The sequence below is a fragment of the Nipponia nippon genome, unplaced genomic scaffold (assembly GCF_047370975.1).
Source record: "Nipponia nippon isolate SJK-2023a ecotype South Korea unplaced genomic scaffold, ASM4737097v1 scaffold_4, whole genome shotgun sequence".
Classification (NCBI taxonomy): domain Eukaryota; kingdom Metazoa; phylum Chordata; class Aves; order Pelecaniformes; family Threskiornithidae; genus Nipponia; species Nipponia nippon.
In genome coordinates this window covers 111,020,599-111,164,777 of record NW_028262358.1, presented here as the reverse complement: position 1 = coordinate 111,164,777, position 144,179 = coordinate 111,020,599, and the positions used below count along the sequence as shown (strand labels likewise).

Below are 144,179 nucleotides of genomic sequence, written 5' to 3'. Positions count from 1 at the left end.
GAGGGAGTACAGTCAGGAGGCATGCTCTGCCCTTGTGGGTGAACAGTCCCTGGCAGTGTCATTTCCAAAACGCACTCGGGAATGGTGGAGTTCTGAACTATTACCGTTTTCTTCCTGTAACATTTCCCCCTTGACAGGTTTCTTTCTGGAGGCATTGTGTTGGGCAACAAAAGTTTGTGTCCCAAGGTTTGAATTAAACATGTCCACAAACTTTTGAAGGACCTGCTCATGAAAGTTTTTCTTTCCACTCCTTTGCTGGTCTGTTTTTATCTGTCTGTTATTACCTAACTCTTGATTCCTGTCCCAAAGAGCTTATAGTTTACATATTCACTCTGTGTTTGTACAGGTCTGGCACAGTGGAGTTCTAGCCTATGATCTGGGCTCATAGTTACTGTGAAAATACAAGTAAGGAGAAAGTTGAGCTGTATAGTCTTCTGTAAATTAATAAAACTGGGTTAAAAAAAAAGTCTACAAGCATAGAAGAGTTTAATACAACTCAAGAACAGATTCCTAGAAAGCATTACATAAGTTCATGCAGGGGGAAATAAAAAGGCCTTCAGTTCTAGCTTGGGACACTAGATTGTCCTGGCAGGTATGTTGCCAGACCAAAATGTTAATTATTTAATGCATTATCAGTAATGTCTGGCATTTCCCCAACTAAAACTGGAGTTCATGTCCAGGCACATAGTATCTGGGTTATGAATGACTGTGATTGATTGTTAATGCGTGCACACTGTGCATGTAAAAATGATTCAGTAAATAGAAAACTTGAGCTTTTAGCTTTTAATGTATAATGAACTCATAAGCAAAGATGGCTCTGGAGTCTGGTGCTGGCATTCTCTGTATTAGTATTAAACTCGGAGTAGCTCAGGCAATATAAATCAAGAGTTGATCTAGTTTTTTTTCCAGTGTAAACATGAGAAGGTAGTTGGACTCTGATTCTGTAATTACCTAATTAAATGTTCCACCATCTTAACAAAGAAATAGTTCTCCTAACATAAGTAGATATTTTCATACAGTACCTACAGTTACCTGTGATAATCTACTGAATTCTCTGTCTGGTTCACGTTATCTTTTCCCTTTCTTTTTCTTTTCCCTTCAAGTCCCATTATCCAGTACTTCATTTTGTCCTTCATTTGAAGGCACAGTAGTGCTGGTTATTGTAGTGTGTAAATCCTGGCATTTAATGTGCCTCTTAGTGCTTGATTTATTTGAGAACTTTTTTTTTTTTTTAAGTGTAAGTAGATGTTATTTAGTTGCAGAGATTTCTAAAACATTTGGCCCCCTTGACTTTAACTTGTTGCCAGTTTTGTCTGGCCTGCTGGTTTTGCTTGTCCCTATTCCTGGGATCAACTGTTCCCGCTGTTTCAGTATCCGGTGCTTGAAGATCTGAGTAGTAAACAACTTACTTTGAAAAGAGAAAGACTGCCATCCTTGTCCAACATGAAGCCATACAGGACAGACTTTATTCCATATGAAACCATCTTGCTTTTGGCAGTGTGTTCTATCTGTCACATTTCAGCAGACGTTTCTGGCCTGCACCAGCCATCAGGTTTGCCCTGCCTGAGCTCCTTGCGCTGTGCCAGCTTTGGCTTTTGGATTTTGTTTTCCATATGGTCACAGTTCCCGAGTATTGTAATTGTCTGCTGTCAGACGCACGTGCTAGCCAATACATTCTGACATCATTTCTTATCTTCCTTCTTTGGCCTCATTGTTAAGAGGTGAAATGATGACATCATCCTCAGGAGGACTGTGATGTCATCAGAAGTACTATAAAGTTTAAGTCATCAATGATGCAGGGGAGTGACAGGCAAAAAGGGAAACTGAGAGGATTATTTTGTCAAATGATCAAATGTGGGACTGTAATTTTCCTGGAACTGTTGCAGCTGGAATTAGAGGCAGGGCAGGAGGCACTGATCATGTCCCAAAATGCTCGTCTGTAACAATAACACGCTTATCAGCTCTCGTGCCGTCAGGGCTTGCATTGCATAACCAAACTTGATTGTGAACCAAGTGCTTTCAGACTTAGTTTTGTGACAGCTACACTGTTCCCCCCACCCCCGCACTGAAAATATAGTCCCCAAAAGGGGATCTGTAGCCAATGAACTACCAGACAAGCTTTTTTCTCCTTCTCAGAATATAACAAGTCTTGATGGTGAAAGTTCTCAAAAGAGCCTTTCTTTTTCCTCTAGATCCACATCCAGCCTTGCAAAACCATGAAAACCTCAATGCTTCCTTTATATCCTAGGAGCTCTTTCCACAGTCAAAACTTAGTTCTCTGCTACAAAATACTTGGCTACTGAGAAACAGAGGCATCTATTGACTCCTATAATCCAAACATGGCCAAAGCAAAAGAGTGTAGGAATATTTAAATTAAGAACAAGAGAAGCTAAATATATCAACCCTTCTGGAGGTCCACTTGTACCAGTCCAATCTCATCAGAAAGCAATTTAGCTCCAAATCTGCAAATAACCAAGCTTGAGCTCTCTAAATACTACCTTAGAAAGCTTAGAAAATCTTGAGCCCTGATAAAGTAAAGCAGTCACAGCGTATGAGATTAAGGATATAACAGTGACGTCATCAACGTGTTCTTTCTTCAGCCAAGGCCCGGAATTCCTGCATAGGCATGTTCAAACACAGACTTGTACTCTGCTCAGGCAAAATACATGCTGATGTTTAAGTGCACACACATACAAGAAATGAGAGATCATACACAACTCCGTGGAAAACCCCTCCGTCCTCTTTTGGACTGAAACATTTTCCAGCCCAGAAGCTAGCTTTTCATCAGTCCACTAAATCTATGCATACTAGCAAAGCTTTTGACCAGAATACTGTTTTCAAAGCACAACAAATCAAAAGCAAGATCATCAGTATTATTTGTTTAGAACAAAATAGTACAAAACAAGCTTTGAGAACTTCAAAGCTGCTCTACTTCCCAGGGTATAATCTTTTCTTTAGTATTCCTGAAACTTTTGCGAAATAAAATAGCAATCTTAATCCTGAAGAGGAAAAGATATTTGGAAACCAGCTCCTTCTGTTGAGAAAATTGTTGCTTTCTTCTCAGCCTCGTGTCTGCAACTTCCACATCAGACTGCCTACCAGTATTGAATTATCCTCGCAAACAGGTTCTGAAAGTTATTGCCTAGGGGTTGTAAAGTACCACATCTTGATTAGTTCTCTGTCTTGTTACCTCCTTACTATGCAAACTAGTCCTTCTTTCCTGCAGCTAGCAAAGATGTAACAGCTATAGCCAACTTAAGATAATAGGAAGATAAAGAGGTATTTTGTATAAAGCTTTTTCTTATGATAGGCTAAGCATTAAGTGCTAATAGAGCTCAGCTTGAAGTTCATTCTGTAACTGCACTGAGAGAGTGAAGTGTCTAAAATCAGTTTTATAATAAAAGTAACAATATTTGGTGCTTCTCACTGCGACAGAAAAATTTTTCACTTCTGTGCAGGCCAGGGTGTAAAAGTGCTTGTTCTGTGTGCGGCTGCTGGTGAATGAAGGGGCACTCTGTCCCTTGCTTGTATTTACCAGAAGCAGGTTTACTTGGCTTTGAAGGCAGAAAATTCTGCACTATCTCAGGCACTGTCATTAGTTCAGGCTGTCGTATAAACTGGATGAAAAGGGGTTTAATCTGCCCTCACGAAAGAGGCAGATGGAGGATTGCGAGCAGGCTGTCAGGAGGAGAGGCAGACCCTGCTGCTTTCTCCCGTGCCAGCAAACTGATGGGGAAGGCCTCTGCAAGCTTTGCCTGAAAGTTCCCCTCTTCATCCCTTTCTTAGGAATTTTGCTGAAAAGAAGTAAGATAAACCAACTCCTTGCCACTATTCTTTTTTCTCTCACTAAGACTCAACTTTCTTGATTATTTGAAGTGGTAGAATGTAACCAGATTAGGGCAATTTTCTTAAACGACTGTGTGTATCATTTAACTTTTCCCAGTTTTCCACTTTTCCCAATTCAGCCTGTGCAGCAGGTGTGGGTCCTGCGCCTCTGCCTGAAGGGCACCCGCTTTCCCTCCGCGAGGCTTTCTGTAGCAGCGAGGCAGGCGCAAGGGTGCGAGTCTGCTCATGGCTTTGGCCCCCAGGTCTTTCCACACCGTCTTCTCATTCCTCCTCGGCTGCTCAGCCATGAGGACACCTCAACCTGGCAGCACGGATTTCAGATCTCCCTGATCTTTAACCTCTAGACTCAGTATCAGGTGATCCGAGGGGAGAGATGAGATACTGTTTTGGGATGACCTGTCTTAGAGGCATTTTCTTTGCAATTCCACTCTTGGGGATTTTAGTGATTGCGGTTTATGCCAAGGACTGTGATTGTTCTGTATTTAAAGCACAGTCATCCTTTGAATGCTTGTGATAATAATTTCTTCGGGCAAAATTTGAGCTGTGTGGAACAATGATAATGTTTAAAAATATATTTAACTTAAACAAATGATCTTTTCAGTCTTGCTTGCTGTCAGAGCTGACTTAATCTTACTGCTTCCAGGGTGATTTGTTCTCATAAATATGTTGTTACTGATAAAGATATAATGATCATGATTGTACTGAAATCCTAGAAACAGGTTGAGGCACAGAATTAAATCCTGTGCATGCAGTCACAGGACTATAAATTCTCTTTAATTACTTGCATCAAGCCTGAGCAATTTCTCAGTAAATGACATTGTTTACTGAAGTCTTTCTGTTATCTGAGCAGTTCACTCTCCTGGTTTAGGCTGAGGACACATAAAACTCTCCCTGGTGCCTCTAAATCAGGTATTTTAAAGCAGGAACATGGTCATTTATTTCAGTTTTTTACCTGCTGTCTTTCTTTACATCTTCTGTGAGAACATGCATACCTAAGTGACCTTATCTGAGGAACTGGCTTCATTTTTATGATTTCTGCATCTGGAGTACTTATGTAGTTAATAGATGTGGTCAGCTTTGCAAAATCAGGAAAATAGTACTTTTTTTTTTATTTCAGTTTCATGTTCAAATTTCTATGAATGAGAGAAGTGTCCCTGGTAATGCAGTAGTAAACCCTTCCCACAAAATATTCTTGATGTTGAAATGAGTGTAGTCTCTCCAGAAGTGTTATAGCACTACAATCCCTGAACATGGTAATGAATGGGGGTTTTTAGAACTGCAACATTTCATCTCCATCAGTTTAAAAATAATTATTTGGAAAGCTAAACTTAGGTTTGCTGTGACAAAGAATGTATCTGCCAATTCGGATTTGGAAAATAAACTATTTAATGGGGGAAATACATTCTGTAGATTGAAAGGAAGTAGTTACTTTTTCTGATTTTTGCTGTTATGTTGAAAGCGGAGCAAAAATTGGAATTTTACCCAAATGGGAAATTTCAGTATTTGAATATTAATATTTGAACAAAGACTCTGAAATATCAAGGAGTCTTGAAGTATAAAATGCACAAAAGTTTTTGCAAGAGAAACACCTGTCTTAAAGAGGGGTTATTATGGATATGTAATCTGGCCGGAAAGTACGATGTATTTGAATGGCTTTCAGGAGGCAATAATCCATTATAAGGAAATCGAATTCTATGTTGAACTGAGAAAGTTGAAACAATTTTAGTTAGTCCAGTATTAAAATACTGTAAATGAATGTGTAATCAACTCTGCCTGCTCTACGTATCATTCTCTAGATCCTGCCCTTACATAAAAGCCAATGAGGGTCAACTCCGTGTCCATGTATTTCTGTTCACAATTTGAAAAAAAGCGTACAAGCACTTGCACATACATACAAGAACTTTTTCTAAAAATTACGTTTCAGACTTATTTCAATAAAATGGCTGCATTCAAGCATTAGCATACTGTGAAAATCATTTATCCCTGTTCCATAAATTTGGCAGAGGTATTTCTTAAAACAAGCATTTTGCATAAGCCTATGGAAATCATTTACTTCAGTGAAATTAGTGGAATCCATTTTGCTAGGTCTAGCATGTTCTGGGATAGAAAGCCTTTGTTCTGGCAGGCTGTATGCTTTACATATTCCATTATGCAAATCTGAGAATTCACCGGGGACTTTGCCCCATTCCTGCTACCCTCGTCACAGTTTACCATACAGTTTATCTACTGCAGACAAATCTACGTACCATGAACAGTCTCTCAAACCTAGCAGCTTCTGCCCACAAAAGCAATGCAAGCTTGTTTTACTATGATTTGCATGTCAGCGACATTGTGTTCAGCATATCACGCGCAAAGAGAATTCCCATCCCAGTGAGTTTAGAGTCTGAAAAGTATCAGGCCTGATGCTCAGTTCACACAAAGCAACATAATCCCATTCAAGCCAGTGAACTCTGTATTACACAAGCAAAGGGTCTTGCTCATTGTTTCAAACAGGTGGAATTGTTTTTTAAAAGCAAGGCTAGGAACAGGCAAGCAGGTAGTACTTTGTATCAAGCTTTGCCATAGTACAAGAAGAGACAAAGGCCTGGTCAGAAAATACAGAAAATAATTCTATTTAATAGAATAAAAAACAAAGTCATACCCACAGGTAGCTCAGAGGCATGTCAAGGTACATGTCTACTTCTGATCTGAGCTCTGTTCAGACACCCTGTTTTTCCCCATGCCCGCCCCCACACTGCAATTTGGGCGCAAACAAAAAAGCCTCCCTGTGCTGTCATCCCGGTGCTATCAATCAGCTGTCCCTCCCCTGCAGCCTTCGGTGACAGCCCAGCTCATTCACCCTGCATGTTTTGCATATTGCTTGCGTGGGGCTGGGATCATGCCTATTGCTCATCTACCTTGTCCAGGTCAGATGCAATTTCTTGTCCAGGTCAGATGTCATTTATTCTGTGTCATTCTGCTTCCAGTGGCAGATTCAGTTAGACATGGTTTTCTCACTTTCTGTTTCATACTGCTAACGTATCTGTACAGACATAGGCACAGCTTAGTAAGAATAAGTCTTTTGTCTGCAACATCTTTGGGATTTTTTTATCATTAGTGGTTCGCTAATGTCCCATGATCTTTATTCTGTGCAGCACATTTTAAATACAGCACATCCACATTACAAAATTCTTCCTCCTCCTCTTCTTCATGTATTTCTGTACTATGCTATGAGTAATCTAGGACAAAGACCTTAATAATGATATATATATAAAAATTAATTCAAAATTTTGCTCAAATAAAATGTAAACTGATTCTTAAAGCATAACCTGAATGCAAGAATGCATTATCCTCAGTTCTTTCAAAGTTACGGTACAAGTGCACAAGACACGTTTTGGTTACCCAGAAGATGTTCCTGTAAAGTTCAGAATCTCACCTGAATGCAGATCCAAATGTTCCCCACGTTTGGAAAGGAAAGATCACATCTGTAGTATTGCTTTATAGACATTTAATTTTCAGATTTTATGCTGTCCTTTGCTAATTGGAGCTGCTTCCCTGTTTATTTTACTGGCATTTTGAATTCCCAGGTACCCTTCTGTCTGCATAGCTCAGCTACTGAATTGGATGTCCAAACCCAACCCCTGCCAACAGCAACCAGCCTCACCCTCATTTCAGACTGCCTGTTTGACTTATCTACCTGTCCAGTTTACATGACGTTGCTAATATCAAACTCCTCATAAAGGTTAGATCCTCAATTTGTAAAAGTTGACATACCTTCATGGAAATCTTGACCTACATCTGCCAGACCCAAACTGAAAAGCTGCCAGGCTCTACCAACCAGCTCGCACACCAAGGAACTACATGCAAGTCTCCATAGACTCCTGGATCAGGAAGGTTCCTCTGGAAACCATAAAGTATATCCTACACGGTACTGTGTAGGTTGTATGGAAACACCTGAGTGTGATCTACGTGAGATAGCAGTATAGTTATGCTAGCATTATACTCCACCCAGGCTAATACGTCTCCTGTGAAACCCACGCAGAGCTGTATGGTGACTCCAATAGTTCAGCTAAGTGGATATGTCTATATGGCTCTGCTTGGTGCTGCGTAGAAATGCTGTGCTCCTACTGCTGATTTCAAACATGTCAGCCTCTAAATATTCTGCCCCACCATCACCATAAGAGTAGGTCACTCTGAGGAATACAGTCCAGAGCCACTTAGGAAATCATCAGGTTATTTCCTGGATCTGCCTTTTTTCCCTCCTTCACCAATCGTTCAGCAGTGGCAGTTCTATAACCGGGTTGGGCTGGGAAGTGCTGTTCTCTCTCTCTCATTACTTCTGCTGAGTGGTTCTTCTGTCCAATTCATGGCTGTGTCCCAAGACCACTGCCTCACAGATGTGCTCTCTGCCTTCCAGGAGAGCAGCAGCAAGCAGGGGTGTCTGGGCACGTTTTCCCTGGCTTGGGACATGTCTCACATCTCACATTTACCAGAGGTTTGCTGATTCTGTGCTTATTGCCCAGGTCAAGTGCCAAATTTCCAAATTTTTGTGCTGTTTCCATCCTTATCCTGCTAGTACTGGCCACATGTGAGGGCCACCGGTTTCACAGAACCACCCAACCTTTCACAGCAATAGTAATACCACAGGGGACATATAGTAACACAGTGTCCAAAGGGTGACATTTGGACGTGATGCACTGGGTACCAGGAGGTGGACAAGAGTTAACCACTGCCTTATCCTGGTTTCCCAAAGACCCATCAGGCTTCAAGCTAGGCCTGCCCTAAGGCACTGGAGTTAAAAAGCAAATGAACAATTAAATTCCTACGTTTAGGTTGCGAGTCCAGACGTTTCGAATCCAACCGGGATCTTTCATCAACGGAATCTGAAAGAAACAAAGAATCATGAGGAATAATACAGTTAATAAACTACGCACAGAAGTTAATGTATCCAGGCCTCAATTATGGTCCTTGAAACCCAGCTGCTCTAATGGATACCTCTCCTGTGATTCCTTTGTAAGCCACGTTGCCTTTGTGTCATCCTCACTTTTTATCTGTACTGAGAGATGCTCTCGATTCCCTCTCAGTTTTCAGGATTTTTATAGAAGGATTTAATCCTCTGCTAGTAGAATCTGTATCATCAGCCAGAGAGAGCTTGGAAGCAGGGGATTCCTGTGAGCTCTGAAGAAGCATAGACCACAACAAGCTCTGTTTATGCTTTTGCAGGATGGGGATGCCCAATGCAAAGGACAGAGGCAGAGCTGTAATCCCATCCTGCTGCCTAGGGAAAAGATCTTTTCATATGGCAGCATCCCTAGATCTGGTCGTGGTGCAGGAAGACCTCTAATACCCAGCAGGACAGGAAAAGGAATTCTGTAGGACAAGAAGAGCACATCTCAGCCCCTTTGAAGCAAGCTGGAGTTCAGGGGCTGCATAGCAGAGCCAGGAGTTTATTCCCTGAGTAGTCCCCTCCTGACAGGCAGCACAGGAGCCTCAACAGAGTGGCGGTACTTTTGGAGTCGGAGCCCCAAAGCTGAGGTGGCACGCAATTACTGTGACAACCTCTTGCTGAATACATAGGGGTAGGAGCGAATGGTGACTTCATTTTTAAAGAAGCCACAGTTGCGAGACATGTTGAAATAAATTAATACTTAGTAAAAAGGGTAAGCTTCCAGTGTTGCTGGAGACGATGGGATTCATGTTTGCAATAAAAGGAAAAGTTATTGAAGAGAAATTCTGTACTGCATTTTATACTATTTTTTATTCCATAGTGAAATTTTACACTGGAAGGCCTAATTCTACAGGATTGATAAATATGATGATATGAATGAATCATTTGAAAGATTTCCCTTTGGTGGGTAGAAAAATTAACATTCAAATATGGCCAGGTTTGCTGGTGATGTGTGTTCTGAAAACATATTCCCTCATATTTAAATCTCAAAATTTTTCAAGCACAAATGCTCATCAGAAAAAAACAAACTCATTCTACTCTTTATCATTCTCAAGTTATATGACACCCAGTATACTCTGTGGAATCTTACTGAGCAAATAGAAAAGGCACAAAGTGATCCCTTTTCTGAACTCTCGCTCATTTGAATACAGCCAATGCAACAATAACAAATAAGGAGGAATCAGAAATAGAAAAACAAGCATTACAGAAATAAATTTACCCCATTCTGGTAGGTGCAGTTCTTAAGGGTTCCATTAATGTTCATTACACTCACTCACACACTCTGTTACATGTATAATTAGAATAACATTTTGTGTGGGTGACGTGAAAAGAAAGTTTGGGGTGGCACCATCAGGAGAAGACAGTAGCGGTCTGACACGTAGCCCTTCTCTGTTCGCAGTAATACCTTGCACTTGAGCATTCCATTAAGGATTGCACCACACTATTCAAACACAATTTACCAAGTCTCTCAACAACCTTATGGGCCAGGAGGTATTATTCATTCCATTTTCCAAATGAAGAAACTGAGAGACACCCTGATTAAATGACTTACACTGTGTTATAAAGGACGTCTAGCATCAGAATTAGAAACAGGTCTCTTTCCATATGGCCCATTGTTTTAACAAGTCTATCCTTTCTTTCTATTCTCAGAAGCAGAACAAAAATACTGGCATTATTGCACCAATAATTAAATGAACAGAAATACTCTTGCAGGCTAAATTATTAATTGAAATACAGATGTGTGTTACATGCAAATGCTGGGTTTAATATCATTACATTTTCCTGTTGTATGTGCCTGTTTGGGTTTAAGATGCATCTTGCTGCTCTGTTGACCAAGATAGTGGTTTGAAGATATCATAGCAGTTGACTGCTCAGGGATAACATTAAATATTTCAAACATGAAATATCAGATCAAATTCACAGTAAGTGTTTACATACTTGATGTTTGTATTTCTGGTGCATATAAAATACATATGGTACATGTGTTCTATATTTTGCTAGGGCAAGTTTCACCCCATTTTACACAGTCTGAGGTGTGGGTCTCTGTATATCTTTAGTCTTTGTCACATTTTGAATTCTAGGAGCCCTTCCACCTCCCAGGGAGAGGTGCCAGCCCCACCCATGTCTTGACCATGTAAGAAGGAATCCCAGATGTGCCAGCTGGATGCAGTGTTTGGGTTCATTCCCTGGAAAATTCCCACCCCACAGTTTGGCTTTATCCTCTGGATTTCCCAAAGGAAATCACCTGTGCAAAACAAGAACCAGTTAGGGTACCAATCTGTCACCTGTGCACACAGCTGGGGGATGGCTGGAAGGAGTGGCTGTGAAGGCAGGCAATACACTATGAGGTGCCACCTTCTTATTCCAAACATCAGGGACATGTTGGCAGAGTGGATCAAGGGTTTTCTGTATTAATTCATCCCTTCTTCCTCTTTCCCTGACCTTTGCAGTCTGTTCTGGAGCCCATCCAGCTACAAAACAGCTCATATGAGTAGATTTCTTTTCAAATATTTATATTCATTAAAGGATTAGACTGACCCTCTCTTTCTTTTTCTTTCTCTTTCTTTCGCCTTCTTTCTCTCTCTTTCTTTCTTTCCCTCACTTTTGTTCCCTCTTTCTCTCCCTCTCTCTTTCCTTTTCGTTCTATCTTAACAACAATCAAAGTGCCTGATAAATCACATCCATGATTAAATAAATAAATCTCAGAAACACAATAATAGGAGCTGCCCCAGGAAAACAGTATGTTTCATTAGCAGAAAAGTCAACAGTGTGTTGCAACAGAGTTGGTAATGGTACAATAGTGCTGCTGCCTGTGCATTCAGTTCCTCTGAAAAACAGTGATCGGAGACAGTCCTGTAAAACATTCTTTGTGTACTGGTGTAACAACCACGCGACTCTCCAGGATCCCTGCCAGCAGTTTAAAAGTGCAGTTAATGTTGCAGTTAAGTATTTGATCTTTAGAGTTGTTTAATCTCTGCTCCGGTTCGCATTTGAAAAACAACCCTAAGGGGCTTTCATTCGGTCCTGCAGTTAATGGAAAAATTTAGTATTTATTGAATGATATTTTATCCATTGTTTAGAGTGACTGTTGTAAATCAACTGTCTGCCTTCCCTATTTAGTAGGCTTGGAAATGTAAACTGACATGAGGAAAAATTATTTTAAAGCAGACAGAATATGTCAAATCTTTTCTTCAGCTGTGCCAGTCTGTAGTCACCCTGCTGACCTTAAAGAACAAAGCTAACACAGGGAAAAGATGACCTTGCACTTAAGCTAGTGAAATAGGACGCAAGGGCTATTCCTGTACAAGAAAACTAAACAGAGTCAAGGCACAGGCGGAGGCACTGGGACACTCTGGTCTGTGCCCTGATGCTGGAAGAACAGCGCTTGGCACGGCTGCAGGACAGGCCAGCTATCAGCTCCCGGCTTGGGGATGAGCACAGAGCATTTCCAACATCCCCATCTGAATGGGGCCAACTGGTTTTGAGGGTTGAAGGAGCATAATAGCATGGAGGTGACTAGATCCCACCTGGTGGCATCAAAGCTAGAGGATGGGCACTGTCACTGTTCAGTTCACTAGCACCAGTGTAGCCAAGAGATCCAGATGTCCTCTGGAGCGACCTGAGCTTTCTTCCTTCCAGGGGCGTGGACATATCACAAGCCGTGGTGCTCAGTTCTCCTGATGCCTAACAAGAATAATATCCTCCTAAGTTGTCAGAGTAAATTCATTAATATTCATAAGAGAACTGTAACTTGTGGTGCAAAGCAAAATTTGCCTTTTAACCCCTAAAGAGAGGCTTTATGACCCTATCTTGGTGAGTCTGGCAGCATTAAGCCAAGCTGTACTTTTCCCAGCTAAATATGAAACATTTAAGAAGTAAGAGATTTCTTATAGCTGATAGAAGATGGAGTAAAACAAGAGAAGATTCAGAGATAACGTATTATGGCATGATATCTGCAGGAGAACAGATTAGTCTACACTTCATACTCTCACTAGAGTGAAAAATATATCTTACATAAAAATACTGCAAGGAAAAAATGGAAGGGTGGTAACTGTAATGCACGTCTCCTTGGGAGAGATATGGAGATGCAGTGAGCATGAAATGCAACAGGAAACATTCAGGCATTAGGAAAGCTTTATAATACCAGGAGTAGGCAAGCTCTGGTATGGCTTGCCGGAAGAGGCTGAGATCTTTCAGAGCAGGCTGAACACGCATTTGTCAGAAATGTTTTAATTATAGTTGAATTTGCCTGTAGGCATAGAAATGGACCTGATGATCTCTGAGTCTCTTCCAGCCTGTATTCTATTATTCTGTGACAAAGTGACACAGCAGGATGAGGCTGCATTTTCAGGACCTCTTTCCTAGCAATGAAATCTCACAGTTGAAAAAACTCAGAAACTGGTGGTGCAAACCCTGTTACATGAAATGTTTTGAATCTGACTAAGAAAATAGTGCAGACACAAGCTGTAGGGAAGCATGGCAGAGTAGCCAAGGGATGGGCTGGGTGACCTAAGAGGCTCTTCTGTCTCAAACTTCCAACTCAGTCTCACGACATCACCTGACTGGTGTTTAACTCATCACACTGATGCAACAGATGTTGTAAACAAAGTTACTCATTTGTGAATTACTCAAGTAATTTAAATCTGGTTCCTACAGTAATCATGCCTCTTAATGTAGTTAAGTACACACTGTATGGATGCTTCATTGCTGCTAATGCCAGATAGAAACATCCTATTTCTTCACTTGAGAAGCATCTGATATTAAAAAAACCAAAAAAACCTCTGATGCCCAGAGGTGGCTTACATTTTCTCTGTAGTGTGGGTGCCTAGTGCAGAGCAGCTGATCTGTTCTTTCACAGAGATCCAGAGCCAGTACCTTTGATGAGGGGATGCTGTCTCCACTACAGACCATCTTTTAAGCAACAAAAGGAAGGAGGGCCACCTTCTTTTAAGATAAGATGACAATCCTAAATTCAGCACATGACCAAATTACCTTTCTAAATGACCTAAAGAAAGAAAACAATTTCCTAGTGTCTAGAATAGTCAGCTTTGACTGGCAACGTTTTTTCCTGGAGAGGTGTCACTAGAGTCAGATGAAGCTTGGGACATCAGTAAATGATGGCAAAGAAACGTAACTACAGAGAGCTCTGTCAGAAACTGCAGTAGTGAGTTCCTAGTCAAATGGCCTAGTCATACGGTCTTAACCCACCAAGCAAAACAAATGCTGTCTACATTTACTTTCTACAAGAAGGCTACCAAAATATAGCCACTGGTCTGTAGGAGGCCACAAGGGGGGCTACAGCACATGGAGATCAGCACAGTGTCGTTTAAGTACTTTGCAATGTGAAAACCATAGTCAAGCTTTATCAGATGAAGTGGAGGAGGCCCAACAAGAAACCAGTTCTATTTTATCATCTCACTCAAACTTGGCCTGCATCATTGCTTGCAGGTCAAGTGAGCCATTATCCTCAAGCATTTTGGTAGCTCCGGAGTCCCAAGGCATCACAAGGAGAGAGAGGCACAGGTACAGGGTGAGAAGATCCCAGGCAGCTTGGAGCCTCCTTACTTGCCCAGCCTTCACAGCCTGCATTGCACCAGGGATAGCATGGGAGCCAGGGCAGCTCCTGCAGCACGCGCGCGATGTTCTCCCTGCCCCGTCACTGCTGAAAGTACCAATAGCTGCATTCTGCACTAACTCAAGTTCCTAAATTATTTTAAAATCTAGACCTATGCTGAATGCTTTTTAATAATCCAGCATCCATGGCATTTCTGTCCTGGAGCTCCAGTCTTCTTGCTAAGTGTCAGTGGGAGAAGAGGAACTGCTGGACTGCTGCAAGCTGCAGCAGAGCCCAGGCATGGTGGTTTCCTAGCCACATTTGAAAGTGAGTTTGAGCAAAAAGGTAGGAGGAATGCTATATGGCAGTTAAATTATTTAGCCTGGCACCTCGTTGAGTACGTCTCAGCACTGGGTTAATGCATGACACCCCAGTGCAGGTCTTTGAAATACACCTGTCCAGGTGCCTTAGGCCAGGTCTGAATTCTTTCTGCTGAGCTCCTGCAGTTTCTTAACCCCATGTTAGTCACAGTGAAAATTATCAGCTGTTTATCTAAAATCTCATGACACATCTATTGACGGCTGATAAAGGCCGTTCCCTATCTTCACCAAACAATTCAGCTGGAGGAGCATGTTTGACTGCCGCCTCCATTGGCTGGCGTGGTGGCCCCACCGCCACGCCTGCTGCTTGCTTTTGGCAGATATGTTAATGACTGCAGTTAACACCGCACCTGGGAGTGTTCCTCTTAGGAACTACCCCAGGCTACCAAAAGGTGTTTCATGAGGTGATGTTTCCACATCACCCGATCATCACACCCTCCCTTGTGGCTTCGGCCTTTCCAGACCCGGGGGCCTCCCAGCCCTCTCCTTTACAGGGCAGCCTCACCCTCCTGCCTGGAAATGGGGGTTGCTGGCTGCAGCTCTCCACCGGACCACCACGGAAGGCCACACATGCCTTTCACCAGAGGAGGGTTAAAATGCCCGCCTCCTCCTCACAGTTAGGGGCAGAAAGCTGGCGGGTAGTGGAGCTGTGGTATCGGCACCATACATGCTTTTGCAAGTTGGGCTTAGCCTTGTGACAAGCTTTGGGTCATCTGGACACTCGCTGTTAAGTACAAGGCAGAGGAGTTCAGAGCTAGATCTGGCAGAATATGGGATTTGCACCTCTGAAGAATCTGGAAACTTTGGGTTTTGCATGATAAATGGAGAACAGACCAAGCTGATGCTTTCCCCATTGGTTTTCATACTGAGACCACAGATACATGCTTAGTCATGTACACAGAGGATCCTCAGGAAGGAAAAAAGGCAGGAGCTATTAAGAAGCTCTTGGCTTCAGACATACTCTGGTCAAACCAGTATGGCAGTGGAGCTAAACCTGGAGCGGTCCTGTTTACAAGCTTGAGAAACTGGGTTTGTGACAGACGCTGGATCCCCAGGCTCTGCAGCACCCAGAAGTACACAGGAATAAAAACTGCTATAACTGCTGTGCTGCTGCCTGCTCTTTAAATAACACCGGGCACGGTTTGTGTATGTTTTCACTTGCTAGTAGATGTTGCCATAGGTCACATACAAATACCTTATAGAATCTTGTGGGGAGCTTTTGGAAAGGAGCATTTCTCTGATCCCATTTGTTTTCTGTGTAAATCTGAGCATGAGTTTCAGGAGCGGGGATGGGCTCAGGAAGATGAGAAAGGCACAAAACTGGGTGCTGCACGCTGAAAAGCTGTACGAGCCTTTCGTGTTGTGAATTGAACCCTTTGTCCATTGTCTAAGGCAGCTGCCTCCATAGCGTGGCATAAATGTCGCGGCAGCAAGTGGGAGGTGATGGTCACATCTGGGGCTGACCTTTAAAAATCAGCTGGGCTTTTTATTCTCTCTGTTTACTCACTTTGTTTGCTTGTAGACTTTTACTCAGAGGTCTTCCCTGTGGATATCGTAGCTGTTTTAGACTGCAGGTGATGCTTCCCGTCCCCCTGCTCATTGATTTGTGGTAAGCCTCCCATCAGAATGCAATTTATTCAGAGCAGATTAAATATTGCCATAGACTGAAGTTGCTTCAAGTCAGTACTGATATCTAAGTACTTAGGTATAAGTTACCATCCAGAGTCAGCAAGTGTACCAACAGAGTAATGTGCACATCAGATTTCAAGATACAGCTTCATGATAGGTTTGAAAGAGTGATAACAAGCCTGCATTAAAGTGCAAGTGAATTAAAATACACATGGGTTTTTTTTCCACTTTTCTCTGTCCATCTGGGGAAAAAAATACAGATAGGTTTGCTGTGATTCTTTCAAACCTTTCGTGCGGTCAAATCTTAAAGCCTCACATGCACATTATTAACCACAGAAAAAATGTGTCATCGTCTTATACGTGGTCTTCATAGGTTTTTAAAGGGATTTTCTAGCCACAGCCTTTTAGGGAGTAAGTTTAAGTCATTTTGTGGAACATGGGTATGTTGGCAATATGGAGAGGTCACAACTTCCGTCCCAAGATCAGATTTCTGCAGCGGAAACAACAGGAGAGGAAAAACAATCCCGCATCTGAGGGGTGGGTGAGGAAACTTCCATTGCGGCTGGCACTATCGCAAGCTTTCTGTGCTCTGCTGCACAACCCAGCTTCTGTTTTTTTTAAATATAAAATGGAGAAAACAGTATCAACCTCAGACTACTGTTACGAAACTGAATTTCTCAGTGTTCACAAAGGTTCTGAGTTCCTTGGGTCAGTACACAGGGTTCACATGTAGTAAAGACTACGTATATGTAAAAGTAAACATAAGTTCATAAATACACTTTGGAAGCAGTTCCCTGCTGGATTTTATCCAGGAGATCAGAAAGTAAGGAGGAGGGGAAGGCTAAGTGTGCGTTTTGTTGCACGTGATTTGTTTCTCTCACTAAAGCTACACGCTGTTCAGGACTATTTCTAGGAAGAAGGAGGCGGTCATAAAAACCAATCAAAATAGGCTACAGCTTTGCTGACGAGTAGATAAACAGCATGTGCAGAACAAGAGGATGTTTTTCACTCAAATTCTTGGGGAGAAGGATCACAGAATCCAATGGGGCAGGAGTGTATTATTCCTGTGGAGCAAGCTTAGTATTTGTTCACATAAAAAGCTTTAAAAGTCTTTAGAAATATTTTAGAATGTGTTAATAATCCATTGGGCTTAACTGGGCTTTAATTAATACTAAAATAATTGAATTGGCTTTGAAATTGTTCCACCGGGTAACAACGTCACACTTTTAGAGGTTCCCTGCCTCTCCTCCTACTTCTTTCAGTATTCTGCCTAAACCAGGCTCAGTGGCTTGGCATCTATTGCTCTCTTTTGTTAAATGTCATATAGTTTTTCTCTGGGCAGTGCAATGCTATGGGTGAAGCTTTACAGATCCCAGGCTGTAGAGAATGCAGTTTATGTCACCAATGGATGCTCTACTCGGGTCTGGCTGACCCCAGAATAGAGCAACACGTCCTAACATTAACTACAAGTGTCTATTTTACGCTCCTGAAGATGCCGTTGCTGCTAGGCTGGTGGTGAAGCAGCACTGGATTGATACAGCAACAACCAGCTGGCCTCAGGAATGCCTTGGGGCTCTCTGTTTTCTGGATTTGTAGCTTAAGAACAATATGGAGGGACAGGTCGCAAGACCTGCACCACAGACGTCTCCCAGAGTCCAGTGACATGGCTGAGGGCATCAGAGATCCACAGGTGTCCGTGGAGGATCCTGACTAGTGTTTCTCTCACCTACACAGGGCTGGTTTTCCCCAGAAGTGAAGTCAAGGAATTCAAAGTTCCATTTTGTGTATCATTTTTATTGAGTGTGTTGGATTTTAAAGGTACTCCTGCATTCAGATGGATGAAGGATTATTAGCTGCTCTGTGAAAAATGAACACCTCCTGATACTCCAGGCTAGCAGACTCCATTTTTAAATTAACTTCAGAGGTTAGGAAGTCAGCAAAAAGTGAGATAGTGACAACAAGAGAGAATCTGGTCGCTGTAGCAGGCTCCAGCTTATTTACTTGTTTTCTCTTCATTATGCAATGCCCACAATGTAATTATTCCTATGTGAAGGGATTCCTGCAGAGAGCAAGCACACAGGTCCAGCTGTTCTTGTTTTGCTTGAGGTGACAACATAGGACTCTACCTTTTCAGAGCCTTTCTCACCCAGGTCACAGTTTTCATTATGTGGCATCAGTTAAGTAGAAAGATTTCCTGCCTCTTGGTTGGTTTGTTAGTGTTAGTTTTAGTGAGACAGCATTAGATTTGGAGTCCTCATGGTATACAACGCAAAGATGTTTAACGTAAGAAGCCTCCTATATTCAGCCCAGATGCACCTCTCTGACTTTAAGGACAGAGTATCGTCCCCCTGACTTCAAGGCCACATTTCTTAGGTGGGATCACATCCTGGGGCTGCCCCTCTTACCTTAGAGATCCATTACGAAGATGGTTATGTCTGAATGCCCTTCCTAATCAACAGGAAGGGTAGCATTGCTAGAGCATGATCCATCTGACCTACCTTAATATGGCATGACACAGAGCGAGTGCTCAGGATGAGCTGAAAAGTTTGCTTGATGCGTATGGCAGGGTGAGGAATGTGCTGCCCAGCTGCCGCGAGGCCAGCGAGCGGTCAGGAGGTATGTCTGCTCCAGCACTCCCGATGTCCTGGTGTCAGGGATGTTTGTCTGGGGCTCTATAAAGGCCTTTTACAAAGCAGAAAATAAACCACCGGCATTACCAAGCAAATAAAGCCACCGTTTTTCAATAGCTGTGAACCGGCAGAAGCCAGTTAAAGCGAGGAACTGCCTCTCCCATGTGGAAATGTCATGCAGATCCCCAGTGTGTAGCATCTTCCCTATCTTTAGCCGAAGCCTAAGTGAGCTTACAGTTCCCTCTGTAGGCAGTGGAGAGGTAGGGACAGTTTCAAGGATCGATTTACTCCACCACAATTGTTGTCTTTAGTTGGGCAAACAAGCCCTTCTGTAGGGAAGTCCCTCTCCTCCACTGCACACAAACGCGGTAAAAACCCTGCAGCATCCTATTTCGCTCCCTCTGAAGTGAGTGGAGATGAAATGAGTCCATGGGAAAGCAGGAGGGGGGAGCCCCAGGGAACCTGTGGGAATTCCAGGAGTGGCTGGGATTGAGGCTCCTTCCCCATGTGCCATGTGAGGAAGGGTTAAAGGCTGATGCCTCTGGCCTCAGTGGAGGCTGAAGGCTCCCTCCAGCTCATGCCAGAAGCTAAGGGAGAGCATTGCTGGGCTGGATACAGTCCAGCTCTTGCATACATCTAATATGGGTGCTCTATGGAAGCAAAACCTTTTCCCCACCAGCCAGTGCCCCCAGCCCTTTGGATCTGTCATCCCTCACCCCCTGACTCTGATTCACTCTCGCCTTTAACCCCCATCTCTGCCCAGCCTTACTTCCAAACCCAGCTCCGTCCCCACAGGCTGTCCCACTAATAGTCCTTTCCTTCTTACAGGCTACAGGAAAAGTTCCCAGCCCATGCACAAGATAAATATCTGGGTCCTGCAGTAAGCGCTGGGTTAATTCTTAGTCCAGAACGTTTCCATAGTGCCCCAACCATCACAGAAACCTCCTTCTCCTACCCAGCTGCCCAGAACCACTGAGAAAACAGTTAGGAAACTTGACCATCGCCTCTCCTGCTGCACTAACCTGTCACCCACTGGGCACATACTGCCGGCAGGGAACTAGACACCTGCTTCGGTCTTCTTCTGGCAGTCATTAAGTGTTGGGATAGTATGTCTGCCAAACCCCTATTAATAAACCACCTTTTTGTCTGTCACAGAGTTACACCAAGATAAAATGCCATTCCCCTTCTACCATCCATCTTCTTTGTGTTTCACAGGTCCTAACACAGCTTTCTTCTCTGTACCGTTTCCTAATCTACTGAGATTTGTGCAGCACTTACAAGAGGAGGAAGAATATAAAAAACAGTGAACTAGTCCCATAAATAAGAGCTACGGGAAACTACTTGTTCTCAGCTATACCATTAGGGCCTGATTATGCACAACCTACCATCCTAGAGGGGGGGGAGAGAGAAAGAACATTGATTTTGAGCAAGATGTAAGCTGCATGGCATAGTTTATATCCAAATATGTTGCTGCAGAAATGTTCTGTGGCCATCTTCATGGGCTCCTACTTTACAAGTCTAACGCGGCTGCTGGAGGGAAGCAGAAGGGACAGATGAAATAAAAAATAAAGGAAACTTCCTTTTTCCATCATTTAAACTTCTTTCACTTAATGTTACTTTTTACATAGGAGGGGGGAAAAAAGTACTATTGTGTTTATAATCTGTTTATTAAATGCGTTATCCCTCTCATATACAGCACAGCCTCCATGAATCTCAAAGTATATTTGACAAAAAATGTTACTAGCATAATCCCCTTTTAACAGATGGAGCATCTGAGAAAGTTGCAGTGGGTTACTGAAACTTGTCCAGCAGCACGAGGGAAAATAGCTTTGTCATCCTGTCTTGGGCCAGCGCTGCACTGATTAGGCCAAGAGCTACAGTTCATTTCTCAATCTTAGCTGAGAGCCAAGTCTTAATTGACTTACTTACATTCAAGTTTTGGCCTCTCTTGCACACATAACATAAAATTTCCAGGGGAAGGGTTTTATGAATACCCAAATATTTTTACCAAGGGTCATGTCTGTATTGCTTTAAATTAGCTCAACTGTTGCACTTCCACTGACCTTCCAAAAAATGCCAGGACTCGGCCAGTGAATCCAATTTAACTAAGGATATCAAGATGAAGGACATTTAAATACCTATGGGAAAACTCTCCTTCAAGTTTAATCTGTTTTATTTTAAATTAGGCTAATACAAATGAAAGAAACTGTTGTTTTTCAAGAGAGTTTTCAGAAAAATATTTCTTGCAATTTATATATTTCTTAAAGAGTATATTTCCATTGAATTTCTTAAGTGTCCCACTGCAGGACAGCCCCCCTGCAGATGCCTTTCAGTCATAAAAACCTCCAAGCAAAAGGTGGTAGATTAGAGGTGCTCCATTTATGATGAAAGCAGATCCCTGAACTCTAGAGCTTTCTCAGAGATGTTTACCAGGATGGAGATCCTGCCTGACCAACCTGGTCTCCTTCTATGACAAGGTGACCCACTTAGTGGATGAGGGGAAGGCTGTGGATGTTGTCTACGTAGACTTTAGGAAAGCCTTGGACAGTCTCCCACAGCATTCTCCTGGAGAAGCTGGCTGCTCATGGCTTGGATAAGTGCACCCTGCGCTGGGTTAAAAACTGGCTGGACGGCCGAGCCCAGAGAGTGGTGGTGAATGGAGTCAAATCCAGTTGGCGGCCGGTCACACGTGGTGTTCCCCAGGGCTCAGTGTTTTGGCCCATCCTGTTCAATATCTTCATTGATGATGTGGATGAGGGGATTGAGTGCACCCTCAGTAAGTTTGCAGATGACACCAAGTTGGGTGGAAGTGTCGATCTGCTGGAGGGTAGGAAGGCCCTACAGAGGGACCTGGACAGGCTGGATCATTGGGCTGGGGCCAACTGTATGAGATTCAACAAGGCTCAGTGCCGGGTCCTGCACTTCGGTCACAACAACCCCATGCAACGCAACAGGCTGGGGGAGGAGTGGCTGGAGAGCTGCCTGGCGGAAAAGGACCTGGGGGTGTTGGTTGACAGCCACCTGAATATGAGCCAGCAGTGTGCTCAGGTGGCCAAGAAGGCTAGTGGCATCCTGGCTTGTATCAAGAATAGTGTGGCCAGGTGGACCAGGGAGGTGATAGTGCCCCTGTACTCGGCACTGGTGAGGCCGCACCTCGAGTACTGTGTTTAGTTTTGGGCCCCTCACTACAAGAAGGACATCGAGGTGCTGGAGCGTGTTCAGAGAAGGGCAACGAAGCTGGTGAAGGGGTCTAGAGCACAAGTCTTAGGAGGAGTGGCTGAGGGAGCTGGGGTTGTTTAGTTTGGAGAAGAGGAGGCTGAGGGGAGACCTTATTGCTCTCTACAACTCCCTGAAAGGAGGTTGTAGCTAGGTGGGGGTCGGTCTCTTCTCCCAAGTAACAAGCGATAGGACAAGAGGAAATGTGGTCAAGCTGAGCCAGGGGAGGTTTAGGTTGGATATTAGGAAAAACTTCTTCACTGAAAGGGTAGTCAGGCACTGGACCAGGCTGCTGAGGGAAGTGTTTGAGTCCCCATCCCTGGAGGTATTTAAAAGACAGTTAGACGTGGTGCTTGAGGACATGGTTTAGTGGTGGACTTGGCAGTGCTAGGTTAACGGTTGGACTTGATGATCTTAGAGGTCTTTTCCAACCTTAACAATTCTATGATTCAATCCCACAAAGCCCCAACTTATACCTCTGCCTCAGGTTTGTTTGTCTTCAAGCATCCGAAAAATGATGAGTCCATGGGATCCTAAAATACTTAGGAAAAGATAGGGCAATCCATCATGATTTCCAGATTTTAAAGGAAAATTAATGATTTTATTAGCAAAGCTATGCAGAACTCCTAATTGCTTGTGTAAATAAAAATTAACCTTGAGATGCTTGATGATATGTTATTTGCTTTTTAAAAGGTCACCTCCATCCTGTAGCAGATTGCTATATGGAGGATGCTAGCATCAAAGCTGTACTATGTGCACAGCGTGAGCAAAGAGAACGGTGCATTATACCTCAGCATAATGCAGAAAAAACACCCCTGAGATGTAAAACACTGATGTAAAGGTAAAGAACTGAAAAACTTTCATACTGGTTAGCAGGTATACAAAATATCTGGATGTGAGGATACATCCAGATTAACTGACCTTTTTTTTTTTTTAAAGGATACATCCAATTTAATTGACCATGCTTGCTGCAGGCTGTTAATTATCACGTTGCCTCATTTCTAACAAGAGGAAGAGAAATACCAGGCATCAGCCATAAATAACATGTGTGACCACTGGAGGTCACTTTTGGTTTAGACATCCTCCACTTAGAGGCCTTTTGGCAGCAATACAACTTCGGCAAAAGCAGAAGGGAGCACAACTGGAGTTTGCAACTTGTTCATGAAAATTTATTGGAAAATATTTATTTCATTTTAGGATATTTTGTGGCCCAGAAGGGCTTCAGGGAAATTACAGCAAATTACCTTCATGAAACAGCTAGTCTCACTAAATTTTTTCCATATTACACGGCTTTGCAGTGTGGCTATTTTGGCCTGAAAGACAATAACATTAATAAATTGATGAATTGAAACAACTATAGGATTGTGTTAGAATGAAAAAGAACATATTTTCTGTCTTTGTGGCTATGCAGACATGTTACTGGCTCTGTATTTAAAAGAAGAAAATGTTAAAACTATTCACCTGATTCGTCGATCGGATATCTACCACTTAGCTCAAGGGCTCCAGGTTTCAGGCTTTTGCCACTGAAGAAGTAAAGGAGCAAAGAAAAGTAGTGATATTCTGTGTACTGCATTAATTTCTGGATTAATCCTGCAAATCTTACTCCTCTGAGGGGGTCATCTTTAGATGATTGATACAATTGACTTTGGCGGCAGAGCGTGTCTGAATAAAAAAGGTTTTTAAGACCAGCCTCCATGTTCAGCCTCCTTCTTTTTGCAGTTTTTCTTGTTTGCTCAGGCTCTCCTGAAAGGGGGCTGCTTCCTGGCCTCTCTGGCTTGGGATCAGCCATGCAATCCCTTCATCTCCTGCATTCCCTGTCTCTGCTGGGCAAAGAACAATTTGCTCATCCATTCCAGCAGCGATGCCACAAAACCAGCATTACTCCAAGATCAGACCAAAGCTTTTGCAAAATTCAGAAGACAGGAAAAAAGGAAGAGGGGAAAGAGAATATAGAAACCACATAAATCCCTCTGTCAAGTGTTTTCTTCTTGGCCTTTCAGAAGGAAGGATGGAGAATTTATTGTGAATGGCCATGTCTCTATTGCCTGGTAACAGTGCCTGTAATATAGTGCCTGCTGTGTTCGAGTAAATGATTGCTCTTTTGTGTTGTGGTCTATGGTTTTGATGATGAACTTTCTGGGAGACTGTAAAGATAAAAATCACAGCTTGCCACTTGTTGAAGATTTAAAGAGCTATAACTTCTAAGTGGTACTACTGAGGGATAAACAGGCTCTTGACTCCTGCCCCTGAGCTCCATGGCAGTGCTGCAGAATTTTCCAAGACACTGACACCTCATCTCCCCAGAGGCCTTATTAAAAATACGTATTTTTAACATTTTTTACTTACTTTATTTTTTACTTCAGTTGCTGAAACCTAAACAAAACTCACACGCATGCACACAAAATTCCTGCCCACGAGGGGAGTGTCAGGCCCTTATAGGACACAATGCAAAGAGGCCCTGCAAAGCTGACTGGAGGTTCTCCTTTGCTGTCAGCTTTGCAGGAAAACCATCCCAATACAGCAAAAACGGGCAGTGGCACAGGTGTACAGAGAGCTCAGGGTGGGCAATAAAGGTGCAATGGAAGGTACCAGCTTCAGCTGGAACAATACAGACCATAGGTTAAATGAGAAATGGTTTCAGGAACTTCTTTTTCCTTTTGCACTCATATATATGACATATGACATATGACATATGGTAACCACTCAGAAAAATGGCGGTCAGCTTTCCTGTGAGGGTGGCTACTGGTACCAAAAGAGAGAAGATTAATTCTGAGGATGGTCTCAGGGTCACTTTCCCTCCTCATTTAATGAACTGCAGTCCCAGGTGGGATGTGCCTCATTTCTAACACATGGAGCATTTAAACTGGGAGTGTGGGGGCTTGAGCTGTAAGGCAGTGTGCCCTGTCAGGATAGGCGTATGCAAGACTTTGCGGTAAAACATGCCCTTCTCACTGCTCCTTTACTCCACAGGCCAGCACAGCTTTGCTTTCTGCTCCCAAACTCACTTCCATTCCTGTCTCTAGCCCTTGACATATGCAGCTCCATTTCCAATTTCTTAATTATTTCTAGCTCTGTAAAAGCAATGAGATCCTCAAGACCATTTGCTCCCATTTCCTTAACACTCCCCCATATACATAATTTTGAGCAAAGTAGAAGACAGTTCTGCATTTCCTGAACCATTTTGCCATGAATGCTCTTTTCTGATGATCTCCCCAGCTTGTGCCCATTAAAACCAGAGGACGCACATTCTGAGGTGCCAACATGATGGTCCCTTTTCGTGCGCACCCCGTTATGGCACTCCCGGCCTCGTGGCAACCTGGGGCTACAAGGAGTAGGAGAGTTGGAAACAGAGAGGTTAACACTCCGTTTGCATTTATGGCAGTGTAAGATAAATAAGTGTTATTAAAGCATTACTCATCATGCAAAGAAAGGTTATCATGCAAAGGCAGCGTAGGCGACAGGAGCTGGGGGGCGAAGCAGCTGACAGCCTCGATACTGTTTGCCTACCACTTATTGCCCTCACAGCCTTTCGTCCCCATGGACCAAGCTGAACTTTCAAATCTATATTAAGACAGGGCAGGCTCTCTGAGACATGATCTCCAGATAGAGAAGGATTGCTGACTTCCAGCAATCTGCTCTAAATAAAATGCAAAAGGACACGGTCTCCAGTCAGCACCCCAGAGAGGTGCTCTGGGATCGCTGGGGTGAACCACAGGGAAGGGTCTGGGTTCAGTTTACTTTTGTTTTTCAGTAGGTGGGAAGGCAGCACACGTGCTTGATGCTGAAGGAAAGCAGATCTTGCGTGAAAACTTTGAGACTTATTTACCCTTGCAAAAATACATCCTCCAGTCACTGAAGTGTCAGCCCTCTGAAATGGGAGCCAGGGCCTGCAACCAGGCAGCACCTGCTCCCCGGGCTGCCGCGGCTGACCTGCCGGGCATGGCGGGGTAAGGCCACCGTGGGGGAAAGAAGCTCCTGCCTCTGAAAATCCTGAGGTCTGCTCAGCAGATGTCTGCAAAAAGGCCCACCAAAATAAAACAGAACAAGAGCCCACACTGTGGACCCTGTGCATAGGGCAGTAGTTGAATCCTTGTGCCTGAGGTGGCACAGATCAGCCACAGGCCAGAAAGCCGGGGGCAATCAGGCCCCGTGTGAGAGGGGGAAGGTCCGCGGGATGGGGCAGTCCCAGAGCCCAGACCGTTGCCATCTGCAGGGACAGCTGGGAGCAGTCCTGCTCTCTGAGTAGCTGGGGCATCCTTGCAGTAAAGTGCAGGAGACTTGAGGTGACTGTAGCCAGTGGGTACCTGGGCTCTGGTCTCCAGCTGGTCGGAGCTGGCACGGCATCGGTGGGGTGAGAGCAGCCTCGGGCCCTAGTCCGCTCTTTCCAGTTTACGCAGAATAACAGTTTTCTTGCAGTAAAAGTCTCACAGTGACAGACACACAAATGCGTTTAGCTTTCCAAAGAAACTGATGCTAATTAAATTGTTACCCCCACTGGAATTTGGTAAATCCAGGACTGCCTGCAGCCCTGGAGAAATGGCAGTGTTTTATCAATGACCCAGTGGTTTGGCCTGGGACTGGGCAGAGACGGATAGAAACTTGCCCTTGAGAAGCCAACCAGTCCCTCTCCCATGGCAGCATCCACCGCAGCCATAGCACTGGCAGCAGATTGCAGCAAGGCTTTGCATTTCTAGAAGGCTTCTCCCAAAGGAGCTCAAAATACAATAGAAGCTTCAGGTTAAATTAACCTAAAAATGTTGCAGGGAGGAGGGAAGTGAAGGTTACAGTTTTCAAGTGTGCCCATTTACTTTGCATACCCGGTACAAGCGGCTCAGAGGGGATTTTCACAGATGCTCAGCCCTTGCGGTTCAGGAGAAATTTGTAGAAATTCCTCTGAACATGAAGGTCTTGAGCTGGGATCTCAGAGCAGAGGTACCTACGATAAGTGGAAACACTGGAAAATAAAACCTAAATTTTGCCTAGGGCCATATGGGAAGTTTGTATTTGATTCAGGAACTTGCACAGATCTCCTTGTGTCTGCTATGCTTTGACAGGCCCAGTCCTGCTCTAAAATCTGGTGATAATGAGGGTAGGTGAGTACTTTCAGTGTCCCTCCTAGATATTTCTGTAATTAAATGTGAACAGCATTGACAGCACCTGTTAGCTAAGCTACACAGCCCACAGTATTTTATTAGTTATCAGGAAAAATAAACCACCTTCATGGGGTCAAATTGAAAGAAACACCACCATGCGGAGAGCTTGGAGATGTTTTAGTAATATTGTCTTTTCTCCAATGTGGTTTTTTTGCTAAATATGTTACTGGTTTTTAATGCCCACCGCAAAGTGTAACTCAGAAAATCCTGCCGTGGCTCAGCCGCTGGGGCTGCTGGAGGCACGCAGCAAGAGGGCAGCCGTGCCCAGGGATGCCAGGGGCAGGTCAGGCCAGGCACCATATCTCCATCCGAGATGGTCCCGTCGCCCTGCTGAATGTGGTTGCTCTTCAGGCTGGAGGAGCAGAAACATTCTCCACACATGGCCCAGCAGCGGCCGTTTTGGGCAATATTTGGTCAGAAGAGAAGCTCCACAGCCACCCTGGGACTCCTTCGCTCCAGCTGGTGGCTCTCCCTGCAAGCAGCAGCCATCGAGCCCGACGTGCTGCCCCCAGAGCAGCCTCGCACCATCCTTCACTGGGAAGACAACTGCATGGGGATTTCAAGCAGTCTTAAAATAAATAACTCCTGACTGAACTGGCGAAACAATGAAAAACCTGGAATCCAAACAAACTAATGACTGGAATAAAGCGCTTTCCTCCGTGTCCCCACCACCAGCCTCATCCCCGCACATCATGCTCACGCCTGGCTGCCAACAACAGCATGTGACACAAGCCCAGCTGCCACCGCAGGCCCCACGTGTGCCTGTCCTGGTCACAAAGTGGGAAATCAGGTTTCCCTGCCCAGCACACAGCTGTCCTGACCACGGCACCCCTTCGCGGCTGTTGTTATTTATGGCTTGGCTTGGCTTTTTGGTGTTGTGTGGGCACAAGCCGTAGCGGCTCCACCAGCTTGCTGGGTTGCCCCAGCAGAGCAGAGCAAACAGGGCAGTACAGGGCCACCCTGCAACACAGCAGTGTCCGACCACTGGGACCAGGGGCGAGCATGGTTTCAGGGAGGCACAGGTGAGTGCAGGAATGGCCTCTGCCCTCCCCAGCTCCCCCAGCACATCTCGTTTGGTGAATATGGTCAAATGTGGTTGTCAGTCCCAGTGCCAGCCCTACGCTAATGGTGAGGTTGGGACGAGTTCCTCACCAGTAACACATGGCCCAGCTTGTGAGACACTTGCAGACATTGTCACTGTCTGCAGGTTGGTAGAGTTTGTCACCGAGGGTTTCTCACCAGCGGGAAGAGGGGAGTGGGGAAGAGCCAGCCTTGTCAAAACGCCGGTGGCACAGCACTGCAACATTTGACTCCTCCATCACAGCCAGACCATTCCCCCGAGGTGGACATGCTGTCTTCTACCCCTCTTTCTGTACATCATGAACTTCTCACCTCCCCAGCCATCACCTCCTCCCATCTTTGCAGGGTGCAGCCTGGGGATATTGCTGGTACAGTGCTTTCAGGGGGCAGGATGGACTGGGGAGGCTTTAGTCTGCCCTTCCGAAAGCTATCCAGAACTGTGAAATAAGCTCTCCCCAACGGTGAAATAAGCTCTCCCCAACACGAGAGAGCACTGTAGCATATAGCAGCCTCTCCCCAGTTTAGATATGGGCTAAACTGGTGCAAGAATGGGCTAGAGGTATCCGCCTTTGCATTATCCATACAAAGTTGTGGCAATGCACTATAACAACTGCAGAGGATTTATAATTATCTGACTTACACAGCAGTTCTAGAAAGGCAAATACTTACGGATAGTACAACCTAAATAGTCCAGCAGCAACCTGGGCTTCAGGTCACACTGCTCCAGCAGAGCCCTGCCTTCTGAACATTCCCATTTCCAATGGCACAGGCTAGCCACAATTTTCTATTGAAACTTCACATGCTGTCACATTGCCAATGACTGGTCAAAAGTGGAAAAGAAACTGGACTGGTTATGCAGGTTTTTAAGGTAGTTTTTTCTTGCGGCTTAATTTGTGTAGTTACCATAAAGCTGTCTTCCTAAGTATCTTTCTGATTCAAGTCTAAGGGCACTTGTGTTTGAATTCTAGTACAACCATCCGCGTCGTGTTGTATCAGCTTCTCTCAGTGGTGCGTAATTTATTTGTTATGTTTTCTTTATTCCTTCCCTGAAAAGGACAGAAGTGTACAATCTCACTCATATCCTTAGGGAAAGAAAATGTCTGTATGAAATCATGTTTGTGTGGTCCTCTTGCAACATCATGGTAAATCAGAGGCAGTGTTTTAAGGTCTAGATGCTTACAAAAACAAATTTTTGCTTCTGGAAGCATGGAATTTTTTAATCGTGCTACATTTCAAAGCCTAGGGCTCGTATGTTTATCTTTGCATACCTAGGGAATCTTTTTATCGAAGAGCCCTCTATTATGAGCTTTTAATATTCTCAAACATATGCATTCTGTCATTCTCTCCAAGGACCACAATTTTCTCTGTACTCTACAATACACCGACATGCAGAAGCACTTCAGTAAATCTATGGAGGCAAATGGTCCTTCTTTTCTGAAGTCCTTAGCAGAAGCCAGAGTCAGCAACTCCTAAAGGCCAATAGCAACAGTTTCAAATGATCTTTAGCACATCTATTACTATCAGAAGTCCAATATGCTTTGTATGCTGAATAACACTGTTTATTTAACTTGTAATGAAACTCACACATTTGTTGCAGAACGCATTGTTCCACAGAGCAGTGGGATCCATGATTTCCCTTGGCCATTTAAGAGATTTATATGTGAAGGAAATTCCCAGAAGGAAACTTAAGCTAAAGAACACATCATACAAATGCAATAGTCAAAATGTTGTGTGGGACATCTTAATTTTTAATAAAACCGATAGCCAGAAATCCACTGACGTTTGAAGTTTAAAGAACTATAAAAAATCCCTGCCTTCTTTGTCTATACTCAGAGTTTGGTTTATACTGAATGTAGTTTAGATGTTCTTTAGCACTCCAACCATCTGCTAACTATTCGGTACCTATCTCTCCACATCCAGCCTCCATTCTGCTCAGTCTGTAAGGGATTTTCAGTGGAAATAGAAAGTTTCCACTTAGGTTTAATTAAGAAATCAACATCTGTAAATTCTCTTCCTACCCATCAAAAATAGACATTCACCAACACACAAATACTGCTGCTTGCCAGGAAACCTGTGTCCTGATAGTGAGAACAACTGATACTCCTTTTCATCCTACCTGCATGTTCCTCCAAAGATGAGACTATTTCAAATCCACATTCCTATCATCAGCTAAACCAATTTATTCTGTGCCTTTTACCTTCAAAAAGCAATTGCCTCTGATGACTCCTTGGGTAGCTGCAGAAAATATCAGTTCCATGCTTACACATTCATTCCTGACCACAAACACTTAGAAACTATTTCAAACATTGACATTTCCAGAAAAATCATAGATGTGTAAGTCTATAAAAAGATATGGAAATCTAAGGTTATGAAATCATAAATACTAATTTCAAGACATATAATTGGTTTTTAATCACTTCAATGCTTTTTTTAAAGTAATTGAAAGCCTTGGTTGTGCCCCCCGCTCTTTTCCTGAAAGTTAGAGAATTCCCAGACCATTCAGGAGAGCTGTTCCTATTTCCACGCAAAGCCCTTTCGGACTGAACGCATCCTCTAGCTTTCCATCAGAAAACTGTCCTGGCCCACATCCTCTCTAGCAGCATTAGGCATCAAGCCCAGACCTTAAACCACAGGACCATGCAACCACTGTTAGTGGGCCATTGGTGCCGATTGTCTTTCATTAAGGCAGCTTCTATCTTACTAAAAAAAATGACAGCAAGACATTTCTGTATTTGTAATAGGGGTCTCACTGGCTCTTTTCTTAATCCAGACCTTTAGAGCAAACATTTACACTATTGTTTACATCATTTTCCCTCCATTATACCTAACAGGTTATCTTTACACGGCCAGTGAGACAGCAAAGCAAACAGTACAGAGTCAGCCAGGTTTTCTTGTGGCATCTGACATACACGACAGAAGCAAAAGAAGGTTTTCCCCATTCAAATTTTTTTTAGGTGTCCACAGGTAGAACTAGAACAGACAACCTAACCATTAATGAAACACAAACTTCAACAGGAGAGTAAAAAAGCCGATGATACTCAGTTCTACCTAGCTTCACACAGCACAGCTTGTTACTTTTTTCCAGAGCTTCAAGTGTTATTTATGCAACCTTAGGGCATTAGCTCTTACCCAGGACCACGGGGAGCCGGTGGGGGTCTCTGGCTGGTCTTCTTCCTCAGATGACACCCTGAGCTGATCATTTTCCCCCATTCTTTGCATACGCTACTAGAACCACTCTTGGTTTCAGCCATATACAAAAATGCTGCCTTCAAGTTTTAGCTGTTGACAACAAAGCTCCAGAGAGTATAATTTCCCAGCGATCATGTTTGCTTGCTAATTTTACCTGCTGAAGTTCTTGGAAGCACAGTCAGAGCAAGAAACCTGAGCTCAGTAAACCAGAGCACACTTTCTTTGCAACTGACTCCTCAAGTATCCTAATTAAGTCATAAGATTCAGTGAAAAATTCTCGCCTGACAAACACAAATTCACTTCCAAACAGCCAGTATCCTTACTTTCATACGAGATTTTTATGGTCAGACAATTTGCTGAGTTATGAATTCTATGAACAGAATATAAGGAATTTTCACCGCCAACATTTTATTACCATCATTAATCATATTTAGCACAGATTTTAATGGTTTAATTTTGTTTTCAAGACAGGTTCTTAATGTCAAAATCTTATTCTGACATTCTGCACAGCTGCACAACTCCACAACCATAACTGTATGGATGTGAGGGCAGCACAGCTTTTCTGCCCTTGTGTGCAATCAAGTTTGAAAGAGGGTCATTTTCTTTTCCTTTTGTTCCTTTTGGTCTTCTGTTTCTTTTGGGTTCAGTACCAGAGTGTAGAATCCAATTCTTGTAGATCTCACCACAAACTCGCCGTGATCCCTGTGAGGCTTCTGGTTCTGTAAGGGGGGGCCTGCCTGGTCCAGCATCTTGAAATCCCTTCTGGCAGCTGAGAGGAGTGGCAACTTTGTCTCCAAGATCAGGCCTACGGAAGGCTTTGTGCCTGAACAGGGCACTAATTCACAGCTATGATATGTGTTCAAATTCACAACCTTTAGCTTGAATTTTATTATTTATTATTCCTCTGCTTATAAGGCATCCGGTTGGAGTAGCTGGTGAAATAAAATTGCTATCAAAAAAACCTGAACCCTTCTGATACATCTCTGACTTTGGGCAAAGGCTTCTAAATATTTCCACTGAGTTCTATAATGAAGTGGGCTATTTATAGCACACCATTGCAGGAGAGTCCTAGCGTTAGCTGTGAACTGATAATGACTATCAAATGAACAAATATGCCCAAATATGTTTGGTATTTAACCTTAAGCTATAGGCAAATTCAGTAAGTAGGAAAATAATTAAGTGATGGAAAAAGGAAACTTTGGAAATACAGCATCAAGTAGAGAAATAGCCTGTTGCCAGCACGTGGTTTCTCATCACTGTGAGTGTCACTAAGCTGGGCAGCACGTAAAGACAGAGGGGACTCAGAAGTGACAGCCCTCTCTGACAGCTGGCCGCCCACCAGGCATTGTCCGCTTGAGCATTACGGTATCGCAGTCGCACAGCCTGCGGTTTGACAGTGTCTTGTTTTCAACAGCAACATCAGCATCAGCTGTACTTGCCTCTGTCATCCTCCTTATCCCAAACTACACCATGCAGGGCTTTTTGAAGTCCAAAACAGTTTCCTAAAACAATTTATTCTGGGGTCTCAAGAAGAGCTGTGACATCCCAGGTGAGAGGGAAGCTCAGGGCTGCGTGGAGTTGCCTTTAAGCTTTGGGAGCATTGGGCACGAGATGTTATTCCTGTGCTTAAACCACAACTAACACTGCTGCAAATGTCTGGCACGGCAAAGGAAATGTCAGTTTGCGTCACAGGACAGGCATCAGGTGCAAGCAACGCTCTCTCAGCCCACTCCAGTTACTCCCTGGGCCTAGGGGAGTCCCCTGGGCTGCCCTCAGCATCCCTCCTGCACTGGCAGGTGGCCTTGTGCTGCCATCTCTGACCAGCTCCTGCCCCTGAAACTCTGCCCCTCTGGCCCACTGGTGCCGGTCCCCGATGGACATCCCTCCCAATGGGTGACTTGGGATCACAGGACATTGACTTGGAAGACATCTGGACGAGACCTGATTTTCAGAAACATTGATGCTTACTTAGACTCTTTCATGTTTCACATTAGAAACGCTGACCCTGAAGTGGCCCATCAGCCAAGTCACTCTCACGTTGTAGGCTAACACTTCCAAGAGAAAACAGCACAGCACTTAAGTTACCAAGACGCTCAAGTTACTCCTTCCTGTCGTACACCAAATGTTAAGACTGCAAGCCTAGAAACCCATTTATTAGCTATCTGACAGATCGTATTTTCTTTCTGGAACAATTTTGGGGAAGGAAATTCAATACAATTCTTCTCATTTCAGCTAAACAGGGAAATGCCACACCTAATGAATTTCAATGGCATTCCTGCTTCTGCTGAAAGGTCTATTCACTAAACTTAAAAGATAGGAACCACTGTTTGTTGGAGTAATTTTCCACTGTCCCACCCATTTCTTCTGTTAAATTTGCTTTCAAGCTATGATGGGTAAGGATAACAATCTATCAGAAATACTGTTTAAATCATTGTAATACGCTGCGTAATGTTTATTTATAAAATTCTTCAAGCAGTGGCTGTGCATCTTTCCCATCACACTGTATTTCTGAAGCCTTTGTCATATTCTGCCCCGTCCACCTTCCGGCCCTCTCTGCTTTCACCAGGAAGCACTAACAAGTATGAGCGTTTCTTCTGTGCAGCCATTATGAACCCAACGACTGCTGTTCCTAGATCAATGCATCTGATAGTCTGGTGTCCTATGTCCAAGGGTGGCCATCACCAAACACTTCTGATCAAGATACCCAGAAATAGAATAATAACCAGATGTAAAAAGAACTTTCTCCATAATTTTCATACATGAGGACAGTTCCCAGCCTTTTCCCAGCGGCTGCTCCCCCTCCTACCTCCTCCGCTGCCACGCCCGCGCAGCCAGGCCGCTGCCTCTTTGCCCCCTTCCCAGTGCTCCCCCACGACCCCAGCAGCTGCTTGTCCCTCACTCCCTTCCCATTTCCCCACTCTCAGGACATCACGACTTCGCTGCTGCTTCCCCAGTTGGCGTTTTCAACCAAGGACACGCGTGGAACACAGGGGCTGACACAAAATTCACAGAAGCTATTCTCAGACTCACAGTTCACATAAGCTTCACAAGGGTTTTTCGACTCCTGCTCAGCTCGTAGCCTCTGTGGGATCCTGTAGCAATGAGTTTCATTGGATAATTATGCAGTGTAAGCAGAAATCTTGATGTCAGCTTTAAACATTGCCTAATGATTTCACTGCGTGATGACAGAGGGTAAACAGGAGCCAACTTCTTTTTATAAACAGCGTTTGTAAGTGCTGTATCATGAGAAGGAAAAAACCATTTGTAATCATCCCAGAATATTTAAATATAGTAATATTAGCTCATAGTAACCTTCTTGTGAACTTTATTTTGCTGAACTGATAAGATTATGTCACCTTATCTTTAACAGAATGATTGTTCAACTTAAAGATTAATTTAAGATATTTTTAAATACAATCACAACTCTACTCTACTGGGACAGCGTCACTCACCTAAAATAGTTTAACTTTCTCCAGCCTTTTCACATTACTGCAGTTGCTGTGGACAAAGCGTATGGAACTGCTCTTCTCTGTTTTCTTTCTGTGAAGGCTTTTGTCTCATAAAAACCCATGGCAGTTTATAGCACCTTGGTACCTGAAATAGGGCTGTATTAAGAAAGCAAGAATGAAATCTACCATACACAGCTGCTGAGCTGTAACTCTCCTGTTTTGCATCTCCTGCAGAGGTGAGATTCAAGATGCTGCATGTTCAGCCCAAACATGAGCCTAGGGGGGGATTTCAGACTGGTGCACAGTGCTGCCAGCCTGCCCCGGCACAGGTGCCAGCTTGTCTGGGACAGGTCTATGAGATGTATGGCTGATAAATCAACAGTATTTACAAGAATAATTTAAGTTTGAATAAAAAGAAATCACACCATCACCAAAAAACAGGTTCTGTGTGTTTGCAAAAGCACGTTCCACATAGATATCATATGCTGCAGAATTAATCCAGTGGTTACTGCAATACCCTGTGAGCCAAGAACTGTTCTCAAACTGTTACTGGTCCCTAGAAGTAGTAACAAGTACAAACTCACTTTCCTATCAATCCTGTTGTCTCTAAGTATAAAGAAAATTGTTAAGTTGTTAATAGTGCCACTCAACATTTTGTATAGCAGCTCAGCACACACTGCCAGAATAACACTCCTTAGTATGTTCAGAGTTTAAGTGCATGATCAACATCTTGGTCATGTAACAAGTGCAAAGAAATTTCCTTCTGTTTGTATTACTATGTAAATCTAAATCGAACATTTCCATTTTCTTGAGGATTTTAATCAAAACCACATTTACATATGAAGCGGCTTTATGAAGCCTTTCTTAAAATCATGGCAGTTGATTCCAAACATCTTTCTTTTTCTCACTGAGCAGGAGTCTCGCTGTTATATCCAACACCCCATCACTCCCTTACCAAAAAGTGTGTCAGCGACGGGCACTGCCAGCAGTGGGACTGTTGCCTCACACCTCCCGGAGCTGTGTCCTCCACAGTCAGCAATGGTTATTTTGGGGGCTGTCAAAACAGGACTAGAAATGACCAGAACCACTGAGTATTTCTTCAGGTGAAGACTGGAGCAGGGATAAGGGGTGGAAGACAGTCAACAGGCAGGGGATGTATGGGACTGGTTTTACTTTTCATCAAGGAGCTGCGTCCTTAAGGAAGTAGGAAGAAGGAAAGAACACAGATTTTATTTCAGACCAGCATGGCCACCGTCGCTCAGTGCCAGCCGATGAAATGTTAAGGCTGGTTGCTGAGGGGTGGGGGACGATGTGTGAGCGGAGGGCGCTGGTGGGAGAATGGGAAGGCAGGGGGGCGGATGGTGCGCAGGGCGGTGAAAGGCTGTGTAGCGGGGTGGGGGAGCCTGCCAGTGTGCGGGGCTCTGCTTGCTGGGCAAGCGATGCATGGCGGATGGATGCAAGCAGAGGCTGCTCTTTGAGACAATGGCAATGCGTTACCACTCTGAGGAACAGCTCTGGCACGGTCATTTCTGCACCAGGCGCCGCGGCAGTGGCTGGGGAGCAGACCTCAGGAAGGAGTGATGCCTTGTGATCCCCGCCAAGCCCTGCAGCCAGCCCAGCCCAGCCCAGCAGCCCGCGGCAGATGGCCGGGACCTGTTGAGCCGGGTGCTCACGCCACCCAGCTGAATTCCCCCTGCCGTGAAAATCCTGATTCTTTTGCACCGCACACAGCCCCTGCGCAGGGTCCTTGTGCCCCAGCAAACACTTCCTACCGCGGCCAGGAGCCCTACCTGCCCCCCAGCTTCTTCCATGCTGCTGCCTCCGTTCATAGCCCCCACTCCCCTTGCTCTCCATTTTCCAGCCTGTAATCCTCTCCCCTGCCCCTTTCTTTGGGTTGCTTGTCTATTACTTGTACCTCTTTCTTTTTATGTGAGTGACACATTTCACCACAGCGTGCCACAGATACAGCCTTTGAAAAGCAGCCCCCTCTCAAGCAATATTTAGCAGCTGCTTTTAGATGCAGAGTGGGAGCTGAGATCTGTACATTCCCTATCACAACGGGAGGCACTTGCTAGGGAAGAATGAAATCCCTTACATCCTCTAGTGTTCAAATAATCTGTAATGCCCAGATGATTAGATACCAGGCATCAGTGATTAAGTGCTTGTGAAGAGTGCTTTGATAGTGGAGAGAGGATGGTAAGAAGAAAAATAATGTCACCTTCCCAGTAACCTTCTCTATATTTGGATAGTGTCTTTTGCAGAAGCTGAATCATAAAATACTTCACTCTCTGACACACAATACAGAATCTAACAATACTATCCACAGGTGAGAATAGTGGATGACTAAACCAGCGAGCACGGAAGGCACTAGAGAAGAAGGTAGAGGCTGTAAAACGTCTGTGAAAGCATGCAGGCAATGCCTTTTATTTTGTTTGCTACTACATTATCAAGTCAATCCATGGGATGGAGAACTCTATCTTCTTGCCACGTCCAAAGTCAGAAAGGAAAGACTTAAAAGATCTGTGTGCATAATGGGCACGGGCCAAGTTTTCTCGCAAAGGTCACTGGGACTGAAAGCCAGTAATTCCCTCCCACAAAAGGCAAGAGAAGAGAAGGGTGGAGCTGGGACCTGGGTCCCCAGCCCAACACATGCACCTGTGGTAAGCAGCTACAGCACAAAGAAGTTGCAGCACAGGATGCCAGTCCCACCCAAACAGACTTGCTTTTATTTATCATTATTATTTATTTGTATTCTTGTATCACTCCTCAGAGTTGGACATGAACCCTACGTTGTCCTTCTCCCCAAAAGCTTAGAGTCTAAGGGAGCTTAGCTTGTAAACTAGGTCAGGGATGAAGAAACTTTTGGATGGAGCTCTGGAGAGCAGCTCTCCCTGACTGATCCACCAGTACCATTTGGCATCCTGTGAACAAAATGCCATATTTTTCTACCATGCTGGATACATAGCAGGTCATATGATGGGAAGTAACTCACACAGTAAGTGCATATCTGGTCTTATAACAGGATGTGCTCCATCAGACAATGGGCTGTGCAAGCAGGTTTCACCATATACGTGATTGCTTATGTACGTACTCCATGATGGAGAATGATTGCACTTGGTCACACAATAGACATACGTCTGGTGAGGCCAGGTCCTGAGACCCCTATCCTGCAGACACGATACAGCAGGTAGGTAACTCACAGAACAAAAGGTTAACGGTGAAACAACACTCAAGAGTATGATGGTTTCAGCCCATTAGCAGCTGCGTTTTGTCAAAGTTTTGAAGACTTTGTAGCAAAAGAGAATGTTAAGAAAGGATGTGATTTATTTTCATTTATTTATTATTATATACTTTAGGCGTTTTTTCAGTTTCTTAGAGAAAATGGATGTCTAAAGACTTGCAAAGCAAATCTCAGGTCAAAAACACAGAGAAAGTTTACAGACACTTGGTATAAGTTGTTTCAGTATTTGATTACAGGAAAGGCGATTTCAACCCAATGTATTTCGTTCTGAGTTCTTGTAAAAACTCTTATACCTTTGAGGCTGCATTATGCTTTAGGCCATTAAGGAGTACTGTAGTTTCTCTTGATCAGCTCAGAGCATTCCTTAATTATATTAGCTCCTTTCCGCCAACCATTTGTTTTTTCCCTACAAAAGCATACTTGACAGTCCTGTGCATCACCAAGACAGATGTCCATGCAGCATGAACTTTATTTATAAAGGATGGATTAGACATGAATGTTGCACTTGTTTAAAAAAGTTTAAATTAACTAATCAACTGGTGAAAACTGAACAGGTAATACTATTTACATAGGACAATGCTCGCTGTCCTTCCCAAACCTTAAACAAAGTGAATTCTCACTCTGAATCAAGGACAATGAAATATAGAAACACACACTGATTTCTAGCAGTTATCTTGTAAATAGCGAACTAAGTCTCTCAAACTCACAGAACTTACCTTTTCCCTGTAAATGCACCTAAATTAGGTGTTTGGCACAGTCATTCTGATGTCTGCATGTCAAGACCAGTACTGTAATAGATTCAGCCACCCAATGGCATTTCATCAGTATAAAATCAATGATCCTCCCATTGGTGTATCCAGCCAGAAAGGACTGCCCAAATGTTAGACGTCTTCTGACAATGTCTATACTCATCCTTTCTGCACCTGGACTGAATGAAGTTAACACTGATTCTATAAAGACAAACATGAAGTTTGCAACTCAGAGAATATTTCCAAAAACCTAGACAAAGACCGTGATCACTGACTTCACATTTAGAGCATACAAAATACCGTGACGCCTGGTGCCATTCTAGAACATGTTTTTAGATTTCCACCTGAATTTCTCAGAGATGTAGTCTCCATTTTCTCATTCTTATGAAGCACCGTGGCAAGAAAATATCCCCAGAAAGTGTATTGGGAGTGTTTCAGAACCATCTCATCTGCTGTCCTGAGTGCAGTGGGCCCAGCTTGAAGTCTGCAGTCATTAGTCTGCAACAATTTAAGCAGAAGCCAGGAAACATCACTGTTCTAGATGTAATAAGTTACTTGCAGGTCAGTCTCTCCATCTGATCTCTTCAGTTACTCAAGGTAATTTCAGTTTCAGGTTTAAATGTTCAGATCTCATTTTAAAATCTACTTTCTTGGCTCTCTTCCTTATGCTAATAAAACCAGTCATATAATTTTGCTTCTATCCCAAGAGTCCTGTATGGTAAAACTACCCAGTGTGGCACCTGTTCCAAAAATTAAGGCTCCAACTGAGTTCCCACTATTTAAGAAATATACTTTACAACTCTTCATATAAAAAGCCTACCTGGATCAATCAGTAGCAGTATACTACAAAACTGTAACAATTCCTGTTGCCTTGTGCCAACTGTTAGATAAATAAGACTTCTAAAACAAAATCTGCTCCTAAATTTACATTTTCTATTTCTGGAATGTACAAAAAGTTTTCTAAAACTCTTGCTTATGAACTTGTATGTGATCTTTTTTGTCACAGAAGAAGTGCACTCATTGACCTCCCTTCTGATCCAAAATTATTTCCACCATGCGGAATAGCAAGTTTTTGCGTCTCTCCCAGGAATTAGGAATGACTTCCATCAGATAATTAAATTAGAAAAGTCACTTCAATGAGCGTAAATTGTCTGATTAGATATCATTCTAATAAACAATGGAAAACAGTCCTGTTTCTGCTCAGAAAGCAGAGCCTCTCAAAAGTAATTTCATGACATGGTGGCAATTAGTCTCTTGTATCATTCAGGAAATGTGTCTCTTTTCAGTTAAATATGTCGTCCAGTCAGGAAGAAAAGTGGTCTGTCCTCTTTTGCATTGGCAGTCTGGAATTCATCCCGCAGTCGGAACTGCCATTCGTCTTCCAGCTCTAGCCGGACAACAGTCTGGCGAAGAGAATTGCGATCTTGACAAATCACACACAGGGTGGCACCTAAGAAACAGTTAAAAAGAAGCCCACGTGAGCATCCCTTTTGTTCGCAGATCACCCAGCTCCCACCACCCCTTAGCACGTAGAACTCCACCACTTTCACAACAGGAGTTACAAGTGGGCTTGGGAGAAAATTGAGACACTCACGTAGGACTGAGGAGAGCTATGTTCAGCTCCCTATTTATCAAGATCTTCTTGTGTAACTTGAGGTGTCTAGTACTCATCTAGTAAACAGGACTAACAATACATTCTCTACTCTTTAGGGTAACGAAGGGTAAAACTGTCAGGGTCCTGGCAGAAAACAAGATAAAGCCCTACATCCATTACTGGTCTAGCCCTACTGATCGTTACCTTGTGGAGTGAAACTCTCACTCAGCAAAACACACCACAAGTCAATCACCGTGATGGCTGACTAAGCTCTGTGCTTTGCTGACCAGATATGGTCTAAACATGTCCTTAAATCACAAACTTTAGCGCTTTTTGAATTGGTAAGCTAATGTGCTGGCAAAGAAGAATCTGGTCTGTATGGCTATGGACACAGGCAAATCCAGAATGCCAAAGCAAGAAATATCATATTTTAGTAAGCAACATCAACTGTCTTGACTGGCGTGCTGATACCGTTTTAACTTGCATGCATGATTTCCTGGCTTCTGAGAAAAGTGCTCAATTAAGAGGAAGTAATTACCTCGCCAGCATTCAATAATCTGAATGAGAGATGGTGAGGTAAGTGGAAGTGCCCAAGACAAAAAAAAGCTGAGAATATAATAAAAAGAGAGAAAACAGTCATGTGGTGTTTAATGCTCATGTGGTGGGTTACAAAATCAAGTAGACTGCCAAGGAAGATGGAGAAATCCCGAATCAAATATACTTTGTGCTACATGCTATAAAAATTGTCTGGTTTATGCAAAATAAAACTGATTGACAGCCTCTGGTCACTCAAAAAATGCAGTGCAAAAGCACTGCTTTCATTTGCAGTTACTCTGATAGCCTTGTTAGAGAAACTACAGGCTGATTAAAATGTGGACACTGCTGCAGAATGAGCATAGACACTGGCACTCCTGTGGCTTCAGTGGCGTGTGCGGGTAAAAGCACTGTATACCCCAATTTGCACTTTGCTACACATACCTACATGAAACTGTATTAACTGCAACAAAGAAAGAACACAGCAGTTCATAACAACTCTGCCTCTTTCAAGAAGGCATTTGCCAGTGTTCTTCCTCCAGTGACAGTTGTAGCTGTGAGTGAAACAAATCCCCTAAATGCCTAAGACAGCAGCAGAACAATCCGAAAGAAGTTTGCAATGTGACTGCCTGCAATACAAATGGAAGTTATTTGTCTCTGCTGCTATCCACCATGTAAAGACTACATGGAGAAACTGGTTATTAGGAATAAATTTTAAATGAGCCAGCTCCTGTTTCCAAGGGTAGTAAATAGATTTTGATGGAGGCTTGTCCATCACCCATTTTCTACTGAAAATTAGAAAACCTGCAAAAACACAATAGGTAAACGCTTCATACATAAATCTTAAATACTCAGTTTTCAAACATAAGGTAAGGAGTTATGCATATACACTAGGCATAATGATATAGATCCAACATTCCTCCCCACTTAGAAATCTGCAGAACTTATAATACTGTTATATACCAGTTTACTACAGTATAGAGCCAGCATGATCAAGCATCAAAGATGGGTGAGACATATAAAGACAAATATGAATATATATGAAGACAAATATGAATATATATACACATATATATGCATGTATATTTTCATATAAAATAAATTTTTCCCCAGGTTCCCAGAGACCAGGTCATATAATTCTCTGTAATGAAATTATTGCAGCTCACCTTTAAGAAAATGAAACTTCTTCAAAAAGCTAGCTACAACAAAGGAGTCACAGAGGTATAGCAGGAGACCACTGAATGTCAAACCAGAGGAACTGATATTCAGAGAGTGAGGCCGAGAACTCACATAGCAAACTGCAATCTGATTGAGAGAGGGGGAAAAAAATTAACATTTTTCAAGCTTTTGTATAAAGCTAAGGCTTGATATCAAGCTTTCAGTATTTGCACCGGATTCAAAGTCAGAGTTGCTTTCCAACTCCAAATATTGTGATCTTTATAGTTCCTTCCTAAACATCCCTCTACTTATTAAAAATCTACATAAAAGCACTATTCATAACTATGTATTAGTCGTTACTATTAATTTCTATTATTATAATGAGGTTTAGATATGATAGGGTTTGAAAGCTGCAGTAACAATAGCTCCCCACAACCATAATGCTGTGACCTGCCCAGCACAGTTTATCTACATGTGAGTAAAGATAGCAACCGTGCAGTCAGACACGAAAAGAACCCTTTAGAAGTGCTTAATGTACGTTACAGTAGGATTACTCAAGTCAGTAGAGCTGTGCATATACATAAATAAGCGAGGTTTTCTCTTGTCTAGTTTGTTTTTATGGCTACTCCCCAAATCCACTAGGAACCGGGAATATTTATAGCACTCTTTCAGGATTTATAAATTTAAATTAAGGAATCTTCCACACAAGTCTCTGTTTCCAAAGTGTCGTTGTACTACTTAGTTGGGGCAGACCCTCATCTAGCATAAATCAGCATAATTCAGTGGAGGAAGGCTGACCCACAGCAACTGAGACTCTGGCTCAGGGTGCCTCTATTTATCCATATTCCTTCAATCCCATTGTATCATATTCCAGCTGAGGTAACAATTCCAGAACTGAATTGAACTCATTTCATGTGCTGAATGGGTTAGAGCTGAAAGGATGCAATGGATGAATACAGTAACAGTACAATGCCCTTCCACAGAGTTTGTTTTTCCAACCATGGTGGAAACATAGATCTGTAAGAGCTCAGCCAGAAAGCAAATTAAAAGATAGAGTTCAAAATGTTCTGGGAGCAGCATATATGGGAAGGTTGTTACACAGCTGTTTTGGTAAAGTAGTTTAGTAAATCCAGCAAGACCGAATTTCATTTAGTATTCAAGTCAGGTGAAAAGGTAAAAACAGTTTCTCTCTCCTGAACACCACCTTAGTATCATACTTCTATCCAACCTACATTTGAGTTTAAGTATGACCTTGGCTTTAGATCCAAACCCATCAGCGAGAGCCAACAGCTCCTGAGATCTAATGTCAGCTTCTCCCATTCTGACTGCTTCCTTGGTATTTGCTTCTCTGCCTCAGCTTATCAGTCAAAAGTGAAGTAAAACATTTGTATTTTGAAGTGCTTTCTAAGGGCTAGCTAGTATTTGTAAAACACTCTTGTGGAAGAAATTTGCTGTAGGAAGGGCCAAATTATAGCAGCCTGAGAAAACACTTCTTAAAGAAAAATGTGCTCTGTGTTAATTCAGAATCTAATATAATTCACAGACTATATTAGTATTTGGGACAACCCTGGTATTGTTCTCCATGTACTTTATTTGTAGCCTTTAATAATATCTCTATGGGACTAAGAATTTGATTTTTACATCATGGGGATCTAATACCTGACCTGATTCTTCAAAGGCTGTGTAACTATTATTAAGGAATGCATCAACGAACTCATCCAAAACATAGCCTATACATTTCTAGAGCTGCTTGAAGATTATTTTGTTCAGTACCTGTGGTCCTAAGTTAAGGTAACAGTCCACAGATAGCACTGGATGGCTATAATTCTTCACTGAGAGAGGGAAGAAGCGATGGCTGTGATACTGGAGGTATTTTTCAAGGAGCAACTGAGCAGGTGCTGCCAAGAAGGTATGCTTGCTGTCAGGAGCACAAATGTACTGAGCAGGTGAGATTGAAACTGGAGTGTCAGATACCTACGAGGAAAAATATTTCTGGTACAGATCAATCCTGATCAATCAAGTTGTACTTATCGGAATTTTGGTTTGTACAAAATATGTCTCTATCCTACAAATCTGAGATTTATATAAGAAGCAAAGTCATTCAGCCAAAAATATCTGCTACCAAAAAAGTTTCACAGAATTATATTTGTATTTATAGAGTCTTTGGGGTTTCTTGTTTGAACCCAAAGTACTCCTACGTATGAATTCATATGAAGATGAGCAATTCAACAGCTATAGATAAAAAACTCATAGTGAGTGGTTACCTGGATCATAAAGAGACACTGTAGGTGTTTTTAAAGGAAAATTATTAAGGAAAGGTGCATTTATGCCAAGAATATTGTGGATTTCAGAAAGAAATAAAAAAAAACAAAACATGGCAGACATACCCCATTACTGTCAACTGGTGATGCACCAAAATATCTCAGCTCTCCTGGTTACAGGGTACAAAAAGGAAAACAGAATTTTAACAATAATGAAACAGAGGTCTCAGTTCCCACCTTAGACTTAATGTGGAAGGATCGCTGTCCTCCTACTGCAATTTGCTTTTTCATGACACTGAAGTGATTGAACCGACAGATGAGAAGGCCAGCACTGTGGACGCGCAAGTTGAAGTCAACATCATCACACGTAAATCTGGAAAGAATAAAATCATAGCAGTTCAGAGGAACGTTTCTCATCACACACTAACAAATACAAGCACTGGAGGTCTTTGATCAGCACCGTGGAAAGGACAGGTGTCAAACATTCTGACCCTCCATCAATGCCTATCAGTCAGGGAAAGAGGCCTCAGCTTTGTAATCATAAACTAGGCTAGAATGAGTTCAAGAAGATCAGAATGAGGGAGGGAACCACTTAGGGAGCGAAAGGACCAGAAACACAAAGTGGAAGGAGAAAGGTAGGAAATTGCTGGGGAAAAGACCTAGGAGCTAAAATCTTTTCTTTGCCTTTTACTACAATAATGCAGTCATAGAAAATAGTTACATGCATTACTACCCAAAATAAGGTCAAGGAAATTAATTCCTTTGACTTCCAAGGAAATGGATGAGGCCTTACATTTGATTTGTCATATGCACAGAGGTCTCTGACTACTCATTTTTCCCTTAGAATATGAATATCCTGTAAATTTTTTCAATATTCCTCTATAGAAATAATGTCATTTTACTTTAGAGACAAAAACTATTTGAAGACAAGGAGTCTTTTCTTAATACACCAGAACTGCTGAGACATAGGAATAAATTAAGCAGAATGAGGCCAAACATCCCTGAGCTAAATTTAAAAATAAGCAGAATAAAAGGTAAATTCCTAAAGCTGGCTAAATTAAAATTCTCTGGCCTTTGGAAAATTCAGTCTCAGTTCTCCATTTGGAATGTAGATATTACACAGCAAACAGGATGATGTGCAGAAGTGTTGGATTAACATCCAGAGCTTGGATTTAAGAGAACTGAGCAATTACTGCAACAGTGAACATCAGTGAGAAATGTGGCATTTAATTATGTGTTTCTAAAATCTTGTCTTTGATCTTAGTAATATTTACATGGATACTTGGTATCCCTGAATGTCAGTGTCTCTGTGTTTTAAAATGTACCTTTTTCCTTGCCAGCCCAGGCTTGCAATGTCATACAATACTTCAAGCTCAGCAGCACCCACACAGAGGATTATGGTGAGCCACGCAGGGTTTAAAGACGCGGGCTGGAAACAGGTGGTGTGATCTGCCATTCCTGAGATTTTAACATCACTGCCTGCACTCATATAATTTTGCTTTATTGTCGTTCTCTTAATTAGCCCTTCATAATGCTTCATAAGGTAATATTTAGACAGCCTGGGAGCACAGTTTTGTACTAGGAGATGCACAGGAGCAAGTTTAAAATGCTCTTTTAAAGTGTCAGGCTGGTGGAGATAGAAATTTAGATCATCTGCTTATCCACAGAATAGTGAAAGCAGAAGTGCTTCCCTGAAGTTATTAACTCAACTTGGACTTCAAAAGACATCTTCCTGAGACAAGAGAGTTCTTCTGAGAAGTACAGTGACTGATGTTCAGTTATCTAAGTCTAGGTGTGTAGACCCATTTTTAGATTACCTGGGTTATCCCACCTAGCTTACAGAAAAATACATGTAGATTTCATGTCATACCTGTCAACCTCATATGGACATCTTGCATATTCTGAGGTGCCTAAAGACCAGCTTTAGACAAGTGAATCCCACCTCTAGTGATATCTGCTTCGTTCTGTTGTGATAAATGCTTGTCCCTCAGAAATGGGGCCAAACCCACAGTTTATCTCACACAGACCAGTGAAATTCTGTGAGGTGATGTACCTAGTGAATACAGTTCTGGTAACTGTGGTGATACTGTGTATGGCAATGTTATAACCAGATATATCCTATGTGACACGATAAATTAAAAAGTGTGAGTTCTGAGATAGCTGAATGTGAGAAACAACTACCAATGCTAACGAGGTTTATTTATTCCTTTCTTCTGATTGTCCTGATGAGCACACACGCAGATTGCTCCAGTGTTGCGCTACTCAGGGTAAAAAGCCCAGCTATATCTCAGTTCCATGTCAGAACAAGACCTGGTTATGCACGATTCACTCACACACCCCTGTTTCCTTTGGAAGGGAGTGCAGGTCAGCGGGCAGGAGGGGAAGTACAGTGTTTACCAAAAGGCCGCTTGGACTAGACAACGCGGGGCCCAATGCTGCGGGGCACACTGCTGAGTGTGTCTATCCTGTAGTGCAAATACGGCTGTTTTATTTGGAACGATGGAAATTAATGTCTTTTTCCAACTGCTGGCAATTTGGGAAGGTTTTGAACCATCTGTAAGAAAACAAAATCTGTCTCCATCCCATTAACAACCTCCCCAAAAAAACAACAAGAGCTTTTGTAAAACTTCCTTTATTTGGTTCATGATCTCTATTGAAAGATGCTACTGATTTACTTACCTATTCTGATTGTACTGTACATTCTGTGTCAGATCAACATTCAGCATAATGAAATCATGCACATGGCAACAGGCGAATGGTTCCTTGATCTCAGCGCTGTTTGTTTTACTGGACCATTTCCTCATCCCAATTAAGGCATAGTGAGTGACACTGGGAGTTGCTTCAATACGTTGCAAAATTTGCTTCAAGGAAACATTCCTTTCAGTCCATGTATAGTCACTACAATAATTAGAAAAATGTGGTAATTTTAAAGTATATAGAGAATATTCAGGATCTCATTCATCTGAAGAGCAATTCTTAACAGCCAGAAGTAGTTATGAGTATCAGGTAGATAACTTCAGTGTTGTCTTAGTTTACTGCAACTTTTTGTCTCTCATGCTAATCAAAACTTGAAATTAACTAGTGCTTAGGTGGTGGGGACTGGTATGACAGATCTGAAACTTAGTCTGGATCTTTCAAAACATTCACTTCGATATGTGAACTTTTAAAGTTACCTGGGTAATGTTCCAAATGACTCTGGGAGGGTTGCTGACTTTGTACCATAACTTAAGTGCAAAGTATAAGATCCTCCTAGCCCACCCCCCAGAGCCCATAAATCTCAGTTTTCACTGAGTTTAGTTCTCCTTGAAGGCTTGCTGTAAATCCTGCATAGGACCGTTCTGGGAATAGATAAAAATATCTAGTACGAATAATGTTCTAAAGTAATGAAAACAAAAATACTTGTTTGGGGATTTGGGGAGCTAATAAAGGAGCCATACAGACTCAGACTGACAAAAGAGCCAGAGGAAATCAGTTGCACAATTTCCACAGAAATGTCTTTTAGCTTCTTTAGAAAAATCCTGTTAAAAATGTACATGTGAATGCCCAGTGTATCGGGGATTGTTTAGAGTCTGAAATCTGCAGTCCAAATAACTCTAGTTTGAACTGGAGTCAAGCTATACAGCAAAGGCTGCAGGGCACTTATATCCTCAGGGGACAACAATGAAAACCAGGCACTAAACTCTGTGCTATGCAAAGGCAGATGTCTAGGGAAAATAATTCTCTCGCTAGGCAAATATTATTCTCTGCTTGTACAGGGTAAAAGTTGTACTATATCAAATGTAATTTCAAAACTGATATACAGTGAATGGTTAAAAGATATCAGCTGAAAAAGCATATATTACTTTATTTACCTTTTCCTGTCTCCTGAACAATCAACTTCTACTGCATTCCACATAACACAGGAGTCATCTGAAATGACAATGAAAGGCCAAATATCCTGGGGTTTTATCCCCAGCTCCTCCTGCCGATTTCGTTCAAGCTCCAAGTTATGATAAGACAGCTCTTTTATCAGGAAGTGTGCAGCACCTGAAACCAAGGACATAAACCATCAGATCAAAAGTAGGGGCAGAAATTGTTTGCTTTTGACTTGGAAGCCTTTTGAAATGAATATTTCTGCAGACCACGGTATGAATCACTCTGAAGATTTTAACACCCTAACAAAACACTAACACCCAAAGCCAACTTACTTTGTCACTTGCCAAGCAAGTGACTTATAGGACCACACTAGGAAGCACACAAAATGAAGCCTGACCTCTCTGGTAAAGATTTGCTAGTGTCTTAAGGGTTTAGTGACTGCTTCTTTTAACCTGACAGATATTTGGCTCCACTAGCATCTCTTAGTGCAAATATCTAGAGATGTTAATTGACCATCTGAATAACATGGGAACAATTTCCCTTGACAATCTACTTTGTGTGTTTGTCACTACTGCTGTCTATAAGTTGTTCCAGCAGTACAAGCAAAGCGCTGAATATTTCACAGACATTGTATCAGCAGAACCCACCTAAGAGATGTACCCAATCAGTGCATCACTGCCTATGCAAATAGTACATAACTTATTTCCACAAGGAAACAGAGGAGGTAACTCCATCTGAGTTAACACCCTCAGCGCCCTTTAAAATCAATAGAGGAGAGTAAGTATTTATAGGGTGCAATTCATCTAGCTTGTTTTAGGTGACCTGGATTAAGTGAATTGCATCTTCAACTGTGAAATGTTGTCTTCAAAGAGAATCGAGATCACCAGATCAGATATGCTAGCTACAAGGTGTGGGTCTACGTTTCACTGTTGAGTAACAACACCCCAAGGGCCCAAGTCGTGTGTCCGCATTTGTTAGAACTTTTTGTTACACTTACCTACTCCTGCACTGTTGAAAATGCTTGGAAGAACAAGCATGATGTGGTTGGGCCAATACTTTTTATATATGGCCATTTCATATTCCTTGACAACTAAAACATGCAAATGACTGGCTCCATCCATTGCATGATATAAATTGAAAAGTCCGTGTTCATGACGACCAGTGGTGGGAGTAAAAGTGGGGCTTTTTATGTAATCTTCACTCTGTAAATAAAAAGAAGTGTGAGTTTCTGTATTAAGCTGGAGGATGTTTAAACAAAGAGAACCAGATCCTTCAGGAGAATAAATCAGATTCACTGACACTGGACAAACTGCTACCTTGACCTGCCAAGTGCACAGGGACCTTGAGGCTACATCTGGAAAAGAATTTAGGTCCCTATGACATAAGACGGTAAGAAACACCTTACTCCAAAACTGCAGTACAACCCTTCTGACTGGCTATCACCCAATTTTGAAGGCACTGAAACTCACTAGGTGCTTCCAAGTTTGATAGTACAGCTTCTGAAAGCCCTGTTTCTAGAGAAATCCAGGACTGTTCCAGTCTGGGCAACTGATTTTAGCCTGGTTCCTACTAAGGTCATTAAGGACCCAGAATGAAATTGTGCCTCTTTACAGAGACTCTCCAAAGCCCTCACAATTAAGCACTCCAGATTTAAAACTGCCAAAGCACAAAATGGTGGATGTGATACCAGTGGAGTTCACAAAAAGGAATTTAAAGTGGATCAAGAAAAATATTTTATAATGGTTTAATAATCTGGGTTTATATCCCACAGCACTTTTCAAGCTTGCAGCAAGATTGCAGGCACCATTTTGGAGCAAGTGAACAGAAAAAGAAGCAAAGGAAGAAGAAACGGTTTTGGCAAAGCCTCAAAGCAGGTCAGTGGCAGAAGCAGGAAAAGGATCCACAAGGACCCAGTGCACAGTTCTCACTGTGTAGCCAAGAACAAGTTTACTGGGTGGGGAAGAGCAGGAGGTGTCGTCCTCACACTGCACAGTTGCTGCTGTGTTGCTGCCTGGGTTATCCCATTTCAAACTTGAACTGGACATAAAAGCCCAAACTGGAGGGTGGTATTGATTGATTATTGCTTATTGGAAGCAGCTTATTTTCTGCAGGGTGGAAGTGCTACTGCTTACTGCTATTCCACAAATTGCTTCAATACTCTAAGCAGTGTGCCTGAGCAAGGCACAGCTTCAGCTTAGACATGAGTGTTAGGAGTGACTGTAAAGGCCAACATCAGAGTTTGCATAGCCTGTCAGATGGATGACCTTAAAAAGTGTTTTCTACAAGCGTGACGTGATTCTTTGGACAGTCTTGAAACCATGATAAAGATTCTTTGAAAGCCTTATTTTCATATTGTCGTGGTTTAACCCCAGCCAGCAACTAAGCACCACACAGCTGCTTGCTCACTCCCCCCCGGTGAGATGGGGGAGAGAATCAGAAGAGTAAAAGTGAGAAAACTCATGGGTTGAGATAAAGACAGTTTAATAGGTAAAGCAAAAGCCGCACGTGCAAGCAAAGCAAAGCAAGGAATTCATTCACTACTTCCCATCGGCAGGCAGGTGTTCAGCCATCCTCAGGAAAGCAGGGCTCCATCACGCATAACGGTTACTTGGGAAGACAAACACCATCGCTCTGAACGTCCCCCCCTTCCTTCTTCTTCCCCCAGCTTTATATACTAAGCATGATGTCATATGGTATGGAATAGCCCTTTGGCCAGTCTGGGTCAGCTGTCCTAGCTATGGTCCCTCCCAGCTTCTTATGCACCTGGCAGAGCACGAGAAGCTGAGAAGTCCTTGACTAGTGTAAACTCTGCTCAGTAAGAACCAAAACATCAGTGCGTTATCAACATTATTCTCATCCTAAATCCAAAACACAGCACTATACCAGCTGCTAGGAAGAAAACTAACTCTATCCCAGCTGAAACCAGGACACCTATGAACGTAACTGAGCATTTATGCAGAATAAGACAGGATAATCCACTGCCTCCCTCTACAGTAAAAAATTGCTTCCTCTTAGTAACTGTATGATAAAACCATGTCTCTGAGGCCCATTGCTGAAACCCTTCTCACTTTAACATCTGAAACCCATAACCAAAGACCTTTTGCCCCAGATAAGAGTGTTTATACCAAAGGATCAGCCTTGATAATGAGCGAAAGAAACAGCTTATTGGTGGCTTGACAGTTTTGCTTCATGTCTCCCTTTCTGGGAGAAAATACAAGCTTAGTATCAGGACATCTTCGTTATCTCTTGACAGCAGGACCAGAAGTGTAAAGAATCCTAATACAACAAATTTTACAATTGGTGGTGTCTCTCTCCCATATATGTCCATAAATATAATTACGTATCTACCTTATCTGTGACTAGTGGTAGCCTCATGCTTTCCAATTGTCTTCCAGGTTGGCTAAAGACAAAATGATGCTCCTTTGACTTTGGAATGATAAAATGCAGCTGGATCTCTTCTCCCAGCATAGAATAGGAAAAGGCAAATGCATGCAGAGTGGACTCATAAAGCTGAGGATGGGAAAAAATAGGATAATTCCAGTGGTTAGAGTCAAACTACAAGGTCTCAGTGTAGTGAATACACCTTTATAACATTACCAAACAGACTACAATCACTTACTGTATTGCATTAGCTTTTACCTCAGGATTTACTAGGTGTTAAGCAATGCTCCCTAGGCTAGAGCATACACTAAAAAAAATTGAACTGTTCCCTCTTTTGAAACCTTTGTTTTAGCCTTGTCTTGCAGATGGTACCAATACTTACTCTTGGCTTTCAGAAATACTGACACGTAAAAAACAGTATCTGTGTTGCTAATAACTTCTTCCTCACATTCTAATAGGCAGGAAATTGGAGGGTTACTCTGCATAGTAACAGTCTGTATGCCAAATATAGACTGCTCTAGGCTGGTCTACTGTATCAGAAGCAGCATCTTTTGCAGTTACCCAGGTGAAAATGTAAGCAAGTTCCAGTGGGAAAACTTTATGGAGAAAGTAGTTTTAACTGGTAGTATACATGCAGAATGCAGATTACAGCACTGAATAAGCTAGTGTAAATGAGGCAAGGATCAGTCCTCTGACGTCCCCAAACCTGCAGTCTGGTCAAGGCAGGCAAACCTCAAGAAATAACAAAATCTATAAATCAGCTGTTTTTGACACATACATACAATTTCTAAGCCAATTCAAATACAGTAATGTACACAAAACTGTGTTTGGGCTGTGTCTGCTTCAGTTTCTGAGCTGCAGAGTAATATCTGGAAATCTTTACCTGATACCTGGGATTGAAACCCATGTACTGATGACACTGTTCACAGTGATGGTAAGTGTTATATGCTGCATACTTGGACAGTCTCATCCTAGTTGTTTGACGGCGTGTATACATATCCTCCTGTCTCCTGCTCATTGATCTGTCTGTTAAAAAAAAAAGAAACAAATGTAACATACATTCAAGGCCAGAATGTATTCCCTTATGATAAACTCTTTGTCACTGTAATTAGCTTCTAGGAACAATGGCAGGATTAAACACATGCAAAACAATGACTTAATTCTGAGCATAGTATGTTTTATAAATTGGTATGTACAGCAAAGAGGACTACAAAGAAGTATCTGCAAATTCATGATTATGATAATTCTGTACAGATGTCGCATAAGGCTGAGGTGTAAGCAAAGCCGGATTATTAAAATTATTATTGTTGCTGTTGTTATTATTGATGGAATGCTTGCAAAAGTAATAAAGAGTAAAAAAGAGTCTTATGACAGACATTTGCTGTCCTGTGACAGACATAACAGTAGATTATGTGAAATGAACTTGGCAAATTTAGTGGCGTTGCTCTTCAGCGAATATCCACATTTTAAAAAAGGGTCTCCTTTGTGGGAGGCTGAAGGAAGATGAGATGCAATTGCTGCTGAAAGGGACTTCTGTAATGTCACCTGGCCAAACCTCACTCAGATCCTCAGCATCAGATCAGGTTATTCAAGGTTGTTCCTTGTCCTGTCAAGTTTTGAAAATCACTAAGGGTGGAGTTTCCACAGTTTCTCTGGGCAACCTGCTCCATGGTTTGACCACTTTTATTCTGGAAATATTTTTCATACTATCTAATTGTAATTTCCCATGTTGCAACTTGTGTCTGTTGTCTCTTGTCCTTATGCTATGTATCCATAATAGTTTGTGCCTATAAGTTCCCGTTAGGAAGCTGACGATAGCAATCAGATGCCCCTGCTAGACTTCTCTAGGCTGAGCAAACCCACCTCTCTCCAATTTTCTATGTACATCATGTGCTTCAGGCCTCTATCTTGATGGCTACCCGCTAGACTCACTTCTGTATGTCAATGTCTGTCTTGTACTGGGAAGCCAAAAACTTGGTAGAATACTCCAGATATGGTCTTACAGGTGCCATGCATAGAAGAATAATCACTTCCCTTGACTTGCTTGCTAGGTTTTTAGTAAGCCATTAACCCAATGGAGAACTGGTGACTCATGTTCAAATTGTTGTCTACCAGGATCATCAGGCCACCTTCCTCAAAGCTGCTGTCTATACAGCTGGCCCCAAGCTTGTACAGCTGCAAAAAATTATTTCATCCCAAGTGCAAGATCTTGCATTTACTTTTGTTGAACTATATGAGGTTCCTGTTCCTGAGGTTCCTTCCTGGAGGTTCCATTTCTCCAGCCTGTCAAGGTCTTTCTGAATGGCAGTGCTACCTTCCTGCATATTGACTGCTCCCCCAATTTGGTATCATCCAGGAACTTGCTGACATTGCATTCTGTCCCTTTGACCAGGTTATTAATGGCAATCTTAAACAGTGTTTGCCTCACTCAGTCTCTGAACATTGCCATGCATACCCAGCTGTCAATCAGATTTGTGCCACTCATCACATTTTGAGTTCAGTAGTCCAGCCAATTTCCCACCCACTTTACAATCCACCTATCCAAACCATCTCTCTCCAGTTTTGATAATATGGATATCATAGAAGACAGTGACAAAAGCCTTGTTGAAGTCAAGATAAAACCACTGCTCTGCCTTTGTCCATAGCGCCAGTCATCTCATCATAAAATGCCATCATCTTTACCAATCACGATTTGCCTATGACAGATCCATTCTAGATGCTCCCAATTGCTTTCCAGTCCTTCATGGGTCAGGCATGGCTTACAGGAGAGTTTGTTCTATAATTGTTTTGAGGACTGAGGGTAGGCTGACTGGGCTGTAATTGCTTTGATCCTCCTTCTGTCCTGTAGAGGAAGGGCATGGCATTTTCCTTTCCAAGCATCAGGAACCTCCACCAATTGTCATTAAAAAATGATAGACCGTAGCCTCGCAATGATCTTGACCAGCTCCCTCAGCATGCTTGGATACATCCTGCCCAGTCCTATGGGCCTGTGTATGTCCAGCTGGCTAATTCAGTGGACGAATTCAGACCTCAGTACTCCAGGAATCTAGATCTGGACATATGCATCTCATGCTTTCCAAACCTAAACCAAAACCTAAAAAATAAACCTATAAACACTTTTAAGTACATAAATAACTTTACCCACATAACTCACTTCATTGCTACAGAGCAGGACAATGCTACTACATAAAAACACTCAAACACACAAACTTATTGTGGAATCAGAGCTTTTTAAATTATAGACTACCTATATAATATACCATAAAACATTTATAAGGCTCATACTCTGGTGCTTCATCTGGCAAACTTCAAATCTTTTTTCACTATTAATTAGTCAAGTCCAATTCTGATAATTTCACGCTGTTTAAAAGTAAGGATTCTCACGTTACAAATAAATACATATATGTGTACCAATTTAGATTTTTCAAATTCTAACCTTCACTGTTTATAGTCTGAAGCTTTGAACAAATCAGACTTGCATCTTCATATTTTGGGTCATGGATAGTGTAGTCAAAAGGCATCTTCTTAAATGTCTCCAAATTTGGCCACAGATCTCCGGGCTGATGGTAGTATTGATCAGATTCTTCTTTCATGTCTATGATATTATTGAAAAATAAGAATTCATGTAATTACAATTTTTAAAGCTCTTTATATTGCTATAGATGGTTTTGCTATGCCTATTATTCCTGCATCATTTTTTGTTTCATCATTCTGAGGAAGCAATATTATTATGCATCAAGAGGTGCACCTTTGAACAAATGTACCTCATAAACCTTTTAAACCTTTGTTATCAATTTAAGACCTCTGCAATCTTACTGGAGCAGTTGGGGGGATGATCATGGAAACAATGTCAAGGGTCTGGTGAGGCTGATCTAGCTGCATCCAGGAATTTGGAGTCTTTCCACTGACCACCACATTTGTCAACTCAGTTGAGGAAAGAGATGTAATTCTCACTGAGAAAAGAAGCCCTTTTAAAGCTTCAGAAATTGCAATATTAAGAACAGTGCAGAGTTAAAGTCAAATGCCCCTTCTAGTGATAAGACCAGCGTAATCAAAGATAAGTCACCCTAGGGTAAGAGCAAAATAGCAAATGGTATAATGTGCAGTGAAATCGTGCCTTTTTCTGAAACAGGTTAACTGACATAAAAACCCAGATGTACACAAGTCCTTACAAAATAATTTTCTGCCTTTGTCAAGAGGATGAAAGATCTGACAAGAGTAAAATAGACAGTAGTGAGGAGTTCAGTTTGGGGGTCTGCAGTAAGCTGCTGTAAAGAGCCATAACCCCATGTCTATGAGCATAGACCAAATGATTATTTACAACAGGTGAGACCCTGTCTTTTGGCACCCAAAGTACGTATGAAACTCAGGTGGAAGTAGTCAGATGGTGCAATTATCTTCATGCCCTGACTGTGAGTTACCTCTAAAATTCTGCCTAAAATACGAAGGATTACATGCACAAACCTCTCCCCTAGCAGACTGGTCACCTTTTCCACAGGTTTTGCCATAAACCTTGGGGGACAGCTGCCTCTTTCTCAAGCACAGCTCAGTGTGGAGGAAGACTCCTGGGTACTGCCCCAAAAAGCCCTCAGAGACAAGAGCTGAGGCACAGCCCCACAGTAAAATGACTGAACAGCTTCTAGCCAGGGTCTGACGGAGGCAGCTAGCAGGCAGGTAGCGCCCACCTGAGACTCTCCACAGCTGACTGTGGGCATGCTTTTAGTGCAGGATTAGACATATCCCATAAAATATCACCCATATTTTTCTATGTACTCCAGCCCTTAATTACAGAAATACCTCTGGAAACACAGGGGAGTAATACACTGTAAATAAAGGAAGTTTGGACTAAAATCAGCTATGAGAGAGCAGCAACTGTTTTCCTCCCTCATGTAGTCTTATGTACTTACAAAATACGACATTGCCCCTCATGGTATAAATCTGCCAGAATTTCACTGATTCTTTTTATGTGCTTTGCCTCAAAAGTTCATTCCAATTCTAAACTCAAAAACAATGGCTGGATATCATTTAATATACATAAATGCTGTTGATTACTTCCCAAGAAAAACAGATGTATGTGGTTTTTTTACTGAGAGGAAGACTAAACTCTAAATGATGACTAAAATAATAAAATATTCTTAAGTATCAGTTGAAGATCACACAAAAAATTTCTTAAAATATTTCAATAATGTAAATTAATTGCGAAAGTGAACAGCATAGAATATACAGAAAACTACTTTCCATTTAACATAACAATTTTCTACAGTCTCCAGAAGCAAATATTTTTATATCAAGAACTTACTAATGTTGATTTCTTCCTCATCATAAACATCCACTTCTGTCAGTCTAATCAGCATTCGGGACAAAATACTGAGGAACTGCAGATAGGCACCTGTTTTCCCTATCTGTAAATATATAAATTATTAGAAAATACAAAAGTAAACTTTCATTTTTCAACACGTTACTTTTCCACATATCTGGAAATCGCAGCTGCAGTGAAACCAAATATTAATATTCAGCACTTGCATTTCCCTGTATTTGTATATTCCTTGGCATAAATGAAATGCTTAAATGCTCAACAGCTTTGTTCTCTCTATGCAGGAACCTAGTTTAGAAAATGCATTTTATACCACAGGTCTAATTACAGGCCCACAGATAAGAATTTTCTCTCCTGATGTTATAGTTTCTACATAGGCAATGAACTTTTAAAAATCCTTACAAGCTCATAAAATGTTCCAAAAAAGCTCCTCAAAATACAAGACAACTAAACAATTGCCTCAACCCTTTCATATTTGCATAATTTACCAGTACAGTGACTGCTAGTGAAGTACAGTGGCTATGCTGAAGAACAAAGTGGCATGCATCTATAGGAGAACTTGTGCAGGCCACTTCCACTCCTAGAGGACATGGTATATGTAACAACGTGTTGTTTCACCTCTTGTGATGAAAATATATTATTTCCCTTCCACTGTTTTAAAATCACCTTTTAAAAGTCCATTTTAAAATTATCTTAAGATTATAACTTTCTCCTTTCTTTTTTACCCCACCAACACACTATATATATTTTCTCTTCATTACGCCAAACAGTACTGCCGCCCTTTTATAGTTTTTTCAGTGGAAAGTATAAGCCACAGCCAATAATTTACTCAGTGGATTTTTTTGTGTCATCCACATAAAGTCTGCTGCTGATAACATCAAGTAAATAATGCCATATCTAAGCAGACAGCTTTACAAATGGTTACACTTGAACAGGAGGCAGTACACAATGGGTTTCAATGAGAAAAAAGAGACCAGCAAGCTCCTGTCACTCTCACAGGAGAACGAACATGCCGTGATTTCTTGTTTGTGTGCGTGTAGTTTAGCCTCAGAATGGCACTGATGTCCGGTTGACAACTTAAGACTAATGTCACACCTGTACGGGGGAGGTTAACATGTAGATCAGTTCTGACACACTCTGCTGCAGCTGTCTGACTTCACAAAATGCTATCAGATTTTGGGCTAAGTCTATCTTACTTCTGAATTGAAAACCCAGCTTCACTGCCATTACAGCTAGGACATATCAGAGCTTAGGGTGCTGAATTACTAAATACAGTACTGAATTTACTATTTTCCATATATGTGAAGTGAAATTTTCATTTTCTCTTAACATTTGAGAAAGGGAGGCTTTGAAGCTGAAGGAAGAGTAGGTAAACATTTGTTTTGGTCAAAGTTCACTATCTGCTCTTCTTAATAAATCAGACTGCATTTTAAACAGTTGCTTGCCAAGGGTAGAAAAGGATACCGCTATCCCTGTTGAGGGTCAAATAAGCCTTTCAGGTACACATGGTAGACCATGTGTTAGCACACAACTCTCTGTGGTCCAGGAATAACACAGGAAAAAAGTGACTGAACAGAGGAAATTATAGCATGGACCACAGTCAGCCCATGGACCAGATGTTTCTAACTCCCGGTCTGGGTTTTTATGTAAAATCCATTGAGACTAATGAGAATCTTCCTACTGGCCCTGGAACAAGGTTCTGAACTTGGCTGCAATGGCTATTTATTGGTGAGCTAAACAAAAAGTTCTTATCTTCCCACATCTGAGGCAAACCTGATGATACTTTGTTCTAGAAGAAAATAGTTTCAATGTTTTCTCTCAAGTCTGAGATTACCTTTACATGCCCTTAGGAACATATTCTTTTAAAGGGCCTCTGATCATCATTTCATCAAACACAGGGTGGCCTGACAGATTAACAGCTCCCTGATTTCAAACAAATGAGAGATCATTTGTCAAAAGTACACAACCTGTTCCCTTGATATCAGGTATCTATGTGAAAAACTAATTCCTAATCTGTTTGAAGTATATACTTAGAACTGTTAACAGAACAGCAGGCTGAAAACCTTACTTTTTCTTTTTGGTAAGCATTTAAAATTTATTGTATCAAAATCATGTATTTTTCTTTCCCTGGGGAAACAGTCTTCATCAATGGTTTTCAGCAACGTATCTGGCAGTGACTATGCTACTGCTACGTGGTACTTAGATGAAAGGTATCAGTTGTCAATTGACAATATATACAATCGTATATATATTACATATATAATATATACAATTGTATATATTATATATATTACATATATAATATATACAATTATACTCAAGTATACACAAAGCTGTAGGGTCATGAGTCAAAAATGTTGGAAACCACAGGACTAGAAGTGCAAGTCCCTAACCACTAAACTAAAACGTATGTACTTACGATATTCCTTGCGTCATCTCTTACCCCATCTTATTATCACGCATAAAAAGTGTCCAATACAGTACTGTGAGCTTTATGAACTGTTAGATATTAGCAACGCTGTATGTAAAATGCTGGTGGCAACTTGCAGGAATCTCTCCACGTTTTCAGAATGTTTCTCTGCCAGGAGAGAGATCAGGCTGAGCACATAGCAACGTTCATGTTTGGACTCCACTCACTTGCACTTTTCCCTGCATTTGCTGCTGAAGAAATGAATTGGTGACAGAGAACACCTTTTCCAGGTCATTTCGAGAAGATTTTTGAAAAGAAAATGAGAAAAGAATGACTTCTCATTTACAATCAACATTTACTCCAGAAGGGAAGAACCTTGAACAACTGAATTTGTAGCATGCCCAGATAGGTAAATGCACGTTTAAAATGAATTGCATTGTTTTCTCTATGTACCATCTCTAGGCAAAATGGAACTGCATGGAGTGTCTTCATTTGTTTGAAAATACTGAATAGCTGTCAATAAACAGAGCTTCCACATCTCTCCAAAGAGTCCTTGCCCCATCTGTCACCACCCCTCTTTTCGATAGTTTGGGCATCGTAGGTAGCTGCAAAGAGATCCTGCAAGCAGGATATGTACAACTTTGAAGCACAAAGCCCCATATTTGCCCATCCTCCATCTCCCAACTGCAACAAATAGAAGCTCTGAAATGAAATTTTAAACTGGGTACATGATTGGGCTGTAGCTTTACACATCTTTAGAGAAGCCTAGCACAATGCCGTGTTGATCCTAATTAGTGACTCTGGGCTTAAGCGTGATATAACATATTAACGATGACGACAACAGGTACGAAGTACTCTGAGCAAGGTGTTTGTCTCCATAGCCTGTCTTTGCTCTGCATGCAAAAGCAAACAGATTAAAAGGATGAAGGAACCTGGAACTGGGCTGCATTTTTATGATTCCTGAAACAAAATGTAGATGAGGGGTGCTGCTACTACAGACAGCTCTACATCCCAGAAAGTGGTTCCTCAGATATGTGGCAGTGCCCAGTGCCTTAATAGATAAGGCACTTAAGGGCCAGAGACTCCCAAATAATGGAACTATTACTCTAATTTGTTTCTGTCTACCTGAATTTGGGAGACAGAAGTCTGATGAATCAGACTTGGAAGAAGAAAATCCTAGAAGACTAAGAAGCAAAAATCCCAAAGCTTGTGAAAACTTATGGTAACTAAGGAATGTGGGGCCTGGAAAGATTTAGTATTTTGGTTTCTCTTTTCATCCTTAGTGCAAGGGATGATCTGGCCCATAAAAAAACTACAAATATGTTTACCCTGAAGCTCTTCATTCATGAAGAGGGTAGCAGTAGCCGAGCAAGAGGAAGGAATAAGAATTCAAATTCTTCCTGCAGAAAATTCAAGAGGTATGAAGGTCTAGTTTTTATGTCAAAGACACACTGCCTAAGAGGAGTGGAAAGCTCTCCAAGGATTTTGAGCGCTGAACTGTGCTTGCCATAAATATCAAGGATAAGCTGAAAACAAATTGTCTAAGAATCTGAGAGAGAGATATTCCAGGCAGAGAAATTACGTGTGTGCCTCCACGCTTATTCATGGAAGTGACATCCGAAAGTGCTGTTGCAGCAGGTCTAACAGTAATGAGTTCCCTTTTTTAACTTGTTCCAGACACTGGACACCAGGACCACTAGGAGTACTTTATTATTCTTACATGTTGCTGTAAAGTATCATCTGATTTCAGTCTTCACATTCGGGGAAATATGGCAAAAGGGGAAATAATTCCATAAGGCTTTTCTATTTTAATTTCCAGGTGAGACAGTTCTTCACATACCACGGTAGTGGTTTTCAAACTGCAGTCTGCAAACCAATGGTGATTCACAGAAAACATGCTGATGGTCCACAGATAGCTGGTCAAATGATGCTGGCTCTTCTCCTTGTTTCCACTTGATACATTCTTCTAAAAGACAGCTAACAATAGATATATTAAATATTTCCCCAATATTTTTCTTACATAAGGTGAATGGTATATAAGCCCATTGTAATAAGATTTTAATAGGAGTAGAGGAAATCCAAATAATATGGGCAGCAGTTTTCTTCCTTAGAAAGTGTCCTAAGACGTGCTTGCTTCATTCCCTGGATGTGGTGCCACACGACTGAGCCGTGCTCATGAGCAGCTTCCATGCTTAAGGAAAATGCTAGTTCTAAGTTGTAATATCCAGTTAAAAAAAAAGGTACAAAACCTTGATTTGCAGTTTGGGGAACTTTAAGATAAATGATTCTAAGAAAAATATTTTAGTGAAATTTAGGCTTCCTTATAGGCATTTTCTTGAGTGCACTAGGGAGTAGATTTCTAGCCATTCATATGAGGTATGTTGTTCATGGTGGCGCATATTTATTCCTACTCACTAACCAATGGCTTAACTTCAATTATGTGAGCTAACTTACAGATAAATATATAGATTCTATATATTCTGTTCTATACCTATCCAGTTTTTGCTGCATTTCCTAAAGCCTCTTGTAAAAATAATGCACGTATTGCCTTCTAATGTACATAATTGTCCTTGTAAAAATGCATCAAGTCTTCTAGCCAAACATTTTGATCAGTCCAGAGTGTAATATGGTTCTGTGAGAGAAGGGTGAGTGTACTTTATTACTAATGACCCTGACAGTGAGAATGAGAATTTTGCTTCACTAATGTGCATAGTTTTCTTCCTGTGTTGATTTCATATTTTTCATTTTAACCAACTAATTCCTTCCTGATTTGAATTTTAGTAAAGTAACTGCTGCCTGATAAAGAAAACAACCACTTCCAAATTTTTTAGAAGATGTTATACTTTGGCTGAGACGTTATTAACACTCAGATAGGTGCTGTCTAATTTTTTTTTTTTTATTTCTGCCTATATCTCTTCATGCATTAAGCATTAAGTCCATGTAAAATGTTAATATTAACAAATACACATGTGAGTAAAACCTATTTCAGGAAGCAACATGATTTCTTCCCAGAAAGAGTAATTCTAATTTCTGTATATTTTATTGTAACTATTCCCTAGAAGAAACACCGTATTGTTATACCTTAAACCAATACACAATCAACATACTTTTACAGCTCTTTGTTTGGTTTACAGGAGTTTTTAGTACTTTGGGAAGTTAAAATAGTAAAGGAAGCAAAGCTGCTATCTTTTTTCACATACTGAAATGAATGTATACCCCTAAATGTTGATAGTTAGGAAGAAGACATGATACTCCTAATTTGATGCATGTGAATTTGTTGTGTGTGAAACAGGAATATTCTTCTGAAAGAACTGAGGAATATAAAATGAATAAAGATGCCCTTTAGGAACTGATCCAACTGTATGACCCAATGCAAGACTAGGAAATAACCTGCATTGTGAAGATAGCTGGAGAAGAGATGGAGTTTCAAGTAAAAGAAATGATAGTAAGGCTGAAATTCACTGCTGTACAGAGGGTCAAGAGGAGTTCTATTCAATATTTGAAAAAAAAAAAGGTTTGATAGTGAAAAGTGGTAAATAACATACCCTGGAATGGAGCTGATGAATAAACAAGCTGCCTGTTTTTTTATCACTAGTTAAATGGCAACTACCAAGTGTGTTAAGCATCAAAACCTTCTCACAGGTGTGTAGTATGCTCTCAGAACTCTCTGAATGACTCTCCTGAGAATCACAGATTGAAATTTGTGACCCAAACCCAAATGAATACCAAAGAAATATTTACTTATCAGCTAATCTGCATGTTTAGGGTGGCTTTGGGAATAGTATCTGTGGGGTTTGATGTGTATGCATATAAAATTCTAACAACAATTGTCACAGCTTGTGTTTTACTTTGAGATGGAAATGAACAACATCTCTCTTCCAGAATGGATTCATTTTTATGCTGCAGCTGAGTCTGAAATTCAGTTTCGTGATCACATAATACCTCAGTCTTTGGCAAACGTGGACAATTTAGATCAAAGGAATGGGTAGTGAAAAACTGCTCAGAGTACTTTCTGGAATCCTTTATGAATTACAGTAACATTTGCAGGAAGTCCCAATACGAAAAGCCCATTTATGCTCTTTCTACTCTACTGTGCCATAAATTTGGGCATACGATGGAATACAATCATTTAACAAATAGCAATATGTAGCTTCTTTTTGCAAAGGATGGGCATAGAAGAGTGGATCATGTGGCAAGTTAAATCAGTAACTATCTTTAGATTAATTCTTTGGGTTGATGTTACAATAACTGGAAACATGGCTCTTTGCCTTGGTTTGGATTTATCCTTTTTGACTTCTGAGGTTCACAGGACATATATATGCTCTCAGTAGGCATTGCATCTCTTCCTGTCTTGTTGCTTCATACTTCAGCAGAGCATGAGAGGCACAATATTACCTTTAGCACGTAACATGAGCATTGAACTCGGAGATACCTTGCTCAGAGGTAAGTGCAAAACATTCTTAGAGAATTTAGAAGAGAAGGAACTTGTTAGGACTATACCCATTTCCATATATCTTTTCAAAGTAATTTAAAAACTCTTGGGTCAGCTACTCATCTTGTAAATATGGCTCTCTTAATGTTGAACTGGCCTTCTTGCATGTGTTATTTACAACAGCTTCTATTTATGTCTGCTGAATGAAGGAAACAGAGAAAATAACTTAATTACAAACTCCCAACTGTCTTCAGATTGATCATAAGAAAGTGGTTTTGTGAAGATCTTTGATCTTTATTTAAAATGTAAATGCATATTCAACTTCAACAAACTGAAATTATACATGAAATCTATCTCTTGAGCAAACTATCTTTTAAAACATTTTAATGGAGAGAGACTGACAGAAAATGAACATTGCTGCAGCTTCATTGTCTTTGAACTCAGGCTAAGAGTAAAGAAAGGAAGATTATTTTATTAGAAGGGATTAGGAAATAAAATATAAGCAACTTAACAAAAAAAAAACCCTTTAAGTATGAATAATAATAACTAATCCCTTTTTTCTGAGATTAAGATAAAATTAAACAAAATAAACCAATGATAATACCTTGTTCTTATTACACACCTGTGGTGGCCCACTCAGCAGCAGTCTTCTTGGGTGAAAGGTGTCCATTCTGCCCTCATTTCTATTGTTGTAGTCCATATGGATTGGCTTGGGAACTGTCCATTGGCGGTAGTATAGAGACTGCTCCGTGCAAGTCATCATCTTGCTCATAAGAGGACGAAAAGAACTTGCCCACATAACAGAATGATAAGGCAAGAGGGAAGATGATTTGGGAAGTCCACTGCTGTCCGTAGAAGTAATAATGTCATAAACCAGTTTGGGCAGGAAAACTATGGGAGGCTGTTTTGAGGCTTTGGTCATGGAGCACTGAGAGGTCTGGAGGATGAAGGAGTTATGAGTAGGTGCAGAGGAGGAAGAAGAGGAGGAGAAAGGTGAGGAGGATGACGAGGTGACAGAAATTTGGGCATTTTTTATGTTTTGTTTTGTATCCAGCTGTTCAGTTACCAGTGGTAAGTGTTTGCTGATTGTTGTTTGTGCCCCCTTGTCTACTTTCTGCTTCTGCTTTTCATAGTTATTTGTAGTTTCTTCAGTGCTGTTGCTTTGGACTTGGTGGGGGGATTTTGCTGTATCCCCTGCTGCTATTAAAGGAGGAGATGACTCACTGCAGAATGCTGTAACTAAAAGAAAATTTGTATTTCAACACAGTGCAACTATCTCTGCTAGTCAATGCCACAGTTAAACAAAACAAAAAAATAATTTAGATAGAGTATCCATCAAACACTGCAATCCCACTCCTGTTCTTGCTTTCACCTTTCTCATACAGGAATTCATAATGAGACTAGTTTGGAGTATTCAACTCAAGGCAGAAAGTGGCTTTTAAAATACTGAAGTGCATAGGAAAGATGTCAGTGATTGTCCTGTCCTCTACTTCCCTTATCCATTCCTTGCTTAAGGTGTTCATCAGATACTTTAATCACTCAAGACAAATACAAAATTACTGAAACCATCGTTTAAGAGAGTGTAAGAAAATAAGTATTCACAGGCTATTACCCCATCAGACTACAGAAATGTCTACACAGACTGACATCTAGAAACAGTCCTCAGCTCTGAGTCAGAACTGATCTGACACTCATGTGCCTGCATAACTGCAGCACTTAGTCTGATTTAATAAAACCTGGCTCTCAAGTCTCTGGTGCTACATAATGCATTAATGTGTTCATACAGCTTTTGATCAGCTCAGAGCACACACTGAACTCATGAATGTTGGCCTTGTATATGTCATATAGATACACCCCACAGCTAATTGCTGATTTTCTGGAAGTGGTATATTTATACCTTATATACTCTAACTACTAAGATTCCTTGAAAGTTTAAAGCCTCATTTTAAATGGTTCTGAGCATCTTTAATGCTTAGTGAATTCCAGAAAGAAGATGCAAATACTTCACAGTCTTCAAAGTAGACTGCGAACTGGTTGAGGAATCAGTCTCCCCATGGTAATAAGAATGTCTGTCTGAAGCTGGACATAAATAAAACCAGCTTTCCTCTCATGGTGAAAAGAACAGTCTTGGTTCTCAAAAAAACCCCACATTTTGAACTAATAAAAGTCTGTAGTTTCTCCTGGTCTCAAGAAATAGTAAAATATACTCTAGCTGCATATTAATCTAAGGAAGCCAGTAAAGGACATTACCAATGCATACAAAAATATCGCTGGCAGCATGAAAGGTTTCAAGTGAAACCACTGTGGCATTCCTCAAAATGCCAGTATCCAAGAGGACAGGAAAAAAAAAAAGGAAAAAAGATATCTTTAACCACAGGCAAACTGAGGCCACAAAGCCACAGGCAGGCCACATGGACACTGTGGAACTGATGAGCAGCCCAACTTTAAAGAAGAAAAAAACATTTTGAAATTTAAAGTGTTGATGAAGCTTATCCAAATGTTTTCAAGCTTTTTTTTCCTTTTGTAACCACCACTGTGCCTGTAGAAAAGACAACATGGGCCAAATATGCAGGTCACCATGTTGAAAACTACAATTAGATGAAAAATAATTTACTCTTACTGACAAAAAACAACATGTTTTAAAAAGCTGTGAGTCCTAGGAATTTATGGTACAATTTATATTCCCCACTTTTATTCAACTCTCCTCTTAATATGATCTGCATAAAAAGCATGCAAAGAAATTTATCAGACAAAAGAGCTGTAGTAGTTCTCAGCATGACCTCATGCTTTCTACATCAGTTTGCAGATTAAAAAGGAACCGAAGATTTAAAAAATTGTCCAGCTCCAAAAGAGCTTTCAAACAGTGCAAAATTAATGAGTGAACATTACAGAGCAAAACCAAAAAGGTAAAAATACCAATGAGGCCAAGCATGCTTTATGTCCTACAGATTTCAAAAGATTTTTAAAAAATGTGAAGCACGTTTTCTTTTTCATAAATTGTCGTAGCTTCAGTGAACACTCTCAGCCATCACAGTATTATGGATTGAGGATAAAGTACTAAGTACTAAGGACTGAGGATTCATACCTCAGTGGCACATATTAAAGAAGTGCCTGGTTTAGGCCTCTCACCCTATGATTATTTTTCAAGCAAGAAAAGATCATATTTCTTATATTTCAGAAGTCTGATGCTTATTTTTTTTGAAGTTATCTTTAGTGTTTCCATTAAAATAGGCTTTACCAAAACCTTACTGATTTATGCCTTTTATTGTTTCTCTAATAAACTGAATAAAAAGTCTCTTTTATGTCCTAAATGTAATTTAATAGACATGATCTTAAGGTCTTACCGGAAGCTTTTGAAGAGAGAGATGAAGATGCAGAGTCATGGGAACAAGATCTTTCTCTTTTCACAGGACTTCTCTTTTCTGAAGTAGAACCTGTTTCATGAATGATAGTAGGGGAAAACAAAAAGAAAATATAATTTAAGTAAATCTGTAAGAAGGCACAGCTACATTGTCAAAGTAGGAAAAAGCACACAAGAGTTTGTGTGGGTTTTGTCCTCATTCTGACACTGTTTTCAGTGTGGAGAGTATCTGTTCCTACCACACAATATTGGCTCGGCCTATGGTCTAATCTAACTATGCTGAGCTGCAATAACTTCACAAAATCAATGCTGCAGCCAGGAGCTCGTAATTTTAAGCATGTCTCAACCATGTTTTCTCTTTCTACCCATGTCTTACTTTCGTCACTAATTCAGTGTCAGGGAAACCAACAGCCAACAAGCTCTATTTTGTCAGTATTTTATGAAATCACCTCCTACCGCATATATTACAGCTGTACGGCCAGATTATATCTCAGCTTTTGGTGATGAAAATCCATATTTGGATGGCCACCAAGGATATTCACTTGAGGTTCCTAGCTTAGGCTTCTAAATTAAAATGATTGTATCTGTACAGTTTTACCATGATAAACAGAAACATAAGCACTGCCAGCAGAAAACTTAGACTGTAAGTCTACTTCAGGTGTTCTGAATTGGACTCTGGAGGAGCATACCATAGTTCATGAACTAGGAAAGCAGCCTTACAACTTAGATGACTACCATCTTAGGTGCCCATTTGGCTCAGATCACATACAATCTCAGCATACTTCAACTAAAGGGACAGAAGTACTCATCACACCTAAAGGAGGCCTCTATTGTATGTCCGAGTCTGAGTCTGACCTCAGGTATCTCGTTCCTCTATGAAAAGTACATATTTGATTAAACTAAATATTTTTGTTCTGCCTGTTCTGCTAGCCTTATTATCAATGAGTAAGAACTTAATAGGTGAACAGTAACCAGCTCCCTTCCTCCTCATAGTGTAGAAAAGGAAATGAAGGCAAGCAGTTTGAGATTTAAATAACCTACGGGGGTAAAAATCCCTTGTTTTCCACAGTTGCAAGGCACAACAGACAGCAAAGAAAAATGTAAAGAACTTAAGGATAACTGCTAATACCCATCAACTGTCACTCAAAAAAAACCCCAGCAGTTCCTGGGTAAATTTTTTTTGTTTGTTTACACATTTATATGTTCTTAGTTGCTCTCTTAAGAAATTATAAACTCACAAACTCTACACTGTCAATTTGAATTCACGGTCATTTTCAAGGAGTACTCAGAAGTTACTATGTTCAGATATATTTTCTAGCCATACTATTTAATACCTTACAAACTAGAGACTACTCAGCTGTACTAATACACAGTTTCCTTGGGAGGAATCTTCATCATTGTCAGTACGTAAGCATGGGTTCGGTAGTGTCAGTAAGGGACAGTTTAGGTGGAGTTGCCCCTGCTGTGAGGGAGGAGATCAAGTCACCACTTCCCAGATGGCAAAGCACACACTTCCCTGCTGCAGGGAGGGCAACACAGCAGAGCACTCCCAACACTGAGCGTCACTGCAGGTACCCACTCGAGCTCCACTTTGCAGCTGCCAGAGCATACGGGGCAAAGGAGGGAGGGAGGGAGGGAGGGGAGAGAAGGGAGCCAAAAAACAAAGAGAGAGAACAGATGCAGCAGCAGGACTGCAAGAGATTAAAATGCTGCAGCAGCAGCAGCAGTCCTTGGGAAGGGAGAGTGAGAAAATATAGGTTCAATAAGATGAGGCAAAACCAAGGAGCAGAGCTGACTCAGTAAAGCTAACTCCAGAAACCCTCACCAAGTAGGTGTCCATACAATCCTCCTTTTTCTGATACAACTCAATCATTTTACAGCATCTTTTATTATCACTACTAATAATACCTTCCGTTGCTATTTCTTCATCTTCATTATCAGTGCTGCTTAGTTTCTCTGGGTCACTTTCTAACACATCATTCACAACTGCTTTCTCTGTGTGGATTTCTGAGCTCACGAAGTATGCTGCCAAGCCAAGTTCTTGCTCCAAGGTTGTCCTTACCAAAGAAGATGAATTTATTAAACGTAGGTCACAGTATCTCAATGATCTGGAGAGAAACAAGAGGGGGTAGTATGAGAACTCACTGTAATCTACTCCCTTATTTCTTTTACTAACACAGCCAAAGGGGAATTTTTTCATGATACGCTTAAACTACGGATGAGACAGATAGAACACAGTATATGTTTTGTGCTTAATAAGTTTACCACTGTGGTGCATACATACACTTTTCTTTTTCTTAATCCAGTTATGCAGCTTAATCTAGTGCATTGCACATTAGCATCAGCATAAGAAAAAAAATAATCATTTGGGTTCTAAGCCTAACACACAGAATAGGATTCAGCTGAACATACAAAAGCATTTAGTGCCATCTTAACAGCCCCAGGGCATCCTGTCTGGCTTCCAGCTGCCACTCCAGAAGGTACTGATCTCTCCACACATCCTGTAGCACATATCTGCATGATGCTGGGGTGTCTCAGCTACCCTAAGGTATCTAATGTAGCTATACTTTTTTTTTACATACCCTTATTCTCTCCCCTAAACTGGGACAACTCTCTCAATATTTTCTGAGCTATTTATATCTTGCTATAAACAGGAGGTTACTATTAATAACATGGGTTTTGTATTTATGATGTAAAAACTGCCAAAAAATGGAAAAGAAACATCGTGACACTGAAATCTGTTTTCTTCTCCCACAAGTAATTACACAGTTAATCTTTAGCCATTTGGTAAGTAATAGATAAAAAACCATCACTGAGAAAATACTGGATCTTCTTACCGTGGCAAAGACTCCCCTTGTGGATCCATACCACTAAATATCAATATACAAGGCAAACCTTCCAATTCCAAATAGGTCTGTGGCCTCCAATCTACATCTTCAATTTTCTGCCAGACCTGTATAAGGTAAGAAACACTGGTGGACATATCTATATGGCACAAATAAAAATACAGAAATATATACTTTTATCATCCATTATAGGAATCAATCTCTATAGCGGATGGATGTTCCACCAAGGGAAGCCACAGAGCAGAGCCATTTTCAACATAGGTAGATTGCACAGTTCTTAGAGCATTACAGGTAGCAATCTGCCTGCTGCAAGTCTGAGGAGATTGGGACAGTATGCTCCAGTCTGAAAAGCCTCCCCGTTTCCCAGCTCCATAGCACTGAGGCCAGAGCATATACAGGTAGAGTGGCTATGGTACAACAGACAGCTGAATAAAGCTGGGTAGGAGCTTTGGGGGAGAGAAGAGTACAGAGGGTTGCTTCTTGTGGCAGATAATGTATGGATGTCTGAGTCCAAGGAAGAAAATGAGCTATGAATGAGACTTTTTTACCTTAGAGGAATAGGGGAAAGCTGGAAGTGTTCAACACACACATACCACTGTCCTCACTTGCTGCCCTCTGAAGTCTCCTGCTCTCCCCCAAGGCTATCAATTTTCCTGATGACTCCATGAGAAGTTTGATAACTAGATCTATTGTTTGACATTTAGCATCAGGCTGTACTGCTTTACTCACACCAGTCAGTCCTTTTTGCTGTAAGACTGATCTACAGATACGGAATACACAGTAGGACCAACAGTACGACAACTCAGCCTCTGACATTCGTACATGTACTACTATCACGCATGTCAGAGAAGATAACCAGGATGTGATTCAGAACTAATACTGATTTTTCAGAATAAGTTGTGCCTAATTTATAGCAGAATGAGATCAGCATTAGGCCCTGGATCTCAGATGACTTCATCTAACATGTGTTGAATCAGACATAGTACAGAATGTACCAAATATATATTACACCATCCTAGAATGTAAATACATTTTTGCTTTGGTGATCAGATGATGGTAATATTATGAAAAGCAAGGCAGTATCAGAGGCTTTTGTTAAACAGCTGATCCAAGACTCTGGACCTAAAGGATATAAATTAATCCATAAACCAACACATGGTCCAGAAAGCATAAAGTTCTGAGCTGTGAATACCAGGGTGTTCTAGGACCCATCACTGATTTGGTGCCTTCATGCCACCTGCTGATGACAAGAATAATATAACTCTCAACTGGTCACTGATTAAAATCTTTTTGCACTATGCTGATTTTGTGCGAAAATTCTGCTAAAACTGTGACAATTTTATTTGGCTTTTTTCCTTATTGTCATGGTCCCTGTAGATAAAAGCAGTTCAACTGTTTGGGAGGGTTGCTGCTGGAAGTCAAGTTCTAACCATATTAGTTAATACTCCACTGAGTATTAACCAGAGGTAAGACAGCAGAGGAGTCACAGACAGTGTGCCTAAAAGATAAAAGTCATGTTCCTTATGATACTGGTAAGACCCACACTTCAGCTCATGACCATAACTCTCACCAGTAAAGTCTCCCCACCTGCCCATCTAACGAAACTTCCCAATATATGTCATTCTGCAAGTTACCTTTAGTTGCTCCACAAAGTGTTTCCCTATTGTGATTCCAGAATTAGGATTTCCCAAGATTATTTCAAAGTTATCTTCAAGGGCTAGTCTTTCCCTTACATTATACAGACGTTCATATGCCACTGCAGCCAGCGGAGTACATGGAATTCTCAACACTACCATGAGGCCATGACCACTAGGACATTGTCTTGAAGAGTTTATTAGGTTTTGGGTGATTTCCAGAGTTTCAACTGAGGTGTAATTCTTCATCTGAGAAAGTCCACACACTGCCATCATAGCTGCAGAGTAGTGTTGTATGAGGACAAAAGTCCTTATCACTGCACTGTGTAATCTGGGGAACCTGAAATAAATGGTGAATTAAATAGTGAAGTATTAAAGGCTAAAGTGAAAAAGCTATTTTTTACAAAATATAGTAAACTCAGGATCTTCTTCTGTAAAGAATCCTTCATATCTACTACACAACAGAATCTCACCAAATTTGCAGTTGGATAGTCTTTGCGAGGCATCATTTCATAAGCAGAACTGATGTTGTCTCTCTGTTTCTTACCAAGATTTACTAAGCAAGTAGTACAGTAAGGTTACTTCACTTCAAGTTACCAAGACTTTACTGCTCTTAAAAAATTTATTGCAGAATATTTGCTAGTGCACTCAGTAATATCATTAGTCCAAATTATATTCTCTTATCAATGAGAATACTATTCTTCATAATGTGTTACTCTTAAGGGGCGGAGAGTGGTGTGGTGTTTCTCTTGTTTTCTTACTGAAGCCCTGAACCAACTTACTCTTGTTTCCAAGAGGACTGAATACATAGGCAGCATCCAATGAGCACTCCAAGTTTCCAAGCTCAGGTACACCCTGTCTCAATCCCCAGTCTATGGAAGGGAGAGCCGTGGATATGCAATAGCTTCCTGTTCTCTGGTTTTCACAGAAATGAAATCCAGGTGCCCAGTAAAAAGAGGAACCATAGCTTGCTCAAAGAAGTGCCTGGTATGTGTGATCAGAGCTCCAAAGCACCGTGTAGCAAGCCCCAGCAGTTAAGTGTGGATGTGCTCAGTCTCCCAGTTAGCAATACAAATTCACAAGATTTAACTTGTCCTGTCTCATTCTCCTCTTCAAGGATGAGGAGAAGGCTGAGGTACTGAATGCCTTTTTTGCCTCAGTCTTTAATAGTCAGACTGGTCATCCTCGGGGTTTTCAGGCCCCTGAGCTGGGACATGGAGATAGGATGCAGAATGAAGCCCCAGTTGTCGAAGAGGTGGCAGTCACCGACCTGCTCCTCCACCTGAATGCCCACAAGTCCATGGGGCCAGACGGGATCCATCCAAGGATACTGAGGGAGCTGGCAGAGGAGCTTGCCAAGCCACTCTCCATCATTTATCAGCAGTCCTGGTCAACCGGGGAGGTCCCAGATGACTGGAAGTTAGCAAATGTGACACCCCTCTACAAGAAGGGTCGGAAGGAGGATTCCGGGAACTACAGGCCTGTCAGCCTGACCTCGGTGCCAGGGAAGGTCGTGGAGCAGATCATCTTGAGGGCCATTATGTGGCACGTGTGGGACAACCGCGGGATCAGGATCAGCCAGCATGGGTTTATGAAAGGGAGGTCCTGTTTCACTAACCTGGTCTCCTTCTATGACAAGGTGACCTGCTTAGTGGATGAGGGGAAGGCTGTGGATGTTGTCTACCTGGACTTTAATAAGGCCTTTGACACAGCCTCCCACAGCATTCTCCTGGAGAAGCTGGCTGCACACAGCTTGGGTGGGTGCACTCTACGCTGGGTTAAAAACTGGCTGGACGGCCGAGCCCAGAGAGTGGTGGTGAATGCAGTCAAATCCAGTTGGTGGCCCGTCACGAGTGGTGTTCCCCAGGGCTCAGTGTTAGGGCCAGTCCTGTTCAATATCTTCATCGATGATGTGGATGAGGGGATTGAGTGCACCCTCAGCAAGTTTGCAGATGACAACAAGTTGGGCAGGAGTGTTGATCTGCTGGAGGGTAGGAAGGCCCTACAGAGGGATCTGGACAGGCTGGACCGATGGGCCGGGGCCGACTGTATGAGATTCAACAAGGCTAAGTGCCGGGTCCTGCACTTGGGTCACAACAACCCCATGCAATGCTACAGGCTGGGGGAGGAGTGGCTGGAGAGCTGCCTGGCGGAAAAGGACCTGGGGGTGTTGGTTGACAGCCACCTGAATATGAGCCAGCAGTGTGCTCAGGTGGCCAAGAGGGCCAATGGCATCCTGGCTTGTATCAGGAATAGTGTGGCCAGGTGGACCAGGGAGGTGATAGTGCCCCTGTACTCGGCACTGGTGAGGCCGCACCTCGAGTACTGTGTTTAGTTTTGGGCCCCTCACTACAAGAAGGACATCGAGGTGCTGGAGCGTGTTCAGAGAAGGGCAACAAAGCTGGTGAAGGGTTTGCAGCACAAGTCTTATGAGGAGTGGCTGAGGGAACTGGGGTTGTTTAGTTTGGAGAAGAGGAGGCTAAGGGGAGACCTTATTGCTCTCTACAACTACCTGAAAGGAGGTTGTAGCGAGGTGGGGGTCGGCCTCTTCTCCCAAGTAATAAGCGATAGGACGAGAGGAAACGGCCTCAAGCTGCGCCAGGGGAGGTTTAGGTTGGATGTTAGGAAAAACTTATTCACCGAAAGGGTAGTCAGGCATTGGAACAGGCTGCCCAGGGAAGTGGTTGTCTCCATCCCTGGAGGTATTTAAAAGACAGTTAGACGTGGTGCTTGAGGACATGGTTTAGTGGCGGACTTGGCAGTGATAGGTTAACGGTTGGACTCAATCATCTTAAGGGTCTTTTCCAACCTTAACGATTCTATGATTCTATGATTTTTACAGATCACAAAGAGTTCATTCACAGCTGCACGTATGAACACAATGTGTCACTACTCTTTTGCACTGATTCTAGACTTGCTCCACAGGGACCAAGGAAAAATGATAATGTATTTTCAAGCCCTGATGATGCTCTGAAGTTTTTATTGCTGATTTAAGTGTACAAACCACAGTGACAAGTCTACTTCTCTTTGTGGTCCAAGTGCAGTATACACAAATTCTATACATCAAAATCAGCTAGGGTCAGCAAGTGGTAACATTGGACAATAGTAATAACAGATTTGAAATTACATGATGATGCAGTGTTAGATTATTATAATATAAAAATAGCTACTGGTCACAACAAGAACACACTCTACATTGGGCTAAACAGTGTGCATGTTTGTAATAAGAGGCAGCCTACACTGAGTAGATTACAGGCCAAATATATACAGCAAAGATGGAAGGAGAAAATAAGAATGAGTGAAATGCCCTTGCATTCACAGCTGATTTGTGGGACAGTAAGGGGAAAAAAAAAAAAATAACCAGGCTTCTAGCTAGTAACTCAAGTCACTAGAACGAACCTCCTAGATTTCCTGTGTTAAACAAAGGAGGGTACCGTACCTCTTTCCCAAAGCCATGACCATTGCTTCAAAAGAGCTGTCGTACCGAAGCAGTGGAATACTATGTCCAGAGAGGGTGGACTCAATGAATTCTGAGAGTCCAAAATATTTCTTGTTTTCATGGTATAAATCTACACCCTAAACCAAATAAAAATATAAAGGTAAAGTTTATAAATTATTAATTTACAATTGATTAACCATTGGTATCTGACATACTTGCAATCACATTCTCTAAAAAGCATACATCTATTCAGGCATATTAAAACAAGGAGAGAAAGAAACAGAATTAATTTTTTTGAGAGAACTGAAGCTTGACCCAATTTTTCCTTCTCTCTCTCTCTCTCTCCTTTTTTCTCTCCCCACTTACATATACAGAGACAGAACAGCTATGTGTGGAATAAATATGCATACATATGAAGAAAATCCATGTATGTGCATACATTTATGCAGTAATGCACTAGAGACAAATTTTCAGATGGTTTCCATTTATGCAGCTCAAAGATTTTTAGCAGAGCTACTACAGTTTATAGAAGATATAAAAGGAATAAAGAAAAAAAGCAAGAAATGACAGGATAAGCAAAGGGAAAAAGAACTTGCCACAGACTGAACAAGAAAAAGATGCCATGCAAACTTCATTCTTGTTTACAAAAATCATGGGGCCTCCACAGTTTTGCCAAGTATGTAAATGTAAAATAACTTATGAAAAGCTCACAAAAGCACCTCAAAGCATCCATCTTACATTGCTGTATGAAGAAGGCCAGTGGATCTCATTGTAAGGGCTGATAAGAGTATGCTGTGTCTGCAGCGCATAGGGGAAGGAAGTCACATGGAGGGTCACAATATTTGGCGCCTCTTTCACCTCCCTGCAGTTCAACAGTCTATCAACAACTCCTGTAGACAGTTCTGTTTGAGGATAAAGGCTATGCATAGCACTGCAAAAAAGAAACCCAACACTCTCCAAAGTGATCAGCACAAGGGAACATTTGTGTCAGTGTAATAGCTTTAACCTGGATGTGAAATCAAAGTTAAACACGTACAAGGAACTTAGGACTGTTCTTTGCCCTGCTTTTGTTGCATAGAAGGATGGGAAAAGAAACGCAAATTATTTCACTGCAGCTGAAAATTTCTGTAAGTAAGTCTGATGATAAACTCCCCATCTAGCAAATTACCAGTCCTTTACAGCTACCAGAATATGAGAGATAAAGGATGAAAGGAAGCTGATGTTTTGGCAGTTACCAGTAGACACATAGTCCTGTAGTAACTTTGGCCAGATTGTTAGTGCTGCCCTTCAGAAAATATAATTCTTACCTACAAAAATCAAAATAGAAAATGACAGACAGTAAGTCAGTATGACAGAAAAACAGAGGGAAACTACCTGTGATAGAGCTATTATGAGAGGGAAGAATAGTTATTGTTAGGGCAAATGCCAGTATCATGGAACATCTACAGTCAATTCCTTGCTCTGGTGTAAAATTTCAGTCCAAATTCATGCTATTTAATTTTTGGCATTTACCTGCAGTGACTAAGTTACAAGCCTAGTCACTGCAAGCTCCTTCTGTTACCAGCAGAGAGACATAAGTAACTCCAGAAATTGGTTGTGTCTACCCATGATCTCAGTCAGCCCTCAGAGATGCCCGTGTCTCTGCTGTGACTATGTGGGCAATCCCAGGCAATTACACTCCTGTTTCAGGCACCTCATTTAACTGACTTCAGGTAGGTGGCATGGATCCTGCTGTGCAGAATAGTCACTTAAATATCTGTCACTTACATATCTTTATTAGATAAGAGGAAAAAATATCAGAGTTAAGCAGCAATGCAGGTACTTCCCTACCACTGAAGGATGTTGTACGAATAAATGCCTTAAAGGCTGTGACAGCTGTAATAGGTCATGTAAGTTCCTAAGATACAGAGGAGTTGAACAGGAAACCCTCACATGCAAAAACAGAGTTTTGGTGAAAACCATCATTCTTAACCAGTGTGAAAGAGAAGACCTTTTCATTTCATTCACAAGCAAGATTCTGTAGTTTTTGGTTTCAGAAACACTACCATGTTCCCAAAGTTGGAATATGTTGGTGTTTCTGGAATTCAGTGTGTTTTCCAAGCTCCCCAGGAGCCAGAAGGCAAAAGCAGCCCAACTTCTCAGCAGGCAGATTGTTGAGAAGCCAAGGAAACAGGGCTCTCTGAGGGAAGCAATGAGTTATGCAAGTGAGCTGATGGGGAACTTGGTAAACATCAGATAGAAACCTCCCTGCTTCCCTGGGAAGTCTACCTGACATGACTATGTATCCAATTCTTACGAATCAGTGATTCTGGATAGAAAAAACATGGTACTGGATAATTTCCAATCAGTTACAAAAACAAGCAGCAGTGTTGGCTCACTAGTTGTCTCCTCACTGTGGAGGGGTTTTGCATGTTTTACAGCCCAGAGGACACTGACAGAAGATAATGAGCTCTGTGTACTTTCACAGGAAGCTTTCCTTTGAACAAATGACAACCAGCCAAAAAAACAATAGCTGTGGCTGAAAGAAGATAGGAATGGTGAACAAGGAAAGCTGAAATGTTCCACTGAGGCATAATATAATAGGCAGGATAAGAATAAGTCATGAAGGACCTTAAAAGAAAACATGTTTATTCAACGCATGGGAAGAGAGAGTTAGCAGAAAGATGCAAACAACGATGAAGGAAGGGATAAATCAGAAAGCTGATCTTGAGAGCTAATGCAAACAATAATTTCTCTAAAAACAAGTTACCGTTTTTTTACCTCATTAGATCCCAGTGTGCGTGATCATGGATTAGGACAAACAGTGTATGTGGATTCTGCATAGAGTTTTGTAAAAAGACTTTGAATTTAATCTGGGCTTCTGCATCTAGTTTCATGACATACTGTTCCACCCTCTGCTTTGTAAGATGTTCCTTTTCTAATCCAAGTTCTAATAAAATACCTGAAGAAATGGAACAAATGTCAGTATTTCCAGATACAAATGCATTTAACAATTTCCTGTAAATCTAAAATAAAGCTAACTAATGAGCACCTGAGTGCCAGAGATGAAACAAAGTCTGCTGATAAGTCACTTCGGAGGGTGGAACACAAATCAAGAAATCAATTTTCTCGAAGGAACCCAAATCAAGATTTTGAGTGCTGGAGTCAGCAATTGAGCAAATATGAGACAGCAATTTCTGAGCCACTGCTAGCTGGAATGGACGAATCTGATGTCGTTCAATCTCATAACCTAGAAAAAGGCAAAATTCTGTTTAGATATATGCCCGAAGTCTAATCTAATGCAAAATGTTAGAGTCTGGCAAAGAATGATTGATCTACTCTTTAAGTTACTTTGCTTATGAACCGGAGTTCCAGTTTAAGAAAATCTATATGGAATATGCAAAGAAATCTTTCTGCATTTGGGCATTTTGGTCCTATAAGTCTCTGAAATATCTGAGAGCTGAAACTGAACTTGTGCAGTAGCATTCTGCTACCATAGAAGTAAGACTTGGAGCTTCAGAGCCTACAATACCCCGTGGAATGAAGCAGAGCATCCATCAGCGTAAATCTGGATATCCCAAGACATGAGTTGCTGTTTGCCTCAGGACCTTTGCCTTCAGGAGCCTAGAACTCTGCCCAGATGGATCTAACTGCACACCCACAGACCTGGTCTCAAGTATGCTACTCTGTTACCTCTTTACTTACTTGTACATGCAGCTGCTCCAGTTTCATTCAGTGCTGTTGGTTTATTCACTGAAGCAGAAAGTGATGAAGAGATGTGCCCTTGGTTCTCCTGATAAAATTTCTCCAGCAAAAGATCAATGTCACCCTCTGTCAAATTGAAGGGAGAGTGGAATAAACATCCATGTTAATAAGAGCTGCATTTCACACTGATTTTGTTCTGTAGATCTTAAAGAGCTTTATATATGCTAGCTAGTTATCCTGCTCTTGGCTTATTGGCTGTTTTATACAGGAACCTTCTCGTTATTTTCTATTGCATCTGTTTTTACAGCATATTACTAATAAAATGCAAATCAGCCCAGGGAATGACAGACCAACTCTGCAGACCACTCGCTAGGACATTTATGGAGGATAGCGGAAAACTAGCCTCAAGGCCCTGATGCCAATCTGCAACAACAAAGACATGAAACTGGCTTAGTTTATGTTCAGACCATAAAGCTATACTGTTCACTAATAAGGATTACAAGAAGCTTTGGAAAATCTGATAAGTATTTTTAAATCTTTCACTTTTTTGAGAGACAGAAAGAAAAACAATTTCCTATAAAGCTGAAAGAGAAATATGAGTTTTGTAGCTATGCACAATGCTGCAGCAGGCAAGGTATGTTTTATTGAAATAACCATACCTGTAAATATAGCCTATTCTATTCAGCAGGGGCCCTGCTTACAGATGAAAGCTATGCAGAGAATACAGTATGCCTGTCCTGTGTATTTAGTATTTTCCCAGCAGTTGAAAAGATGTTTGAACATGTCTGCACTGAGCTCAGAAAGGCAGGGTCTCCCTTGTGAAGTGCAATCCAGTGATGGATTTCCTTTCTAATCCATAGATGGCAACTATTTTTAGGATGCTCATTTACTTGTTCTGCTCAAACAGTAGCAATAGCAGAAGTGATTTTGAGAACCATATTTTGAAGATACTAAGAGCAGAAACACTAACATAACTACATGATGGTTCAAGGAAAATGAGTTTCTCTTAAGTGACCACTCAAAATATCATGACACATCCAGAAGGGTTCTTGTGATCTAAGTACAGATTTACGGATGTGACGTGAATGGCAAAGGGGACTGTGACATCCCATTAACACTGACAAATATGCTGCATTTGTTCTAGTTGTGTGATACAGTTTAACTTTCCATGTGGCTAGATCTATCCCCAGATAGTCCTGCCTGTAGCAATCATCGGTATACTCAGTTAAAAAATGATCCAGTAGCCCTGGCTCTCTGCAATTTTCCTCTCTGCCATGCATCATGATCAAGTTCACAGTATGGTAAGTTGAAAGGACAAATCCTTCCTTTGATAAAATAACTCTATTCTATCATGTGATAAAATAACCCTGTTCCATCATTACATCTGTGCTTAGGGCAAAAGAATTTATACATTCATATGGATGTGGACTTGCATAGTATATGGATGGATTTGCATAGCTAAGAATAATATGCTCAGCTATTTGCTGGCATATTTTTATGAAACTGAGGGATTTTAGAAACTGACACTTGTAGGGGGAACTTCAATTCAAATGTACTTTCACAACTTCGTCCTGTATTTTTTATATATTTCTAATAATGTCTTGCTTCTGGAAAGGTAAAGAGCACAGCTATTCTCTCTGACTTAAAAAAGTTTCAGGGACTTGAAAACATGCCTCGTTATAACCTGTTAGGTACCTGGGCAGAGTGTGCTAAAGAAGGACCCCAGAGTTTCCACTTTCCCTGTGACCAGCTGATAGTTAACTTCTTTTTGGTAGTCTGAAGGAGTGAGCATGCTCTCAGACAGAACTCTTGCCTGATACTTTCCTAAAAGACAAAAAAAGTAATTTTGAAAGCACTTCAAATAATAAAAAAACTACCCAGCTAAATGAATACCACACACACAAAAATGGCAGAGATGAGTTTTCTCTCTCTCCTATACACGTAGGCACCAGACACCTGTAAGACAGATTCATGTTTTATAATTCTTTGTGTTTCTTTCCTTTTTTAGGAAATTCTTGTTGATGCAGTATATAAAAAGAGCATATAAATAGTCAAAGGAATTGTTAATTATCTTACACTCATAATGAATCTTTGAATAGCTATTCAAACAATTTACTTAATTATCAACAGGCTGTTGAAGGGAATGACACTGAAAGACCACCCTTTAGAAGCTAAGAAAATGTTCGGTCCTCCGCTCACAGTAATATCCCAGTCACACAGGGCAGGAGAGCTTTATGCACTATGTGTGCTGTAACTCACCATTATTTGTTTGTAGTAGCGTTGGCTGGGATTCCTTAGTGAGAAAATGGGTAATGCAGGCAGAATGTGGTTTGCTGGGGAGAGACCTAACTGTGCAGCATCAGCTTGGGTTCATCAAAACCCATTACTTTTTGGTCAAAGCTCTGCTTTCTAAGGAAACGTCAACCAAGCTCCTCACAGCGTTGAATTACTCTGTTTTACCGGGAGATACACCCTTGGGATCTCACCTGTTATCACAATGCAGGAATCAATGGCTCGACTTCTACTGGCACATATGATCACCACATAGTTTGTCTTTATTAATTTTCCTTCAATGAGCAGCTTAAACATTTCTGAAAGCCCTTCAGCCAGAGAGTAGCTGCACTCGATGATATGGACACTGTCATTACAGGAGCTGGCTGCGAGGCCTGCCAGCCAGGGGAGCTGGGCTGAAGTCACTGGTGCGATCTGGCTGGGCACTTGAGGGAACGTTTGTGGGACAGCCTGTTGGTACTGACGGATTTCAGACAGGTGTGATTCCCGCCACGAACGCATGAATATTTGTTCCAAATCCTCAATCAAAGGGACCTGGTCTGAGGCTAAAAACAATTCAAAGGAAAGTATTATGAAACAATTAAACAAATCTGTTGAGTTAAAAACAATTTTTTTTTTTCAAAATACATACTTTTTTAGAGATGATCATATTTCAGATTCATGCATGCATGACTCTATTGCCATTAGCAGTTGTGAACCAAATTTTTCATTTTGAACTGCCTTTGTGATACTCAGGTAAAGCTGCCCTATTTGGAACCTGGGTATCAGCAATTAGAACTGTTTGAGAGGTTGAATGCTGCCTATCTCAGCATAATGCTGCTTCTAAACCACGGACTGTATGCAAGAGCAGTGAATTACAGCTCTTTTCCTTTTTTTATTTTTAGTTGCTGAGGTCCCAGATTATAGGAGAAGATGAACTTTGTATGATTATATTTCAATCTGTCTGGTCTTCAAGAACTAATTATTTAGTTTTGTTTCATTGCCACGAATGAAACTGTTTAATATCACATGTCCTAAGACTGATATTTAACATTGCCCTGCCCTAATATTCCCTTTCTCATTTGCTGGCATGTAATATATTCATTGCAGTCCATCTGGATGTAAAATAATCTTACCTAGTTGAACAAGGTAGTAGACAGTCAGTAAGAGCTGCATTTCTTCTGAAATAGGCTGTATTGTGGAGGCGCCGTATTGTTCATATGCTCTAGATAAAGACTGGGAATTTCTGTAACAGGTGTACAACAAAGGACTCACTATCACATCATTAATGTTCCCACAAAGATATGGGAAGTTTCCATGACCTACAAAATAAAAAATGTTTGTACGCATCACATTAATTTCATAATTTCCCATGTATGCATTAAACAGTTTTAATAGTAAACCTTTTAAAATTGACAGCTTTAGCAGTGTTTAGCAGTAGGATGTATCTTTACATCTCTTACGAAAAAGACATAAAGTCTTGTTGGGGGGTTGGGGTTTTTACCTTTAAAAATAACTGGCTTTGCTTTACAGATTTTCAGCAAGTTGTCAGGAACTGAGACAGGTTCTCCTGAGCCCACCATCGGAGATGAGGCTGGCCCCACCAAAGCAGAATGTGGTAAAGACGATAGGCTTCCTCCATCTAAGATTTTAGACATACTGTTACTGGAGTCAGGTCTAATAATGATTTCCTCAAAGAAAAGTTATTCAACATTATCTCATACCCACATTTGGTATCACTGTTAAACGCTTTTTATGGTTACATCACACATTTCATGAGCTGTTACTACAACCCATACTATTACGTTAACTTACTTGGAGGACTAATTATATTGTTTCAACTTTGAACATCACACGTGCATCTAAATATTTTTAAATATTTATAAACAAACAGTTCCAGGTTTGAATGCAAGAATACAGAGACTGATGTGATATCAATGCACAAATAGTTATGATTTGTGTGTTCTGTATGATATATTTAGTTTCACTGATTCTAAACAGGTTTTCTTGCTATAGCAAGAAAGAAAAAATTAAGATTCAATGTTTGCTCAATCATAACTTCTTTACGGTAATTTTAATTTAAACAATAGCACATATTAAAAGAAAACAGTTTGGGGAAAGTGGGTTTATTTCACTGCATGTCACCCTAGTCTGTATGTAGGCTATAAAATCCAAGTGCCAAGAACACTGTGACAAATAATTGAAACGATGGATGGAACCTTGACCTGAGTTATGATACTAATTTTAATATTCCAAAGGTGTTTCAGTGTCTAAAGGTGGACACAGGCACCTGTTGGGATTTATTAATAATGACTCGATGACTGGATCCTAATGAGAGCTATGCTCAGACCCTCAAAAAGAAATCAATGGAAACGAAGCACCTAAAGGGGAGCATGCAGCTATCAAACACCTTTCAAAACTGTAATGCGAATCTGCATGCATCTTTAAAATATTGCCTCTTTTCCCCCATTATTTTCTGAATAATGAAACAAACATTACCATTACCTTAGATATAGCTTACCATTTTTAATTCTGTTTGGAACCTGTGGGTTGTGCTGCAAGTTCCAAGTTTCAGTAGATGATGGAGATTCTGGTGACCAACCTTTATGGCGCTTTTTTGGAGGCCCTGAATTTGTTAAAGTGCCTGAATAACAGTAATATTTCAGAAAAGTATTAGAATAAAATGTATTCAGTTTTGTGCATGCTAATTCAATATGTTTTGATAGATTGAATGTGTGCATTAAGTACTGTGGTAGACAGGGTCAACTCCATGAATATAGTCATTTTTCATGGGTTTTGTTTTACTTTGCTATGTCCTGCCTAAATTTCTGGGAACTTTCCGGTGCAGAGAACTCTTAATTATCTAGGCAGACTTCACTTACTTTATACCAATGTTTACTCTGTACTAAGAATGAGACATGTACTAAGAATGCTTGTAAGTGTTAATATTTTGAAGTCAACACTGTGGGCATTTCGCTCCTTTTATTTCTGAACACATGACAGTGTTTCATGTAAGATCTGAGTTCTTTTCAACAATTTTCCCATTTACAGGATTTTTGCCACTTCTTGCTGATTACCATCTTTGGTTTTATGATATTCCATATTAATGCCTAGCAAATTCCTTCTGCACTTTTCTCCTATCACATGTAGCTCTAACACCTTTGTCTGTAAAAACATAACTTTCTCATAGTTTTTCTAGGAGCTCTTGATGATTCATTTATTGAATTTTCTTTCATTAATTTCTTGAATCTTCTTGTGCCTCCTGCAAACTCCTAGCATGATAAGCTTCCACTAACATCAAGTATTTCTAATTATTGAGAGTCAATGGTCCTCCAGGAATTGCTCAGCATCTTGCAGGATTGAGCTATTTCTATTCCTGGACGTGACTATCCAGAGGTCATAACACTACTTCACACTGGCAGGGCTACATCTCCTGGCAGAACGGTTAGTCCCACATAAAATTCAAGACAAAGTAAGAATCTTAAATAAAAAAGGGTTTAATTTTGCAGAAGACATTAAAATTAAAAATAAACCTGAAGCCTTCGGATCTAGAATAATATTGTTCACTTGCAGAAGAACCTTACGTACAGGTTTTCAAAGATGACTTTGTCCTTTAAACTTTTACCGCCTGAGGGCAGTATTTAGCCATTTGTTCTACTCATTCTTTCATGTACTTTCCTGGCATAAAGTGACAAAGTCACAAGATAGTGCAATACAAAGAATTTTTTATTTGAAAATGCCATACTCTTTCCCGCAGATATGTTGATATGTGAAAGTAATCCATCTGAAATGAATTGGCAAGAATATGTTGCTGCATGGAGGAAAGAGATCAAGAACCTGAATGGGCAGAGAAGAAGAATTTGCTGTGATGCCAGCAGGGAAACTTGGAAAGCCTCATTCTAAAATAAAGCTATAGCATGTTTCTAGCCATAGAGAAGACTAACTTTCTAGCTTAAACAAGCCAGTGACACAGAATACAGTTTGTGACAGAAAACAATTAATACAAATCATGATAATAATGGTGCAGTGAGGACAGTTTCTTTAATTTGGAGCCAGTTGTCAAAGTCTAGTGCTCCATCCCAAGGTGAACTGCAACATAGGAATTATCATATGAGTGATTACTTATAAATCTTTCTTCATTCCCTTCACAAAACCTGTCGGTGAGATTGCTGCAAACTGACACATTCTTTAAGAACCTGGATTCAGAATCTAGCCTGTACTTCTATTAAATGAATGAACTGTAAATATAACAAAAAAACTTCCAATTAATAATCTGAACTGTAACAAAGCTATGGCTGAAAACATATAAACAATTTTTTTTCTGAAAATTAACACAGAAAAAAGTGTTATGGTCAGAAAGGGCTTGGAAGGGTATAGTATTCATACAGGAAATTACAATCGTGATATCATTTGGTCAATGCTTCTATTATACCCATGGAATATGGAGTTTAGGGTTATTAAACAACAAATCCATACAAATACCTAATACTGAAGGTCTTGTCAGAGCAGACAGGTTATTTTTCACCAACTGTTGTTTAGGGGATTCCTTGCCATTATAAACGGCTGAGCCGAACACTGCTGTTGAAGGGACGTGATCTATGGCTGCAGCTGGCGAGAAAAAAACAAAGTATTTATACTAAAGACTTCTAGGTCAAGATCCTCAGCTGATATAATAAACTGATCACTTGATCATTTACTTTAATAGAACCATCGGGATCTGCTTAGAGTGAATGCAATGCTGAATAAAACAAACCCACTTCTGATCTCATAACAGATTATTGCTGTCTGACTCCCAATTAAGTGCCTGGGTAAAATCCGATTCTGCAATTAAATACATATGTCAGATCCTTTAGCTTCTTTGCAGGTGGACCCTAGCTCTTACATGAAGTTTAGTGAAGAACCAGCTAGAAGAGTGAGAGAGGTTGTTCAAAATTTACTAAAAATCTCCTAAGCCTCCATTCCAATCCTCTTTCCAAGCTTCTTTTTAACTATGGTGCATTAAAAAGAGGTTTTCTCAAGCCTAATATGCTTGTAATTAATGTAGCTTTTTTATGTATGTAACCTCTGACAAAAAGAATGCCAATCTGCTATTATAGAGAGATTAATGATTTGTTCTGGAGGGGTACCAGTATTCCAGATCACAACGATTTAACAGGCTTCTGTCTCACAAAGCGAATATAACCACCAACAGATGCGCCTCAGTTCTCCTGTGTGAATCTCTGGGACAGTCACAAGACACTAAAGAGCTGTTTTCATTATGAAGAAGCTCAGAGAGATCACTCTAACCTCTATCATCCATCACCTTCCATTTATGTCAAGCTAATGGAAAAGTAAATGTTTCAGAAAGATTTTTTAACACAAAACCAGTTACAGATACTGATCATTAGTTTGTTTTTTAATATTAAAGCCACTTTTCTCAGCAGAAGAAAAAACTCAGAAGCTTTTAAGCTTTTAATGTCTGCAGTAAAGAGATTCTGGTCATAACATAAAATAGAGTGGATCAGAAGAAAAAGCTGAAATGACACTGGTTCCTGTAACATTTGTCATCTGTGACCAGACAAGCAGAAGCTGGAGGAATGTAATACTTGTTCTCAGCAACTTTAAAAATAAAGGCTTTTAAAAAATTTTGGTTTGCCTTAGCTATGAACAAGCTGCAGAACACCATTTTATTATTTGCTAACCTTCTATACATAAACCTGAGGGGAAAAAATGGACAGTGAGAAGCCTTCAAAGTATGATTGCTTTCTTCATTTGTAATATATCTCTGAATTTATTCAACTTGTTTTGTTTTATGTGGTAGCGTGCTTATTTGTTTGTCTTTCCATTCACACAACTACACACAAATATGCTTGCACAGAAGAGTAAGAGGTAACCCAGCCTGTTTTCCTTCGAAGCGGTACCTGTTTGCTGAGTCCCAGCTGGAGCACTTGGGTTTGCTGCTGGAGGCGGCTCGCTGGAGGTGCTTCCCGAGAGGCCCGAACTTTCTGGCAGCTGGAACAATGTGCTTGAGCAGGTGCTGGATGAAGTCTGCCGGCCTCTGAACTCTTAACAAAAAAGAAACTTCTTATTCCCTGACAACAGCGGCATTTGCTTTTTCTCTGCATATTTGATTTGATAATTTCACACATGAATTGCTTAGAGGCTACAGCACTTGGAAGGGAGGAACTGATGTCTTCAGACATGCTGTCCTCGTATTAGGTCAGTCAATTGCTTTTTACAGCTGCTCTAGTAATCACCTAGCTTTAAAGAGTCTTTCTTTCAACTGATCTGTCTTAGCTTTTACACAGACGCCAGTCCCTGTGATAGCTAAGCTTGGATGATGAAAACCAGAGCTCGAGGAAGACAGCTTCGTTATCTTACCTGCCCCTTTCCAGCAGATTACAGATCCTTTGGTCAGAGTTCCCTGTGCATTCCTGACCAGATAATACTTTAAGTGTTTCTGTTTCTTGGGCTGAGTGGTCAGTTTAAGATTAATGTGATTTGAGAATTCTGTAAAGTAGCAGAAACCCTTCTTGCCACAGCCAACACAATTGCCAGAGAAGCCTGATAAAATAAACAATACATATAATCCAATGAGATAGGTGGGTCACTATTAATAACATCTAAACATGACTCTTTCCTGGAGAAAATCTGTATTTATTTCTTTTTTTTTCAGAGTGAACTTTTTATTAATATTTTCCTCCCAAAAAATATTACATCAGGTCCACTGTATTTCACTTCGGCTACCAGATTGCAAAAATAGAGCTCCACATTTACAGAACAATTAAAACAGGCCATATTTTTCATTTTCTCACACCAGAAAAAGATCACAATTCCTATTCATTACCTACCTGTGAAACATTAAACCAAAAAGTTTCTGATTGAAGAGTACTGAAATCCCATGCTTAACCCCAGCCCTATTCAACACCACAGAAAGTACAGGCTTCACTTGTTTCAGCTTTCGATGAACTTAAACATGCAATTAAATCTCAAGAAATTAAGTATATTTAATCTATTATATTTAATCAGATCTAAGTACATTTAAGTATCAAGTTCCTACTACAGATACTTTTTTAGAGAGGAAAAAATACTAAGGACTTCCTGGGCTATTAATTTAAAGTGGCTTTCTCAAGTTATGGCTGGACTGTGTTAGCACCTCACAACAGTTTAAACTATTTAAGATTACGGAAACAAAGTGTCTGCAACTTCATAGACACGACAGAGACATAGTCCTTGCACGTAAAGAAGCTTATGTACTAAGGCTTGATGGGGCAGTTCCAGGGATACTGCCATTGCCCCTCATTCTGAGATCCACAGTTTGAGCCTCAAAGAGGGGCTCATGGTGGTGAAGTCATCATCAGCGTAAATAAAGGGCATTCCTTGCACAGCTGACGATCTGCCTTTCATTCTTAAACAACTTCTTTGTCCCTTTTCCAACGTATTTCCTAGGAAATTTTCATCTCGCATCAGACCAGTGCAACTGTCTGAAAATACTTCTTATCTACAAAGAAATCCTACAGTGTGCAATTAGAAGATGATCTTCCCCATGGAAATTTTCTCTCTGTTCCCTACACACGATCTGAAGCATGAAGTTTTCTTTTATTTTAATCAATCCTATCTAATGTACATTTTTATGTGTTATCACAGGAATTGAAATGGAAAGGGTGTGTTCAGTGAATTGAAAGATGGCAAAAATAAAATAAAGGAAATGCATTTCACATAACAGATGGAGAACAACATTGGAAATAAATAGTATAACTGGATTATAGGGCCAATAATATGGTAGAAAAAGTGAAGAGCTATTAATGAGAATGATGATTTCAATCACATATTTCAGGCAAATTAACTTTTCAAATTAATTGTCAATACTTTTTTTCCTTCTGTAAAATACAAGTGCTGAAATATAATGTTTTGTAAACACCTGTTGCTTGGTTTACAACCCAAGCACTTTCATTAGTTTTCAAATGGTTCAGAAGAATTTATTAAAAACCTAAGCTCATGTGGAAATTGGTCTGGTATCTGTGGGAACAAGTGGCTAACAACTATTGAAAGCTGCCTATTATCTCTCTGATCCTGGTCGGTCGGATGATAAAGGTCACTATGACTCATAAAATCAGGACAAGTCACGACTTTGCAGAATCCTCTGCGTTATATCAGTCAGCATGAAAGCATCTGTCTAACCTTACAGAGCCTTCAGTAGCTGCAATGAAAGCAACAACAAAAGGAAACAAAATTAGAACGGATGTGGCAAAAGCTGTAGAGTTTGCATGCGTTTTATGCAGATTAAGAAATCATGAAAAATGCTTCTGATAGTAAATGAAAACTTCCCATACATTGGGCAGCACACTGAGCGTGACCAGCAGCACTGCAATTTTTGCCTTGTTGGCATTTACAAGTCCTTACGTGTTTTCAAATACAAGCATGAGGGGACCATTTCCAAAAGTAAAATAGAAGTACCTGTATGCTTTTTAGGTTTTATCATTTTGCTGAGTGACCAGCAACTTGCCAACGCCACAGGCAGAAATATTTGTTCAACAGAAGTTGGACAGTGGACATAAAATCTTTCCATGTGGACTTTAGATCAGTCATTATTGGTAACTTCTGTAAATCATCCTCGGCCTAAACCAGATTTAGCAATAACTTCTACCTGAAATAACCTTTTGCCCTAATCACCTATTTTTAACTCTGTGAGGTCTACTGGAAAACTAGTTTACACCACGTACAGCATACAGCTGAGGCCTAGTAAGGATTAAACAGATCTAAATTGTCCACTTGTTTTGAAAAGTCCTTGGAGAATATTTGAGAAGTTTATTTTTTATTTTTCCTTTTAAGTCAAACTATCATCTTTCACCTCAAGCTTCCCCAGCTTCTCTGAGTCACACCGAGTCCTTTCTTGCAAGCTCCTGCCAACACCATTTTTCATCCCATGCATTCTGACCAACGCTCTAGTTGATGACAGCCATTGCTTCGTTAATACAGCTCAGCCCTGACATCACAGACAGAACATAGCATGATCTTATAATTCCAGTGCGATAAAATGCTGTTCAATCATTACTCACTGCAGGGCTCTGCCAGCCTTGCTCATAGCACTTTATGTAGCAGATTGAGGAACACGGAGAACTCAAACATTGCATCATCCCCCTTTCTCTGCATGCCCTGTTCACGTGCCATGGCCCGAGGCAGCAGCTGATAGAGGGGACAGCCTGTTTCATAAACAAGCCGCATTAAATATTCTTCCATACGTTATAGAGAGGACAAAGGTCAGGGGAGTCGGGGCAGCCATAAGGTGACTCAATATATCTATGTCATGGGATGGATTTCACAAGAGAATTAGAAATCAATGCCTGGAGTTTAGGGGCTAAAAGCCTTTCACCTTTAGGTCACCAGTTCACATCCAACTCAGTTCAGTAGTGACTTAAGGCTGTTACCCTCTGAAGATTGTTTAATCAGAAGGTATTTGATTGTATGTGGAATTCTATCATATGCATTTGCTTGAATTTGCTCACATCACAGTGATCAATTGCCCATAATTTAAAAAGCTCTTCCACAGTCGGGACCTTGTGGTCAGAAGAAGGACCTTGGACTAAAAAGGTATGAAACCTGACCTACCTTCTCACTGGGGAAACGGTTCCTTTGGATCAACAGTGAGCTTGTGCTAGGGATAAAGAGAGGACTTCAGGATGGAAGGATATCCATCTAATATTTCATAATCTAATCTTTCATAAATTGGCAGAAAATTTCCTTCCTGTTTCTCTTTTAAATGAGTAACAGGCTTTTAATTAATGTTAATATTTTTGTGGAAAGTCGGCAGCTTGCTTAAGACAAAGAATGATTATACGTTCAACTTTTCAGCAAAAGGATTTCTTCTTTTCAGTCCTACTCACAAGAAAAAGCACACAGACACTGATAATGCTCCACATTTTCCCTCCTACTTAGTACTACTCCATTTGAAGATTGAAGTCCTAAATTTAGAAAATAAATGAAATCAGTATGGTCAAGCTGGAGAGCTTCATTGTACAGAAACCCACTACTGTTACAAAAGCCCGACAGAACATTGTACATTTTAACAGAAGCAGCCACAGTATTTTATACTACAGTGTTTTCATCTTACACACAGCAAGCAAACTAATCTTTTCCTCTATCGTTCTGACCTTAGAGACCCACAGAAAAAAAACGGATTTCTTATTCCCTGCTAGGAACGTGGGCAGCTGTTGGGTCTTTTGGGAAGGAAAATGATGGGTGAATAGCTGCTTTGTTTATCATGAGAGACTCTCCTTAAGAGTGAGAACTGTGGAAAAAACCCAAAAGAAAAAAAATCTTTGGGAGTGCTACGTTAGCTGCTTTTATTAGGAAACAATAAATATTGCACTATCACAGAAGTGCTTCCTCCATCTAAGCATTGCTTTAGGTCGCAAAAACCCGAAGAAACAGCTTCCTAAAAGCACAAAACTGAATCTGTTTTGCAGAGTAGTTAAATCCGTGATCTAACTTGATTAACAGAAGCATACAAGGTAAATGCTCAGACACAGAGAACTTTTTGCTGGCCAAAAATATATTCCTTTCCAGAAAATGGGATGTTTTTATATGGAATCAATTGCAAAAACAAAGAAACAAAACAACCTCCAACAGAAATGACTTTCAAATCACAAGCGCATATGCCTTGATGGCGGGACAACTTATTAGCATAATCAATAAACTGGCACATGCCCCAGAGGCATCTCAACAGCCCCTAATGGGAACAAGACCATAAGTCAAAAGCTGGCCCGGAAAATACCGAGACATTTCCTGTTTTCTCCTGGAATTTTTGTATGCTCCACAGGCATCTTCACAAACACATGCAGGCAGACCATGAGAAATCAGGAAACTGTTGGGTAATTCATTAGTGTCTTTCCCCTTCAAAGAAATTATTTTGGAAAAAATCTACAGTACTGAGTAACAGCTGCCTTACAAAAACACAGTATATTACGAGAAAAAGCATGAAATCAAGAAAAAACAATGGGGTTGAAGGGTTACAAGGGATGTGCCTGTATCACCAATAAGCCTTACCAAAAGTGTGCGATATACTCTGACTCATGATGACAGCTCATTTTAATTAAAAATGAATCCAATTCAATTTCTCTCTAAACTTAGAAAGGCTTGAAGGGACCACTTTCCGTGTTGTTTCAAAAAGCCAACAAGTTTGAAGGAGAACAGCCTAAACTTGGAATATCAAAATAAGCCTTCTATACTGTCTTTAAAAACAAGATAGTAAAAAGAGTTTCCCTTCTTCAAATGAAATGTTTTCAACTTAAATCTATCACAAGACAGAGGTCACTGTGTTATACTAATAGAGAGTTTAAAGCAAGAACGGTTCTGTCTTTTATCTCGCTATGTGCCTGAAGCCATGAGACTATTCATGTCTACTTATAATTTTACTTACCCTGATTTGACTTGCATCAGTGTCTGAAAACCAGAATCAAATAATCATTTCTATCTACAGTATGATCTATTGTACGAATATTATGCTATCCTCATGTCAATAAGATATATCGTGTTTTTTCATTAGATTAGGGTCCAGGAACATTATTTTATTTCCAGCTTCCAGATGAAGACTTTGGATCTTAAAGTATGTAAGTTCTTTCATATTTGAGCTCGTTATAGAATACATAAAAGTCATCCTACAGAATTACTAAAATTCTTTGCAAAAGAATGTGATTCACTGGTGTTTAAGTGTATAACAACAGCCAAAAATAAGCATTTAAATGGTTTCAGGAAACTAAAATGTATTAAATAAACAAGCTGAGGATGCAAGTAGCACAAAAACCTCCCAGTTATGTTCCTGTTGCCTTTTTCTGTTCTTGTTTAGCATGCAATTAACAAATACACTACTTCCTCTCTGCTAACAGCCTAAGCAGCTTAAGCTGTTAATAGTGCTAGCACTGAATGACTTGAGTGGTACAACATTCCTGTCTTTATCTTTAAAATGACAACACGTGGGTGATTTACAACCCTCTTAATTCTTTTACAATCACTGGTCAAATGTACTGTGACCAATCCAACTTTGCAAGATCACATGAGGAAAGAAATTACTGTACATAGAATTACATTATGCACCTTCACACTACACTGTCACCCCAAATGTCTTGAAGAGTTCCTCAAACTGAGATAACAACTGAGTTCACGTCATATCCCTCAATGTTTGTGAAAGAAAACAGTTAAAAGACACAAGAAATGTTTCCTTTTTGCTATTTAAAGCTCAGACTGGTACACGGATATACAATGCAGCATTTTTTGGTTAACTAAGAAAATAATACATAAGAACCTGAGAGCGTCTGATTGAAAAAACAGTTCTGCCTCCGATTATATACCACTCATCCCAATACAAAAACTATTCCATTTTAATAACATTAATATTCAGTTCATTCATTCACATGATTGCAGATCATCCCTATTTGGGTTGATTTGGCTGAGGCTAATGGCTATCAGAAAGGCTATAATAAAAATAGATAGAAGGACCTAGTTTTATGTCAGAAGTTAGACTTAAATAGGTGAAAAGCAAGAACCTGAAGTATCCTATAAATGGTATTATTCAAACACACAGTATTACCTGATTACATATATAGGAAAAATTTCAACTTATAATTATTTCTATTTATTTACGTTGTGATAATAGCGAGAAGTCATAGGTTAGGATCCAGAACCCATGCTATTGTTCAAACACAGTGCAGAATATTATCTCAAAGAGATAAATCAAAAAGGTCATAAATTTTTGTCGTTGAAACTTATCACCAAACTGTTTACATGTATATAGTAGCCTGAAAGTTCCACTTGACAGACCTACAGTTTGTCCATGTTAGTATTTGGAAAGCTAAAATAGAGACAGGCAGCAGTTCAACTAGTCCAGTTACCAGATGTGCAGTTCCAGCAACTTGGACATAAACTGATCGGACAATGACTTTAGCCTTGGACTAATGGATAGAAGGTGATGAAGCATTTCTAATGAACTGGCTCACTCTGTATGTTTCCAAAGCAAACATAGCCAGCTCTGAGTTGTTATCTTGTTGTGCATCACCAGTGAGCATTACTGTAGACGTGGAAGGGAAATAAGATCTGCTGAACTCACTCACAAAAAAAAAGATTAGCTATTAATTGTAGCTCGCAGAAGAATCCACTTACTGCAATCACAGACACTTACCCAACAGGGCATTGCGCCCGTTGTCATCTGGCAGGAACCTTTTATCCACAGCACACACTAAAAGGTGATCAGGTAAATTTGGTGACTTTGCACCCACAAGTAAAAACCCTGATGGTACCTCAATATGTTCATTGGAAATTGAAACCAGTCTCAAATCTTTACCAGCCTGGCAGAAACCTGGAAAAAATCAATTCAATATATTTTAAGTTGACAAGATTTTTTTGTTTAATACTCACATTTGTCTTCATTACAGGACCTCGTATATTTTTAATGAAAAACAAAGTTGTATCCTCTGAGGTCAAGGGCAAACTAAGAGATAATTTTCTTCCTTGCCTTTCAGTCAGCCATAAACAGATGCTACAAGTACAATAAACAAACAAACATCTGAAGATGTACAGTGAAGTTTCTCTTGATGATGTTTTGCAGCCTACATATTTATGGGACTATTTGCTAACATCATCATAACTTAGGTCAGACATTCAAAAATGGAGAAATAGTTCTCAATGTCTGGCTAATTTCACTGGCTTTTCCTGGGTTTTCAAATGTTTTTTGCAGCAACATTGAATGAGGTACACTTTAAATAGAAAAGAGCAATGGTAAAGCCATAAGAATTACCACAGTTTTAGCAAATGCCATGCCTGCAAACTCAACCTTTTAAAGGTCGCATTGCCTAAGAGAACAGAAGTTCTGTCCTCTTGCCAGGCATTCCAACACAAATGCTTATCTGACACACTGGGCAAAGACCCTGTCAAATATAAAAGCGACCAAGAGCAATCCAGCTTTATCTGGTAGGTAATGAACACTGACATTTTTAGGATTTCTATATCATATAGATTATCTCATTCTGATGAATTATAGGAGAAATGGCCCCAGTTCTACTCTTTTCAGTAGGGCAAATGCCTTCTGACAGCATGTTTAATGCATTTCTTACCATCAGTAGTGCAACATCCTTCTGGGGGAGGCTTCATCTGGTAAGAAACAGGAGGACTACTTGATTCTGAGCCTTCTTCCTCCTCCTCTTCTTCTTCTTCCTCATTATCTGCTCTGCTGCCTGCTACAAATTATCATAGCATAAATGACTTAGACAACAGAAAATGTTGGCAGCAAACCAATGAATGAACAGGGTGACCCAGTTACAGAAAGTATTACACCAAACTGGATTCTCTCCTCTTGACAATGACTTTACTGTTGCCAACTCTTAAGATATTTGTTGTTTCCTTAAAGGTCCAACTTCCAGTCATGCTTACAATAGAATGTCTTTCATCAAAAAATAAAGCTTTTAGCTCCTGTGCAAAAAAAAAAAGTTCAAAAGAATGACCCAACTGCACCTGAGAAAGTAAAAAAACCTAAAGGACAAATAAAAAGAAGCCTCAATTTATTATTTTTTTAAATCTCATTATTTCTAAGCTAACCTCACAATTTTTAGAGGCCTAACTCCTGGTGTTTGAACTCTTGCTGATCACAAAAGTGTAACTGTATCCTTCGTTTATAATATTAACAGCCAATATAAACCCAAAGTCATTACTTCTTAGCACTTTAGAATGTCCTGGCTACAGTCCAAGTACAGATTTTATTAATTAGGTCTTGACCATGTCCTTGATGTTGTACAGGAAACTGAAGAAACGGTTCCTGCTTGAAACTAGGTTCACCACAGATGATGCCACGATAAGAACGCCTAATTCTCAGGCCGTCTGTCTCCTACCAGCATCCAGAGCTCTGAGTAAAGCACTGCCACTCCCTGTACAACGTCAAGGAAAGGCAGATGTCTAGGAAGATGATTCGCAGAAGCCTATGCATGGACTGTGCTAGTCTAGAAGACAATACTGAATGCTGGAGAGAAGAATACATGATGTAGGCTTCATTTTTTAAAGGGCTTTAGGTGTTTCTCCTTGAGATTCTCTGCTGTAAACCACTTTTCTGGTTTGCCGGATACCTAAATCAGCATTTTTACATGATACTTTGCTTGTTAAGAGAATTCAGCTGCATATTATTGGTGTACTTTTCAGCCTTTCAACTAGAGACTGCTTCTTTCCTTCTCCCCGCCCATAGGACAATAATTTTTTCATGCATAATGGAACAGCTCCAGCAAAACATACTGAGCAATGACTCCATCCCCTCTTATGGCTCAGACACACTCATGGCAAATGGGACAAAGCTGGCAAGCAGAGGAGTGCAGCTAAACGGTAAATGGGGAGAACACTTCTACGGACAGGACTAACGAAAATTTCGGACCAGATCCAGCCTTACATATGACAAAGATAGGGCACAAGTACTAAGTGAACCCAGTGGGGCTTATGTCTTAGGCTTCTAGCTTCTGTAGGGACACGCCTGCAGCAAACACAAAGAGCTTTCACTGGCAAAACCGGGTGGTGGAGGGCCGCGCGTACTTGAGGATCAGCAAGAAACCGAATAGCTGTTTGGACTTGGGTGAGTAAAATAGCAGTTAGGGTCCTACATTATTCTGTTGATCCAGCTTTTAGTCTTGAAACAGAAAAACAATGAAGCACACTAGAGTCATCCTCCAAAGCTCAGTGTCAACTGGACATACTCCCTCTGCTTCAACTGACTTTGGATCAGGCACTCAGAATCCCATAGGATATTCATCAAGGATTTTTTTTTCCTATGACCCCCCTCAGAATATCTTTTTATTTTATTGACAAATTATTGTAGAATCACCTAAACAAATACTATAGGATAAATAAGAATTAGGGAGGAAGCTGAAGAAAGTAAATCTGGAGTTTGAAGATTTGTCTCTAAAGGTTACTAAGATTTACATCCCAATCTAGAAGAGGATTTGAAGGGTATGTTTACTTTTAAGTATCTAAACATCAAGCTTCAGTCCTGATGGACACAGATAAGGACAGAATGTGAAACACAACTCTTTTAAGGGCATAGTCTAAAGTCAAAAATGCTGAAAGTGAACAAGGGAAAAGCGAAGCTCTCTGTCTTTGCTATTTAAGTCAGGGGTAAGTTACGTGTTATGACTTAACCTTGACTAACATCCAAACGCAATGCAAAAGCGGTGAGTCTGGCTTTCCTCTCTTTCCCCACACTCCCAGCCACAAAGCTCCTGCCTTCCTCTTTGTGCCAGCTCTGACACTTACCGGAGCCTGTGCTGAGCCATCCCAGCTTGCTAACCCAGCAGAAAACTAACTCAGCAAACAAAAGTGACCAGGGTTTTTTACTGGGTTTATGTACTAAATTAGCTAAGTGGGAGATCCAAAAAGTGACAAAATTGATGAAAAGGGAGAAAATGGGAACATAGAATCATAGAATCGTCAAGGTTGGAAAAGACCCTTAAGATCATCGAGTCCAGCCGTCAACCTATTGCTGCCAAGTCCATCTATACCATGTCTTCAAGCACCGTATCTATCCGTTCTGTAAATACCTCCAGAGATGGAGACTCAACCACTTCCCTGGGCAGCCTCTTCTAATGCCTGACCACCCTCTCGGTGAAGAAGTTTTTCCTAATATCCAACCTAAACCTCCCCTGGCGCAGCTTGAGGCCATTTCCTCTCGTCCTATCACTTGTTACTTGGGAGAAGAGACCGACCCCCATCTCGCTACAACCTCCTTTCAGGTAGTTGTAGAGAGCAATAACATCTCCCCTCAGCCTCCTCTTCTCCAGCCTAAACAACCCCAGCTCCCTCAGCCACTCCTCATAAGACTTGTGCTCTAGACCCTTCACCAGCTTTGTTGCCCTTCTCTGGACACGCTCCAGCACCTCGATGTCCTTGTAGTGAGGGGCCCAAAACCAAACACAGTACTCAAGGTGCGGCCTCACCAGTGCCGAGTACAGGGGCACTATCACCTCCCTGGTCCTGCTGGCCACACTATTTCTGATACAGGCCAGGATGCCATTGGCCCTCTTGGCCACCTGGGCACACTGCTGGCTCATGTTCAGGTGGCTGTCAACCAACACCCCCAGGTCCTTTTCCGCCAGACAGCTCTCCAGCCACTGGCATACACATAACATATGGCTAGGAGGAGTGGGGGAGCAGGATGTGGGATTTTTCCCTTTGGGCAGTAGTAAACCAGGTTTGTTCAGCCATAACAGGAAATCAAAAAAAAAGGTAGAGACAAGAAATGGAAGTGGAGACTAAGAAACAGGAGAGATACAGTGCTTTCAGGTCAAAAATTAAGAGTACAAGAGCAAATATGTACCTATAATACACAAGAATGAGCTGCTGTCACCTGTAAAGGGCATCATTAGGGTTTCTGCTGCTTGGTTTAAAAAAGATCTACAGTTTCTGCTTCCATTGTACTTTTAAAGCAGGTCCCCTTCAAAGAACTCTGTGTTTGCATGTGTCTGTTCCACATCTTTTCTTAAACAATCGCTGAAGAACATACAATCAACCACTCAAAACCAGAGACAAGATGATGGCCAAAGTGTACTCACAACCATAGTTCTTCTGTTGTATGTTGTGGAACTAGGCGGCCAGCTGATGCAACTTGATATAGCACCATTAAACCAACAGACATACTGTGAAGATTTTGTCCATACTTTATTGAATTCAAATTTATTCATAGATACCATGAACACCATTGTTTGCTTTAAGGAATTCTTTTCAGTTCTCACAAAGATTATCTCACAAATTTATTAGACCTTTATGTTTATACAGTTGTGATTAAGACATTTCACATGGACAATTCTTCTCTCCTTAAGGTATAACTGAAAAAGAAGTTAAAAGTTCTGCAAGTATTTTAATATACATTTTTTTTTTTCTCAGTGGGACTATTTATAGGGCTGATATTATCCACAAACTGATTGCAGCATCAAGGCTTAAATCAACAGCCACAAAACATATTGTATCCATGAACAGACAGCCTGCCTTAAATGAAGATCAAGGAAGGAACCCATTAGCCACAGACACAAGTTCACTGCAAAGTTCATGTCAGAATGTGGCGCTGCTATCAGAGCTGACTACAACAACGCTCAGGGAACAACCTCACTGCAGTGGAGCCAACAGCCACACTGCTGCTCCGCGTTGCTTCGCCACACCGCTTCCCATCCTTTTCCCCCTGAAGTCCCAGTGATATCGCTGGTATAGGATTGGATGCTAAGGGAAAAATAATGTTTGTCATTAACTTTTGAAATGAGCTTCCCACCTCTTTGGCACAAACATAATACACAGGCCTAAAAGATGGCACCCAAATGCACAAGAGAAAAATGGAAGAAATATATTTTGTATTTGAGAAATAAGATTTAATTAGAGAATCAAAACGGTGAATATGATTGTGATCCAAATGGGGTTTTGATTTCAAAAGTGAAGAATTAAAGAGCCTCACTGATTTGCACATACTGACTTCTAATAACTGGTGAACCAGTCCGCAGGTTTAATTTGCATTTTATATGGTAATAATCAGGCAGACAGAGATATGCAAGAAATCTAAACCTGTTAGAGCCAAATAACCTTGCCTTGTATTGTAAAGAGTTTTAAATGCACATTCCTAGAAAGTTCCTGAAGATCCAGACCATTTATTGGCATTTGCAGATATGTTCTGCAATTACAAAGGCTAAGAATATTCAGAAGACTTAAGAAGACCGTCATTAGAAATGTACAACCAGTGAGACCACAGCAAAGTGCAGGCTTTTTGATAAAATGAAAAATCTAGCAATAGGTTTGTTTAAATGATGATAGTGTTTTTGGACTATTTTAAGCACTACATGAATTTGACAGGTCTGAAAAAGAGAGGAAACACATCAATAATAAAAAGGCAGAAAAAAAAATCAGAATGAAAAAACATACTATTATTGGAGCCAAGGAGATCTGACATTATGTCTAAACCAACTTAGGTGAACGTGATACTTTTAATTTACATAGCTACAAATAATTTTATAGGCAAATGCAATTGTATAAATTACTATAAAGGCATACATTTGTAATATGTATGGTTTTTGCAAATCTAGAATGTGTAGACTGGAAAATAAGAGTTTGGAAGTTCATTGCAAAAAATGTAACATCTAGGCCAGAAGGGACCAACATGTTCATTTAACTTGTCTCCAGGCACGCTACAGTCACTTTTGCACAAATAAATTATTTTTAGGCATAAATTATCATAACAGATATGTAATGATATTAGGCTAGTCTCAGTGGCTAGTTACTTTTTTCTGGTTTAGATGGTCATTTAGGTATCAAAAGGAGACAGAAAAATGTTCTTAAAACAAAAAATATAAACCTAAAAATAATTACAGGTTACAACAGGTGATCGATAAACCTTAAAAAAAAATTTCCAGCAGTTTTTTTTCTTAAACTGACTATATAGTCAGTTGTTAGGCTCTCTAGCAATTTTGATATTATAACATCATTACAGACAAAAATCCATAATATCAGCCTTATTTCTGATGGCTGGTTTTGTTGCCAAATGCTACTTTGAACATCTATAACATGTTATCAGTCCACAAAACGGAAAGCCAAAACACTTGGGTTGCATTGACCCACTGCACTACCTTGTCTAAATTATTTATATCATGTCTGCTTCACCACAGGAAAACCCTTGCTGTATTGAGGACCAACAGGCAGCTACGACCAAGGACAGTCGGAGCATACCACCACGTCAGAATGCCAGGGCCAAGGAAAGATAACAATGAGAGGGGAGGACAGGGGCTTATACAAGACCCCGAGGATGGCTCCCTGCTTCAGATGCCTCCTGGCCCTCAGAGCACAGGGATTCTTGTAGCTGGAAGTGGAAATTTCAATTTATGATGAGGCTGGAGTACATGACGCCAGCTTGCAGACCTCTCCCACCTGAGGAACAACCTAGGAAAAACTCTATTACAGGTCCCTTCAGAGTTCCCCTTGTCTGAAACTTTCATGAAAGGAATGTTCTCTGCCAGGCTGTTGTGAGACTTTTAATTAATTACAGTTCAATTCTGTTCCCATTAACTGCAAAGAAAACAGAATCAGCCCCTCAAGGTTTGGAAAGTTCTTCGAAAGCCTTGAAAGAAAGAAGTTACAGAAGTGTGAAATCGCACTTTTGTTCCTGAAGAATGCATCTGCTCCTGTAGCATCTTTCCCAACCGATGTCATAATCCATTTTGTGACATCACAGTTGGTTGCCATGGCAAAGTTTACGAAATCCTCACAGAAGGGTTTGATAGAAGGATCACTTTGTGTAGGGAATAAGCAGCACATATATTTAAACAATGAATGTATATTTATTATTATGTCCTATATTAGGGAAAAAAAAAAAAGAAGACATGACTACTGCTGTGCGAGCTATGAGCAGATTTACTTTTTCAATTTTTCAGTTTTCTCAGCTGTTACCATGAGGTAATAGTAAAGAGTTTAATCTGCACAAAATACTTTTATCTACTACTACTTCTTGGCCTGATTTTTTTTTTCTGTTACTGTGGATTGTTAACCATTACACATTTTTCATTACATATATATCTAAGCCACCTTTAGCAAAGTATGACAGGGGAAGTAGACCTGGTCAAAAGAAATGGAACACCACCCTGGTGACAGAAATGGCTAAATAATGAAATTATTAAACATAACCTTGCAGCAGCATGCTGGTGTTCTGCACACACCAGTAAACTCACTGAAAACCCCAAGACTACTACACATAACAGCACACCAAAACACCACGTTGTATCATGAGTTTGCTTATCAGATCCATACAGTTCATTTAAACTATACTACTTCCAAGAAAAAAGACTGAGCAAATGAAAATCAGAAAGCAGGCTTCTCTAAACACACACAAAAATTCAGTGAGAAATCCCATGTGTTAAATACCAACTTGTGCAGAGAACACACCTTTGCAACCACAGAATAACTAAAAACATTATGCCCAAAGTAATTGTAAACCTTCTTAAAAGTTAAACATATTTCTGCTGTATTTATCCACAATGAAAATCAGTCTTAGCATATATCTTTTATAAATCTATCATGTGTTTACCATCATTTACTGTATAACTTTCAGCAATGTACAATAAATTATAGGATAACAGATTTATGTTCCAAATCTCCAAAGATTCCTCCACACATTTATATGGAACAATTCCTAGTACTTCAGTTTATGCATATTGATAAACTTAAGCAAGCAAGTGGCTTAATTTTGTCAAAATAAAAGGCAATGCATTTTGTATTTTTAATCAAATTCTAATACATATATATATATATTTGTAGATCATAAAAAATCCAAAGAAAAACTTTAAATACTTTTGTTTTTCTCTATTCTGATTTGAAATGTGTGTGCTGAACCTTGGGAGAGCAAACAGCAGAATTGTCTTTGAGCAGAAATATAAATTCCACTATTTCCTACCTTCCAGTGATGACAGTTGCTGTTCAGCTTCCAAATACAACTGAGAAAAGATTGGTCTGGGAACTAAGTTGTTTGAGCGGAGAGAGGCCTCAATAGAATTATGCAACACTTCTTCAAACCGTGTCGTCTTGAGCTGACCAGCGTAAGAATTTCCCATCTTCTCAAAAAAGAGACAAGAAGAAAAAAAAAAAAAAAAAAAAGATATTTCAATTTTAGCACTCAGAACTCAATCAGTGCATGTTGATGTCGGACCACAACATTTCTCATGAAAGAGAGAAGCTTCATTGTCCACAAAGAAAGGCAAAGGAAAAGAACATTGACTGCAGCAGTGGCTGAGCAGATCCTGCTGGTAAATTACAGGAAGTTATCTAAAAGTAACAGCTTTCTGTAAGTCAGCAGAAAGGCAGCAAGCTTTGACACCTTCTTGAAGATGTGGCTAGAAATCTGATTCAAGTAATTCCTTGGTTTATATAGCAATTGAGGAGATGCATTTTCAATAGTAAGCAATCTCATCTGTTAAACAGCCTTTCTGTTTTACATGATTTGAACAGAATAAATGTTAGAGGATCTGGGGAACAGCACAGTTTTGTGTATTTCTTTTTGCATGGCCCATCATGGCTGAAAACTCATGGCTAAAGCAGTTCAACATATCTTTTAGAGGTGCTGTCTCATAAATAATGTAGCTTTGCTGTAACTCAGATACTGTGAAATCTAATTGCTTTTCCTTCTCGCCTTAAGCAGTATTTTTCCCTGTAAACATGAATTTTTTTTTTTTTAGAATGAGACATTATCAATTATCTATTTGATTTTGCATTTAATTATTAGGACTTTATTGTTAGTGAAACCGCATAATTTACTCATTCTGTCATTGAGGAGTCAATCTCTTCCAGCTGAATATCCCACGTACTTAACTGCCGCCTGCTTTCCACAGCGAATACAATGAACTGGTAGAACCAAAAGCCATGTCAGCTTTCTTTTCCTATTACAAAGTAGCTCTTGCCCTGGGCCCCATGTCCTTTCCCTCCTCACGTAACTGTGAATAGAAAGCATGAAACGCTTCCTGTTTGTGGCAGTAATTCCTAAACATCGACCAGCCCCTCCTCAGCACTGGGCACTGCTTGGGAAATGAGCCTGTTGGGAAGCATCCTGTAGGAATCACTCAAGCAAAAGGAAAACTACTGTGAAACCACACACTGCTCGTGATGGAAAAAGGAGTTTGAAAGGAACAACATACAAAGTTGACGATTTGCCTATCTTTTTATGACTTTGTAAAGCATATTTTACATATATAATCATATTTTTGTATACTTGTTTGTATCATGTTAATACTATATATATATAGTTAATGCCATATAATATAGCATTTTGATATTATATATACAGTATTAATAGAAGCACAATAAGAATTACAAAATTATGCAGGCAGCATTTAAGAAGAAGATCTAGATTAAAAGCAGGCATTCCTGACAAAATATTTGTGTATATACACAAAATCAAACAGAAAAGTTGCAGTGAGTAATAGTGACGTATCCATTTGGTGAAGGGCAAGCGGGAAGCTGCAAAGCCTGTTAGTGATGTCCAGTGCTAATATGGAAGTGAGGATGCATCTTCTCTTCCAACACAAAAAGCAGATTACAGTTCCCTTTCCACACTGATAGGAACCGTCTGGCTCCTCGTTTTAAGTTCACCTACACCAAACACAGCTGAAGACAACGAGGAAAGCCTGACATCAGTATTGTCCTTAAAGAGCATTATCAGAGGTGTACGCAGGAAACCCAAGGTCAGGCTCTGAAATGAATTATACTAAATGCTGTTTCTACACAAAAACACTAGACGATGTTCAGTTCTAATTCTAATCCATCTTTCAACCATTATATGACTGTCAGGTATTTTGGTAATTATTTGTCTTTGTTACATTGATGTTTTATGTTTAATGTAACAAGGACAAATAAGTATCGAGACACCTGACAGATACCTATTTAATTCTTTGTTCTTTTAAATTCCTCCCCATATTATGAACTCATACTTTCTCTTGTTATGCTGCGGGCATCTGCAGGCTCAGGGACCCATCTCTACATTTTCAGGGGCAGGTACAATATGGTTCTACATGACTTTTCATCACAGTCTTGAAAGTCCGGACTAAAGAGAAATAAAAATGCATGAACATGCTCTCGACATGTTAACATTCAAAGTTACACCTTCAGGAATAGAAATAGCATACAGCTATCGTCCATTCCACACACTTTCTTACATAGACTGCTTTAGTTAAATACAGAGTCAAACCATGAAAAAATCATATAACATCCAAAAGACTTTTTACACTTAAAAAAACATTCATACAGCACAAAGAGAATATCCAAAAGTTTGACTGCAGTGGCTTGTCTTACAAAGGGCTGGATTCTACCTGTTCTCAACATGACCGTGCAAAGCAGACTGGTCTACCCGATTTTCAAACTTATTTACTTCTGGAAAAGCTTCATTAAAGCACATGAAAAATAGGAAGTTTTTAAATTCATCCAGAGTGAGACAAAACATTCTGAGACAACTCAAAAGCATTATCAGATGAACAGGCACGCAGACTGCTTTATGCAATGAAGGCTTACTTGCTCTACTGATCACTATTTGGATCTAATTGTGATGAATGAGAAAACACTGTAATATTTCTGTTTATAAACTCTATTCCACAGACACAGCCAGCTATTATTCTCTACAGTTTATTAGGAACAGAAATAGATATTCCATTTACAGGGATTTAACATACTTGCTCGGGATTTATAGAGCCCACTAGTGGACAAAACAGAAACCCTATATTTAACCCTGCGGATGGCAGAAACCAGCATCTTAACAATGTGATGTTACAGATAAGGAATCAGTAAAGACTAAGTTATTGGTGCAAGGCACAAGTCCTGGAATCCTTTACAACATAAGCTTGTTTGTTTATCCATTGGGGTGCTAATTTAAATATGTGAATGGGTTTGTAAAATGAAACAAAAATATGCTTTCTGGATTTGTACACCTGGTAAGCTCTTGTGTACCTGTGGGATCTTACAATCACAGTGCCAAACACAATCATAAATCCAGGAACATACTTTGGAAGATGTAATAAGCATTTTATAGCCATTTTCACCATCAAACGCACACCCCTGGAACCAGAAAATGGGCATTGCAGGAGCTTTTTTTGCCAAAATCAGCCTTTGTCATTCAGAGTCCCAGTGACTCTCTCAGTTGCAGGAGACATTACTTCTACGAAGCAAGCAAGGGAGAAGCTGTTTCTCACTAACCCTGTGATGGCTGTCAGCCCCTCTTTTCTTTAAAGCTGCTCAGACTGTGGTACCTGAATTGTAAATTGCTGACTCTGTGGCACCAGGAAGCAAAGGCTTTGAGTCCTATTTTCCTGCTTCAATGAACTCAGCGTTCCCAGCCCAGATTTATGTCTCTCTTGGATACAAGTGGGTGGCACAGGCTAAACTTTCAAATGCTTGTGAAATTCCAAGCCACGAACATAGACGGTGACCAGATCTATTAAAAAAAACCCCACGCTGACACAGAAGGATAGCCCTCGACCCCAACTACTGATAAATCAAAGGACACCTCCCTATCACACTGTCAGTTTCCATGGAGAGCATGGAGAGAAAAATACTTGTGAATACAAAGGGGAGAAAAAAGGGAAAGACCTGGACCTGGAAGAGCTGCTTAAAACCATGATAAAAAGAAGAAAACCACTCTGAGGAACTTGGGAGTCTAAGAAACAATTGCAGATACAAATGAAGGAGGTCAGGGCAATGTCTTAGAAACCCATGGATGATGCTGCCAAAGAGAGATGCCAAGTCCAGGCGTCTGAAAATGAGAGAAGTGTGTTAGTCACTAAAGAGAACAGCCCTCAAATTACAAACAAGGAACTGTCAGGATTCCTGTGGTAAACAGGCATTACGTGACTAGGAAAAAGAGGGATCTCAAGGGTTAATATCTGTCACATATAAAGTCAACTTCAAGTTCAACTGCAGTTGAACTAGTCAGGTTTTGAAGAAAACCTGCACCATTCTGCTATGACCCCGTACTCCAGTTGCTGTGATTTAGAAAAGGAGTTCCCTCTCGGCCAACAGGCCAGTACCTACCACAACAGCCACGGCAGTGACTGGTCATGATAACACAGAGCGATTGCCTGTAGCAGGAGGACATGCAGTCCCATCACCTAGATCTTGGAGGGAGATCTTCTGCACAGCGGAACAAAGACGGTAACACACTAGCGACTTTTTAGTTGCAGTTGTCTGTGATAAAGATCGGTGGGGAGTATTAAGATTTTGTGAAGACTGAAGATGTAGCACAGCAATTTGAGTCTCCATCCCCGGAGGTATTTAAAGAACGGATAGATACGGTGCTTGAAGACATGGTATAGATGAACTTGGCAGTGATAGGTTGACGGTTGGACTCGATGATCTTAAGGGTCTTTTCCAACCTTGACGATTCTATGATTCTATGAATTCTGGACAAAATTTATCCTATACCTAGGACAGACTGGGTATCCTAAGGAAAGCTATGGACTTCAGAGCATGGAAATTAATCCAGGGCTTTTGACAACTCCCATTGAAATAGACTCATAAAGAAAGACTGCCTTCAGCAGAAACTAAGTAAAGAATATATGTGGGCTGTTTTAAGAAGGCTTGAAAAAATAGTCAAGGGATCTAAGTGGGAAATTAGGAAGACATGGTTAATTACTAACAAATTCAATCTTAGCTATGATTTACAAATTATTACAGGAGGAAAAGTTTCATAGTAAGTTGCAAATTTTTTTCATTCTAAAATATAATTGACATTATTACTTTAATATATTAATCCTTCCAGCAAAACAGTATAGCAATGGATATATTTTCTGAGTTTAAGCAGCCAGCTTTCATACTTTTGAAATGGCCTAACAGAGTAATTTCTATTGTATCATTTCTAAGAGGAGAATGGTAAGATGTTTGCAAGCTCACTGTTACTCCAAAATAATTTATTATTGCTATGGCAAGAGGCAGTTCATCACTTGCATAAAATGAGGGGTTTTGTTTGGATGAACTATGGATTTCGGTATCCAAAAGGCTATCTATTAAAACTTGTCTGGGAGGAGAAAGCATTCTTTACTTCAGGTTAACAATCTGTTCACACATCAGTACCAGAAAAGTTGTTAGTGTGATCCTTTTGCTCTTTGAACATGAGTTAGATCCATCCAGTAACATTCAAAATCCATCAATATTTCTAAAGTTCAGCAAAGTCTCTAATAATTCTTGAAAACCTGTATTAAAAACAAGAATCTGATTAAGAAGAAAAAAATCCTAGGGCAGGGACTTGTATGTAAATGTAACTATAAGAAGAAAAGTAAATTTGGAGACAGCACAAAACTGATTCTCTTCAATGGCAGTAATACATACTATGAGATCTTCCTCATGGATTCAGTTCAGCCAGAAGACTGTGTACTCTTATTTCCATGAAGATATCTGTAATTATAGACAGTGCTTTCTTTAGCTTTGCATTTGGAAGAATAAGTTATTTTTAATCTTCTATGTTAACATTTCTCTTGTGTAAAAATGATACTATGTGGTAAATCTGTTCCCACAGGTTAATAAAATTCTTCACTCAAGAGAACTAAGAGAGACTCTTACTGAAATTCACCTCCCACCAGACTCAGCATAGTATTATAGCTTATGTCTCTACTACTAGCCTCAAAACAAAGTTACTCCATCCAAAATGCCTTTTGGGAATGGTCACCAGCCCATCATAACTTCTGAAGTGTGCCTGGGAATTGCTACAGAGACTGAGTGCTAGCACCAGCGCCATGCCAAGACATTACAACAGAAAATTGATTTCTGGCACACAGGAATTTTTCCTGCAACTGTTTAATTTTCTAATACAGCTGTAGCTCATATGGGCAAAGACAAAGAAAAACTTACTCTTTCAGAAAGGAATCTGGTTATTCATGTACCACATAATTATCACTTGTAGAAGTAATTTACCGAGTTTTTTATTTGTTGGTACAAAGCCACCTACAGGCGTAGTAAATAGGTGGACTATTGACAATTTCTGCAAAAAAATATTATTTTCTGGAAGTCAAATCTGTTTCCTCATAATATTCTGCCTGAATGACCTGGCAGTAAGAGAGAGGAAAAAAGGGCTCAGAAGACTGATGGTTATGATATAATACTGGAGTGTGGGAAACATTTAAATACATTTCCTCATTTGAGATCACTTCCAGATCAATGTTTTACTATTCCTATGATTTTCATCAAAATCTTCAAAAAGGGTTCGATTTTCTGCTGTTAGTCTTACCCAGAAAGAGAAATTTTGAAGCTTCAAAATTTGCTGAGAAATGAAATTATGATCCTCTGCTAAGCTCAACTCCATAGTACTAATAATAAGATTAAAATCAGTAGTCACTTATACATCTGCTGATTGAAATCCACTTCTTTGGTGAAGTAATTTATTCCACAGCAATAAAGCTGTCAGATCATTTAAAAGTCTCCAGTCGTTCTGTGTTTCATATTTGAATAAAGTTATGGCAATTCAGTAGACCCCATTTGTCCATTACATTTTAAAGGCAACATAAAAGCTTTCACTTAAACCACAGTTACCTTTGCCAGAAATTCCAGCTCCTTTTCTGTTACCAGATCTTAGAACTCATATATCTCCTGTGGAATTATATTAGAAATGTTATCTACAGAGCAGACCAGATTAAACTTAATGGTTTCCTAATAATGCCACCTTGGAAAGTAGTTCATGATTAAACACAGAGACCCTGATTAAGGTTGATGACAGGTCACAGAGAACATAATCCTACCATCTTTATACAGCCAAGAACAACTCTGCTACTGTTTCCATAAAGAGAATATACTGCAAGAAGATGACTCAGATCTCTCTACCACTTCTTTTTCTTTTGCGTTTGCTTTTAATTTTCATCTGGTATCTTCTTTTGATTTTGAAAATTACGCTGACGACAGACGCGGGATTTCTCCTGCACGAAGAGTGAGATGATTTCCTCCACTGACTCATGTTTCCAAGCAACACGATGCTGGAACGAGAGCGCGGACCGAAAGGTGCCAAGCTTTCAAGTGCACTGGGAAGAGTGGGAACTGGGAAGACACCACCAAGCTTTTTGGCAACTTTAGATCCCAAGCCAAATTGCTTCTATCAATCACTGAAATCCATCTCTCTCTCACTTCAGAAGTAAATAATAGTGAGATGCCTTTATTCTTGGGAGATTGCTGCAGAGATTAATACGGACACCTTCGCAATGAAATCAAATATATGTGCAATTTTCCCCACCTACTGAAAAATCAAGCCCATTTGTTAACTGCCCTCTGTGCCCTTGGAAAAAATCACATAGATCCATATCAAAAGGGATGAAAACAGACTTGGACAAATCAATGTTAAACAACCTCAATAAAAACACTATTGAAAAGCTGTAGCTTTCTTTTTTCCTTCGGGTAGATAATAAATCAAACTATTTAATGAATCATTCTTAATATGAAATTATTTCACATCCGTTTTGGCCACTGGAAAGAGAACTTCAGTTAAAACCAAGTATTTTCTTATTTTTGCTGAAATTTTTCAACTGCAAATGACCACGCGTTACTTTCAAGGACAGAGTGTTCACTTTTCAATGAAAGTGCTACAATTCAGGCAGGGTACAGTAGTAAAAATAACAAATGAATATTTTCTACAGGAAAAGGAAAAAAGAATTTCCAGATCTGTCTACAAAAAATCGTATTTTTAAACTTCTCATACAAATTCAACTTTACTTTGAACCAAAAAAATAAAGCTTGACTACATACAAAGCAATCTAACTTGTCATAAACCCATTAAAATATACAGCTATGCTTGGAGATCCTGACTAAGGCACGTTGGCAATTTAGTGACAAGGAATCTAAGCTGTGACAGCCTACATTGTAGTTTTCTGGGGAAACAGAAAACTCCAATTGCAACCAGGTTCCTTTAATTATTTAAGGATGAAAGGCTGTTTTGGTTTTAAGACATAGTTTAGTCTTCCTTTACGACTACAGAAAACTTAAACTTCCTTCACCCTAGAAACTTTTATACCTACTCTCAAACAAGAGTTGAATTTTTCTGAGACATTTAAAGTAATGACTTGTTTAAAAATGGCACTCTATTTTAGCTTATCTTAATATAGAATAAAAAATGCCAGACAAAGTTCAAATAGGTCATAATAGAAAGTCCTTTGTGAAAAGTCATACGTACTCGAATTTTTAAAAAATTATAATCATAATCACTTTTGGGACCAATGCCTGATAAAAACCTGTATCTGCAAAAAGAATTCAGAAGAAATCTTAACTAGACTTTTTAAAGATGACTGAGCATCTATTATTAACTTGTTTCTTAATTATAATTTTCACTGGAAATCTATTTTCAGACATACATAATGATAACACTGATTTTCATTTACTTGCTTTTTTCATTTAGCGTGAATCTTCTTTTCATAGACAATCATATATGTCATTCCTTAATACCCTGACAACTGGGCTAAGGAGCCACTTCATAAAAGTAAATGTAGAGCTGGGTGATAGCCCAGCGTTGTAATAATAGTGCAGACTGAGCCTAATATATGATATGGCAATAAATACATTTAGGCAATGGCACTTCATCCTGTAAATGCTTTCACATTCCTCGCTGCAGGAAACAACGTATTCTGATGCAGATTTCTTTGATTTTCCTGCAGGATCTCATAAACTTTGCAGGTGTTACTGGAGAGAAAATCCCTTATCAGCAGCTTCCAGCATAGTTCAGCTGATATGCTTTACTATTTCTCCAGCACAGAACTGACCCTATGGCTGGTCAGGCAGCTCTGCCTTGGCTCCCATTCGGCTTTTGTGTGCTGCTTTGATCAGCTCCTGGCTCTGGATGAAAGCAATTCTTTCAGAGACCACCTTCAAACTCTCTTAAAAAAAGAATTACATACATAAAACCAATTGAGCTTGTTAAGCAGCAGGAAGAAGCCAAGTAGAGGGAGGAGAAAGGGAGGGAAGGAGGTGCCACAAATCAACGCTAGGAAGCGATGATCAAAGTGGCGAGTGGAAAATTAGTAAAAAATGATCCCTAAGTTGTACAGGTCTAGGTCATTCCCTTTCCCAGATCCGTAAGCACAAAGGGTTTCTCACTGTTACCCAGGACAGAGATACAACTCTCTTTCCAATAATTGTCTTATACATCTGCTCTGTACCTTTGAGTACAGCAGCACTTGAGATCTTAAGAGTACAGCAGTAGGAAGCAGACTGGCAAGCCAGAAGGAGAGACATTATCTTGAAATGCATGTTTTCCAAAGAAAATTCTAAGAAATCAGCACATGGGGTATATTGCTCTTTCTTCTGGTTACTGGTGCTAGAGACTGTTTCCGAGAATCTTTTCAGAATCCAAAATGAATATGCAAAAAGTAATCCTGCACTGATTGTACAGGTTAGTTTTTGAGCCATCCTCAAAACCAGACTTTTGTTTTCCCTTACCCCAAGCCTACCCCTCTAGGCTCATTCCTGGAAGCAGTGCAGCAGCGGTCTGTGGGGCAGCCACATGCACACACAGAGACCGAGATGTATAGCTTAAAGACACTTTGCAGCCTTCTCTTTCAGAGCAGCAGAGGCAGAGCCAGTCTCTGTGGTGGTTCTCCAAGGATATACACAGAGTGCACAGGTTTAGAGGCTTTACCTCATTCACAGAGAAGGGCCTCGCTGCTTGAAAGAGATCTTCACTGATTTCTTCTGGCAGAGCACACTACGCTGTATCTGGATCATATTTTCCATTTAATGAACAAAGAGTAGACAGAAATACAATGGGAGCAGTCTAAAATCTGCTTCACCCTCTGGGAATAAGCAAATATACCTCTAGATGAATGTATTACATTGCAAAATAAAACCGAACATCAAGGTATACTCAATCAGGAGACCAGTTGTGCGTGTATTATATGTCGAAAAAACATTAAATAAGAAACATTCACAAACATAAATATGCAATCCAAACGCATTAAACAAGGATCTTTAGTTAAAGAACCACTACAAAGGTCAAATTTCATTGATTTAAGAAACTGAACTTAGCAGTTTGAGATCTGAACTGTCTATTTGAAGGGTTTAAAAATTTAAGTTATCTGCATTATTTTTAATAGTTCAAAGTTTTCCTGAGAGAAAATCACTCTCCCCAAAGATAGCAAATAACTGACAAGGCAGGAGGTATACAAAATGCAGACCAATGCATATACTTCAAACATGAATATTAGCTATAAAATGTCTCTCAACTACAATGTTTGAACAGTAACCAATATAAGGCAGTGTCAGTATGTTATCTTATGATATGTTATTGTTTTCATTAAACAGTAACAGTATTTTTCAGCATGGAAATACTAGCTATGTAATAAAAAATATACTGTACCGTCATGAAAGCGTGTGCTCCTCAGTGACATCCAGTAAATTACTCCCAAAGTTTCATATTCTGATTGCACTGCTGAATATCTTACACCTGTGGTAACTGCCACTGATTATATCTTTATGGAGTTTTCCTTCTTTTCATTTAGAAGAGTCTGCTGCTTGGCGAATTGGTTAGGACACTTAAGGCTCCTGAGTCAGCACTGTACGCAACTGAACAACTCAGTCGGGTCACCATGACACGAACACTCTCCTGTCACAGTAGAGCACAGGAAGGTTTCGAAGCTATCTATTCTGCAACTATGGCAAAAACAAAGTAATGAGACCACAATATACCCTGGCAAGCTGTTCTCTAATTTGTGTGCTGGCTACACTGAATGATAAATGGTCTGACTTTATGTCTTATTAATACAGAAGTGCTGTGCTGGGTCATGGTGCTCCTGGCCACGCACGTATCAATCTATCAGTCTGAAGCATTATTAACATCAACAATTTTGTTGCAGGCTTTTGGAAGGACTGAAGGTGGGGTTTTTTAAAGAAATGGGGGCGTCCTTTTGCATTATATAGATAACAAAACTACAGAAAGCATAAAATGTATACTGTGGGTACTTCATTTTGCTAACAAACAGAAGCAAAGGTTAACAGGAGAACAGAAATTAGATATGTAACAATATTATGTTTGTGTTGGTACTATGCCTGTATCTTCTGAATAAAAGCATAAGGAATCAAAACAATATTTGAGAAATTATGATGTTCAATATAATGCTGGATATACAAAGAAACAGCCATTGTATCATGATTAAACAAACACTGCGTCTTTTCAAGATATGTCTAGAGTACGTGTACAGAGAACATTTATTTCTGGTAAAGGTATATTTATCAAATGTTTCCTTAGGTCACAAATTGCAGTATATCACTTCAGAAGATGAAAGCAATTGTTCTGAAAATTGAATTTTCTTTTTCCTATGGCTCCAAGACATGAAACATACAGATATGTGCTTGATTTTAAACTCAGTTAAGTATCACTGAAATTAGTAAAATTAAACACTTACCTAGGCTCTCAGTTGAATTAAGATTCTGTATAAACTTTGTATGCAGGATACACTGAACAATGAAAACAGATGCTAAGGCACATGGAAGACAGGGAGGTGATTCGAGACAGCCAGCATGGCTTCACCAAGGGCACCCTCTGGATGCCATCCAGAGGGACCTGGACAAGCTGGAGAAATGGGCCTGTTTGAACCTCATGAAGTTCAACAAGGCCAGGTGTAAGGTCCTGCACCTGGGCTGGGGTAAACCCTGGTATTAGTACAGGCTGGGGGATGAAGGGATTGAGAGCAGCCCTGAGAAGAAGGACTTGGGGGTACTGGTGGATGAAAAGCTGGACATGAGCCAGCAATGTGCACTCACAGCCCAGAAGGCCAACTGTACCCTGGGCTGCATCAAAAGAAGTGTGGCCAGCAGGTCGAGGGAGGTGATTCTGCCCATCTACTCTGCTCTGGTGAGACCCCACCTGGAGTCCTGCGTCCAGCTCTGGGGTCCTCAGCACAGGAAAGACACGGACCTGTTGGAGAGGGTCCAGAAGAGGCCACAACAATGATCACAGGGCTGGAACACCTCTCCTGTGAGGAAAGGTTGAAAGAAGAGAAAGCTGTGGGGAGACCTTATTGTGGCCTTTCAATACTTAAAGGGGGCTTATAAGAAAGATTGGGACAGACTTTTTGGCAGGGCCTGCTGCGATAGGACAAGGGGTAATTGTTTTAAACTGAAAGAGGGTAGATTTAGGCTAGATATAAGGAAGAACTTTTTCACAATGAGGGTGGTGAAACACTGGAACAGGTTGCCCAGAGAAGTGGTAGATGCCCCATCCTTGCAAACATTCAAGGTCAGGTTGGATGGGGCTCTGAGCAACCTGATCTAGTTGAAGATGTCCCTGCTCATTGCAGGGAGACTGGACTAGATGACCTTTAAAGGTCCCTTCCAACCCAAACTATTCTATGATGCTATTCTATGATTCTATGATTCTATTATTTTTCGGTACAGCTTGTGAAACTTCGTTTTCACCCTTCACTTTCAGGGTACGCTTTTGTGACTGGTTCAAGCTGCTCTAAACTCAAGTTACAGCTGAAAAGGAATGTCTCTCACTCTTGACCATATATTTCCCCTCTGTTGTTCAGTGGCATGGATCTGAGCTGATATGCTTGAGAACTAGTACTTTTTGTAGGGTTATGTTCGGCTAGATCAGATCCCTCATCTAGCTATGCATAAAGTATACAGCCATTAATATATGCAAAAGAAAAGGACCAGAAATACATGGCAAGGGATGGTGGTGAGAGCAGCATCTTTTTCTCCAGACTATGAAAATGTTTAAATAACATTTTTAAATCTTAAAACAACACCTTCTTCTTCTTCTTCTGTAACACAAAGGGGAAAAAATGAATTTTAAGGCCTGCTGAGGAATCCCTTGGAGACTTAGGTGATTTAGTGTTTTCACTCACAACAATTTTCATATTAATGGAAAGCTTTCATTGTTTATTTGGTAATTTTAAAAAATATATAGTCTATACTCTATATATACTTTATATATACTCAGTGTTTAAGCAGCATTTGGACAATGCCCTTAACAACATGCTTTAACTTTTGGTCAACCCTGAAGTGGTCAGGCAGTGGGACTAGATAATTGTTGTAGGTCCCTTCCAACCAAAATAGTCTAGTCTATTCTATTCTGTCCTTAAATTTTAGATGCAAGCACTGTATGAAAGAATGTGAAAAAGAAACTGTACAGAAAGTAGTAAGTAATCCTCTAGGAGAGTGACTGGTATGTTTTTCTGTTACTATGGAAGTGAACTAGAAGTTTTCTAAATGTTCTATACTTAACGCCAAATATGAGAGACCTCAGTCATGTCATTTTCAAGTAGGGTACAAAATCATTCAGCTAGGGAACGCAGAAATCACTGTCTGGTTTCCTGTCAGCCCTGTACAATTGTGTACCTTAAACATATTAACCTGACAAGATGACACTTAAAAGACTGTATTGACAGCCAAAGTTTAGAGAAATCCAAAAGGAAAACAAACACTGCAAGAAATACGTATGAATGTGTGTGAAAGCACCTGATTTTTGGAAGAGCCACTTTTACTAATTTACCAGGTCAACAATAACACAAGCCAGAAAATTCAGATTTTAAAGATGTATAACTTGATTGATGCCAGCCAAACATACATGCCCTATAACTGTAGCGCATTCATGAACAAAATTTCTCTAGGATGCTGCATAGGGTACTGTCTAGAATGAAGTCCAGGATGCTGCAGTGCCTATCTCCGACTTTGCTTTGGGGTTGGAAACACCACATCACTCAAAGAATATTAGTATAGGATAGGCGTTAAAGAAGATGATGTCAACCAGATATTCAGTAATGGAATACAGAACGTAAAAGAGGTTCGTCTGCTTTGGATATAGGCATGGAGCAGTAGTTCCAGAGGAGAAGGAGAAAGGGCAAGCAAGCACAGAGGGGCCTACTGTGTTTGATTAGTACCCAGAGCAGCAATGCCAGGAATGGGTGATGAGCATGGAGGTTAGGTATGAGAGATCTTGTATGCAGAACCAGTGGGAGTTGGTCAGTGTGCAGCTGCTGATGCAACATATATCAGAAGAGAGTGGGTCTGCCTGCTGAAATGAGCTGCTGAATCCGTGTGAAATGAGTCAGTCATGTAAGTGATGCATTGACAGAACAGTTGTTAGGGGAAAGCTGACCACGTAATTATCCCAAAAAAAGGTATGTAAAATATATACCTTGTAGTCTAGGCACTTACAGAAAAGAATCTTCTTTTTTACAGGAATCTACGGGGAATGTTTTCCAAAGTTTGAGAACACTGGAACAGTAGTGAAACAAGGGACATAACCTTGTTATGTTATAACCTCAGGGTAATAAGATTTTCAGAAGTTCAAAGCACAGACTAAAACACAAGGACAAAATCATAAAAAGCATCATGAAAATATTTTACCAGGACATTCATTTATAAGGAAGAACAAGGAAAGAGTTGGTCCACTGTGCAACCAGAAAGGAAAATGAAGAGATAAGAGATGATTTTTAAGTTTAATATGTTTTTTTTTCCCAAGAAGATGAGCAAAGGTTATCTGTGATCAAATGACTGATTTGTCCAGCAGCTTTAGCAGGGAAAAACAGAGACTGTCCCTCCAAAACACCCAACAACATAGTATTTAAAGCATTCTGCATGCAGATCATGCATGAAAGAAGTAAAACTGGGTCCTGCCAATCAGAATGACTGGTTTAATTGCAAGACAACTACTTTTCTTCTCAAAATATTTTTTAAAATGGTTGCAGGCATACCTGCCTTTTCTGTTTACGCAGAAACACTGGAATGTGTATAAAGTCTTACATAAAATGTCATATATACAAGCTGTTGGACGGGGCTCTGAGAAATCTCATCTAGTTGAAGATGTCCCTGCTCATTGCAGGGGCATGGGACTAGATGACCTTTAAAGGTCCCTTCCAACCCAAACTATTCTACAATTCTAAAAATACGTACCACGTTGAGCTTTTCAGGGTACTTATGTGGAGCCCAGATGGTCTCCTCCATGAGAAATATCGATTCAGCTGCTTAACCACAGGCATCTTCTGACTTCGAGATGTCCCGGGGTATCCTGGCTGGATTCTAGCTGCTGCTCCAAAGAAGCAGAGGTCTGAGGCAAGTCCTCTGTCATATCTGCCAGTCCTTTATGCACATCCCAAGTAAACCAATGAACTTCAGATGAAACAAGGTACCTATATTTAGGCAACTGAATCAGACTGCAGGTATCTACTGGTTTACTAGGCAGAAATTTCCTTTATAATCAATAAAAATCAATGGAGCTGAGTGAGTGATTCAGCTGACTGGCTGCCAGTGTTTATTTACTTCAACATGAGCTGAATCACTCACCTGGCTCCATTGACCACATTGGCTATATCTTCATTGGCTACCAAGAGTTGCAGCTGTAGACGTCTACGAAGACTTCTATATTTAGGACTCTTGGGGGGCAATTTAGTTGCTTACACGTAGATGTTTAGTGGTCTTTGATATGCTCCAGGGTATCTGAGACAGCTGCATAGGTCCCACAAACACAATGTAAGACCTGCAGGAGACCAAGGCAGGCAGAATACCTGAGGACATCTCAAATGTCAAAAGAAGCATGTAAACAGGAAACCGAACCAAATCCTTAATCTCAAAATAAATCCCACTCAAAAACTGGCATGTCTACGGATACATCTACATTGTCAAATGTCTTGGCTTCCAGTTTGCTTCTAGCTCCTGATCACCTGATTGTCTATACTACGTACACGTTAGTTTACATTCAGGCATTCTGCACTCAGCTTTAGTTCTGCTAGTCGTTAAACAAGGCACTCCTTTCCCTAGGCAGCATGGACAAGATTGTGTCAGGTTTGCTCCCATCACCCTACACAGTTCTCCAACAGTTTTCCAGAAGGCCTGGTGCCCTCACCCACCTGTTCTCACGGCATTCTCCCAGGCATGCAGCACATGCTACACCATGAGACCACGAACAGTCCATTCTGGCTGCCTGTGAAACCTACTTCACAGTATTTTGGTCATATGAACACACATGCACAAAACCTGTGTCTTAGAGGCACAAGTCATGTGAAGAGCACTGCAGACACAGCCCGTCCATCCTGAAGAATGCTACCCTGGGCAGTGTGGGTAAGAGCCACTGCACAGCACGGCCCTTGGGCCATATCTCCGTGTACAGCTGTGGGTCCAAAGAACTGCAGTTGGGTTCTTCCAGGGTAGCAATAGCTGGTCAGGGTTCTCAGGATTTCAGTTTGGAATGTTCTGTGTAAATTATTCTAAGTCCTTTGCCTGCATTTTTTCTTTTTCTTTTGCCGTTCTTTTTTTTTTTTTTCTGTAACCTCAATGTCCTTCCACTGTTTGACTGTAAATTGGGGATAATATCACTTCTCTGAGGTGAGGTGCAGTTATACTCAAGATTGCGAGCTATTCCAATCATGCTGCCAGAAAAAACATGTCAGGAGACTAATCTTCAGGTTTGGTAGGTATTAAAGAAACAGAAGTTTTAAAAAAGTCATTGAGGAGAATTGCAAAATAATGTGCAGACATCTACTCTGAAATACTAACAAATGTGAAAGGAACTGAGGAAGTAAGTGTGGCAAACTGCTATTTATAAAGTAACAGGATAGCTGGAATAGGATTGTCTTTCATATGAAAATGTATTACATGCACGTAAGAACCTCCTTAAATACTGCTTTGTATTGAAAATCATACAAGTACTTTTGTTCTTCATATCACTGAATTGACAAGGATCTTAACCATGATAGTATATGTTTTTAAAATCTCTGAGGGGAAAAAAAAGTTATTAAAGAGTAAAATAAAAGGGCAATTAAGTTCTATAAAACAACCAAGTGCTCCAATAATGAATGAGAGGGAAAAAAATAATGAAAGGAAATACACACTTGCCAAAAATTAGAGAAACCAATAAATTGCTGTCTCTTGCTAATTCCTCCTTAAACGCCAACTGCACAGACACAGACACTCAAGACTGAAAAATTAAAATAAACAGGGTCATGTTGACCTTAAGGCAAGCAACAGAGTTAGTTACTGCAACAGACAATGATGAATCATACCTAAGCAAACCTCCCATTCCTTTTCAATAGCATGCATTATTAATCAGACACATTGTTTTACAACTGGTACAACCTATGCCAGAAAAAGCCTTCATTTTTTCAGTGCACAACAGGAACATTTGAGAGTGTCACAACTCTTTCTTCATCGCTCTTAACAGTAACCAAAACTGTTGCTGCTTTTACATTTCACCCACATTTCATTTTTATTCACACACGGCACAAAAGCACCCGCTATTTGTTCAGTCATGCTGTACCTGTGTAAAAATCTTAAATGAATGTCCGAAGACCATTTTTTTAAAAACTTAAAAGCTACAGCCTGACTGATACTTCTGTAGCTATTAACGGCTCTAACTGTTCAAAACACTTCCTTAAGAGTGTTCCTTCATCTCTAGTAATTGTCGTACTGGCAAAAAATCTCCGAACCTTCAGGCTGAGTAACATCCATTTGAGTGCTTAGAAAAACAGCTCTTAAGAACTCTCAACTTTCTTCGCTCTCATTGTGAAAGACCTCATCTAGCAAGCCATGTGATGCAGGACACTGTACAGTACATTGGGTCAGGAGACAAGATGTGGCACCATCTTATCCCTGGGGAACAGGCACATTACATTCTGCTGCGAATGTGAACTGAAACTAATTGAACGAATCTTGTGCTCAGTGTGCGTGATTTGATACGCTTGCGTTAACCCACTACCTTTTCCAATTTCAAAGACAGTGACGGTGCTATTCCACTGCAAACTATTAAAGATACTTATACAATTTCCACTGTCATCGCCATGTTTTATACCTGTTTCCCAATCTGCTATTTATATATGTTCCCAAAATGTCCATGTATTGGACTAATGTATTAGTACACATGAATCATGTCCATGTGTACTAATGGATGCCTTTTTTTCATACTCAGTGAATCAGAGAGGAATACGTATCTCTGCTCATAAGCAAAACAAATATACCACAGCACAACTACACACACAACTGTTGTACTACAGCACAAGTTTCTATCAGACCCTCTTACTTTAATTACCAGGTATCATTAGAGCTTTAATCTCTTTCATTTACCTTGGTTTTAGATATATTTTTCTTAAGAATTCTATCATCTGGTCCCTTGATTGATACTAAAGAGCTTAGTGCTGCATATTGGATGGATTAATTGATAATGCTCACAACAGCATAGTTTTCAGTCTCACTTAAATAAAAATTATGCCCTCTTAGTTTTGAGAAGCACCAGAATCTCCAATTACTCTTTCTTCAGATCTTGGAATATGTATCATAATTCCTGAACACTTCAGTGGTTAATAACCCTCGGAGAACGACAGGGAAGTCAGGGTATGTTCTTCCTCAGCTTCTACTGATGGGAAATTACATTCTGAAGTGATATTAGCATAGCTCCCGTGAGCATCTGAATCCCTAACTACAACTGAAATCCATGGCAGGTAATGTTATCTAAAAACTTTTAAGAGTCTGAGTTCAAATATTTCAATCAAAGTCATACAGGAACCGTGGAAAAGCTCAGATCTGAATGCAGCTCTCCTGGGATACCTCTCTGTATTGGATCATCTGTGCTAGCATCTTATTAAATATTTACGCGTTTAGTTTAAATGCTGGTAGATGTGTGGAGTTTGGAGGGTGTGGAGGGGTTAATCTTTCAATTTCTGTAATTCTACTTGGAAAGCCTAACGATACAGCCATGTAGAACCAACCTTTGAAATAAGTTTTCCAATAAAAAGCAGATTTTTTTCCTTAATTAGGTAAATGGTGCTAGAAATTCCGTGTAACTTCTTAATTATTGTAAGCTATAGATGAGAAAAAACAGAGCATACAGCTTTCCCATCTCCTGTCGTCCTCCTCTACAGTTTCTTAATTCATATGCAGTAATAGTAGAGATCAAAACCCAGTGAGATCAACAGGCTTTGGGTCAAACCTGACATTCTTTTCAACTGTTTTATGATCTCAGACATTAACCAGACCTTCTGATTACTTTAATTCTTTAAAATATTTATGTTCCAGTGAAAATTCAGCATCATATCAAACTTTCTATAAGTATTACAGAAATTTAGGGAAAGGTTCTCTTCTATAATGCATTTAGCTAGTCATACAGCTAGCACCTTACTCTTCTGGTTTGCCAAGCTCTCATAGTTATCAGTCACATGGTTCCACTAGCAAACAAAATCCTGCAAATTTTTATGCTGAAAATTACTCACATCTACAAACATTAACAGTACTGGAACAACGTAATGCTGAAACAATGAAAAACACAATGTCAAAAGATTAGCAACTCTCAAATATCCATGCAAGTGTTACCTGCTTTGGGTGTTAGCTATGCTGGACGTACAGAGGCTCTCAGTATGACTCCAAGAAAAGCCAACTTAGATCTCACGCGATCTATCAGGTTACATATAGGCCATGTAACCACAGCTATACTATAGTCTTGCAGGTCTGTTCCTCTACTATGGGTTGTATAGATAGGTCCTGCTGAACTGAGAGTCAATACAGAGCTATTCTAGTTGATTCTATACTGTGTTAGCCAGCATTGCAATCACATTAATTTCACATCACCCAGGTATCCCAGCCTCACCTTACCTTGTATAATGAGGAGCTATCTGTGGAGTAAAAATGAATAGGCCAATAATCCAAAGATGCTGAAATGCTGCAATCATGAGCTCTCAGTAGGTTTTAGGTACCCAAGTAGACAGGGAAGATAACAACAGATTCAAAGATCCTTTGAATACTACTCCTTTGAAAATTACTCAAAGACTCTATTAAAAATGTCAATATCAAGCAACTAAGAAACAAATCCTTGTTTTCATCCAAGGAAAGGTGGGTAAGCAGCTAAATTTGCTTTCATTTGCATCTGGAAGGCTACGGAACAAGTTCCAACATAAAGAACAGGATATAAATTGGACAAGACAAATGCTGCCTCCTCTGCATCCATGTGTCGGGCTGCTCGTGAGCAATCCTAATGCTAGCTGCCTTTTGGTAAGGCCTGTAAATGCACAGCAGAATGGCACCCACCAGAATCAAGCTCAAAAGCGAATATCTTTACATGGAGTTCAGAAAGGTTGTGAAAATGGCTTACTCAAAACTCTTCCACAGAGTAAATTCTAGCAGGTGGAGACCCAGCTGTTGGTGCTAATAATAGTAAAAATGAAGGTTAAGCGGAACTCAGCTCAGCATGCCTCCTCCAGCCCTGCTAAAATATCTTCTTCCCTTTCCCTAGAGATACGACAAGAGCAGATGACACAGATATGGTCAATTTTACGTAACTGTTTGCTAAAAATGGAAGAACCAGAAGGCAAGTATAAATGATTCCCTATTTATTTTAAATTTCACATTGCATGAACCAGTTTTACGGTACCTAACTCATTTCCTAGGAAAGTTCTTCTAACATTTTAAAAAAAATCAAAACGGGTCTAGTATTTGCAAATAGCATAAAATAGTATTAGCAGATTAGGAATCCAGCTGCCTCTGTTTTTTCATTACATAAAAATAAGAGGCAGTTATTTGGAGGAGCTGCGGACAATATTTTGCAAACTTTGGATCCTTTTTCTCACGTTCTGCTCTTGAGAAACAATTAATAATTACTGTAAGTTTTATTATACCTAATTCAAAACAGTACAGCCATTTAAACAAGCTTAGTCTATCAACTGGCCCCAAGCAAAAAATACAAAGGAAATATTTTTGCATTGTTTTCTCATATATTAAAATCATTGTGCTTTTCAACTGAGTACATAAAAATTATCATCTGTGAACACAGTATGAACAGTGTGAAAATACTTCATTATCTTATCACCAAATAAATTTTAGTGCAGTTTCCAAGGCCTCACAACTTAGCTTTTAACAAAATACTGAGTGTCAAACTGCAAAGGCAAAGGTCTGCCTTTAGCATTCTGCACATCCAAAATTTGGTGCTGCAATAGCACAGCAACTATAGATGAGGCTGTTGACTTTTGGAAAAAAAGGTAAAAATTTTAAAAAGCAAGCATTTATTATAAAATTACATGATTAAGTATAATGTTTGCTGTTTTATCCTCAGAATTTATCAAGAGCAATTCTGGACTCGAGTCTGCCAGAATGATAATAAATTCTTCAATGAAATTAGAACTTAATTTGACAGATGTGTGATTTCTGACATTATGCTGAAAGCAGTGTTAAAATCTTTACCATTTTTCAACACCTCATGCTACAGAAAAGAAGCTGGAGAAAAAGAACACCATCATTATGACATTTTTGCCCTGTTTGACATTTTGTCTTGCTCTGATTTGAAATCATTATTGCACGTTATACGACACATACATAAAAAGTATTAGTAGGAGAAACAATCCAGAGCAATAGATCTATACAAAAAGGAACGCAAATTACAAGTAGTAATTTTTTTTTACCATAAAAATCTTAAGACAGTACAATGGCAATTATATACTACATAATGACAATCACATTCTCTCTCTCTCTGTCGTACATACGTGTTGCATAATCCAAATGGTTATGGTGTTTATATTTGTAATTACAGTGATCAAAGAAAACAGCTATAAAGAATTACCTCTTTGTACCTGAAATTATTTTATACTCCTATAGTCAAAAATGGCCTAGAACTTCAGTGTCTTGGTTGAGAAAAGCAACCTCAGCAGTGTATTAAGCAACTTTCTTAGTAACTTCTAACATTTGAATTTTTTTTTTTTTCAATAGCAAACAAAAAACCAAATCAGATTTTAAGAATTAAGCAGAAAGGAACCAAGAGAAAACACAAAACACAAAACATGATTATGCCACTGGATAAATCCATAATCTGCTTACACTGGAGTGCACTGTGTGCACTTGGGGTCCACTGTGTCAAAAAGGACATAGTAGAACTTGAAAAGGTTCAAAGAAAGACAAGGAGGAAGACCAAAAGGATTAACAAGCTTCAGCTTCCAGCTGGCTGGCATTCTTCAGAACAGAAAAGAGGTGACTTAGAGGCATCTGCTAGAAGTCTACAAAATCGTGACTGGCACATCAAGGGTGCATAAGGACACATAGTTGTTCACTGTATTTTCAAGTATAAAAATTAGGACACATATTTATATTATTCTTAATGCCATTATTTCAGTTGGTTGATAGTGCCTCTCATTTTTCAAAAGAGCTGGGCATTGCTCTCACATTTGAGTATTATCCATCATCCATTGTCCCTGCAGCAGAGACCAGTCTCTCATGATCATGAAAGGTTTAAAAGAACAGAGTTCATGTGACCAGATGAAAGAATGGAATAGCACTATAAACAGAGAGCATGAACAGTACAAAAAGGTATGTCTGAAACACGACAACTGGACATATTGTACTGACTGACATGTTAGGAACAAGCTTTTATGTAACAGCAAAATTCTTGCCTTAAAGGGCTGACCCTTCCACGTCTGCCAGCATCCATTTATCCTGTTATTTGTACAAGAGCAAAATTCCTTGCTTAAAGCGATGGCTCTTTCACATCTGCCAGAATCCATTTTCCCAGTAATTATGCATCCAGTATATTTTACACACACATATCACTTGTTCAATAGCAGCAAACATCTCTTATAAAGGACAAGTTTTTTCCTAGACATTTCATAAAGGCTCTTTCAGAAAAATATATCTTAGCTTTATGATATAATTTGAAAGCATGAGGAAGATGCATTCAGAAACATTAGCGCAAGATCAGCAGGCAACAAGTTTAGACTTCTAATTCAAACTTTGAAAATGACAATCTTCTTTGATTTCAAGCAGGCTGCTTTACCTGCCCACCACAAGGCATCTTCGTCCCCCTACTTTGTCCCATATCTCTGATTTTGGTAGGCTTTAGATAATCCTAATTTGTTATAACACATCCTAATACATTAACGTTATGATCTCAGCTTTTGTTTTCTAAACCTATATATAGTTTCTCACTGAAAAATACAGATAATTCTACTTACTGAAAACATAGTTTCTTGAAAATACCTTGCATCCCAAAGTACTGCCTATTTTGTAAACACTATTACACAACTTTCAGGAAACAGCACTGCATTAGAACTTAACTTTTGAACAATAAAGAAAAACATTATATTAAAGGTACCCAAACAGTAGCTCTATGACAGAATATGGGATGAACCACGTATGAATAATTCTAAAGAATTTATCCTAGGTAGGGAAACATCTCCATAAGTACTGAGGAATAATCATTGTAACTGTTGCTTGTCTACAAGCTGTCTAAGGCTCAGCAACATCATCCCTGGCTAAAGAAGAGTATGAGCCAAGCCCACGAGGGGCCCAGGTCACGTTCAGCAAGAAATACTACTTTTCTTCATTGTCTCCTGTGCCAAAAACTATGAAGAAGAAAACTGGTTCACACAACTGCAAACCCTACCTCTACTAGAATTCTGTTATCAAAGTCCTTCCTTTTCTTCTAACACTCTGACTGCTAACTTCTTTCAGTACTTGACATTGTGGACTTAGAAATAGTATATTACTATCTTTTCCTCATCATCTTCTGCATTCAATTAACAGTTTATATACTACTTGAATAGCATCTTCCCATTAAGGTGCTTATTCTTTACCAAACGATAGCTTTATAAAACTTTATCTTATTGAGTAGGTTTTTACTTTATAAGCAGTTTTGAAGCTTTGCTTCCTTCGAATAAATTCTGCTTATCACCTTCTTAATTTTTTCAGACAACAGAGTCCTGGTATGCTACTAGGAAGCTCTTTCTAAGCAATAGCTATATCCCAGTGATGGATAAAAATACATCAGGTGGGTAGGTACTATCTGTACATACACACATATCAACACATACACACACACACAGAGTCTTATGGGTCCTGAGGCTGAGGCTCAGTTATCAATGCATAACATGACACTTGTTTATGCAGTAGTTTTCTTCATCAGTTGACATTCATTGCTCTACTTTTCATGACCTCACAAGAATTTTGCACAAAAGGCAAAGACAAAACATGCCCCTTACACAGTAATATAACTTTTAGTTATTCCTATTAGTCATTTTTTCTCTATGTGTTACATTCAACAGCCCTTAGTGGTAGACTCCGTAGAAATGAGTTTACTGGAAGACCCACACAGATGAAGCCCCTGTCATTAGCACTACTCAATACGGCAGGCACTCCCATTCATGTGAGGTTGCAGTTTCACAGCAACCCCATCCATTTATCAGCTACACCCAAACAGGGAATGTCGTTCCTTTGCTATGTCTATACTGCTAAGTAAACCAGGCCACGGGTTATTCTGTGGCATGCCCATGCTACCTTTCTTGGATACACATGGTGCCCTATGGCTTTGTGGACATAACCATGATGCGTGGTTTGAGACAGAATTTTAATCAATGCCAGTGCTGTGTTGTAAGTCATCATAGTGATGCTTTCACAACATGAAACTGGAGGGCTGCTAAAATGTTTTAGTGGGAAAAAGCCTGCTGGGACAGTATGTGAGGTCCACGCACATTGGGAACAGCCCCCCGTGCACGCCATTCCCAGCCCAGGCACCGTCTGGAAGGCCATTAACTGCCACAGGCCGAAACTGTACCAGGAACCACTCTCATCAGAAGTTCCAGTACTCAGGCTCACAACAAGCCGTTTTATTTAGCACTGCAGACTCTGCCTTCAAGTCCATGTGCATCCTGGTCACAGTTTTCCCTTCTTCATCCTACTTTCTCCGATTTCTTTTCTATTCACTGTCTTTTTAAAACCATTCTCTCTAAATGCCCTTCCCAAAAATGATGTAGACACTCCACTTCCACCTACTTCTCCTTTCCAAGAACTGAAATATTCAGCAATGAAACAACTAATGCTGACACTTACACACCATTAGGCTTTAAAATTATCATTGTTATCAAAGATTAAGAAAGTTGCATTTTGAGACTGTGTTGCAGACCCAGAGGCACTACACTGGTGGTACTGCAGCTGCACATACACCCGTGCAACCATGAGAAGAGACATAATTTTCTTTACCTTTAAACTACATAGACTAAATAAATCCATGAACAAGTTGAGTATCTCCCTTCTTTATATTAGTAAAGCTTCTACATCGACTCCTGACTTTCTGTGGGTGGACTGTCCAAACTGTGATTTAAGTCTTGTCTTCATTCCACGCCTTTGGTTATGCACGACACCATGGAGGGTGACATGCTGCTCGGACCACTCAGCAGCAAATTTCTTCAGGCTATTCCCATTCTCCTCACAAACAAGTTCACGTTTTTCATGTGTATTTTTATTAGTTTGCATATTTTAAACTGCTTTTACTTCATCTCCATTGCTCTGTCCCAACATTACGCAGTATCAATGAGAACTGACTGTACAATGCTAGCTTTTCATTTTTTGAGGCAAGTCAGACTTGACAGCAGATTCAGCATACATTAAAAAGAATAAAAAGCCGTATGATGAAAAAATGGCCTGAGAAGTTTCTCTCACTAAAATACATTAAGCCTCCTTTTACATTTTTCCTGGCATAGTAAGAGTTATTTTAATTTCATTTTAACTTAAAATTATTTCAAGCATCTAACCAGCTAAGGAATAACAAGGTTTATTTAAAAATAGAGCAATTAAAGTAAGAACCTCTTTTTTGCAGGGGAGCTGATACAGTTCGCTGCAAAATTTCATCTGAACTTAGGCTGCAACTTCTCTGAGCATGAAACCTGTATTATCCAGCAGCATTTACTTTTCACTTCTTTTCAGATTACTGAAACTCCTGTGCACCCTCCCATGCTACGTAACAGGTTTCCCATCTCATTCTTTCTGATAAGTTTGGGACAGAATTTAAGATCTCAAACATCAATACATCTCTCGTTACCCACAGTCAAAACTCACTTCTGACAGACTATTAGATCAAAAACTTGTTGAACACCATAGGAGATCGCTTTTTCAGAAATTATTGTAAAATTCAAGCTTAACTACTTCATCTCCTTGCACCCATTTTTTATGTGTGACACAGTTCAGAAGTGAGATTTAAACCATTCTCTCATGATGAAAATGAGCATATGCACAAGAAAAGTGCTATGGAGAAGCATGGGAAGTCAAACATAAAAAACAGAAGAGAAGAAATAATAAAAGCAACCCATTTCTTCATTTTAGATTTGTTGCACGATAATTCCAGCGGCTCCCCTAATTCATTTATTATTAGGAAAAATAGTGAATAAGTATGTCCAGTACAATTTCTTATCTTTCATTACCTGCTAACCTCCTAGAACTTCAATCCCTTCTTCCTGTGCTTCCCAAAGCTGAAGAACTCTTGCCCATCCAATCCTTCCTACGGAAACTCCTCCATACGTCCAGTCCTTCTTGTCTCCATTCTGGGACTCCTCTGGCTCTGCTCTACTCTAAGACCAGCACTGTACACATCATTCAATATATGGGTAGATGGAAGATTAATACAGAGGCAAAATACTGTTTTCCTTTTTTTTTTTCTTTATTCTCCTCTTAATAATAATTAATTTTTTACTTGCCTAACTGCCACTGAGTTTTGACCTAACAACTTTAAAACCTGTCTCTTGAGGGAGAACAGTTAATTCAGATCACTTCACTACGCGTGGATATTTAGTTGCCATATATATTACTTTTCATTTTTTTATAACACTAGACACTATCATCTAATTACTAGGTCGTTAATTCTACCCTACAATTAGGGATGGAAATCTACAATGTCTGACTTCCCTTTACAAAAGTTATAATGACTTTTCCAGCATTCAGTAATTCTAATTAGGCTTCTCTAGACTGAATGATACAGAATGAGGGCCAGTACTTACTTAAAAATTGATTTTTTAAAAATCATTTTGACAGACAAGTGATCTACAGCAGATGTACAGAAATATCAGAGAGACGGGCCAGCCCATCTGCATTGGGAAAAGGCAATTTCTGTGCTTCTAAGAATGTCAAATTTGCACTTCTTACTTCAGATGTCTACATTTGCAAACGTGTACAAGTAGGTGTCAGAAGCAGGAATCCATTCTCCTCTAGCACAGGTTCTGTATAATTTTTTCAGTAGTTTTTCCAGTTTTTGTGGCGAGTACCTCTCCTTTCTGGGCTGACCCAAGCTACACATTCATGCCTCTTATTTTGTTTGGACACAGGTATTCATACATGGACATGTTAAGCGGGATTAGAGCATGACCTAGCTGAAAAAAAGTATCTATTGCTTCTTTTTCTAAGTTGATTTTCAGCCAGATCAGTCCCTTAAACTATTTCACCATATAGCTACATGAATGCATATGCCACCTGTGCAGCCATGCAGCTGTTGTGGGAATGAGTGGCTAGCAGCCGCAACTGCCTAAGTGATGATGGCCATAGTCATCAGCAGTATGGTATAGCAAATCTATTTTTTAAAATACATTTTTAATGGTGGTGAGGAAAGAAAGACTGTTCATAAATTCATATGGCAGAAAGTTCTGCATGAGTGTCCAGTAGAGATAAAGAGGCAATTCTGTAAATCTCAAAGAAGGTCTGGAAATCTTTATGAGAAAAATTACATTTTTCTCATTTCCTTGACTTCTATCTTCTTATCCTTACTTTTAAATTATGCATTTGTGACATAACAGAATATGCCTTCTGTGGCAAACAGCAGTGACTTTAACTAAGTCTATTATCTAAGGCACTGCTGAAATATGATACCTGTAGACACGTATCACTTCTGATAAAACTTTACATTAGTCTACTTAGCCATAGGATCATAATTTAACTACAGGATCAGGATCTCACTTCTGTAAACACTCCCCTTTTGTGTGGAGCTTGTCCTTCTTCACTCATTGGAACTGTTCTCTTGCATAAAGCTAGGGACAGAGATGTTTGCGAAATCAGGATACAACTATGACAAGAAAAACAATGCAGGACTAATAAGAAAAAGGATAAAATATTATAGAAGGTGCAATACTTTGTTCTCCATGATTTTCTAAAAGTAATATATTATATATTATAAAATATATTAACTATAGAATACAAATACACAAGCTGCAGTATCAATGTTCACTATTCATATTCTGAAAGTGAGAATCATTTACTTTGGACTCTCAGTGTAGCAATGAAAACAAATACAATCATCTAGCCTCTCTGGGGTCACTCAGGCATGCTAGCAAATCTTGATCTTCTTTACCAGATGAGGATATAGGAAGGTAAGTAATGGTGAGTCATCTAGCAGCCCAAAATATCAGTTTTCAAGTGCAATATCCGTCCAAATAAATAACAATTATCCCAGCACATCTGTTACTTGTTATTAAGTTTAGTGTAGCAACAGTGATAATATTATACATGTTCTTCTAGTTAAAGTTAACTCATACGTTTATATCAATTTTCTCTTCAGTCCTAAATTATGATAAAATGAAATCTGGTAGAGAAACACATACTCCTTAAACAATTTAATTTTAGACTTTTGAAAACACATTGCACTTACATTTTTAGCCATATTTAAAGATGCCACATGACTATGTACTGACAAATTCCAGCTCCAATTTCCTCTTTTTAAGAAAGCGTTGCTCTTTCAACCACAGGTTTGTTTTATTTTTAATACTTACATTACCATTTGCCTTAAGTATCTGATACTGAATTCATACAGTTTTCTTATGACAATAATGCAATTAAGCATATTGATGTGGCCTAATTTATTAGTAAAGCTTTCAAGTATATTCTAGTTAATAATATCCTCCTAGCAAAATGTGCACAGCAATGAATCCTAAAAGCTGATTTTATTAAATATTCCTAGAGACTGATCCATAGCCAGAAATTCTACCTAGCTCTCAATCCTGCAAAGGATGTTTTTTACAATGTGTCTATGTAGTCCAAGAATGACAGCGGTATTGCATAATGACACAGGCACTATCATTGATTCTGAATCAACAAAAAAAACCCGAGTTAGAGTCACAGGAATCACAAGCAAAGGCCCATCTCTAGTCTGACTTCCTCTCTGTTGCTACCTATCCTAGGCTTAATGAGCTCTCACATGGCTGGGGCCCCAGACTATTACCCTGGTTGTTCACCACTAAAACTTGCAATATCTCTGCAAAATTGGGGATTTAAAGAACTCTGATCTCTAAAAAGAAATCCAAAATGACAAGGAGCAAACAATATGTTTTGCTTTTGCACATGGGCAGCGATAGAAAATACTCAGACTTCTTTTCTCATAACATTTTCAGAATAGATTTTTTTTTTATTGCATTTAACACAAAGAAACCGCTAGCAATGGTTATTCCTTCACCAGTGTACAAACAGGGTGAATAAGCAGTACAGGAGCTGAAATATATTAGGTACAGGCTTTGTTTTGATACTGTAACTTTTATTTGTTGATGAGGAAAGCAATCCATCTTGAAAATGATGGCATAACTCTTCCAGACATCGGAGTCAATGCTTTAAGCATGAATTGCATCAAATAACAGCTCTTTATTTTACTTTAAAAGTACCTCAGTACGTACAACATATGAATAAAAAAACCCCAAACTTCTCTGCAAGTGTTAAAGAAAGGTGGGGTTTTTGTTTTGTTTTGTTTTGTTTTGTTTTCTCAGAACAGTTCTCCGTAATATGTCAAAGCAGGCAGAAAAGGAATTTTTTAGAAAGTAAGGTCTCGTAACATCGATGTTATGAGAAAACATTAAAATTGATTCTTGGATGTGCAATGTATAATTTACAGGCTTGACTAATTTGCATTTTTAGAAACTAAGAGACTGTTTTACTGGTTAGTGCAAATGTTATTGATCTGCTTTCTTGCTGAATTAATAGCACTAGCATAGGACAACTCGCTTTCTCAGCTTTCCCAATGTTTTCCTGAAAAGAGGCCCATTACATGGCAGGGGGCAAAGGACAGGCCTAGATAACACTGTTTAGACATTTCTTTGATGTCCACAGGCATCATCCTCGACAACTGACCACTAGAGACAAAAGAGCACTCTTAGGCTGCTGGAAATCCCAGCCATTCTTCTCACCACCTTTTGATATCCCAAGGCTTCTATACCCTGACCTCTGCACTCTGACACAAAGATCTTATTTGAAGGATGGTCAGCCATGTCAAAAATTCTTTCCAAATTTAGCCAATAAACTAAGGATTTCTTTTGCTTTTCATAATTGCTTTGTGTCCTAATGTACCAGTGGGAATGCTAAGATTTTACAAAAAGAGCGGAAGGAAGTGTCAATGAGAAAAAACTTCCCATTTTCTGGTTTTGAAACCATTCTCAAACATCTACTTTCTTTCACAAACGACTCTGTCTAAAGCTTCTTGATGCCGCTGCGTTGCGCACACTTACTCACAGTATTTTTACCCAGTCAGCATCATATAGAATTCCAGTTTTAACGTGCAGATGTATGAGCTTGATAATGCAATTTCACTCAATAAATGTACACATTTTAAATGGTGTGCATGCTGTCGTTTAAGGACGGATATCAATTTCTATACATTTGTTCATATTTTAAAAAGAAATGTAATTTTAATGGTTTTTAAGTGGTAAACTGTTTTGCATTGATTTTTTTTTTCAAACTGGCATTGATACAATTTTTTTCTACACTGACAATATCCCTCCTAATTTATAAGTCAATGACATATCAGTGATAACGCAACAGATAAAGAAAGCATACGTGCCAACATTTAAAAAATAAAACTATTTATAATTCAAACTATTTATAACGCAAACATTGGGATTTATAATCCTTGGTTTAAAGCCAGTTCTAAATCACCTAATATTATCTACTCAGCTCAGCCAATGTTTGTTTACTTTAATGTAGATGTCTACAGGAAAAGAGTGAAACTGAATTCACAAAAGGAATGGAGTGTGATTAGAATGACCAAGAATCTCACCTTCTTTAGAAACTCTCTTCCCCTATGTATTAATTTACTAGCATAAAAAATAAGGCATATACCAGCAAATAGCAGAAAAGAGGGAAAAAAGAGGGGTTTTTTAAAGTTTTAGAATTCAAAAAGTTCTCAGACAAAATGCTGGTGATAGCCTTACAAGGGCTGCTAGAATTGATCCTATTGGTTTTGGTGGGTTTTGAAATAAGCCAGACCCTGAGCATTTTTGCTCAGTGATTACTCTTGTTATTTTAAAAATAAATTGCATGTCTTTAGATAGAACAGGGAACTCAACTCTGAATCAGTACAGAGCCCTCAGAGCAGCTCCAGCATGAATGTAAAACAGATAAAGTTAAACCAGAGTAAAAAAAGCTCTGCTGAACTACAAGTCTGTAAATATTTTCATTTAACTCAAGCCTGACCATGGATAACATAAACTACACCGAAACAGGCAACATATATACAAACCTAAGGTCATGTCTACATAGAAACATGAAAAGACTAAAAAATCAGTGGTGTAAATTCAATGCACATAAGGCCATCAGCAAATCTTCCAGTTGTGGCAGTGCCTACTGAAAAGATTACAATCACTTTTACGGAGGCTTATTACTGCTCTGATGTTGGAAATTATTGCCCTGCCAGTACTACCCACATAGTTGCTCCTGTGAGCAAGTCCCTGAACCTCTTCAGCAAAAAAAGTTAAAACTGTTAAAATAATAGATCTTCACCAGCGCCATTCATTTCAAGGAAAACAGATTAGGAACCGTGTACGGGAGCAGGTCAGCTGGCAGAGTCACCTGCGATAACCTCTGACAGAAGTGCAATAATGAGGTAGTGGGGCAGTAACCTTCTTAGCCAGCACAGCTGCAGTCGGCAGAGGATGTCTGAATGAAGCCTTAATAAAACACCCTAGATTTTCATGTGCATGCTTTTATACATGGCCCTGAATGCAGGCAAATTCTATGGCTGCAGTTACACTTAATTCTGATGTAGGTAGAAGATACAAGATTCAATATATTATTCCTTAGCAGTCCTGCTATTTGTCAGACTATTCTTTCTCCATTGTGTCAGCTTCATCAGGAGTTGCCAGACTTTCCTCACATAACCTATAAACACAATTGTGTAAGCAATTTCTAATTGGATATATCAAAAGATGCACCTTAAAAAGAAAAATGTATTTCATCCTGGATCCACAGAAGCACACAGTGAAAAAAACAAACGTCAGGGAAGCTTTCCCTGCAGATTAAGACCTCATTTGCAAAGTGTAAAGGGATCACTCCAACACATAGGAAGATTTAGCTTGAATTCAAGATAGCCTTTTTTCTTTAGAAAGTGAACACATTGCCAAAGAAACCAAATTACACGCAAAAGCAATGCCACCTAGCAGTGAAAGGACTGTGAAGCAGTATAACTAATTGGAACTGGGGATAGCGCCAACCATAAAGCCTTGCTTTCTTGCTGCCATCCTACACAACATTACTTCACATCCAGATTGGCCTGCCAACGTGACCTTACACCTCTACCACTAAAAGCATCTGGCCCAGGAAAAGATGCCTGGCCTTTACGTCAACGGATGGAAAACCGCTTGCACTCACTCTGCAGGATCACGTTCACATCATTTGATGCTTGGCCAAAGTGCCTTTGGGCCTCTGTTGGGCCTCAGAGGCCCTGACGTAACTATTTGTGTGTGCTCTTTTCCCCAGTCAGTTTAATTCAATTATTATGCAGGCTGTAGTGCAGCTTTTATCAGTGACATTTTTTGGCATGGAACTAAAAGCATGTGATACACGAACCAGGATGTTGCATCACATTATACACAGGGTACAAGACCTACTTAAATAGTATTAGAAAATTGTGTGGGATTAAGAAAGTCGTAAGTAATTGTGTCATCCATATTGCCTAGTGGGAGCAGTCTTTGAAGTAAATTAGCTCCAGAACCATGTTTAAGTTTTGCCTTGGAGGGAAATCACTGAATTACTGTAAAAGAGAACCCAAGAGAGAACACCACACAATGATCATCAGTGGGCTGGAACCTGGGAATGAACTGAGAAGCGAAGTCACCTGTCCCGCTTGCTGCACTCTTTTTCACACCAACTGACACTCCCAGTTGTATCCCTCCACTGCCTTTGGCTTCCCCTTGTGCGTGTAAAATGCTGGCTGCATAACAGAAAGAAAAGAACTAAAATAAACATCAGAATGTGTCAGGAAACTTCACTGCATAAACAAAACAAGACACACACACAAAAAGACATACTAACATCTTTAGAAGACTACACACAGTCACTGCCTGAGATTTTACAGATGTTAATATTTTAGTTCATGTGAAACTGAAAAAGGTAAACTGACCTTTTGAGATTGTAGGGATCCTTTAAGGCACGGTAATAATGAAATGCTAAAAATGCACAGGTATAACTAAACATTTGCATTTTCAGGGATTACAAAGTCATTATCTAGCTTTTTAATACGCACATATTTTTTTACAAAATATTGCAGTGTTAAATTCAGTAGAAGACTTGCATTATAGCTGGAGAATACTATATCATTTTCTATGCACTTTAACTAATCAGCCAAACTGCAGATAAAAACATGTATCTAATTTGACATATATGGTACATGGGATCATTGCCCTCCCCACATTGGAAGGCAGCCCATTAAACAGATATGGCATCCATACAAAAAGCATCCATATGGATAACGATGTTATGGTTTGATTACTCAGATGGATGGGAGCACAAAATTAAACAGACGAAGCCACATTCTAGATCATACAAAACATACATGAATTAAGCTATAAAAATATATGGCAGGAGCATAACAGAAAAAAGAATGATCAGTGGTGGAGCCAAAGATAGGTCCATTAAAAACTAGCAGGTCCATTAGCCAGAGAGCGTCATTAACATAGCTATCTGAACTGGTATCAGTAAGACCAGTTTTTGCATCAGCAAGCCCACTGCCTCTTTAATAATCCCAAGGAAAAGAGAGCTGACTGTACTGCCTTTCTATTCTGCCACCAGCGCTAAGTACATCTTCCCAGAAAACAGCAACACTGCCTGTTTTCCTAGTTGTTCCTCCTATTATTTTTCTGAACAGGAGCCCTTTTTCTTTTTGTATTAGACCTCCACATGCGACCCTTAAATTGGAAGATGTAGGATTGTCAGTGTAAAAATTGCTTGTAGATGAGTACATGAAATTAATAGCTTGCCTTTCAAAAATCCCCACTTTCACACTTCCAGCCCACCAAGAATTGTACCAAAATGTACTTATACATTATAGTATATGGACCTTTAAAAAAAAAAAGATTATGATTAGGTTTGATGGAAGTGGAAGGAAATGGCAGAAGAATCAAAGAAATACAGAGCACAAAGTTGGAAACACAGTTTGAAAGATAGAGGACTGTGGTGAAGTCTTGGTGCAAAGTAACCTAAGGTCTCTTACTTCTTTAATAAAGTCTCACAGACACAAGCTTTTCGTCATAGGTAACTATGACAGAGCAGCTGATCAAGCATGCAGCTCAGCCATGGTATCTTACACATATATCTGTAACATATGTTGTCTGTTTAGGCTGTAAACTCTTGTTTATGCGTGTACAGTTTGTAAAATTGATGAATGACGATTTATTGATGAGTTCTGAGGCCTGGTACCAAAACTCAGGACAAGTCAGAAAGATCTAACCAGTGGTTCAGAACTAAGCTGTCCAAAGCTGTCAGTAACTGCACCTTGCCATGCTCTCTGACCTGGAGCAACAGCATGCAGCATCCTCCTCAGCGGAGGATTAAAACAAGATTTACCAATATCAAACTCCACAATATAATCTTCCTTGGTGATTTTATGACTCGTGCCTAGGACATAAGGAGATTGACCTTACTACCCTGAAAGCTGGATACTTACAACTTTTTTCAATCTGAGCAAGACCTAGACAAGCATCTCTAGACAAAAATAAATTTTCAACTAATTCATAAAATTAACTCTCTAAACAAGCCTTTAAATGGCAAGAGCAAACACATTCCAATACACTCAGATTATATAAGAGACAGTAAATTCCTCAATAATCCATCAACAATATTGAAACTATAGCAAGTTCTCCTTGTGGAGCTGCACCTTCATTTCACCTTGTGGAAGCCTACTTGCCCCTAGAGAATGGACTGCAGTATCAGTGGAAGACCAGAGTTTTCCAAACACTATCTCTCTTTTTCTACCCAGATTTGCTCCACAGAATTTAAGGGGACTTTTCCAGGTCTTTGTAAGCTCTTCTAAATACAGAATGTGCACTCTACGTTGCTTTTTGCTCAGCCACCCTCTCGCATGAGTAGGCCTGGTCGTTATCTCATGGCCCCCACAATGCTGGGACATGTATCACACACATGGGATTGGACTAATGCCGCTGCCTAGGAAATATGCCTTCTAAATGGTCTTTCAAATAGGGACCCTGCTGTGAGGCAGAGTACTACAGCACATCACCAAGATCCCTCTCCTGCTTTTCCAGCATCACATGAACTTCAAAGCAGGAGATACACACTTACAGCGCAGCATTATAGTGTAAGATGCGTGTATCATAGCTGGGGGGCTGGATGTCGGGTCAAACATTTGTCTCATGCTGAGAAGATGAGACTTGCCTTATCTGCTTTCTTTTAAGGCTCTCTTGCTTCTGAGCAGCAGAGACATAATTACCACTGATGTGAACGCTATGCTCTTCTTTACACAAAAGATGACAAATGACAAAAAATGTGGGAATACAGCAGAACAAGGAGGAAGGCAATGAAGTGTATAGCAACATATACACTTGTTGCCAGAAGACTTTCAATTGAATAAAATGATAAAACTGAAAACTACTCATCAAAGTCAGATATATTCTAGCCAGTCTGAACTGGCTGGCATCTAGATGCATTTCCTCCTCAAACAGGAGTGACAAGTGACTTTTTCACAGATGGCAGGAATTATTGAACCCAATTTACACATATATGTCTACGCGTATCTCCACAGCATATACATGCATGGGTTTTGAACAATTAGGGCCCAAACCATTTATAGTTCCATCTATACAAAAATGCCACTGAGATATGGATCCCTCACTTTTACCTAGAGCATCCTTTCCATTGCAGTCAAGTAAGTCACAAATATTTTCTTTAAAAACTAATGCATTTACATAATAAATCAACTAATTCATTACCTTCGGGGTGAAAATAATGAAAATAGCTGTTGATTAGGATGAAACAATCTTTACATTTTTTCAGCAACTTCCAAATCATTCTTGTGTTCAAAAATATTTTCACTACTGTTGTTACAAGTGACGTCCTGAATTATTACACCAGTGATATCTATGGTTTTATCCACCGCTCTATGCATATGGTTTGACCACTTTGTGTATGGGGTATTACTTTGCTACTTTAATCTCTAGATCATACAGAAACTGGGAGAGTACAGAGATTTTGAAAACATGTGAAAATGTGGTTCCAAATCAGAAAAGACTATACTTTCCCTTTTTAATGCACTAAACTTCTAGTTGATAGAAGCAAAACCAGTGCTTTTAAACCTGTCCGTATACCCACTCAAGTCCTCTTGCAGTTGATACATACACCCTGTAGATGAGGACCTATATGATGAAATCATAATAGAAGTGCAGTCATAAACATTAGAAACTAGCTTATCATTTCAAAGCACTGTATAATGACAGTAGAACTTCACAGTACAGGATCAGACCGTTATTTTTATTTTAAATAAATGTTTATCCTTGGAAAAAGGATAAGAAATGTTGTGGAAATAAAAATTTTCCATCCCCAAAAGACGAAAACTATATATTTTCTCCTTCTCATAAAAACAAAAGATCTAGCTCCACACTTTCCTAGGGACCTCTAAAAACTAAGACAGTTAGGTTAAAAACAAGGATACATTTTGCAGGCAACTATTTAAAACAACACAAAAAGTGTTAAAAGAGTCAATAAGCTAAGTATCAGGATGAATTCTCATACCTATAAGTACATCTTTGATGGCAATTCTTTGTCAGTACTGCCTATTTTTATGACTGTGATGTCAATATACTTTCTACAAATAATTTTTCATTTCTATCTACTGCCTAATTACATAAAATATGCCTCCAACATCATTACAGACTGTTTTTAGCACATGAAGTACTGCTATGCTGTTTAGCTAGAAACAGAGATATTTTCTTCATGTAACACTCAATCACTATTTATATTTTACAGCAATTTTTTCTAAGATATACAATGTCTAAATGGCAATTTTCTTTTACTGTTTTCTTCAGAAATACACCACTGGCTATGTTACTTCTTTATTCCTCACAGAAACAGTCAAACATGAAAGGCAAGACATGGATAATGGCAAATTAAGGCAAACTGAAAATCAAGCCGATGTTCTTTGGAATCCTTAGGCGTAATTATAAAGGAGCAGCTACAAACGTCTACAAAATGAGCACAAGTGACACATTTAAATTTCCTTAGTAAATAACAGTATCTCCTGCCACAGTCTGTGTAACAGAAGTTTTGAAGAGTTAGTCAGATTTGCAGACTGGCTGAATCATTAACCACAGTCTAAGTGGAAAAAAAGCAAAGAATTTTCAGCTGTAGTTAAAGATGCAACGCTTTCCCTGTGCATGTGTTTAATACACAAATACAGTCACGTGTTGGTATAAGCAGGGATGTTTGTATGTAGATTTTGGTTGTTGTTAGCCTTTTATGCCCCTTCATGTAGCTTTTAATCACATGAAATAAACCCATGGTTGTGCCTGATCTCAGCTGAGAGTAACTAAATGCTTTATTTTGTATGAGGGTGACAAAAGGAGTGACAGATCACTTATCATTCGCTGTGCAGACTTCATATTCATTAGAAGAGCCACAATCAATAAGAACCAAAGGCAATTTTTCCCTAAAGATAATTATGCCCAGCATCACTAGAGTGTTTAGGAGTCTGACAGGCTTTCATTTATTAACAAGAATCACCTTTGAAAGTCTACAACTTCCTAATCCAAATTTGGCCTTACATAACGAGTGCTGTAAAGTGTTCCTGTTTTATTTTGTTATACAAAACTATACTGTTTTTCTCATGGTTACTTTTACATTGTGTAAATTGCCTAAGTGTCAAATGCAGAAAAACTGCAAATGTCAAACTGACCGCCACTTTTCACAACTTATAGAGCAATCTCTTCTGGGTTTTGGGGGGCAGGTGTTGTTTTTTTAAAAGAGAACTTACGGAAGCAATTAGTTTCTTACACAGAATATGTTCTTTTAGTTTAACAAGAAAAATAGAATTCAAACCATTGTTTTTAACTTGCTATTTCACATTAGAAAACTCTCTCCTTAACTTTGTGCATATTATACATAGCATTATTGAGGTTATAAAATCTCATCTAAGAGATTCTGAACTGTCATATCCAAAGACAGACTCCCTTAACAAAGTCTTTAAATATAGTCACAAATAGACAGTAGATCTGAGACCTAAGTTAGAAGAAAATTTCTGCAAAACCATATATTCACAATACCAAGGAATACAGACAATTTCGACACAAAATAAATGAAGCCTTGCTTCAAAAACATTGTGCCTAACCGATATTCACAAAGCAAGGACAATCATGGCATAAGTGAAATTCCATCCCTAAATCATTCTGTTCTGCGCCTGTGCTTGTAAGATCTGCTGTCAGGAGCTAATCTCACGTGACAGGCCTGATCCAAAGCCATTTGAAGTCAATGGAATGTCTCTTCCTGACTTCAGGGAGCTTTGCATCCAGCTCATATAAACTTCAAGAACAATACAGTTCATAGAAGGTTGTTTTAAGAGAACAATAGCTAACTATTGTCTAAGTAGAAAAGAATGTTAGCTTCAAATGAGATTTACCTGCAGTAGTAGATTTGTGTTAGGTTTGTTTTGTTATTGTATTTTTAGAACACATAACACAGTTAAACCTTTCCAAAGTGAAAATATTCCATTTCTTTAGCAGAAGCCACAGAAAATGAAAACTGTAGTCAAATGCAAAAAAAAAAAAAAAAAAATTAAGCAATTTTGTACGTAGTAAGTTTAGTTTTTCTAAAGAAACAAAAGATCCCTTTTAAGGCCTCAATTCATTTGAGGTTTTCTTAAACAGCTGTACATTAAGGACGAGACAGAACAAGAGGCTTCAAAAATATATCAGGCATTCCTGCAGTTAGCAAACCAAAAGATAGATTAAAAAAATAAAACAACTTGTGTAAGCAAGAGGGTAGGCTGACGGGAAAAGAAGTTATTTTGGTTTTTCTTTTTTAATAAAAACCCTGATTCTCTACTGACTGAAGTCAATTTCAAAGCTAGAGCTGACAACTACCACACCAGATAAGGTGACCAGAGTCAGACTGCTATTTATTGTTTTAAAATAATAACAGGGCTGTAAGCCCTGAATTAACATCATTGTACAAACTGGTGAAAGAAAAGCCCATTGCTGTGATGTGGCTCTTTTATAAGAAAAATGGGGCAGTGATGAAGCAGACCAGTACAGAACCTGATGTTGATCCCATATACACTTGTACCAGTAAATTTACACTGATGAAAAAGTAAATCAAAATCAGGTCCACCATCTCCAGGTTGCTCAAGGCAGCAAAGAATGGTGGTTCTAACTTCCTCACTCACACAACACATCAACTCACTACAGCTATTTCTGTTACCTAGTGTGGAGCTGAAAACACAGAAACTTCCAGTTAAGCACAAATATTCCAGAATGTCCACCTTTGGAGACTGATTCTATGTTTCATAGCAAAAAAAGACATTAAATCCTCATAAGACATACAAGCCACTGTTAATTTCCTTTGTAGTTGGTTCAACATGTTTAACAACAAACACTGGCATCGCTACTATTATTAGTTAATAATTTTCAGAAGGGTCTATGAGGTGTTAGATCAAAACCAAGGTAGCTCATACCTCAAAAAGTAAAGTAAATGAGACAAAGCACAAGGAAAAAGCAAGCATCAATTTCTCCAATGCATAGATGCTATACTTTCTGTCTCCTTCATCTAAGCTTCCAGTATCTGCAACTAAAAATAAACAATTCACTTTATAAATACACCTAACCAAATTGCTGATTTTTTTAGGCTGAGTGGATGAATCAAACATAATTATAATTTTCATTTCAGGCTAGTACAAAATTATGGTGTTTTTTTTCTAAATGAAATTAAACAGTATTTCTCAGGTCAAACAGCATACTTTGTTTTGGTATCACAAATATTTTCTTGCAATAATTGTCAAACAGCCCATTTTGTTTGACTTAAAAAAAAAAAAAAAACAAACCAAAAACCATTTCATTTGGGTGTTTTGCCTTTTTTTTTCTCCTTCTTGCTATTAAATTCATTTCTGAACTGAAACATTGTCCTAAAATGAAAAATCAAACTTTCATGTAAAAAAGTCGAAACAATATGCAGACTTTAGCTTTGTTTTTCATTTAATTTTTTTCTTCTGACATGCAGAAATTAATGAATTGGTTTGTTCACTCCAGAACTACATTTTAGGTAAATAAACCATTCATCTATTTTGTTAAGCCTTATTTAGCCGTGTATTTCAGGTATCAGAGCATCTGCTTTCATAGTTCTACCCTATTCTCTCCTCTTTCTACACAGGCAGTTGGGACACAAACTGCCCGCTGTTGAACGTTGCTGGCTGCTATCCTGATCCCCTCGGACCTGATCTGCTCCGCTCTTACTCCGTTCTTGTTGCTTGCTGCCGCTGCTGCTAACACTGCCTTAGCCTTCAGGGGACCTGGGCTTCCAGTTACCCCCCTGCCGTCTCTGAGCATTCCCAGGTGCTGATAATCTTTTCTCCGCATTGTTGCTGCTGCTTCTCCTTATTTTGGCAGATGCTACAGCTTTGCAAGTTGCAAGGCTCTTACCTCTGAGACCCTCTTTGTTGCTCTGTCTGTGACCACGCTGGAAGCAGGGAGTGATGGATATTAGGGAAGCATGAGCCTCCCCTCGCTGTTTAGCAGCGTGGTCTGCAAAGAAAGATAGAGATGCTGCTCTCTCCTCCCCCCTCGCTGTCCCAGCTTCCTCCTCCCTCCTCCTTGCTCCCTCCTTCCCATCCACAAACTCTAGTCCTGTCTGTGCTTCAACACAATACGCTACCTCTCAGCACCAGCTACCTAAGGTCAAGAATACAACCCCCTCGCCCTTCCCCCCGCCTTTTCCTCTCCAGCCTCCTGCATCCTCACCCCTGCTTCCCACGGAATATGGTATCTTCCCAGCTACACATGCCTTATTTGGCTCTAGGGGCTAAAGCACAGCCGACAATTTCAGCAGCCCTAGGAGAAAAAGAGTTATAAAACAGAAGACGCACAGGGAAGACCAGGGGTATGAAGGGAAAGTGGAAGTCTTCTGGAGCAACTGGAAACTTTGGGGGTTTATCTGTGTGTGAAAGAAATCTAGTCACAGTAGCCAAAGCCTGCCGGTGGAGATTAGTTTAAAAGATCTATACAGATTAAAGAAAAGTGCCCTGGATAGCTAGTTATCTCCCAAATCCAGCTTACCTATTGTTGATGCTCTTTGTTTCTCGATCCTTATTCTAAATAGCTTTTTTCTTTAAAGAAGCTTCCAAACTTTTTCCCTGCAAAGCCAGACTTAAATATCGGTACGATCTGATGATGCCACAGTGAATGAAAGTGAAAAAGTAACCAGTGGTATTTTTTAAGATTATGAGCTATGAAATAATCACCTTCAAGATCATGGAAAACACGGGCACAAGTCCTCTGACTTTTCAGCTTGAATGATAAACATGTTC

The 144,179-nt window shown here is 40.0% G+C and overlaps 1 protein-coding gene across 5 annotated transcripts; it reads right to left on the bottom strand.

Moving 5' to 3' along the window:
- Window positions 1–38,370: 38,370 nt before the first annotated feature.
- GREB1 (growth regulating estrogen receptor binding 1) lies at window positions 38,371–143,428 on the bottom strand. 5 transcript variants are annotated; one of them, XM_087774896.1, is made up of 35 exons: window positions 113,043–113,356; window positions 109,244–109,300; window positions 108,047–108,112; window positions 102,639–102,795; window positions 95,302–95,424; window positions 94,371–94,547; window positions 87,578–87,760; window positions 87,118–87,261; window positions 85,700–85,825; window positions 83,739–83,861; window positions 82,722–82,859; window positions 82,354–82,539; window positions 81,433–81,783; window positions 80,642–80,770; window positions 78,947–79,072; window positions 78,294–78,491; window positions 78,023–78,203; window positions 76,001–76,193; window positions 75,263–75,399; window positions 71,824–72,163; window positions 70,181–70,296; window positions 69,252–69,451; window positions 67,327–67,416; window positions 64,587–65,221; window positions 57,126–57,228; window positions 55,263–55,421; window positions 52,710–52,852; window positions 51,794–51,955; window positions 49,443–49,647; window positions 48,442–48,616; window positions 47,270–47,488; window positions 44,828–44,963; window positions 44,103–44,303; window positions 42,338–42,476; window positions 38,371–40,493 (listed from the first exon to the last, which is right to left on the bottom strand). In XM_087774896.1, the coding sequence occupies exons 4-35, from the start codon at window positions 102,793–102,795 to the stop codon at window positions 40,330–40,332; spliced, it is 5,859 nt and encodes a 1,952-aa protein (XP_087631022.1). In that variant the 5' UTR covers window positions 108,047–108,112; window positions 109,244–109,300; window positions 113,043–113,356; the 3' UTR covers window positions 38,371–40,329. The 5 variants fall into 5 exon arrangements, with proteins under 5 accessions (XP_087631022.1, XP_087631024.1, XP_087631023.1 ...); XM_087774898.1 differs by lacking the exons at window positions 109,244–109,300; window positions 113,043–113,356 and adding an exon at window positions 143,296–143,314; XM_087774897.1 differs by lacking the exon at window positions 109,244–109,300.
- Window positions 143,429–144,179: the final 751 nt, after the last annotated feature.

Excerpts from the sequence above, each read along its gene's own strand:
- GREB1 (XM_087774894.1), bottom strand. Across the intron at positions 81,784-82,353 it reads CTACTACCTTGTTCAACTAG|CCTCAGACCAGGTCCCTTTG; the intron begins GTAAGATTATTT and ends AATTGTTTTTAG. Across the intron at positions 79,073-80,641 it reads CTTTAGCACACTCTGCCCAG|AGGGTGACATTGATCTTTTG; the intron begins GTACCTAACAGG and ends TCAATTTGACAG.